The following is a 136,080-nucleotide window of genomic DNA, read 5'->3' as shown; positions in this document are numbered from 1 at the left end:
TGGGCAGTGGTGGTCCCCTTCTTCTCCAAGTTTATGGTGTACAGTTTAGCCATCTCAGTGGAAGGACAGACCCCTCTCTCAGTAGTTCCAGCAGAAGTCCCAGTGCTGACTCCTATTGTCCCACTTGCCCATCCCTAAACCAGAGAGGCCAGGAGATATGGGGTACTCTGATTTGTCTCTGACTAGCCAGACCTGGGGCATGCGCCCAGAGCTGAAGCCAGAGGGTAGGTATATCACCTAAGAAACTCCACAGACAGAAAAGTGGGGCTAATTCCCCAAAGAAACTGGAAGGCTGTTACCAGAAGACCACAGATGGATGGACCCTCGGCAGGCAAAGCGTCCTCTTCAAGGCTTTGCAGCTCCTTGAATCCATTCAGAGGTAAAGAAAAGCCCCCCAGGGGATGACTGACATAGTTGTCTTGGAGATTCGAGGCCACCAGATACGAAAAAATGATTGGTTAAACCCTAGTGGTGCCTGGGTGGCTCAGTCAGTGAAGCTTCTGACTTTGGCTCAGGTTATGACCTCACGGTTCGTGAGTTCAGGCCCCACATCAGGCTCTGCACTGGTGGTGTGGAGCCTGCTTGGGATTCTCCTTCTCTCTCTGTCTCTCTGTCTCTGTCTCTCTCTGCCCCTTTCCCACTTGCACTCTCACTCTCAAAATAAATACATAAACTTTAAACCCCAAACCAACCCCAGGAATGAATACATGCCCAACTGGGAGGAACAGGGCATAAGAGCTGCTACAGTTGCCATTGCATGTCCTCTCCACGCTAGTACTGACACTGGCCACACATCAGAACTTGCAGAGAGCTCTTAAGGTTTTTCACACACCAGTGAAAAAAGCAGAGGGATTGTCCCAGATTGCAACAGACTTTAAAACCACAATAGTCAAACGCAGTACACAAAGCTTGATTATATACTAGTTGAAAAAGAACAGTTAATAGATATTTGGGGGACAATTGGAGAAATTCATCAAACTTTTTTTATTTTTGCCCATCTCAGAGAAAAACAGCTCAATGGATTTTTAATTTGTATTTGTCTTGTTAGAAGGTTGAGCATCTTTTCAAATGCCTAAGAAACATATTTCTTTTTCTATTAACTTTCTGAATAGCTTTGTTCATGTTTTTATATTGACTTATTGGTCTTTTTCTTTTTTATTTCTAGGAACTCTTTATATATTAAGGAACTTAGTCCTTCATGATATGTTTTATACATGTGCTTAGCTGTTTGTTGATATGGTTTTTTGAATTTGATTTTGAGTCTCTCTCTCTCTGCAGGTTGGGGAGGCACTGATCCTGCCTGGCTGCCAGGAACGCTGTATATGCTTGCATGGTCAAGGCCTCCAGTGCCAGCCCTTCTCCTGCCCACAGGGCACAGACTGCATCCTGGATGGGGGTGTGCGGTGGTGTGAGCCCAGGGAGGGTGCTACATGTCGCCTAGTGCCCGGGGGCCTCTTCACCACCTTTGATGGCTTCAGTGGGCTCACACCCATTCCTGTTATGTCCTGTGCCTATGAGCTAGCCACATTGGTGGGTTCCAGGCCCCAGGATCCTGACTGGTTCCATGTCATTGCTGACTTCCTGCCCTGTCCTAGCTGCACTGCTCTCAAACCACGAGTGATCATCGGCTTCAGGGATGGCTGTGCAGCTGTGGGAACCAATCAGGAAATATGGGTAAGGGACTTCCTCAGTAAAAGCCAAGACTTTTTTATAATCTGGCACTGATCTCTGGGGCCTTTTGATCCCTCATTGGCATGCCATACCCTTTTAACATAGAACTCTCCCATCACTGTGCTCTCACATTGACCTCCGTTGGCTAAATGTCCTTGTCATGCTCTCCCATGACCCTCTCTAGACCCTATATAAACTTCACCCTGGACTTCTCAGGACCCACTGATCCCCCACATTGACTCAAGTGCTGCTCAACTCCTGGGAACTACTGACTGAGTAGTCTACTACTACTACTACTACTACTCCTCCTCCTCCTCAGAGCTCTAATAGGGGAAGCCCAGGTAGCCCAGGTAGGGTGATCAGGGCTGGAATGGGAGAAGCACAGGTAGACTGTGGAAGCCCAGAGGAGATACTCTCAGTTTAGGAGACCAGTGAAGGCTTTCTGGAGAAGGTGACAAATGAGCTGAGACCTGATTTTAAGCTTGGGAAGAGAACGGAACAAGGCCAGGAAAACAGAGGGAGCATATTTGGGGAACAGTGGTGAAAATGAACTGTTGAGTTTAAAATAGCCCACTAAATGTCTTTGGACTTAGGGCCAGGGAGGTTGTTAGTGACTTAAGAAATCACAGCAGGGGGAAAGCTCCTGGACTGCAGGTTTGGGAATGGAGACAGCAGGAATAGCTCTCTTGACAAGTTGTACATACAAACTGCCCTTGTCAAACAGGTGAGAGTAGAGATAAGCCAGGAAGAGGCAGAGGCCTTTTAAAACTGGTTTACCATTACGATTTTGTGATGGGAAAAACCCTGGGATGTTTAAGTGCTGATGGGAAGAAGCCAGACAAGGAGAGGTTGGAGATCCAGTGGGGAGAGGGGCCAGAGTGGAGAGCACCTGGCTCCCCCAAGACAGGTGGTAACCAGAGAGCAGCAGAACTGGAATCTGGCAGGCAAAATGGATACTGTTTATAAGTAAGAGGGAAACAAACCTGAAACCCCATGTTGAGAAATAGAAGGAGGCTACTGGTAAGAGTGGGAGGATGGTCCAGCAAGAGAGCAGCTAGGATTCTGCCACAACCCAGCTCAACCACAAAAAGTGGTGATTAGAATAGTACCACATAGGGTAGCTGTGAGGATTCATGCAGAGTGTGTGGCATATACGAAGTGCTCAGTAAATAGAAGCTCTTGGGGCGCCTGGCTGACTCCGTTGGAAGAGCTTAAGACTTGACCTTGGGGTTGTGAGTTGAGCCCCATGTTGAGTGTACAGAGTACTTAAAAGTAAATAAACCTAAGGGGCACCTGGGTGGCTCAGTTGGTTAAGCATCTGACTCTTGATTTCGGCTCAGGTCATGATCTCACAGTTTGTGGAACTGAGCCCCAAGTAGGGCTCTGCGCCGACAGCATGGAGCCTGCTTGGGATTCTCTCTCTCCCTCCCTCTCTGCCCCTCCCCAGGTCTCTCTCTCTCTCTCTCTCTCTCTCTCTCTCTCAAATATAAACATTAAAAAAGTAAATAAACAAAAATTTTTTAAACTGTGATTGCAGGTGCCTGGGTGGCTCGGTCAGTTAAACATCCTACTTTGGTTCAGGTCATGATTTCACAGTTCATGAGTTCGAGCCCTGTGTCAGGCTCTGTGTGTACAGGTCAGAGCCTGGGGACTGCTTCAGATTCTGTGTCTCCCTCTCTCTGCTCCTCCCCTGCTCATGCTGTCTCTGTCTCTCAAAAATAAGTAAACGTTAAAAAAAAAACTGTGATTGCTCTTGCGGTCACTTTTATATTATTAATGGAGAGGCAATATATAAAACAGAATGGTCAAGAACACAGGTCATGAAATCACACCCCTTTGGTTCAAAATTGGCTCTGCCACTTACCAGCTATGTGAACCTGGGCAAGCTATGTTACTTCTCTGGGCCTCAGTTTCCTAATCAGTAAAAGGCAAGAGGCACCTAGGCATACAGTACTGATCTACCCTGTCAGAGTGTTGGTGAGGATTTAGTATCATTTATAAATTTAATATCATTAATTACATAATTAAGTTAGGTGACAGTATATTAAAATATCAATTATATTACATAATGTAATATACTGTCATACCTTATCTTCTAAAATAAATAACCAAATATTAAAGCACTTGGAATAGTGCCTGGCACAGAGTATGTGTAAGCGGTTATTAGATTATGAAGACACAGGTGAGAGAAATGCAACTGGTTCTAGAGACTTTGTTCTCTAAAGCTCCCTTTTAGGAAAGAGTTTATTATGGAAAAATTCAAGCATCACAAAAGAAGAGAGAATGGTGTGTCATGAAACTCTGTTACAGTTACAAATGTTTTGCCATTTTTGCTTTCATCTTTTCCTCCCACTCTTTGCTTTGTTCGTGCTGGAGGATTTGAAAGCAAATACCAGACCTTTTTCCTCTAGCAAAGACCTGGGTATGCCATTTTGATAGAGACACCCGGCAGGATTCACAGTAGTTTCAGAGCCCCGCCTCCGGACTCGGGCCCTAATCCCCGCCCTTCACTCGCCTCCTCTCTGCAGGTGAATGGACAACCCGCCAGCCTCCCGGCGCAAGTGTGCAGGGGCGTGGTCGTACGCTGGGCTGAGGGCTCCCGAGTTGTTATCGAGCGGTCCCCCGTGCTGCGGGTGCTGGTGGGGCCCGAGGGGGCTGTGTCCCTACGGGCCTCCCCCGCGCTACGAGGACGCCTCCGGGCAGCCTGCGGGAACTACAACGGAATTGCAGCCGACGACCTGATACTCCCAGGAGAACTCCGGGATGCCAGCCTAGTCGACGTGTTCCAGGCGTGCCGGGTTCGGGGCTTCAACAACTGGTGAGAACTTTACCTTCTCCTGCCCGGGGACCTGACTTCTCTCGGCAGAGGGCGCGACCAGCGCAACTCCCTGCGCCACAGGCTGCCTTTGGGGACTTGGAGCCCATACCCTCTTTCTGATGGTCTTCCCACAGCACGGAGAAGCTTGTTCCACCGTCTCTCTGATGGTCTTCCCACAGCACGGAGAAGCTTGTTATTCCAGCCGTGACCCAACACTTCACCGCCTGACGCCGTACCTCAGCGTGTGCCCAGGGCTGGGACTCGTCCACCACCCCCACCCCCCCACCCCCTCGACGCACACCTGCCCTGGGGATGGGAACCCACGGACCTTCCTGAGATTGTTTTAATAAATAATTTATGACCAAAACCTGCTTGTGCCTTTAACTTCTACTTCCCAGTGCCCCCGCGCCCTGGGGGACACAAAAGGTCCCAACCTATAGTTCTCGTTTCCCAAGACTCAGGAGTTAGGTCGGGACCCTGTCCCCTTCTGACCCAAAACCTGAGTCCGAGCACCTAGCTCCCTCCTCCTTCGGGTCCCCAGAACTGCATTCCCCTCAAGGACACAGATTCCCTCTGGGGCAGGCTGGGGAACCTGCAGGTCCGCCCCTGACCCACAATATTGTGACGTAACTGCATCGACAGCCAATCCGGCTCGACGGCGCCAGCTAGCCAAGGCAGGAAGCGGAAGTTTTGAAGCGCGCGGGCCGGAAGTGCCTGTTGCCTTGCACTGCAGTGTCTCGCAAAGGTGCTGCTGCGCCACTGTTCTTCGGGCATTACCTGTGTGCGCCCTGGGCCCAGCTGCGGCCATGAGCCGGCCCAGCCGGCTGCAGAGGCAAATTCTGAGCTTGTACCGCGAGCTTCTGCGCGCCGGGCGCGGGAAGCCTGGCGCCGAGGCGCGGGTGCGGGCCGAGTTCCGGCAGCATGCTTGCCTGCCACGCTCGGACGTGCTGCGTATCGAGTACCTGTACCGCCGCGGGCGGCGCCAGCTGCAGCTGCTACGGTCGGGCCACGCCACTGCCATGGGTGCGTTCGTGCGTCAGCGGAGTCCAACCCAGGAGTCCAGCGGCGCGGGGGCGCCAGGGACGCAGCCTGACAATGGCGATGGTCCGAGGAATCCCCTTGACGGAATGAGGTCACCGGAGACACCCCCCGATGGACGGTGACAGGACGAAGAGCTTACCCGATAGCGCAGGGGAACCGGGGGCCCGCCTGACTGTGTGGGGGGACTAGGGAACCTGCCTGATGAAACATGAAAGGTCTTAAGACCAGCTCAGTGGATTGGGGAATCGGAGAGCCCTCCTAGCGACGTGGGGTGCCAGCGACCCCCGTGATAGATGGTGAGAGATGACCGACCTTGCACGATCCATGATAACGGGTCGAACTCTCATGAGGGTTTGGAGTGGCTTGGTTGCGGCTGGCTGAACTGTGTCAAGCTGAGAGCTCCTTAGCCTAAAGCATGGGGAACCAAGACACCTGCCGTCGGACGGAAAAAAGAGACACCTTTCTATTTACCTCTGGCTCCCCTCTCCTGTATTTAACTCTGAGAAGAGCAGACTTTTTGCTGAGAATTTTGGGAAGATACCCTGATGGATGGTGAGAAGCCCCGAATCCCCTTTGGAAAACTTTCTTCCCGTTAATTGTGGCAGACTAGGACCTGTGGGGAAGGGGCTGGGTTATCTTACCCCATCTGATCAACTGAAGCCCGTCAAGACCTATACTTGATGGTTCTGAGGGGAAACCCTGACTCCTGGGCCCTTCTCCTCCCAGGACTGTTGAACAAAAGGAATAAAATTGGAGATGTGATTACTTCCCTCTTGGTGGTCTTAAAGAGTTCATGTATTTGGGGATTTTTTTTAAAGGCCCTCACAAACCAAGAAGTGACCCTCTGGGAGGGGGAGGTATGGGGAGCTATCTGTTCTCTGGAGCCTTCTGGACTAGCAGATTGGTTGAAGCAGCCTAGTTCATGCCCCTGGGCAGATCCATTGACCCACCGTGGTTTGACCCCAAAGAAACCCCAGTTGACTCCTTAATAGAAGGTAGGGAGGTAAGAGAGAAAATGGTGGAGGTCAGGAGGCCTGCCTGGAAACCCCTGAGGCAGTACTGGGGACCTCAAACCTGGCTGAAGAGTCCAGCCTCAGCTACAAGCTAGGACTTTTGTCAGCAAGGACCAGGTGTTGGGGAGGAGAGGTAGACCCATAGGCCCCAGGCGTACCTCCTCCCATATCTCTGTCCATTACATCTCTCCCGCATCACTCACCTCTCCCTCTTGCTCACTCCTGGATCCAAGATCTTGAGCGCTAAGAAGCTCCAGGATGGGAGCTTCTGGCAGGGCTGCAGGCAGTGAGCAAGTTCCCACTGGGGCTGGGTGACCTGGGTCAGGAGGGGAGATGTTCTACCCAGGTACTACAGATGAACAGAGTCTGTGTGGTAGAGGGAGTGAGGGAGGGGAGTGCCTGATGTGAGGGAGGCAGTTGTAGGTCAGTGGTGATTGAGAGCATGGACTCTGGAACTGGAATGCTTTCATTTGGATCCCAGCTCCAACATGTACTACTAATTATATGATCATGGACCTGTGATTTAACCTCTTCGTGCCTCAGTACCCTTATCTGTGAAATGGGCATCATAATAGGGCCTTCCTCATGTGGCAGTTATAATAGAGTGAATTAAATCCATGATGTGGCACCAGATGATGTCCCAATTCTGTGACCCTCTCACCTACTTGAGTCCACGTGGAGCTAAAGAAGAGGAGGCTTCCTGCTGTGAGCTCCTGTGTCTGCTCCTTTGCATGAGGGCTTTCTGGGAGTTACAGAATGTGGGTTAATGCGCTTGGGAGCAATCCTTAGCCTGGGGGGACAGCAGTCACTGGATGAGTGCTCCAGCCTGCCTGTTGTCTGATGAGACAAGTGCAGGTCTATTCCCCAAGGTTCCTCAGAGGCCCCCTGTGGGACTGAGCCCCAGTCGCCCACAGCAGTTACCATTTCATGAGCACCTTTTCTGGCATATCCCCTGGCCTGTCTCACTCTCCCCACTCCCTAACTCCTGTCTCCTGGGATCATATCCCAAATAAACCTCCCCAAGCCTTTGACTCAGAGTGTGCCAATGTTTACACATAGTTGATACTCTCTGTATTTGTGCCGTGTTTTTTTTTTACTCTGCTAAGGCCCAGGGTCAATACTTCTCAATCCCTTAGCCCTGTCAAACAGGAACCTCCTGGTCTAAGAAAATTGCGATAAAGGACTTAACGGGGCTTGGAGTAATTTGGAGTATGTATTGTGGATTAATAACAGAATTGAATGGAGTGGCTAAATTTCCTGATTCTGATAACTACACTAGTGTAAGAGAATGCTCTTGTTCCTAAGAACTATACACCAGGGGTGCCTGGGTGAGTTGGTTGAGTGTCCAACTCTGGACTTCAGCTCAGGTCAGATCCAGGGTCATGCGATCAGGCCCTAAGTTGGGGGCCCATGTTGATCATGGAGCCTGCTTAAGATTCTCTCTCTCCCTCTGCCCCTCTCCTCAGCTGTGCTCTCTTTCAAATTAAAAAAAAAAAAAATTAAAAAGAACTATACACCAAAGTATTTAGGAGTAAAGAGTATCAATCATGTCTACAGTGTGCTTTCAAAATGTTCCAAAATATATGCACATACATAAATATACTAGCCAAAGTGTAAATGGTGAAGCACATGGGGTAAAATGTTAGCCGTGAATCTGGGTGAAGGGTATATGGGAGTTTGATGTGCTAGTCTTAAAACTTTTCAGTAATTTGAAACAAAAAGTTACATGAACACAAAGGCCAATGATCATTTACATTTGGGCACCAGAGATCTTTACACACAGGGCACATTTTTACAACAGATTTGAAAACAGTAAAGCCTGTTATTTTGAGACTTTATAAATCTCATGCATAGTTTAAAGGCGTAGCTTCACAGATGTAGCAATCAATTACAATTAAATTTCTGGATTTTTTACCTTTTAAAAAATTTTTTTAATTGTTTATTTTTGAGAGAGAGCGAGACAGAATCTGAAGCAGACTCTAGGCTCTGAGCTATCAGCATAGAGCCTGATGCAGGGCTCTAACTCACAAGCCATGAGATCGTGACCTGAGCCAAAGTCAGATGCTTAACCGACTGAGCCACACAGGTGGCTTTTGGGAAATAATATCTGGTTCCCCTTACAGATTCTGATCTCCATTCTATTGGGAACGACAGTTCACTAGAATATGTTCTCGTCTTGGGTCACACACTCAGCTGTCCCAAGGGGCCGAGCCAGTGACCAGGCACGTGAAGTGACCTAGTGTGGCCTTAGGGAAGCGTGGGAAACTCACAGTACCTGATGAGGAGCCACTAGCCACACCAGCAAGTTACCACCATAATTATTTTTTTTTTTAAGACTTTATTTTTTGAGTAGTCTTTACACTCAATGTGGGGCTCGAGTTCATAACCCCTCAAGAGTCGCACACTCTACCAACTGAGCCAGCCAGGCATCTTGTGTTACCACCACTCTTGCTCAGCTTCCTCCCTCATACAGCACCGGACAATTCTGGATATGAATTATGTGGAAGAATGACTAGGGTTTTCTTTACAGCAGTAAAAGTATTGTGATTTGATTTTAAAACAATCCTGATCTGGCAGTACTCCATGAATTGCTCGTGAGTAAAAGGATATGATGTCTAGAATTGGCTTCAAAGTAATCTAGAGAGAGGGGAGTGGGTGCCTGGGAGGATTGGCCCTGAGTTGATAATAACTAGAGCTGGTGATGAGCCCATGAGGACTTGTAATGCTGTCCCTTTTCTTTTTGTACAAGTTCAAAAAGTATCAGAATTGAAGTTGGGAAAACAAACTCCAGTGGTCCCCAGCCTAACTCACATCAGAAGTCCTCTCTGTGATCCACAAGGTCTCACCTGATCTGGCCCTGTCACTTCTCTCACTTCACCTTCTCCCACGCTCCTCCTCCACCACTCATGTTCCAGACACACTGGCCTTCCCACATGCCAGACACACTTCTATCTCTGGGCCTTTGCGCTTTCCCCCTCTACCTATTATGATAACTGGGAGCAACCTGGGGCTTGAGCATTTGAAATGTGATTAGGGACTAGGGAATTTTAAATTTTTTAAATAAATTTTGGGGCACCTGTGTGGCTCAGTTGGTTGAGCATCTGACTTTGGCTCAGGTCATGATCTCACAGTTTGTGAGTTCGAGCCCTACGTTGGGATCTGTGCTGACAGCTCAGAGCCTGGAGCCTGCTTTGGATTCCGTGTCTCCCTCTCTCTCTGCCCCTCCCCTGCTTGTGCTCTGTCTCTCAAAAATAAATGAACATTAAAAAATTTTTAAATAATAAGGATAAAAATTATATAAATTTTAAATAATGGAAATGTAAAAACGAGCAGTGTAAAATGTTTTTTCCATTAAACACAATTTTATCGTTTTGGTAGCATTACCAGATTTCAAAGACTTTGTAAGAAAAAAGAATTATAAAATATTACATTATTACTATATTGGTTACATATTACAATGATAGTATTTTGGGTCTATAAGGTTAAACAGTAAAAACTCAATTATTAAAATTAATTTTACCTGTTTCTACTGTTGACTATTAGAAAGTTTAAAATTAAAGCAGCTACTGAGGATGAGACCTCTGCCCAAATGCCAAAGATTTATCATTGTCAATATGTCAGGAGGGAATGTTGAGGCCACTTTTTAGGCAACAGGCTTGAGCAGTGGAAACTTGAGTGAAGCAAAAGGGCGCACAGTGACCACCAAACTGAATGCAGTCTCATTAAGTGACCTGCCTAGAAATAATCATAGGCCCTAACTGACCAATGGGCTTCCCTCAACTAGGCACAGTTACCAAAAAAAGGAAAATTCCTTATGTCGCCATACTTCATCACTCCGCCCTGTAACTATAGTCCCTCACCACCGCCTCATGGCAGACAGTCTCTCCTTTGCTGTCCTGGCCACTGCTCCCTTGCAGTGTATTCAATAAACATATCTCCTGTAAAAAAAAAATAATAATAAAATAAAATTGTATTTGTGCCTCATGTTACATCTGTCTTGGACAGCATTACTCTAGGAGTCCTGTGGCTTGTTTCCTCACTACAATTTGCTCTAATCACTTAATTACAACATAATGACATAATTATCTCCCTGATGCCTTCCTCAACCACCCTAATTAAATTGTACCCCCTTTCCCTTTGGCCGCTTTAGTTTTCTCCTTAGCACTTAATCACCGACTGACCTATTACAGATTTTACCTAGTTTTTAAAATTTATTTAGTATTATTATTTAGTATTATTATTTATTACAGATTTTATTTACTGTTGATCTCCCCTATAGAATGTTGGCCCCATGGGGACAAGAATTTTCACCTGTTTTGTTCACTGCCCTGGTCCTGCTCTTTGACCAGGAACTGACTCAAAGCAGACACTCAGTTTTGAATGAATGAATGAGTGGTACAGATTTGTCCCATTACTTGGTCAGTTGGGTCAGAATTGCCAAGACTCTGCTGGCCCTATTTATGGTGACGCCAGGGAGACCATGCCTTTTCTTGGTTGGGGACAGCGTCTTGGTGTGGACAATATGCACTTGATGTGAAAACAGGTCAGGTTTGTGTTCTGGTTTTTCCAGAATCTGCTGCTTCCTGCCCCTCTCCCTCAGCGTCCATTCCCCCTTCTGGACAGCTCCTTGGTTTTCTTTGGAGACTCACTTCTCCCCCATTTTCAGCGCATATGATTCAGGGAGGGCTGACAGCAGCCCCCAGGAAAGCAGGTGACACGGGCCAGGGGAGCCAGCTTTGGGCTGTAAGGGAAGAGTGATTGTCCTGTTGGCTGCTGAATTGGTGGGATGTATGCTTAGAGGTTTTGAGGGGCACTCTGGCTACTGCTAGGTAAGAGTGAAGCCAAACCAGAGGAAAGAACTGGGAGAGATATCATTTGTGCCCCCGGATCCAGCTGTCCTTGCAGCCTGAACTTTTCAGTTATCCCCCCCAAATCAGTTCCCATTCCACTTAAATCAGTGGGAATTGGGCTTCAGCCTCTTGTTCCCTGTGTGGCCTCGGGCCAGGGCTTCCCCTTTATAGCCTCAGCTTCCATTCTGTTAAGTGGGGACACACCATTGGGTGGTTGTGAGCATTAAGGAAGGGATGTGTGTTTAGTGTATATCCAGGAGCCTAGCAAGGGTTCTGCCTCTGTTCTTGAGTCTAGTCCTGTTCTACCTCTTGTCCTGATAGCATAAACTCTGAGGAGAGGATGAGCTTCGACACCTGAGGCTGGGGACTAGACTACAGGACTGAGCCCTGACAATTCAGCTTGGTGTCATCAGGACCCTGGGGAAGGGGGGTTTCATAATCCTACACCAGGGATGGCCCAGCCTGGGAGCCCGCCATGTACCATGTTTGAATGGAGAACCTGTACGGATGCACCTGTGCCTCTGCCTGAGGAGCCTTGACAGGCAGAAGAGACTGGAAGTGGTGGGGAGTTAACATCTCCAGGAACAGTCCTTAACCAATGAGAGATGGAAGCTGGTACATAAATGGCACAACTTCTTCACCCTTTTGGTGGACCAACTTTGAGTGTGTCCCACACAGTCTCGCAGAGGTCCCTAGTGGGATGGTGCCCCAGATGCCCAGAGCAGCAACCAACTCATTAACTCCCTTCCCTGGCTCACTTTCCCACTCCCCTATCAGTCTGCCTAGGGGTCACCTCCCTAATAAATTACTTGTGCTTGAATCTTTGCCTCGGGGCCTGGGGGACCCCAATCCAAGATGGGCTGATTCAGTTCTGTGTTGTACACTCAAAGCAAAGAGATCTGTGGAGGGGGCTGCCCAGACACCAGGACTGCATCCCAAATTCTGAGTTTTCAAACACCCAGTATCCTCTGAATGTTTGTGCCTCCCTCAAGATTCATATGTTGAAGTCCTAACACCCCAATGTGATAGTATTAGGAGGTGAGGCCTTTGGGAAATAATTATGTTGTGACAGTGAATTCGTCATAAAAGGAATTTGGAATCCTTATAAAAGAGAGCTCCCTGCCCCTTCTGTCATGTGAGGACATAGTGAGAAGGTGACCATCTATGAAGCAGAAAGCAGGCCCTCATCAGATAGCCACTCTGCTGGCACCTTGATCTTGGACTTCCCAGCCTCCAGAACTGTGAGAAATAAACTTCATTGTTTATAAGCCACCCAGTCTGTTATTTTGTTAGAGCAGACCAAATGGACTAAGACACATCCTTGGACATTGACCATTTATTACATATGTCTGGGCCATGTTCTCAGATTGGGGGGGGACCATTGACATAGCTGAGCACCAGATGAGGTGTCCTGGCCAGTCGGGCAGGAGAGCAGCAGGACCCCCCTGATGGTGGCAGGAGCAATGTGGCACCCACGAGGAGAAGGAAGAGGAGGAGAATGAAGAAGGTCAGGGACCACCTGGATGCAGGAGGAGGGGCTCTGTGAAGAGAAATGCAATGTTGAAACTATGGTGCGCTGCCACTATGAGCCCTGTACCCCCCTACCCCCAGACCCATCTCCCGAGCATCTCACCCAGGGTCTACCTCCAACATCACATCCTGCAGGTTGGGAGATGCCTGCTTCTTGTCCTAAGGGGAGACAGCAGCCAGCAGCAGAATGGATGGAAGGGACACTTACTCTGGACTCTTCCTTCCTACCATAAGACCTATGGGGCTGAGTTTATTTTTCCTTCTTTCCTGGAACCCTCCCAACCCTCTCCAGTGTAGTGGATATCTCTGCCTGCCCTCCATCCAGTCTTCCTTCTCCTGGTAACAGTGGCTCAATTTGCACAGTGGGTGGAGGGTATCAGGCCGCCCCCCTCTCAGCCCTTCAGGTTCTTATGTGGCTGACCCCACACGTCTCCACTTCCGTGACTGGGCATGTGAGCCAGATCTGGCCAATGAGAGCACTCCATCAGTTTGGCCACTGTGATTGGTTCAGGGTGCAGGCCATGACCCAAGCTGGGCAAGTGGGAGGCAGCCCTGGGACATTGCTGCCAGCAGGTAGGTGGCACTCTGCTTCTCCTTGGGTGGGCATACCAGTGGGAAATGAGTATTCAGTATTGGGCGAGTATTGGGGTGGCCATTTGCTGAGAAAGAATCCACCTTGGAGAAGTAGAGCCTGAAAGAGGAAAGGACTGAGCCCTGACAGCATTTGAGATCTCTTCAGCAGCACCCAGCCTTGTCAGTTACATGAAAAAAATTACATCCCCTTTATTGTGTAATTCCATTTGGGTTAGGTTTCTGTCACTTGCCATCAAAATTCCAGAGTGATACAGCTGGCATACAGAGTGATACAGTGAGGACCATCTCACCTGAGGCTTCCGGAGCAGGGAGCGTCTTCGCTGACCTGCTAAGTGTTTCCGGTGGCTGAAGCCCGACATGAGCATGTCCTGTGGGGAAATAAAGGTGTGGGAGTTCTCAGAGAACTAGTGACAGATACAAAGTTGGGCAAAGGCCAAGACGGGGTTGTCACAGAGGTGAGATTCTGGGGGAAGAAAAATATCTCAGGGAGAGACAAGAGAGGGACAGAGTCGAAGAAACCGAGAAGAGACATTACTTATTCATTCACTCAACAAATATTTAATGAGGGTCCATTACATGCCGGCACTGTTCTAGAATCTGAGGATGTGGTGGGCATGCAAATAGGAAAAGTCCTGGCATCCACGGACCTTATATTCTAGCAAAGAGAGACTGTACATTAATAAATAAATGTACAATGTCAAGATGTGGTAAGTGCTGTTAGAAAATAAAGAGGTTAAGGAGTGATAATGTTTGGAGATCAGGACAGGCCTCTCTGAAGAGGTGAGATTTGGGGAGAGACTGGAATGAAGTGAGGAAGTGAGCTGGGCATGTGTCTGGGGGCTTTGAAATAGGAGTGAATTTGGAATGTTTGAAAAACCAGGAGGCTGAGATAGAGGAAGACACAGAGACCGAGAGAGGCAGGGGGAGGGAGGGAAGACAGCATTGAGACAGCAAGAAAGAGACACTGAGAGAGATAGAGGGAGACACAGAGCCACCGAGACCCCCTTGAAAGGGAAGTACCCTACTAGGAGGCACACAGAGGTATCCCAAGGGTGCCTATGGAGGAAGGGTGTCCCCTACCTGCTCTCACCTCAAGGCCTTGTCCCCTGCCCTCGGGGACCCTGTGGCCACATAGCTCACAGGGAGCTCCTGGTGTCCAGGCTGTCTTTCGCCCCAAGGGCCTGAGGCCTCCAACATCCCCTGCCGGGTCCCACTCCAACTCTGCAGGAGTAGGGAGGCTACTGGGTGCCCAGGCCCCACCAGGTCCTGGCCCGTCCAAGTCCCCCTCAACTTCCAAGTCCTGGTCCAGTGTACTGGCCTCCTCGAACACCTGGTCAGGGGACAGAGTCATGGGGGTTGTGGAATTGGTACCTTGGGTGGGGACTGCCAGGGTGGGCCATACCAGGCTGTAGCTGACCAGCTGGGCCTGCAGCCACCACAGTCGCCGAAAGATGCCGTCTCGGTGGGCTCTGAGGGCCCTCAGGACCTGCTCCAGGGATGCCCGGGCCTGAGGCTCACTCCGCTGTGCCAGCCCCTCACCGAATGCCAGCAGTGCATCTACACGCTCAGCTGCTCCACATAGGTCTGCCTGTAGGGCCTGGGGACAGAAGGTTGGACACCACTCCCACCCCCCACCCACACACCAGGAGCACCAGAGATCAGCTACCTGGAGTTATATCCCTTCCCCCTTCTCTTACCCAGACACCTAGAACATGGAGTAAACACATTTCCCATCCCAGGAAGCTGGTACCCATTCCTGAGGCCCTGCCCACCCTCCCATACCGTTGCCTCCCACTGCCCACCTGCAGCTGGACCATCCCGCTCTGGGCTGATGCCCAGGGCCCCAAGCCATGCTCTAGGTCCTGCAGCCGGAGGCCCAGCCCCAACAGGCAAAGGGATAGGCTGTCCTGCTCAGCCTCCAATACTTCCTGGCCAGAGATGAGGTGCTGGGGAACACAGGGGACTGAGTCAGGGTCGGTGGGCCAACCCAGACCTTGCCCCCACTTCCATTGCCACCCCTCTTCTGCAGGCTCCTTCTGTAGCAGAGTCCATCTCTGGTCTGCACCAGGGCTGCTCCCACCTGGAGTCCTTCCCAGTGGAGCCGGGCCTGGACAGAATCTCCAGGTTTTCAAGGCTCCTAGAAGTGTGGACATAAGGGGCCTGGGGGTCTGAACAGAGAGTGGGTGATGGGGCTGGATATCCCCACAAGGAATGGGACTGCACCAGGGTCAATGACGAGCTAATTCTCTCCCAGTTGGCAAAATAATAAAGATTTTCTATAGTGATTGGTAAAGAATCATTTTCTGGAGTGTCCCTCCCCCCACAGATGCCCAACACTTTTCCAGAATCATCACCTCATGCCCAGTTTGGAGGCCAAATTCTGGGGGAGAGGAGGTGGGGGCTGGCACAAGGGGGCCTGGATCACCTCAGCTCACCTCACGGTGTCTGCCCCCAGCTGGGTCCTCACTGGAAGAGGGTGCTGGCAATCTCAGGGGACCAGCAGCAGGCTCAGTGCCCCTCAGCCCACCCTGGAAGTGTTCGGGAGGGTCCAAGGAGTCTTGCCCCAGTTTCTGGGCCTGTTCTGGTCTGGGAGGTAGGAGGCATTGACAGGCCTCTGGCTGAGCCTAGGTGTCCATTATCCACCCTACCCTACCCCTGTCCTTAGGTGCCCCTCCCATGTCCCTAGGTGATCATAGCCATAGTACCTCCCCCCCTCAAAATGCCCCTGCTACTGCCTCCACCCTTTTGGGACCTAAGTTCCAAAGCCCAGCCCCTACCTGATTCTCTTCTCTCCAGATGCAGGGCAGATGGTGCATCTAGCAATGTCCAGTTCCCTAGGGGCTCCAGCGGGGTAGTTGAGGGGCTCTGAGGGGAATCTAGGGCCCAGAGGTGGGGGGAGGGCCATAGCTGGGAGCCTGGAGACAGACAGTCAGTGAGGATCCCCAGTGAGAGTTATTTTCCTGGCCAGGGGCATCCCCCCAGACCTCCTCAGCAGGACTCACACAGGCCTGAGGCAGCCAGAGGCTTGGGGGCAGGCTCAACTCCACCTCCTCACTAGCAGAACTGGACTCAGGTCATTTGATGCCCGGCTCAGGTGGCAGCAGCACCACTTAACTCCTTCTTCCCTAGCCTGCCAGTTAGCGGAACCTCCCAGGTTCACCCCACTCATCCCACCTAAGGGGTTTCCCGATACAACCCTGACCTCTCATGAGCCATGGATTCTGCCCCACTCAGGGACCTGTACATCTGACCCCAGGACCCACACCATCCAAGGTCCCAGACACCGTACCCCTCAGGAACCCGCATCTGCCCCTGCCCCCCCCCCCCCCCACTCCATCCAAAACCAAAGAAAGATTTTTGTTGGTTTATTTGAAACGGGGCCTCTTCCTGTAGTTCCCACAAAGTTACTGGGAAAATAAATAACCCGGAGGAGGGGGAGGGGGGAGCCATCTCTGCCCCAGGGTTCCAAGGTCACAGGGTTACAGCTGTCAGGAGGTGGAGAGCCCGGGAATGTGAGCAGGGCGGGCGCCTGGCATCACTTGCTGAGCAGGAGGCCGGTGCGCAGCACGCGGGGCACGCGGCGGATAGTCAGCGAGACGCGCGTGCCACGGACCAGGCTGGCTCCCGGCCGCGCAGACGGGCAGGCGGCGGCGTTGGGTGGCAGGGAGGTGGCGTCCAGCGCATCTACTCTGGCAGCTGCGATGCCGTGAAGGAGGCGCGTGTAGGCGGTGCCACGGAGCACCAGGAGGCTGCGCGGTTCCAGCAACAGCGAGGTGGTCGGCCGGGGCGGGGACCGGGGCTGCGGGACGGGATGAAGCTCAGCGGGCCCCTCAGAAGTCAAGGGGGGTAGTAGTCAGCAGAATTTAATGGTCAGAGGGGCAAGGGTCAGCGAGTTCCCAGGGGCAAAGGCTGAGGGGCAAGTGTGCTCCCACGGAGCTTTGCAGGGGAAATCCTACGTGTCTCAGTTTGGGGGGGGGGGGAGGGGGGAAGGGGGGCGGGGAGCGAGGGCAAGCAGTCTCTTGGGAGGGGGCAGGAAAGTGGTTGCAGATGGGGGTGTCTAAGGGAATTGCAGCTGGGATCCCCAAGGGATTGGGACTTAGACCCAGGGATCTGCAGTCCTAGGAAACGGTGGAACTGGACTGAGGGCTTGGCTGAAGCTAGGAGGGGCAGGGGTTGGGTAGTAACAGTGAGGTGGTGAGGAGCCAGTATGGTCTGGGCCTGTCTGCAGACATCGGGATGCTTGAGGACACCCACACACTGGAAGGGGATGTCAGCCTACCCAAGAGCATGTAGGGCTAAAAGGAGCAGCTGGGTGTTCAGGGGAGTTTCTGTGAACCATGAGGTATCAGAAATGCATCACTGAGAGAAAGGTCAGGGAAGCCACTATCACGAGCAACCCCCACAGAAGGGAGTCAGTATATCTGGGGGGTCCTTGAGCAATCAGTCATGGGTTGAGGCCCCAAGAAGAATCTGATGGCGTCCTTCAAGGCAGATCTACACTATTGGAGTGGCAGAGAGGTCTGTGTTGGGGAGCCTTGTGCAGCAGGCAAAGAGAGGATGTCTAAGAGGATGTCAGGAACAATCATCAGTAAATGGTGTTGGGGTATCCAAGGATATGGGTGTCTGTTGGGAGTATTGGGGAGTCTTACTTAGGTTATATGGACCTTGGGCCATTGGAGCACTCTGAACATGTGGGGCCAGGGGATCTGTGGGGCATCGGGGCATTCATTTAGCAGGTGAGGCTACTGGGGTGTCTATAGATATCATTTCTAGGGCACCCTGCAAATGGATGGGTCTGGAGTCTGGGAGGATATGGGTGTACTCCTTGAGGGGACCGGGGAAGGTGTCTGGGAGAGTTCAGGGGTACCCTGGAAGCAGGAGGGACTGGGGCTTCTTGGAGGATGTGGGATGTCAGAATGCCCACGAGTGGCTGGGGCAGTGTCTCAGGGCCCACCTGCTCTGCAGGGTCATCGTCCTTTGGCTGCCGCGGCTCGTAGAGGTCCAGCATGGTGTGGGAGCCCAGGCTGATGGTGCTGACGGTCGGGTAGTAGAGTGGCCCGTCCTCGTGGGGCTGGGGAGTGGGCACCAGGGCTGGACAGGGCAGGAGTCCACACCCCCCCCCCCACCCTCTGGGGCTCAAGGAGGGCACCCCAGCTTGGGATGAGGTGGTGAATGCCTGGTTGGGGTATGTGGCTGCTTAATGAGTAGAGGTGGGTCAACATAAGGCCCTGCCCCATGGTGGATCGGAAGTCTGGGGGTCGGGGTGAAGGTGTGTGGTTACCATGATGCCCTCCCCAGGCAGATATTGGTTCACAAGGACGTGGTTGGCTGGGAGACCTCCAAAAAGGCTGAGGTCAGATACTTTGTCCACGTAGCGCTGGAGCCACAGAGGCAGCCGCTCAGGAACCATCCCCCGGGGATGGGGGAGCCCACCTGGGAGAGGGGAATGGGGTCCTGAGGACACCCAACCAAGGAGCCCTGGCACCTGGAACCCCCATTAGGGATATTCTAGTGGTTGGCAGTACTCTGACCCTTGGGAACCTGTGACTCTGGAGATCATTACCCCACGCCTCCAAGGCTTCCTGACTTCTCCAAACCCCTGGCCACTTTGAGATATCCCAACTTATCAGGAAATCCCTAACCTCTCAGAACCTCCACTCACCCCTCAGAATCCGCCTGGCCCTGGGAACCCCTTGAGCCCTCATGGACCCACCCAGTGTCTTGACTATCCAATCTGAGTCACCTGCCCCAGCCTATATCCCCAAATCACCCATGCCCCCAAGGCAGGGACACTTACCCCAATTCTGTAACTTCCTCCCAGAGAGCTGGGTCCACTTTGGCTTTGGGGCATTGAAGACCTAGGAGGTGGGGAGGGGATCAGTCCTTTTTCAGGACCACCCTCACTGATCCTACCACCCAGTTCAACATAGGGCCCTCTACTTGGGGTGGAAATGGGTCATCTCAGAATCTCTGGGATTATTCTCTGAGATAGAATGTTCCCAGGATTGTGTTGTTTGACCTCTACCCTGTGTCTACCAGGGTCAAGGAAAGGAACCAGAGCTACACAATCGTGGTCTGAAACTACTCAGAGTTCTGGGCTGGACTGGACTTTTTTAACCCAGCAAAGTGTGCACTCTGTAATTTCCTGAATCCTGGGCTATCTCAGCACAGCCCGACTTCTGGAACCTCTTTGCTCCTATCACCTGAGGGAGAAAATGTGCTAAGCTGGGCTGTCTCAGCATAGCAGAGAGTACTTTGAAAATGCTCCACTGCCGGGTGTCTGGGTAGCTCAGTTGGTTAAGTGTCTTGGCTCTTGATCTCGGCTCACATCATGATCTCACAGCTCTTGGGATTGAGCCTCGCTTCAGGCTCAGTGCTGAAGAGCGGAGCCTGTTTGGGATTCTCTCACTCCTTATCTCTCTGCCCCTCCCCCACTCACACCTCTCTCTCTCTCTCTCTCTCTCTCTCTATCTCAAAATAAGAAAGAAGGGCGCCTGAGTGGCTCAGTCGGTTAAGTGTCTGACTTCGGTTCAGGTCATGATCTAGCGGTTTGTGAGTTAGAGCCCCGCCTTGGGCTCTGTGCTGACAGCTCAGAACCTGGAGCCTGCTTTGGATTCTGTGTCTCCCCCTCTCTCTGCCCCTCCCCTGCTCACAATCCATCTCTCTGTCTCTCAGAAATGAATAAATGTTTAAAAAAAGGAAGGGTGGAAGGGAAAGAAAGAAAGAAAACTCTCCACAGCCAAGATCCCAAAGGTCTAGAACAGGCAATCTCCAAGAAATATGTACTCTATTCGATAATCTCATTCCTTTCACAGTTATGGGGCTGGAAGGGGCTATCTCAGCACAAGAGTCTGTGTTCTGTAGCTAACTTATTCCTGGGACTCAAACTAGACAACACTAGTTGAGATAGCACAGGGAAGATCTGTGCTCTACGACTAACGGTCTGAGACTCCAAAGGATCTGAGCTTTTTAAATTCTTCTCTCCCTAAACCTTAAGAATAGAATACAGAATACTGGGCTATCTCAGCACAGGTGATTTGAGCTTAGTAACCTTATTCCCAAGACTCAGAGTGTATGCTGAGCCATCTCAGCAGAGGGAAGAGTTTACTCTGTAGCATTCTGATTCCTGAGTTATGTCAGCACAGAAATCTGAAACTGCAAATTCCTAATTCCCCAAACCTCAAGGGCCTGAACCGGGCTATCTCAGCCTATGTTTATAACCTCCTTTTCTCTATGATAGCAGGATTGGGCTATCTCAGCACAGAGGGTATAAGACTTGTAACCGTGTTTCTAGCATAACGAATCTGATCTCAGTAACATGTTTTGAAGGCTGCACTGGGCTATCCCAGCACCGGGAGTCTGAGCTGCGTAAGAACTAGCTTCCTCAGAATCAGTTTGGTTTCTTCTAAGCTTCCTGGGAAAAGCTCTGACACACCCCAGCAGGTCCTGAGAGAGGAAAAGGGAAGATGAGGGATGGGTGCTGGATGTCACTCTCCTTCCTGCCAGGATCTTTACTGTAGCCTTAGGGACTCTCACACAGAACCTGGAGATTGGAGAGGGATCTGGGAAGGAGGGAAAAACAAACCGGAAGGGTGTTGGGGTTACCTGTCGAAGCAAATACTCCTCCTCTTCCTTGGAGATGAAGTCAGGGACATAGTAGATTACAGGTGGTGCCTAGGATAGAGATCCCCATGAAGGTGTGGCCCTTCAACCTACACCGGGGCTCTAGTATCACTGAGCAGACCCTCCCTCTGAAGGGTCTCCAGATGTTCCCAAACAGGCTAGGGCCTGAAGTCAAAGGACTAATGCCCATTTTGGGGGTGGGAAGTGGGGGTGAGGGTGGGGCTGAACCCTGAGGGTAAGAATGAATTTGGAGGGAAGGAGCAGTCCAAGCCCACAAACTCAGGAGTCGGCCTGCCTATCCCCACTCTATCCCCCACCCTCTAGTCCCCACCTTCACCCTCTGCACCCCCAGTCTGACAACCTGTTCCACCCTGAATGGTTCCAGGGCTGGGACCCTGGCATCCTGATCCTCCATGGACACCAACTCCATGCACCCAGTCCTGTGGGGGAGGGGAGGATACTCTGAAGTCACCAAGCCTCCCACCCTCAGGCTATGATCCCATTTTCTGCTTTATCAAGGGCCAGGGCCTCACCTTGGCCCTACAGTGAAACTCACTTGGTTTCTAAAACCTGAGTCCTCAGCATCTCAAAAGCCACCCGGACACAGTGAGTACCCAGAACACTGCCCCAAACTTCATCCACAATGGCCCACGAAACTACACATTTCTGCCCCTTAAGCCTCTCACAGAGAATATCCTCTGACCTCACTGGGAGCCTTTCCCAAGAGCTCCACGCATAGCCTCCAGGGCTGCACCCCAAAGCCCCTTCAAACAGTTTGAGATGCCATCCTAACAACTTCAAACCTGCGACCATGAGTCTGGGTCTCTAACAACATTCAAACTCCCCATGCACCCTCCTGCCGCCTCGAGCCCTTTCAGATGCCCCATTCTGAACACCCGCGTGCCCCCAATCTGAGTCTCCTCAGACAGGTCCACTCTCAGTCTCCTCGGATCCCCCCACTCCGGACCCCTTCACACTTCCCCTCCCGAGCGCCCCTTCCCTGTAGCAACCTTGGGCCTTTAGTCCGGAGCTTGACTCCTCTCAAACCTTCTTCCCTACCTGAACCCCTTAGACTCTCCACCCCGAGTTTTCTAGAATTCCACAGTCTGAGTTTCCCTGGACTTCCATCTGAGCTTCCCTAGATCCCCATTCTCAGCCCTCTTGGACACCCATCTCCGCCCCCCAGCCACCCCCAAATCTGACCGTCCACCAGAGTACCCCTCCAATACCCGAATTAAACTACCCCATTCCCTTCCCAGTCACTTCCGCTCCACGTTCCTGACGCACGTTTTCTCAAACCAACGGGAACTCTCAAAGGTCCTAAGGGTCCGCCTTCCACCCAATCGGCGCTCTCACCCACTATTGCCCCGCCCCTTCACTCTCGTCTATGATAGGCTGCACCTCCTGGCCTCTGAGCCACTGGGGATCCTTCGGAGACGGGCCTTCATCTGGTACTGACCAATCAGAACTCCAGAACCCAACCCGCCCACACAGTGGAGTGGGCCCAGATGGGAGGGGTACCCTTGGAATGGGGCCAGATGGAAGGGGAACCCGCTGGAAGACTAGACTATCACAACGACTTCCCGCAGGCTGAATCATTCCATACCCCAGCTGCAGGGAGGATGGATTGAAGGAACGACTTCCTCCCTCGTACTTCCCCAGCAATACGGAGGGAGGCCCACAACTTTACAAATACTGACCGTACACAGAGAAACCATAGAAACATCTTTATTGAAGGGGACAGGGGTCATGCTGAATTCAGGGACATGCAGTGAAGGGGCAGTCGTGAGCTGTCCTTGGTGGTCAGGGCCCCGGGTCCACCCTGGACCCCCTGGGCCTTCAGGTTCTCCCTCAGGCCGTTGGTCTGGCTCGAGTGCTGTGAGGTCCTTTGGGGCCAGTGACTCAGATTTGGTGTTTTGGACCTGTGACCAGAACATAGATTGAAATAGGGGTTCCAGGATTTGGGATCCCCTCAAGGCCTTGGGGCCCTTCATGTATTAGAGATGGAGGCTTTAGGATGTGGGGTTCCCTTGGGGCTGGGGCTCTTTGCATTTGGGTGTCTTGAGATCCAACGACTCAGGGCATTGAAGTGCTCCAGTTTCCAGGGATGAGAATTCCTGTTTGGGGTCTCCTGGTGCCTATGAAGTGGGCTTGAGGTGCCCTGGGAGCCCGGGATGCATATCCTCACTGCAGTCTCCTCCATCCCAGGCACAAGGACCTCCGTGATTGGGGTTTCCTGGGGGCTTGGGATTGAATTTTTTAATTTGGGATTCCCTGGGGATTTGGGGATTCCATGATTTGAGGATCCTGGTAGTTAGGGCCTTGGGATCCTCTAGGGGCTGTAGGACTTGGGGACACAGGGGAGTATGGGACTTGTACTCTGGGGTTTGGGATCCCGAGAGTCACAGAATGGGGCCTCTAAATTTTGGGGTCCCCCAAAGGGGGAAGTCGTTACTTAAAAAATAGAGAATTTTCTGGGAGCCTGACCAGCACAGGGGCTGTGGGCCATGTGGGGTGGGCTTCATACAAGGCACTGGGGGTTTCTTGAGGGCGCAGAGGGTAGGAAGACTTAGGGGTCCTGTAATTAGCACTTCCAGGACTGTTTTGGTGTCTGTAAATTGGGGGTGACAGTGGACTGGTTAATGTGTGTCTCTTCTGTAAGAACAGGGGTCTTTGTTAATGTAGGGAGTCTCTGATTGCAGTGTAAGCTTTTGGGGTGACCATGGGGGGTCACAACATCTTGAGGGGACTGATGTTAAATGTAGGTCTGTTACTCTGTTGCTCTGGAGGCATGACCTATGTTTATTTCAAGGGGACTTGACAGAGGAGGAGTCTTTGTTAATGGGGGAGGGTTTTGATCCAGTAATGAATGATTCAGGAATGTTCTGCTCTGGAGCATTATGTAGAGGTCACCATCATTTGAGGTGATGTGGAAATATGTTATTGGGGGTCTGCTCTGAGGGGTTGGGGATAGGGACTAGCCTGAAGGTGCTACACTCAAGGAATCTCTTTCTGGGTACCTTGGGGTCTGTATTTGGGGGTTATCATGAGGGAATCTGTTAATAATGGGGCCTCAGTGATCCAGGGCTGGCTAATGGGGTCTCTATTCTGGATGTGTTACTGGGAATCTCTATCTCAGGGTGATTCAGGGGCTCCTTGTGTCAGGAGATGCTAGAGGGGACTCTGTGACTCTGTCAGGTATCCAGGCCTCTAAGACTGCATCTCTGCCCTCAGCATCCAGGGAAACCAGCAGCAGAAGAGCAACCTGGAAAGGAGAATCATATCCATCACGCCTTGGTGCAGGGAACATCTGGATTTGGCCTTTCTGGATTCTGTCTCTACTTGTCTGGCTATGCCCTCTCAGACTCCTGTGCTGTGGAAGGTGTTCTGCCTCCTCTACCTGCCCCATAAGGGTGAAAGTCCCCAGAATTCAGTGTGGGAGCTCACTCCCTAAAAACTGGTTCTGGGAAAAAAAAAAACAACAAAAAACTGTTTCTGGGTAGGCTGATTAGCCACTAGTTTTCCTAACCTCTATTTCTAGCCCCAACCAGAAGTCCAGATCCCTGTGTCCACCAGCCTTGTGCAACCTCTCCCTGAACATCCTACAGGAGGTGGGCCAAGGGTTGGCTACACACCTGGAGATGGAGTTCTCTGATGCGATGTCCTTTGGGGTCCGGACTGTCGTGAAAGTGCGTTTGGGCTGTGTCACTGAAGGAGAGGGCAAGGTCTCAGGTGACAGGATGACAGACCCTCAATACCCAACCAGACTCCTTGTCATTAATACTTGTCCATATCCCCAGTACCCACCTTGACCCCACATTCCAATACCCATCTGGACCTCTCATCAATAATATTCTGTGTCCCTCAATACCTACTCATGTCCCCAGTGCCTGCCCAGAGCCTTGTTGTTAACATCCGCATACCCCATAGCACCTATCCTCTTCGGGATCCTGTCTCATCATTTTCCTGGACCCCATGTCCCCTGTGAAATACTGGAGATTTTGCCACCAGCATATACCTGAAAACCCATGACCCTCCTATCCCCAAACCTTCACTCCTCCTCTACCTCTTACACTCCAGCCCCAACTCACGTGTCACTTGATGCACTTTTTTGGCTCCCACATTGTCCCCAGGGGGGTCAGTGGAGCCACCAATCCTGGGGAGACATAAGAAGAGTAGGAGAAGTCAGAGTCACAGGAGGAGCTGAACCCATGGGGCCTATGCAGAAAGAGCTACGGTGTGGAGGTGGGTATCCACACTGTCCTGCTGGTACAAGAGGAAGAGACATCTAACAGGGGAATCAGGGTTCTGGGAAGTGCCCTGGGTTTGGGTTAGAGTTTGGGCTCACCTCTGAATTCGGGATGCTGGTGCAAAGACTCCATGCCGCGGGGGACAGGTAAAGTACCGGACACCGAAGACAGAGCCATCATGCTTTCCAGTGGGCTGGTCTAGCTCAATGCCATACCAGTAACCTGCAGCAGTAAGGTGTCAGGATGCCTCAAGGCCCTGCCTGCCTGCCCCCACCCTACCCCCCAGATCACTGTCCTCACCTGGGGCAAAGTCTGTCTTCCCATAGAAGCGCACAATCCCTTGCTTCTGGCCAGCAACGAGGACTTGGTCTCCAACCTCAGCCTTGGCTCCCTCTCGCTGCTGCAGGCTCCCCAGAGATGGGGATGATGGGGGCTTCTTCTTGCCTGGGGTAAAGGGTACATGGGGAGGGAGTAGGGCCCCCAGATGCCAGCCCTGGGGACCCCATGCCACCCAAAAAGACCCAAGGTAGAAACTCTGTCCTGGCTCCTGTCAGGAACTCTAGAGCCTTCCCAAGAACTGGGGGGCTTAGGCTTGAAAGGAAACAATCTCAACTGTAAGAAAACTGGGGGTGGGGGTTAGGCATGAGGGTCAAGAACCTGGAGAACCCCCAAATCCTTTCTCAAAGCTGAAGTTATTTGGGTCAAAAGAAAAACTGAGTCACAAATGTAAGGAGCCCAGAAATTATCCTTTTAAGGTGAAGGAAGTAGGGGCACCTTGGTGGTTCAGTCAGTTAAGCGTCTGACTCTTGATTTTGGCTCAGGTCATGATCACAGGGTCATGAGATCAAGCTCTGCATCAGGCTCTTCATGGAGCCTGCTTAGGATTCTTTCTCCCCCCTTCTCTCTGCCCCTCACCTGCATGTACATGTGCACGGTCTCTCTCTCTCTCTCTCTCTCTCTCAAAATAAATAAACATTTAAAAATAAATAAATAAAATGAAGGAAAGGGTTGGGTGTGAAGATAAATCAAGTCACTAAATCCAGGAACCCCACAGATTCTTCCCTAAAACTGGGGGAAAACCCTTGGGCCTGAGGGGAAACTAAGTCATAGAAAGCAGAGAACCCCCAGATCTTTTCAGGAACTGGGGGTGGGTGGGCAGTGCCAAGTCAAAGGAGAAACAGAGTCATAGAAGTGAAGAACTCAAGAGATTGTTTTCTAAAACAGGAGTTTGGGCCTGAGGATAAACTGAGTCACTGAAGCTGGGCTACCCACAGAATATCCTCAAATTGGCTCTCCTCCTACCCAGAAGGCTCCCCTCTGACCTTTATGTTCCCTGCGGCCTTTCCCAGTGACACGGGAAAAGTCCATCCGAGGAGTCCGAGGTGTGGAGGTGACTGATGAGGGGGGTGCATCCACTACTTTGGAGATCTTGGACACAGAGGCAAAGAGACCTGCGGGGACAGAACGTGGGCTGGGAGCTGTCCAAGCCTCTGCCCTCTGCCCAGTCATCATCTCCCTACCCCCATTACCCAGTCAGCAGCATCAGAACTACTGAGTGGACCCCACCACCACCCCATTTGAGCCCCAGGTGGGACTGACCCTGCTTGGGAGGGCAGATGAAGTACCGGACACCCCCAACACTGCCATCATTCTTGCCCTCGGGTTCATCCAGCTCCACGCCCACCCACTGGCCACTGGCGAACTCCGTGGTCCCGCAGAACCGAAGTGTGCCCGTCTGAGGAAACAAGGGAGGATATGGTTTGGCGGGGGTGGTCCTTGGGGGGCCATGACAGATCCCTGGCACAGCCCTGGTGAGTGGATGAGGGAGCCCTAAGCTCAAATCTGTTTGGACATTACCATTTATTGGCTATATGACTTAACATCACTGTGCCTCAGTGTCCTCATCTATGAAATGGGAACAGAAATCACACCTACCTTATAGAATGGTTATAGAGCTTCCCTGTCCAATACAATAAACAGCCATTAGCCACATACAACAATTTAAATTAACTGAAATTAAAATTAAATTTAGTTTTCCTGGTTGCACTAGCCACATTTCAAGGGCTAGTAGCCACATGTGGCTTATGGCTACTTTACTAGACAATACAGACACAATATTTCCATCATCACAGAAAGGTCTACTGGACAGGGCTGTTATAGCCTCAGAACAGGGCCTGGTGCTGAGTGAGGGATCAGCGAGTGTTGACTATTACTGTCTTGTAACTTTGGTCAAATGACCTCCTAGGCCTTAGTTTCGTCTGCAAAATGGAGAGAATAACGCACCTTAGAGCCTGGCTGTCTGGTTGAAACATCTGTAATGTATGTAAATTTGTTTAGTTGTGGTGAGCCCTCGTGGCTATTATCATCGTGTGAGGCTGCTTCACTCTCAAAGTTCTGGTTCCTTGCCTATAAAATGGGTGAATTAATAGTGCCTATTTTGGAGGATTGGTGTGGGGATCAGAATAGTGCCTGGCACACAGACAGCACTTGGAATGCACCAAGGCTTCTTCTAAGGGCTTTACAGATTTTAATTAGTTTAATCCTCATACAACCCGAGGTGGGTACTGTTACTAGCTCCATTTTACACATGAAGAAACTGATACCCAGAGAGGTGGGATCAGTGGCCGCAGGTCCCCCAGCTGGAAAGCAGGAAAGCTGAGGTTTGCCTGAGCTTCTAACCACTGTACTATACTGCTTCTCTCAGAGGCAGATTGTCATTATTGTTCTTATCTTCAAACCAAAGGTTTCACCTCTCTGAGCCTCCTACAGTCTTCTGGGTTCTATAATGGGAAGAGTCAACCCATTCTGCTTTCAGAATTGTCACATGGATTTGACAAGATCATGCACAGAAAGCTTTACAGGCAGGGCTGATGCATGCAAAACTCTTGATTAGGAAACGCAATGTGACTTTTACAGTTCCTCACTGTGTAAGAAACTAGATTCAAATTCCTTCCGGTGGCCTACGTGTCTGGTATGATCCAGCCCCCTACTGACTTCTCCCCTTCGTCCTCTGGTTACACTACCCCTTCCCTCCTCTTGGCCTCTGAACCTGCTGTCTCCTCTGTCTCCATATTGTTGTGTGTGAGCTCCCTCCTCTCTCAGCTCAGATATCAGCTCCTCAAAGAAGCCTTTGGAACACCCCAGCAGCTAAAACTGCATTTGCCTTCAGCCAGGGGAAATTTACTAAATCCAAACTTATTTAAGTTAAAAAAAATTTTTTTTAAGTAATCACAGAGTCCAATGTGGCGCTCAAACTCATGACCCCAAGATCAAGAGTCAAATGCTCTACTGACTGAGCCAACCAGGCTCCCCTAAATCCAAGCATTTAATGGTTTTCAAAGCCTCTGTTGCTACCAGAAATTATCTTAACTGTGGATTTACTTTATTGGCTGTCTCTCATTAGAAAAGCTCCATAAGAGTGGGTCTGGGCTCACACACAGCCCTTTATTCCCAAGGAGAGGCTGGGTCCGCATAGAGACTGAGGGACACTAGATAAATAAAAAAGTCAAAGTTGGAATACCTGGATAAATGAAGATTCTGCCCTTTGGGCCTTTATACCTGCTCCCTCTATGCGGGATCCCTTCTCCTTTTCTTCTCCTGGCTCATTCCTCCTTATCTTGAAGCGGGTGCCTCCATCCCACAGTACCCCTGATTGTTCTGACCTGTCCTTTTTTCCCAAAGTGCTGACGCCTCTGGGAGCAGAGGTGGGCCTTGACTGGGGATCACAAGGCCCAGGGTAACTCACAGGTGCAGAGCTGCGCTGATCACTCTGTTTGTGCTACCTCATGACCGCCACGACTATTCTGGGCTGTCACTGTCAACTGATAGATCTGTCTTCCCTCCCTGGACTGAGAGCTCAGCCTTGGGGCAAAAGGAAGCACTCACAGAATGACTGTTAGATGAAATAAATACTGTAGGAATGATGGGGGTGGAGGGGGTGGAGGGGTGGACAAAGGGGAGGGTCTACACTCTGTCCAAAGACCCAACTCTGAGGCATGAGGGCTGACTCCTGCTCTCCACACCTTTCCCCAGGCCCTGACCTTCTGGCCATCCAGCAGCACGCGGTCTCCCAGACGCAGGCCCAATGCACTGAGCATGAGATTGCCTGGGACGTTGTCATAGTTGGGTAGTGTGACCTTGGGGAGGGCACAGGAGAGTGGCACAGCCTCCTCCAGCAGTGTTCGCAGCTCCTTGGCCACCAGCGCTGCCTCTGCCTTGTCCAGGGACATGTCCATGGGGTCTGGGACCACCTCTGCTGGCACCTGTCCCTTTCGGTTCTGGGGGCCAATGGGAAAAAAGGAAGTGAGAATTCAGTGGCATAGGCTGTACCTCCACCGAGCCCAAGCTCCCAGAGACCCCTAGACCACGTAAAGCAAAGGCAGATCCAGGCCATCCCTTAGGCCATCATGGGAATAAGAAGGGGTGAGGCATTAAGTTGTAGACCACGTCCCCAGGGAAGTCCACCCTCAACCTCAGGCTGGGGATTTCAAGTAATTGAGGGTGGAACTAGGGGTGGAGCCAACAGGGAATGAAGGTGACACTTCAGTCTGTAGGTCATGCTCTCAGGGAGGCCATGTCCCCAAAGATCCCAAGCCTGGAATGAGACCATGTGAGGGATGAACATTGAAAATGGTCTCCTGTGGTACTGGGTCAGGTGTCCAACTGGGCCAATGGTGAATGAGGAGAGGCAGGGCTTCAGGAACACAGGCCATGTTTCCCCAGGATATCTGAGCCTGGAATAATGCAGAGTAACTGGTGTTGGAAATGGATGCTTTGGAGATCAAAGATCATACTGAGGGCTTATGGGGGGACCCAACCTTTCTCATTCACAGAGAGTCTCAACTTTTTTCACGATCCTGAAATATTATCTACACACAGCCCCAGGGTCAGCCAAGATTGAAAGAAGATATTCTTTGCTGGGTAACCCTGGATAAATCACTTACTCTCTCAGCTTCAGTTTCTCTAATAGGGCTCATAATAGAGTTCACCTGACATATGATGAACACTAAGTTAACACCAGCTATCATTTCATTTGTTGAATGTATAGTAGATGATTTTTGTAATGAACTTCTAGAAACGCAAGCAGTTCTGGCCTCCGTCTCCTCCGCTGGCTGGGAAAGGGGGTGGGGAAGGAAGGAGAAGGAAGAGAATGGGGGCTGGGACAGGGATGTAGTACCCGCAGCGCCGGGTTGGCACCATGCTCCAGCAAACATTTGGCTGCGCCCAGGCACAGGTTGGAGGCAGCGATGTGCAGGGCTGAGCCGTGGTTGAAGTCACTGCACGTGGAGTTCACCACTGGGGTGTGGGAGAGAGGAGGGTTCCGGGTGAGTGGACTTGGCACCCTGCCCCCCACCTTAGAGTCCCCCAGCTCAAGTCCATCTCTTAACCCCGCAGACCCGAGTGCCTCCCACAGACTTGTGTTGCAGAGCCCAGCCCCTCCAGAAGGGTCCTGTCCAGCCCCGGGGATGGATGGGTCATGGATATCTGGACCCTGTCTCTCACACCTCCTACCTCCACCCTACCACCATCATCTCGGATCCCGGTCCCTTCTCCCTTCCCAGGCCAGACCTCAGTTCTGCCCCATCACTCAGCTGTCCTGCCTTCTTTACTTCATGTCTCCCCATCTCCCAGCACATCTTCTCCCGGCCCCCAGCACACAACAGAGGCACCCTCCTCCTGCTTCCAGCCCCCATCTTATCCTGGGTCCCATTCCCTCCAAGCCCCGACTCTCCCGCTCACCTCTCGGCCGGGCGCCCTTCAGCAGCACGCGCACAAGGTCGGGAACGTCGAAATAGGCAGCGTAGTGAAGCGCATTCATGTTGGTCCAGCGGCTGCGCAGTGTTACGTCCGCACCCAGCGCCAGCAGCTGCTGTGAAAGGCGCACAGCCGCCGCAGGGTCCCCTGCATGACAGCCCAGGTCAGCTTGCGTCCCCTCCTCCAAAGCCTGGGCCCAGGGCGTGGGGAAGGCCCTAGGCCTTAGGGACTGTGCTTTGGGATCTTAGGCTGCGGGTTCACGGTGAGGGTCTGAGGGCCAGGATTCTGGGTGATTCTGAGGGTGTCATGTCTGGGTGCCTAGGTTTGGCGGCTGGTGGCTTGGGGGTTTGGACCTTACCGACTCCATGGGCTCCAGCCTTGCACGCATAGTGGAGCAGTGTCATGTCGGTCAGCCCATCACGGTCATTCACATGGCAGCCTCGACGCAGAATCTGGGACGGAACCAGGGAGGTTTACCCAAATACATGAGGGACCCCATCCTCCCCGTCCCTGGCTTCCCAAGCGTCTTACCTCATTGCCGATGACATCAATCTTGTGCTGGACTTGGGGCACCCACTGGCGCACGATGGCGAACAGCTCAGGGATGGTGGTCTGCGGGTCAAAAAGAATCTCCTGGCACGCCGGGTCATTGGGGTCGAAGAACGTGAAGGCTAGGGCAGTGAGAAGTTCAAAGTCATCCCAGGCAAGCTGATCCCCTCTTTCCATCCTGAGGCAGGGGAGCTCTAGGCCTTTGCCTTTAATGCCCTCTAATGCATGGTCTCAAACCACATGGTGCATGGGCTACAGGCATTTTCTGTTGGCCAGCATAAGGTTTCAAAATCAGGAGGTTTCACAGAAAACTCTGCATGCCCCATGTGTCTTGAAAAGTTGGAAGATCTGGCAATCCCACAGAGCAGCAAACTGTACCCCTGGAAATGAGTGTGGAGGGAGTGCAGTACCTCGAGTCTGCATGCCCCTGGGAGGAGGGAGGCTGCCACTGCTCTAGCCCACCGTTGCCCTGGCCAAGTATGGGCACAGTTTGGCTAAATCTCAAGTAAAAACAAAAAGCCAGAAAAGCTGGCTTTTCAGAAAAATCTCCCCAATTTTTCAAATACTGTGTAGAACACATAAAACGTACCCATGGGCAGGATCCAACCTGTGGCCAGCCAGGGTGGTGCCCAGAGGAACTTCCATCTCCCCCTATTAGGCCGTGATGTGTGTTGCTTTCTGTGGTATTGTCAACACCCAGCACAGGGCCTGGCGCAGGGCAGGAACTCAGTGCATACTGAGTGAGTAAATGAATTCCCAGACGATACATAGCTCTGGATGTGTATCCAGATGATACACACCCACAGAGACAGCATCTCCAGGATTCAGCCTTTGTGTTCCTCTTTAAACCACAGTCCCGGCACACACAGCCCCCCTTGGCTCAGACCCTGCCCTGGCTCCCACCACACTCAAAGCACCGACCACTATTCTCTCCACAGCCCACGGGCCCTGCACAAACCGGAGGCCAGTGTGTTCTCTGCCCTCTCGCCCTCACTCATTCCACCCAGCCACACTGGCTCCTTCTGTCCTTCCAACACGCCAGGCAAATTCCTCTCAGGCACTTTGCGCTCGGCATTTTCCTTGCCCGGGACAGTCTTCCCTCAAGCCTTCTCAAGGTGTTGCAGGTTTTACTCAGATGTCAATTCTTCAGGGAGGCCTCCCCAGACCACTCTGTGTACATCAGCACCTCTGCCCTTCTCCATCTCCTGACCTTTTTTATTGCTGTAATCACGGCACCTACCACTGCTTAACATTAACTTGTTTACTCCTTTTTCCTTCCCTTTCTCCTTCCCTCTTTTCCTGTCTCACTTGTCTCCCTCGCTAGGATGTAAGCACTGTGTTTCTGTGCTGCCTTGTTCACTCCCTTCTCCCCAAGGCCTGGCACAGCAGCTGGCATGCAGTAGGTGACCAATCAATCTCTGCGGAATTAATTGTACAACTTTGATACACAAATAGACAAGTTCTTCTCAGAGTCCATCATAGCCCCCTCTCTGTCCTAGACCACATTTCCAGATTCCTTCATGTTCGGTGGTCAAACCCTCCTTGTTCTAGAAGCAAGATTCTGAGGGAGGTGAGGGTCAGGCAGGGAGCAGCCTACACTCTCTGACTTCCATCAGGGTACAGGCCCCAGCCACATCTAGACACATTTCCAAAGGAGATTTTCCAGTTCCCTGGGGTGGATTCGTCACCTGGGACACCCAGATAATGTTCTTATTTTTCTATCAGACTGAAGTCAACTTGTAGCCTCTCTGACCCACCTCTAGTGGGTGACATGAGCACAGATGCCATCCCTTCTACCCTATCCTAGTGATGCCCACTCTCTGAACATGGTGCCTAGTTTTTGAACTTACAGCTGCTGGGGATTCCCAGACAACATCTTCTAAAAGCCTCCTCCACCCTCTCTACCCAGCAGCCAGAGGGAGCTTTTAAAAATATAAATCAGATCTGCCACTCCTCTGCTTTTAAATACCTCCCTACCAACTGCTCTCTCCTCATCACACTTATCCAAAGTCCTCGCAGTGGACGCTAAGGCCCCCCCAGATCTAGTCATTGCCAAACCCTCACCTCGACTCCCATCACTCCCTTACTACAGCTCCAAGATTGCCTTTTGTTCCTGGCCCAGGGCTTTTGCACTTGCAAAAGATAGCCCGGAACTATCTTTCTCCAGCTCTCCTATGGCTGATTCCTTCTCATCCTCTGGGTCTCAGCCTAAATGCTACCTTGTCAGAAAGACCCACTCTGACCACTCCGTCTCAAGGTGCTGCCCCCTGCCCCCCCCCCTTTTATATGTCCAACTTTTATTTCTTTCATAGCACTCACTCCATCTGAATGTATCTGATTGATCTATTATTTGTTCCCTTCTGAGAGCAGGGATGATGCCTGGGTCACTCACCATTAATAGAAGATGATAGAGATCACCCAACATAACTCTTATCACAGACTAGTAGCAATGGATAAATATGCTTGGTGAATGATTAGACACTTTCAGTTTCTCCAAGAAAATACCCTCTCAGCTCCACACCTTCCTACCTTGGAGCCTTTACTCCTGCAGTTATCTCTCTGGGTACTCCCTTCCCTTGCCCCTTTCCCTTGATAAACCCCAACTCATCCTTGGGTCTCCCTCAAATGTTACCCCTCATAGAAACCATGTCTTAAAAAGCTCTTGCAGCATCCCATTCTTGGCAAACACAATTCTCATCATGTCTTATAATTATATATTTATATTACATTATACTTATCTGTGTGGTTGCCATTGAGGCCTGTAAATTCTCTCAGGGCAACAACTGGGTCTGTCTGGCTCCATGCTTTGCCCCAGCTCCTAGCATAGAGCCAGGTCCACCACAGGCTTTCAGTAAATGTTTGTTGAATGACTAAATGATTGAATGATGTGTCATGAATCAAAGATTAGGATTATTCCAATTTCATTCTCCAACGGGTGAATGGATAAATTAACCAAAGGGGGATGCAATGGCCACCACTCACCCAGACCACTTTCAAATCACCCAGAATCTCCCCACCATCACCACCAGCAGAGCTCAGCCCAACCTCTCTGGCCACCCATGGCTCCAAACAAAATTGCAGGGTGGGGAGGATGGTTACCGTAGTCCTTGGGGAGGGGGGCAGGTGCCGAGGGGTGCACAACAGGCTTCTGCCGGCGCTCCTGGGTGGGGCTGGGGGCCTCGGGGACCAGCTCATCCTCTTCCTCCTCTTCTTCTTCCTCCCCGCGTAGTGGGGGGGCCATGGGAGCGGGATCTGTCTTAGTCATGGTCTTCAGTGGCCCTCCGGGGGGCGGGTGCAGATTTGGGGGCGGCTTTCAGGCCAATCCTGGAGACAGAGGCCAGTTACAGAGAGCCCCCAACAGGGTCTAGGGTCTGAGCCCCCAGAAGCTCCAAGGCCCCCAGTGACTCCCACACCCCCAGCTCTGGATTTTGGGCAATCATAGCGACGACCATCAGCCGTCAGAGGACCCTGGTATGCGGGCCCAGCGCCTACCACTTCCCCCCTCTTCCCCAGGTTCAGCCCCCCATTCTTCTCCTCCCGCGTCAGGCCCCTCAGTCTAGGCCGCCCCCTCCCGGGTTTGTTTATCTCGGGATGCAGGATGCTTCGCCCCTCCCCTTCTCCGCGGGCCTCCCCTCTACCCATCTTACCTCGGACTGATGGGGCTGGGGACCAAAGCTGAGACTGGGGAGACTGGAGTAATGGGGTGTCAGTGTTGGGGGAAGTGATGGGGGAGGAGAGGGAGACAGAAGGGGAGACGAGGCCCAGACTCCGACAGGGGATGGGGGTGGAGAAGGAGGGGCGCTGATGCGCATGCGCAGTGATACCCCCAACCAGGCGCGGGGGCGGAGATACTGGGAGGCTCCAGGCTTTGATGAAAGGGCTTGAGGCAGCGTCGTCGTGAAGAGGATAGACACGGAGGATGGAGAGAGAAAAGAAGAGATGGCCACGAAAAAGGATGTGAGACATCAAAACAGAAAGAGATGAAGCAGAGACAAGGGCAAGAGGGAGAGGGATGGGAAAGCGGGCACAGTTTTTTGTCCGTCCCCCTGGGACAGAGCCTTCCTTCCCGCAGGCCCACAAACCAGGCCAGTTAGGGCAGGGGTCTCAGTGTGGTGGTGGTTATGAGTGTTTTCCTCTCTCTGAGATCTCAGACCTGACCCTTCTCCATGGTCACCGCATATAAGGGGTGTCTCAGAGGGATGATTTTGTAGACTCCTTTCATCATCGAGGGTCATTAGTTACCGTGGTTATCATCACTGAGTGCTCAGAGAGCACTTACCAGGTTTAGAGAGGTTAAGCTACTTGCCCAAGGGCACACAGCAAGCAGATGCTGGAGCTAAGAAACCAGACTGCCTGCTGGAAACCAGACGGCCTGACTGGAGAGTCTGGGCTCTTCATCACCATGCTACATATGGCTGTAGCAGTGTGTAGGGGCCAGATCTGCCAATGAACCCCTCCAACCCTCTCGGAACCTGTATCTCCCCTTGGGGGAAGACCTCCTGGAGCCAGCTCAGAGTCCAAGCCTTCCTGGCTCCATCACCCTGGTTTGGCTGTCACTCTTGCCTGGTGACCAGAGCTGGCACTGCCTACCACTCCAGCCCAAAGAGGACTGGGCTACTTTGCCTCCCGCCCTTCATCCTTCTAATGGGCAGGGCTAGTTTCATCCCTCGCCCCCCACCCCGGCCCTCATCCTGGTCTGTCCTTCATCCTCTCCCACCTGGACTGTGTTCTCCCCGCTCCTCCCTTACCCCACAACTTGCTCCCTGTAATGCAGCCACAGGGACCTAATATATCATATCAGGGCCCTCCTCCATTCAGAGACATCTGCTTGCTGCACCTCGCTCTAGATAAAAGCTAGTGTTCTCAACCACAGCTCACAAGGCCCTAGGTGGACTTTCCACTATCATCTCTCCACCCTCTCCTCCTCTCACTCTCCCCCACATTCACTGCCCACCACGCTGACTTCCTTGCTCCTTCTCAGCCCAGGACCTTTGCACTGGCCGTTCCTTCTGCCCAGAATGCTCCTCCTCCCCCAGATGCTTGGTTTCCTCTCTCCCCTAGTTTAGGATTTTACTTCTTGGCGCCTTTTCAGTGAGACCTTCTCCGCTCTATCTAAAATTGTATCCCCCACACATACTCCCTTCCCTGCTTCAGTTTTTACCATAGCAACACTGCCCTCCTCCAGCTGACACCCTAGATGTTGGGCACTTGCAGGGGGTGTGCTGCTCCCTGGAACATCCAGTCCGTATGCCTTCCAGGCCAGGTCCTTCTCATCCAGGTCTCTGCTCGAACATCGTCTCCTTAGAGTCCTCTTCTCCACCCATCTGCCAGTGCCACCCCCACTCCATTACATTTTCGTTTAGTCTTTACGGCGCTTATTACAATCTGAAATTATCTTGTTTATTAGTTGACTGGTTTATATTCTACTCAAGCAGAATAGAAACACCATGAGGGCAGGACTTTGTCAGCTGTGTTCACTGCTGTACACCCAGCTCAGCGCCAGACTTCGCAAAGGGTATGAGAACCAGGTAGAATTCTCCCCAAATAAATAACTCTTGTTCTGCTCTGAGACTGTTTTACTGACTACAAAGGTTCAAACTAGGAATGGCAGGAACCTGGCACCAAGGGGAACAGGGACTGATGAGGCTTGGGCCTTGGTCAGCCCCAAGGTTCAAGGGGTCCCTTAGGAGGGGGTACTTGGAACCAGACCCTTGAGGGAGCTGCAATGGCCCAGGCATGGGTGGTGGGGCTAGGCAGACCCATGTATGATGAGTGGCTCTTCCTCTGTCTTCTGTCATCTTTCCCGCAACATTATCCATCCTGGTCCTTATGCACTGGGGGTCTGAGTGTCCAGGAGCTCGGGCTTGGCATCCAGTGTGAGAAGTGCAGGACTTTGGGCAAGGACCACACCTATGTCAGACCCTCCACAGATAATGGGACTCCTCACATCCAGGGAGCTGGGCATTCCCAGAAAAAGAAGTGATAGAGATGGAGAACACAGGGGAATGAGGGGAGGGAAGAAGAGAGGGAAGGAAGGAAAAGGGGGGAAGAAATGGTGAGGAACATGGAGGGTGATGTGGGAGGGGGGTGTCAAGGAACACAGAGAGATGTGGGCAGAGATTTGTGGGGAGACAGGGAAACAAATGTGAGGCCAGAGAGACATTCATGGGGGGATAAAGAGGTATGGAGAAACAGGGAAATGGGGGGGGGTGTCAAGAGACAGATATGGGGATAGGCAAACACAGGAGAAGACAGAGAGAGACATAGATGGGGGACACAGAAAGATGCAGATGAAGAGAGACATGGGGAAATGGAGAGACAGGAGGGAAGAGAGATGGGGCATCAGAAACATAAGGATGAATGTGGGAGGAGAGAGGAGGAGATTGAAACACATGGATTGAATGGGGGCAGGGGAGGCAGAGAGACACTGTCGGCCCAGGGACCATGGCAGGCTGAAGAATCCCAGACCTGAGTCTGAGGTCTGTCCCTACACTCTGTATGTCCCTCTTGTGCCCCAGCATGGTTAGGCCACAGTCTCAAACACAAAGCCTCCAGGGGCAGCCACACTGCAGTTCTAGCTGACTGTTCCTAGCTGACTGCTGCTAAATCTGCTGAGCCTTCAGGAAAGACCAAAAATTATTTTAAAGCACCACTGAGGCCAGAAAAAATCGTATCTGTTAGCTGTGTACAACCTACTGGCCAGCAGGCAGAGACACCTTAGCCACAGAGCTACTTTGGGGGCTCCTTTTTGAAACCCCTTCCTATCTCTTGTCCAGGCAGGGCTGAGAGCCCTAGGACCTCAAAGTGGGCCCTAGGGTTTGAAGCAGGGAAAAGGTCTGGTCAAACTTTTAAAGACACAATGCCCTCCTCCAATATTCAGAAGTAAACTATAGGAGCAAAAGCGCCTTTAGATAGGGCTCGGGAGGGGCGCCTGGGTGGCTCAGTCGGTTAAGCGGCTGACTTCGGCTCAGGTCATGATCTCACGGTCCGTGAGTTTGAGCCCCGCATCGGGCTCTGTGCTGACAGCTCAGAGCCTGGAGCCTGTTTCCGATTCTGTGTCTCCCTCTCTCTCTGCCCCTTCCCTGTTCAAGCTCTGTCTCTCTCTGTCTCAAAAATAAATAAATGTTAAAAAAAAAAATAGATAGGGCTCGGGAGACTCTACTAGATGGGCTGCAAACTTACGCTCCACAGGGTCCAGGCAGGAGCTCTCTAACCGTTTGAATCGAGGTTCTGCAACTTATGGCTGCTTGACTTTGGGCGAGATTTGTGCCTGACTTTTCATCTGAAAAATGGGGACAGGGGCGCCTGGGTGGCTCAGTCGGTTAAGCGGCCGACTTCGGCTCAGGTCATGATCTCACGGTCTGTGAGTTCGAGCCCCGCGTCGGGCTCTGTGCTGACAGCTCAGAGCCTGGAGCCTGTTTCAGATTCTGTGTCTCCCTCTCTCTGACCCTCCCCCGTTCATGCTCTGTCTCTCTCTGTCTCAAAAATAAATAAACGTTAAAAAAAAAAAAATGGGGACAACCGCAGTACCAAGGTCACAGTGAGTTTTCAATAAGTTATTAACTCTGTCTGGCAGAGAGTAAAGGCCCCTTAAATATTATTAATACATGGAACAGCCATTACCCTGCTCTGACCAATAGTGGGTAGGCATTGCCAAACTGACTTTTTTTTCAAGAAAAGCCAGAAATGTGGAAACATGAATGAAATGTTCTGACTTTTAAATGAAAATACATATGCCACGGGGGCCAGGTGGCCACATTCACCAGGCAGAGCAGGTCCTGGTGCGCCCAGCCAGCAGGCTCTCCTTGCACAGCTGCTGCGCCAGCTGTTCTAGAGCCTGCAGCTGCACCTGGTGCTGCTCCTGGCGCCGCTGCAGCCTCCGCACACGACGTTGCAGTGCTCCCAGGATAGTGCCCAGGCCGGCCAGAGGGTGCTGGGCCCGAACTCCAGGCCGTGGCCTGGCAGGAGCAGGAGGAAGGATCAGGGGGGCCAGGAACACGGTGGCCGCGGCCTCGGGGCCTCTGGGTGCTGGCCCTAGTACCACAAGGTGCACAGGGCCAGGGGCCGAGAGAGCTGGGCCAGGGGTCGGGGGCATGACGTCTGGTGGGGAGGGAGACACGACTGGCTTCTCGGTGCTTCGGGTACTCTGCTGCTTCTGGAAGACAAAACATGGGGTGGGGGGCATCAGGGCCAGACTCCAAGGGGTACTGCCATCAGGTAAGGCCAGACCTCAAAGAGGGACTTCCCTCAGGAGAGAAGGGCATAGGGTCAGACTGGAGGAGGGACTTCCCTCAGGAGAGGAGGGCTGGGGATCAGACTCCATGGATTATTTCCAGGTGGGGAAGACTGGGGGTCAGACGCCAGTGGTGGGACCTCCCTTTGCTCACCTCAGTAGGCGGCGCTGGGGAGAAAATGGAGGGCACTGCATCAGGCCGCAGGTAGCGCACACCCCAGCGCCACTGGAAGCAGGAAGGTGTGAAGTGCTCACTGCACAAGTGCTGGTGGCAGCTGGGCTCCCAGTCCTCATGGCCCATGTGCCGCAGCCAGGCCCGCAGCCGGGGGCCATCCTTCAGTGGGAACCTGCCAGGGGCAGTGGGGTTATGGGGTCAGCAATATCAGGTCCGGTCACACCCCTCCCTGAGGACACACACATCGGGAGGTCCCTGGGCTCCAGACCTCTGTCTCCCCAGGCTAGAAGCTGGCCCTGCCTCCTACCCAGGCCCTACCACCAACCCACATCCCATTCTTCCACCTTTTAAACACCCAGCATCAGCCCACCTCTCCTACCTCTGTTGCCCCTTCCATTCAGCCTCCATCCTCTCCTGCCTGGGCTTTTGCAACAGCCTCCTTCCTGATCGTCCTTACCCACAGCCACTCTGCCCTCCCCCAACAATCTGCTCCTCTACATGAAGCTGAGAGAGTAGTTTATGAAACTGGACAAATCTACAAAGTGGGAGATTCTACATTCATGGGGGTAGGGTGGGGTTATAGGTTAAAAGAGATTTAAGAAACATCCAGTTGCAGGTTATAGACCTCGTCTGCAACAAATCATTCCATAAAAAGACATTTTAAAACAGTTGGGGAAGATTGAGCATGAATTGGGCACTGGATAGTTGTAAGAAATTAATTTTGCTAGGTATGATAATTGTCCTGGTTTATGTTTTTAAAATAGTCATCTGTTGGAAAAACATTCTGAAATATTTATGGGCAAAAGAACTAATATCTGGAATTTATTTTAAAATACTACATTAAAGGGGCGCCTGGGTGGCTCAGTCAGTTGGGCGGCCAACTACAGCTCAGGTCATGATCTCACGGTCTGTGAGCTCGAACCCCACATCGGGCTCTGTGCTGACAGCTCAGAGCCTGGAGCCTGCTTCCAATTCTGTGTCTCCCTCTCTCTCTGCCCCTTCCCTGCTTGCTCTCTGTCTCTGTCTCTCAAAAATAATAAACATTAAAAATAAATAAATAAATAAATAAATAAAATACTGCATTAAAGGGGTGCCTGGGTGGCTTAGTCGGTTGAGCGTCCCACTCCTGGTTTTGGCTCAGGTCATGCTTTCACAGCTTCATGGGTTCGAGTCCCACATCGGGCTCTGCGTTGGTAACACAGAACCTGCTTAGGATTCTCTCTCTCTCCCTCTCTCTCTGACCCTCTCCCACTCATGCTGTCTCTCAAAATAAATAAATAAGCTTTAAAAATAAATAAATACTGCATTAAAGGTGTAAGTAGGTGGAGGGCAGATGAAAAAGATTGGCAAAATGTTGACAACTGGTGAATCTGAGTGACAGATATATGCGAATCCATTTATATAACTCTACTTTTTGGTGTATGCTTGAAAACACCTGATAAAGGTGGGGTTTTTTTAATATTTATTTTTGAGAGAGAGAGTGCAAGTGGAGGAGGTGCACAGAGAGAGGGGACAGAGGATCAGAAGCGGGCTCTGCACTGACAGCAGAGAGCCTGATGCAGGGCTCGAACTCACAAACCATAAGAGCATGGCCTGAGCTGAAGTTGGACGCTTAACTGACTGAGCCACTCAGGCACCCCTGTTAAAAGGTTTTTAAACAACTCAACAACAACAAAAATAACCCCATTAAAAATGGGCAAAAGACTTGGGGCACCTGGGTGGCTCAGCTGGTTAAGTGTCTGACTCTGGATTTTGGCTTAGGTCATGATATCCTGGTTTGTGGGACAGAGCCCCAAGTCAGGCTCTGTGCTGACAGTGTGGAGCCTCCTTGGGATTCTCTCTCTCCCTCTCTCTGCCCCTCTCTCTCTCAGAATAAACAAACTTAAAAAAAAAGTTTTAAATTAAAAAAAAACCAAACAGCGGTGCCTGGGTAGCTCAGTCAGTTATTTGTCTGAGTCTTAATTTTGGCTCAGGTCATGATCTCACTGTTTGTGGGTTTGGGCCCTGCATCAGGCTGTGCTGACAGCCTGCTTCAATTCTGTGTCTCCCTCTCTCTCTCAAAAATAAACATTAAGGGGCGCCTGGGTGGCGCAGTCGGTTAAGCGTCCGACTTCAGCCAGGTCACGATCTCGCGGTCCGTCAGTTCGAGCCCCGCGTCGGGCTCTGGGCTGATGGCTCGGAGCCTGGAGCCTGTTTCCGATTCTGTGTCTCCCACTCTCTCTCTGTCCCTCCCCCGTTCATGCTCTGTCTCTCTCTGTCTCAAAAATAAATAAACGTTAAAAAAAATTAAAAAAAAAATTTTTTTAAATGGTTGATATGGTAGATTTTATATTACATGTATTTTACAATTAAAGGTAAAAATTAAAAATTAAAGTTTAAAAAAATGAATGAAATAAAAGTTTTCCCTGTGGGAGTGGGTGGGGATTATCTGAGACTCCAGACTGTCCACAATGGAGACCTCATTTTCCAGCTTCATTTGCAGCCAGGGGCGGCCACATAATTGAGTTCTGGACCATTTGTCCTGTGGCAGCTGTCAGAAACTGGCAGACATTAAAGGTTTATTTTAAGCCGTTAAATTTTGAGATAGTTTGTTATGTAGCATTAGATAACTGGTATGGTCAGTCATCCACATTCTACCTGCACAGTATCTTCTATATCTGCCACATGATTTACTTAATATTTTTCTTAAAACTGACCAACTTTAAGTATTTAACAAAGATACCTCAAAGAGAAAACTTTACACCACAATTTAAGATGGAAAAACCAGTATTGGGGCACCTGGGAGACTCAGCTGATTTTTCTCTCAGGTCATGATCCCAGAGTTGTGGAATGGAGCCCTGTGTTGGGTTCTGTGCTGAGTGTGGAGCCTGCTTGATTCTCTCTCTCCCTCTGCCACTATCCCTGGCGCTCTCTCTCTCTCTCTCTCTCAAATTAAACAAACAAACAAAACAAAACAAAACAAAAAAAAAGTCATACAGTTCTGTTAAAAAAAAAAAAAGAAGAAAAGTAAAGAAAACCATATCAATTCCATGAACAGGAGTTGACCAAAAAAAACAGCTAGATACCTTCATCTGCTGAGGGCTTTGAGACCTGCTCTTTGTTAAAAGGGCAGAGTAAGGGTGCTAGAGAGTGCGGGACAACACCATCCCTAGGAGACAAGGTAACAAACTCGGGCACAAAAGGAACACTATGGAACCCTAAAACAGAACGTGGAGGCACTCTATGAACTGACATGCTATTGTCAGGCATACATGTTATCTGAAAAAAGCAAAGTTCCAAACAGAGTAGATCAGCTTTTAGTAATTGTGGCAGGCTCAGTAATGGCCTCCAAAAGATATCCATGTTCTAATCCCTGGAACCTGTGAATACTACGTTGCATGACAAAAGGTGTGATTAAGTTAATGGTCCTGAGATGGGAAGTCATCCTGGATCTTTCATTTGGGCCCTTAATGAAATTATAGGTATCCTCGTAAGAGGGAGGCTGAGAAGATGTTAGCTCAGATGAAAGCGGAGAAGGCGATGTGAGCACAAAGGCAGAGATTGGAATGATGTGGTCACCAGAAACTAACTGGAAGAGGCAAGAAATGGATTCTCTTACAGCCTCACAGGGAGTGCAACCCTGCCAAGGCCTTGATTCTGGCCCAGTAAAACCGACTTGCACTTCTGGTCTCCAGAATTGTGAGAGAATAATTTCTGCTGTATTAAGCCATCAAGTTTGTTTCAGTTTCCACAGGAAATTAATACAGTAATAAAGGGTGAAATTAGAACATATATTCAGATTTGCTTGTATATGCATAAAGAAACTGGGAAGGCAGGGGCGCCTGGGTGGCTCAGTCAGTTAAGTGCCTGACTCTTGATTTGGGCTCAGGTCATACTCTCAGTGTTCATTGGATCGAGCCCTGTGTTGGGCTCTGTGCTGCTAATGTGAAGCCTGCTTGAGATTCTCTTTCTCCCTCTCTCTCTGCCCCTCCACCACTCACGTATAAGTGCCGTCTCTCAAAATAAAGAAATAAACATTATTTCAAAATTAAGAAAAAAGAAAAAGAAACTAGGAAGGACACATAAAAAAGGAGTTGGGTAGGATGGACAGAGATGGGGGTGGGAGCAAGACTTCTCAGCCAAAAGGCAGACAGGGGCGGGGGGGGGGCGGGGGGGGGCACAGCTAGTGCAAGAGGACAGAGGGGCTGACTCAGAAGAGCTGTGGCACCCAAAGAGCAGAACCCCAGGGCACACAACCAGGAACTCTGGCTGCTGCAGTCCCTTTCGTCTCTGTTTGGGATCCAAATCCTCTCATCAACCCCATTCTGCCTGGACACACACAAGAAATCTCTTGCAGCAGCCCCCTTCTTGGCAAACCCTGCCCCCTTCTTGGCAAACACTGACAAGTGACTACTCCACTTGCCCTTTTCTTCTTCCTTACTAGCGAAATTCCAACTTTAGTTGAGGTCATAAAGTGCCATGCTAAAAGACTATGTTTCCCAAGTTCCTTTGTGTAGGTGGGGCCATGTAACTAGGTTCTGGCCAATGAATACTTTTGTGTTGTGTAAGAAAATCTGGAATGGTACCTGAAAGGCGAGGGGGTTCTCACATGGATCAGAGCAGCTCAAGGGGCAAAGGAGGAAAGTACAAAATCTCTTCCTAACTTGGTCTTTTTCTTATTCTTCTTTATTCCTCTGAATGGCAACATTTATAATGGACTCTGTAAAAATCTACCGTAAGTGGACAGTGTCCTCCTTTTCTATAGAACAGTTTAGTCTTGTTAGTCATCCTTCTAGATCATGGAGTGGCATATGCTGTTAGAAGTTCTTTTCAAAAGAAAAAAAAGAAGTTCTTTTCTTCCTTACTAACAATCAATCCTAATGGTCTTCAGGGTGGTTAAATGCCCAGCTAAAAGACTATATTTCCTAGTTTCCTCTGTAGTTGGAGGGTGACCAATGATGGAGAACTCACCATTGGGCGGGGTTTCTGGGAAGGCTTTCTAAAGGGGGCTAATTCAGTTTGCAGTTGGAGCCCCTTTTGCTCTTCTTCCCTTTTCTTCCTCCCAGGAATGATACATGGCACTTGGTAGCCATCTTGGATGGAAGCTACATACTAAGGATGACAGGACAGAAAGAGAGGAACCTCAACCCTAACGATCGTGGACATGCCACACTGGTGCTGGTCTGTCAACCTCTGTATTTGTTTTATATGAGAGAAAAATAAACTCTTGGTAGATTATGTTATTGTTCAAAATATTTGCTGCCCTTCCTCACTTGAAGATTATATATCTCTACTCCAAAGACTTGAGGCTTGCCATAGACTTGCTTTGGCCAAATGACTGAAAGTGACATGGGCCACTTCTTTTCTTTTTAATGTTTATTTGAGAGAGAGAGAGAGTGTGAGAGAGAGAGAGAGAGAGAGAGAGAGAGAGAGAAAGAGAGAGAGAGTGAGCAGAGGAGGGGCAGAGAGAGGAAGAGAGAGAATCCAAAGCAGGCTCCATGCTGTAAGCTCAGAGCCCAATGTGGGGCTCGATCTCACAAATTGTGAGATCATGACCTGAGCCGAAATCAAGTCAGACACTTAACTTACTGAGCCACCCAGGTGCCCCTGGGCCACTTCTAAATATAAAATTTGTCGGGAGCCAATGGGTGATTCTCCCTTTCTCTTTTCCCCCTCCTATAAGACCAGCAATATTCCATGTAGGAGAGGCTCCTTCAGCCTGAGGCCCCAGTTAAGATATTGTAGAGTAGGTCCACAAATGGTCTGCAGAGGACATAGTGTGAGTGAGAAATAAACCTTTGCTGTAGTAAGCCATTGAGATTTTGCATTTGTTACTGCAGCATAATTTAAACACACTCTATCCTATAATCTCCATAATTTTTTTTTAGCCAGTAATATTTCGTGACTTTCTTACTGCCAACCAAATGCAATTCCTGATAGGTCCCCCATGAGAGATGACTCTCATACGTGCCTGAAAGGGCCTAAAATAGAACTAATGAATGTTTCCTTTGGCTGCCTGGCAGACTCTTGTTATTCCCTGGCAGCCACATCCCTCTTTGTTTCTCCTTCTCCTTTTGCCTTCTCCTGAATCTCCTTTGGAAATAGCCCCTTGCCAAACTCTTAACTATGTGGCTTCTGCAAAACTGACTTGAGGTGAGTCTAGAGATGGAAATGGGTTAGCCTGTGTGAGGGACAGCCTGATTGCCATTGGTGGGATTTATTTAATTTTTTAAATTATTTATTTATTTTGAGAGAGTGTGGGTGCACACCCCTGTGCACATGTGGCAGAGGGGCAGAGAGAATCCCAAGCAGGCTGCTGCTGTCAGTACGGAACCAAACAGAGGGCTTGATCCCACAAACCATGAGATCATGACCTGAGCAGAAACCAAGAGTCAGACATTTAACTGACTGAGCCCCTGGGCGCCCCTGATGGGATTTAAACAACACAGATATAAACTGATCTTTATGAAGCCACCTGGCTGCTCTGCACAGTCGTCATTATTCTCATTATTATATGTGAAGCATTTAGAACAGTTCCTGGCATATAGTAAGTGCTCTCCAAGTTCTTGTTCTTGTAAGGGCCACAAGAGTGGAAGCAGGGAGGTCAGGAAGCAGCTCTCACAATGTCTCAGTAATAGATGATGACAACCTGAATAGCAGAGGTAATGAGAAATGGTCAGACTGGAAATGTAGGTTTGTTTTGTTGTTGTTGTTGTTATTTCCTAATAGTTTAGTTAGGAGTTTCCCATTTGCAGTTATAACTGTATTGCCAAGGTGTTAGGGGTTTTATTTTGATTGGGAGGAGATGTGTTTGGGAGGTAAAGTCAAAGGATGGGTTAATGGACCTGACTGGGGGCAGTGGTGCTGAAGAAAGGATCAGAAGTGGCTCCCAGGTTGTGTGTTCAGTTCTTCAATGTTTGACCCTTCACTTATCCATGAGTTGTCAGGACAGGAACAGGATCTCTCAGGGTCCTTTGTGTCCAGCAGGGATTTCCTTTCTCCAGGAGACACTCAAGAGTTACTGAATTCATAAACAATGCCAGAGCAATATATTTTATAAAGCAAATCTGGACACACTGATTTAGGTTTGAAGACTCCTCTGCCTTATTCCTATTCTGTACCAGGGCCCCTCAACTGACATGGGCTGCTAGGTTTCCTTAGGAAAGCCATCTGAAATGCATTAATCAAATTCATCCAACCAATATTTACTGAGCACTCACTATGTGCCAGGCACTGTTCTAGGGCTGGAGAAATAACAGAGAGCAAGGCAGAGAAAAATCTCTGCCTTCATAGAGTGATATTCTAGTAGGGAAGACCATAAATGAATACATCAAATATGTGACATGCCAAATAGTGGTAAGCATTAAAGGGAAAAATAAAACAGGAGGTGGATAGGGAGAATACATATGTTATCTGGGAAAGGGTTATCATTTTACATAAAGTGGTGGTCATAAAGGTAAGAACTTTCCATGCAGAAGGAAAAGCACACAATCAGCAAAACTAAAAGGCAACCGACAGAATGGGAGAAGATATTTGCAAATGACATATCAGATACAGGGTTAGTATCCAAAATCTATAAAGAACTTATCAAACTCAACACCCAAAAAATAAATAATCCAGTGAAGAAATGGGCAAAAGACATGAATAGACACTTCTCCAAAGAAGACATCCAGATGGCCAACCGACATATGAAAAAATGCTCAACATCACTCATTATCAGGAAAATACAAATCAAAACCACAATGAGATACCACCTCACACCTGTCAGAATGGCTCACGTTAACAACTCAGGCAAAAACAGATGTTGGCGAGGATGTGGAGAAAGAGGATTTCTTTTGCATTGTTGGTGGGAATGCAAACTGGTGCAGCCACTCTGGAAAACAGTATGGAGGCTCCTCAAAAAACTAAAAATAGAACTACCCTATGACCCAGCAATTGCACTACTAGGCATTTATCCATGGGATATAGGTGTGCTGTTTCGAAGGGACACATGCATCCCCATGTTTACAGCAGCATTATCAACAATAGCTAAAGTATGGAAAGAGCCCAAATGTCCATCGATGGATAAATGGATAAAGAAAATGTGGTGTGTGTATGTGTGTGTGTGTGTATATATATATATATATATATATATATATACACACACACACACACACATACATACACAATGGAGTATTACTCGGCAATCAAAAAGAATGAAATCTTGCCTTTTGCAACTACATGGATGGAACTGGAGGGTATTATGCTAAGTGAAATTAGTCAGAGAAAGACAAAAATCATATGACTTCACTCGTATGAGGAATTTAAGAGACAAAACAGATGAACATAAGGGAAGGGAAACAAAAATAATATAAAAACAGGGAGGGGGACAAAACAGAAGAGACTCATAAATATGGAGAACAAACTGAGGGTGGCTGGAGGGGTTGTGGGGGGGGATGGGCTAAATGGGTAAGGGGCACTAGGGAATCTCCTCCTGAAATCATTGTTGCACTATATGCTAACTAATCTGGATTTAAATTTTAAAAAATAAAAAATAAAATTTAAAAAAAAAAGAAGGAAAAGCACAAAGCCCCTGGGGCAACAATGTGCCTGGCATGCTAGAGGAACATCGAGTAGCCAGTGATGCTGGAGAACAGTGGTAAGGGGGAAGAAGGAGGAGGGAGATGAGTCATACAGAGACTAGGGATCGAGTTCCTCTAGAGCTTTGTAGGCCTGTCTGCTCCAGCCTCACCTTGTCTTTTATGAGTGACGTGGGAGCCAGGGGAGGGATCTGAACAGAGGAGGACTCTGATCTGACTCAGGTGTACACAAGTTCCCTGTGACTGTGTGTGGAGATCAGGATGTGGGAGTGGGTTGATCAATGAAGAGACTACTAAAATGGTGCAGTCAGGAGGTGGTAATGGCCAGAATCAGAATGGAGGCAGAGAAGGGGGTTAGAAGTGGTCAGTTCTGGATAGATTTTTAAAGGGAGAGCCCACAGGATCTGCTGACAGACTGGATGAGGAATGTGTCCTGGCTGATTCAGATTAAGGCCACCAGGGACACACCTGTAGTCAAAGAAAGTCAGGTTTATGTACCACAGCAATGAGGGAAACTGCACACCAGAGGTACTATAAGGAGTCTCACCAAACAAAGGAAAAGACAGGGTTATTATTTGGATTTGGGGGAAGGGGTGAAATGTAAATGAAATTGTTTAGCTCGGCTTAAGGCAAAGCAGAATTGTGTGTGAAGGGATAAATACTAGGTCTGCATTGCAAAGTGAGTCCAGAGTCCTGTCTCCTTGGAAGCAATACAGTTTAGGTCAATGTGGAAAACTGTGTCCAGAAAAGCCTTACCTGAAGCTCTGCCCCTGGACTGTAAACTGAGGCTGCTTCTCATTGTAAAAATGACTTAACTCCCCCAGGTGTTCAGTGAGATGTTTCATTTTTACCGATATAATCTCAAACAGCAAAGTTTATCATCGTCCATGTTTTTACAATGTTTTAAAAGTAGACTCCATGCCCAACATAGGGCTTGAGCTCACGACCCTGAGATCAAGTGTCTCTATCTACTGAGCCAGCCAGGCACCCCAATAGTCTAGGATTTTAGAGAACAAAGTTTCCTAGTAAAAAGCTCAAAGAAGGGGAATTTTTTCACTTTACATCTGCTGCATGTCCCTGTGAAAAATATAGAAATATTTTTTCCTATTAACTCTTCAGCCGGCCTTTCCCATGTCTTTTATTCCAGCCGGGGAATAATAAAGAGGAAGACAGATTTTTTTTTAAATTATCTTTGTTTTTTTACAGTTCAAGCTAATTTTTACTTTAAGGGTGAGGAAAGAAAAGATGTGAGTAGAGAGATGTGAGTAGATGCGAGTAGAAAGAAAAGTGTGAGTAAAGAGATGACTCTAAGGTTTCTGGCCTAAACAACAGGTAAGATGAAGTAAGTTATTAACCGAGATAGGAAAGGCTGTGGAAGGTTCGGGAGGGAGACAAGATCAGGAGCTCAGTTTCCGATGTTTTGCGTTTGAGATACCTCAACTTCGTGGAGATGACAAGCGGGCAGTTGTAGGCCCCTCCCTACGGTCCCACTTCTTCCGCTCGCCCCTTTCACTACCTGTAGTTAATCGTCTACACCTGCGTTTTAACACATCTGCGCCTTTGCATGTTCTGTGTTTACTGCTGAAAATACCGTCTCTTCACTTTGCTAACCCTGTTTCTAGATACCTGCGGGCTGGACCAGGTGCCGGGCAAAGGGGCAGTTATCCTCGGGCCCCGCCCCCGCAAGCCCCGCCCCGCAAGCCCCGCCCCGCACTTGCGCTCACTTGTAGAAGCTCACAGGGCGGTTGTCAGCGCCCAGTCGGCCCGCAGTGTTGGAGCAGTTCGGAGCACGGCAATACTTGGGCATGGCTGTTCAAGCCCGTTGAGTCCTGCCCAGTCTGCAGCCGCACTTTGCTCCTCGCGAAGCTCCACAGAACCCGGCCCCACCCGCGCGCTCTCTGCCCGCCTCACGTGATGGCCCTTGATGCCTCATCACGTGCGGGGAGGGGGAGAGGGCGGCTGCGCACTACGCGCCCAGTCGCGCTACCACAACTACGCCCTGGTCACGTGGCAAATGGGGAAAAGCGAGAAGGACGGCACAAAGCCAGTTCTTAGCCACTCTGACCTTATCTTGTGCTGGGAGACAGGTGATGTCACGGCTTTTCTGAGCCTGCGCCAAGTGGTCGGTCTCTTTCGGCCCCACCCTACGCTTATATCCGGGTGACTATCCACTGCGTGGGCGGGGAAAGTGCTGCAAAAAGCGAACTGGGGGCTTTGGAGGCTTTGGCCTTAGCTACGTAAAAGTTAAAACCTAAACGTTTGTTAATGATGAAAACACAGGCCGCAATAAAAATGCCATTTTGTTTAATCAGGCAGCAAGTAAACTAGCTATGGATCCTCCCTGCCAGACACTTCGCTCCGCCTCTCAGCCCTCATTGGTCAAAACCTCCGCTCGGTAGCCCTGACATTGGCCAGGCCCGGGGCCTACCGCGTCCAATGAGCGGCGGCGCCGGCTTTCCCGCGGGCCGTTTGCTCTTTGAGCGGGTCGTGGAGGCGTCGGCGGCAGTTGGGGAGTGCAACGGTTGTCCTGCTCCGGCGCGACGATGGCGGCCTTGGGGCCCGGAGGCTACGCGCGGAACGATGCAGTCGAGAAGCTGCCATCCGTCACGGTGGGAGTTCCGGCGCGGAGGAACCAGTGCTCTCCGCCTCCCGCTCCCCAACTGTGTCTCCGGCGGCGGACACGACTCTCGGCGGCACCGGAGGACACGGTGCACAACCGGGTGAGGAGCTGTTTGCCTTGCCCACTCCAGTTCCAGGTTCCCTCCCAAGCTCCCCTGGACCCGCCCTTAGATCGTTGGCCCCGCCTATCAGCCCTCGGCTAGTCTTCTCTAGCCCGTTTCGTCTCCTACGTCCCGCCCCGTCAGCCAAGGCTCCTCCCACTCTCCCTTCTCCTCTCTCAGGTACCCATCATTTCTAGACCACCTGTCAACCCCGGCTCCCTTAGCCCTTGGACCATTTTCGGGGTTCTCTCTGGACCCTTACCTCAGTGTATTTTAGTTCTGCTGATCACCTCCTAGTCCCGCCTTCCTACGTATCCCTTCAGTCACCTTTGGATGTCTCTCTGGGCCCTTCCATTTTTGTGACCTAGCCCCACGCTGGATCTTTAGGGTCCCTACCAGTGTTCAGTATCGAACCCTACCTATCTAAACTGTCCCTCAGTGCGACTCCGCCTTCCCTCCTCACCTGCCTTCTCTTTACTTCTCCCTTACCAACGTGGGATTCTTATTCCATATTGCCACTCTAAATTATGGAGAACATGTGAATAATTGTAAAATCTCAGCAACGCTCCCTGCGGGAGGGAGTACAGAACAGTTCCCTAAGTCTTTAGACACAGGAACAAAGATTTTGGAGTAGATAGAAGGAATTCCATTAGCACAGCAGCAATTTAAAAAAAAAAAATTGTTCTCCAACTCTCTGAGCTACGAAGTCTGTTTTTATAAAACAGAAGTATTAATAACCATACCATGGGGTTGCAGGGAGCAGAAATGAAATGGTGACTATGACCTGCTTGGCAGAGTCCAGTTAGAGAGTGGAAACATGGTAGCTGCTGGTGGATCTTCTTCCTGCCACATGGCTTCCTGCTGCGCTCTGATTATATCACCCCTTCCTGGCTGCAGTTCCTGGTGGCCCCTGCCCACCTCTCTGGCTATACCTCCATAGTCCTCTCTCTCAAATGTTCAGTCACACAAGCCTGCTTTCTGTTTTCCTGAGGCTCCAAGCTCTTTACCACCTCCTAAGTGTTTGCTGAGTCCTCTTGGGTTTTTGCTGCAGTCCATCCGACTGGCTCCTCATCCCTCAAGTCTCAGCCTGCATATCCCTACCCTGAGAGGCCTTCCCCCAGCCTAAAACAGACACTTACTTTAATCTCTCACCTAGCACCCTGTACCTCACAGCCCTTACCTTGTAGGTTCCTGAAAGTACCTTGTGAGCACTAAACTATGTATAAAATAGAGGAATGACAATAGCAATTTCAGAGAGGCAGTAAGTAATGTGCACTCTTAATGAGTGCAACCTCTGGACCCAGAATGCCTGGGCTTAAACCTTAATTCTGTTGTTGTTGTTCTTTGTCTCCCCCTCCTCTTCCTCTTCCTTCTCCTCCCTCCCTTCCCCCCCACCCCTTGTCTCTCCATGCCCAGCATGGAGCCCAATGCGGGGCCTGAACTCATGACCCTGAGATCAAGACCTGAGCTGAGATCAAGAGTTGGACTCTTAACTGACTGAGCCACTTAGGCACCCCAGTTCTGTTCTTCTTCTTATGAACTTTTCTGTGCCTCAGTGTCCTTATCTGTAAGATGAAGATAATAATATAAATATTCCCTTGTAAGGTGTTTGTGAGGATTAAGTGAGCTCACATATGTTAAGCATTAGAACGATACCTGGCACATTGTAAATTCTCTATTAGTGGTAGCTACTACTGTTTTGATTGTGTATTTTTGGGTAATTGATGTCATTTATTTTTCTTGTTTGGTGGCACAGAGTCCATCTGGCTTACAAAAGATGTACTCTAAAAATGACCATTATATTAATGCCCAGTAATGCTGATTGACAGATATAAAAACGATGTGAGTGCCATTGCCTGATTGCTTGGGTTAGAGTCCTGGTATGGCTCCTTCCTGGATGGGTTACCTCTCTGAGCCTCTTTATATCCTCGTCTGTAATATGGAGAAGATGACAATAATGAGCATATCACAGGGTTATTGTATTAGATGAGTCGGTACAGTTACAGGTATTTAAACAGTGCCTACCTCCTGGTAAATGCTCAGTAAGTGTTAGCTATCATTATGCTATGTTTGCCTCTCATTTCTGATACCAAGGACTTGCTTGAGAATGTTTTACTTTTTTTTTTTTTTTTTTTATAAATTTTTTTTTTTAACGTTTATTTTTTATTTTTATTTTTGGGACAGAGAGAGACAGAGCATGAACGGGGGAGGGGCAGAGAGAGAGGGAGACACAGAATCGGAAACAGGCTCCAGGCTCTGAGCCATCAGCCCAGAGCCCGACGCGGGGCTCGAACTCACGGACCGCGAGATCGTGACCTGGCTGAAGTCGGACGCTTAACCGACTGCGCCACCCAGGCGCCCCGAGAATGTTTTACTTTAATAATAATTAGAAACTAGTCTATTCCAGGGGTGCCTGGGTGGCTCAGTTGATTGAGCATCTGACTTCAGCTTGGGTCATGATCTCACGGTTCATGGGTTCAAGCCCCACATTGGGTTCTGTGTTGACAGCTCAGAGCCTGGAGCCTGCTTCAGATTCTGTGTCTCCCTCTCTCTCTGCCCTTTGCCCACTCATGCCCTGTCTCTCTGTCTCTCAAAAATGAATAAACATTAAGAAAAAAAAGAAACTAGTCTTTCATTTTGAAAGAAAGTATGAAAGTATCACAATTCTATTAGTTTATACTCTAAATTGTTTTAATCAACCACAATAGAGATTTGCTCATTTAAATTACTTTGCTTAGAGAATTTTCAAATTTTCAATGTGATTGTTCACTTGTTTCTTTACTTGTTGAACCTCTAGACTGTAAATTTGTTGAGGGAATAGATGGTGTCCACTCTTGCTCATGCCTGTGTCTCCCCTGCAGGGCCCAACATATGGACTGGCTTTGGAGCCAGAGACTAGCTGGGTTTATATTCCAACTTTGTCACTCCACAGGCATGGGATCTTGGGCCTCAATGTCCCCATCTGTAAAATGGGGTGATAATAGTGCCTTCTTTCCTTGGGTTGTGAGGCTTCGAATTTTTCATCCTTGTAAAATATTTAGAAACTTATTCAGAGGTCACCTTCTCAATGAGGCCTTCTCTCTTCCCTATACTCCCAATCTCCTTCCCTGCTTTATTTTTCTCTTCTGCTCCTATCAGCACCTGGCATCTGTTTTACATGTTTGTTCTGTTTATTTTTTATGTCCTCCATCCCATCATGATTAGGATGTGAGCTCCAGGAGGGTAGGGGTTTTTGTCTGTCTTCCTCATCGTTCTGTGTCCTTCAAAGGAATGTTGAGAAGAACAAATGTTAGCTGTTGGTCACATGACTGTAGAAGTTCAGTTAGTATTAGATGTAACAGGGACTGAATGGGTGGCTGAGGCAGTGGTGCCACGGAGGGCCTACTGGGACATGTCCTTCTGACTTGGACATTTCCCCCACAGGTGTCGCTCGAGAAGGTGCTTGGCATCACAGCCCAGAACAGCAGTGGCCTGACCTGTGACCCCAGCACAGGCCATGTGGCCTACCTGGCAGGGTGAGTGAGTGGGCGGGCCTTGGCTTTTCTGCCTGTAGGATGCAGGTAAGCTGCCTACCCCTGAGGACTGTGGAGAGGCCCATCTAGGTCTAGAACAGCACCCGGCATGTGGTGAGCACCATGAAAGCCTTATTGTGACTGCAGATAGGAGGTGGTGGCGATTCTGGGAAATACCCAAGCCATGGTGTCAGACAGCCTGGATTTGTGTCCCAGCTCCACCGTGTGCCCTTCTGTGAACCCCTGCTGCTTCGTCCATAAAACACAACTAGGAATATCCTCCTTTTGGGTTGTTGAGAGGACTGAAAGATCTCCTCCTGTTTATTCCATAAATACTGATCTAGCCTGGCACTGTTCTAGGCGCCAAAGACCCCTCCACTCCTGGCGGGCAGGGGCAGATCTGTAGTCCTTCCTAATGAATAATATCTGTCTGTCATTGAGTCTTTACAATGCAGTCCAGGATAGAGGACAAGGGTGGGCTCTTGAATCTGTTATGGATTCATATCCCCACTCTGTTCCTGACCTGCTGGGTGGTCCTGGGCAAAGGATTTTCCCTCTCTGGGCTTCAAGTTTCCTCATCTACAAGAGGGGGCTAAGATTTCCGACTTTACCTGTCATTTGTGAGGATTTAAAGAGATTGTGCACATAAGGTCTTTATTAGCCCAGTGCCTGACAGAAGAAGTGTTGGTTTCTATTTAAGAATATATTATCTAATAACTTGAAGTGTCCTAAGATTCTCAGCGTTAGACACCTGGAGAAGGAGGAGAGAATCTTCTGTTCAGAGCCTTATTTATGTGTGGGCTCTTCTGTTGGGAATAGAATCATCCCTGGACCCCAATACTCCCCTCAGTTCGGGCACATTTCCCTCTTTCTCCCCAGCTGTGTGGTGGTGATTTTGAACCCCAAGGAGAACAAGCAGCAGCACATTTTTAACACTGCCAGGTAGGCTGGGGCCTGGACATTGGGTAGGGGTGGGGTGAGGGTCCCGGCGCACACCCCCTTCCCCGCATGGCTTGGGAGTTCGTAGGTGGGTAACTAAGTCATTCACTCACCCGTCGGTTCAGCGACGTTGTTGCTTTGTGCTAGGTAGTACAAAGTAGCTTTGTGCTTGGGGACAGTGAACAAAAGACATGAGAATCTCTGCTCTTGTAGAGCTGACAGTCCAGCAGGGAAGACAGACTAAACCAGTTGGCAAATTACTAACCAACTCTGACCATCGCTATGGGGGAAATAACGAGGATGTGTTAGGGCAGGTTTGCAGGCAGAAAATGGAGGAAAACCATATCAGAGGTCTCGGGGAGGGCCTCTTGGAGGCTGAGACCTGAAAGAAGTAAGGGAGTGACCCCCGCAAAAGTGTAGGGGGCGACTTCCAGATAGAAGGAACAGCAAGGGCAAAAGGCCCTGCAGTGAATAAGAATCTTGGAGCAGCCGGAGATTCTTTTGCCTGGAGTTGGAAGAGGGGGCAAAGGGGAGAGGAGGCTGAAACAGAAGCCGCTTCTGAGTCTTAACAATTGTTTAACTTTTCACATTGAAATCATTTTAGATTTTAAAGAACAATACAAAGAATGCCTGTCTACCTTTCACTCATTTTCCCCAGATGTTGACCTTTTACCATATTTGCTTTATCATTCTCAGTCTATATACATAGTAATTTTTTTTTTGAACCATTTGAGAGTAAATTGGGGACATGATACCCCTGTGCCTCTAAATATTTCAGTGTGGATTTCCTGGGCATGGGGTGGGCATTATCCTTCAAAACCACAGTACATTCAACAAAGTCAGGAAATTAAAACCGGTACACCACTATCAACTAAGCCTCTTTCAAGTTTTACCATTTACCCCAAGAATGTTCTTTTTTTTTTTTTTTTTTAAATTTTTTTTTTCAACGTTTATTTATTTTTGGGACAGAGAGAGACAGAGCATGAACGGGGGAGGGGCAGAGAGAGAGGGAGACACAGAATCGGAAACAGGCTCTAGGCTCTGAGCCATCAGCCCAGAGCCTGACGCGGGGCTCGAACTCACGGACCGCGAGATCGTGACCTGGCTGAAGTCGGACGCTTAACCGACTGCGCCACCCAGGCGCCCCCCAAGAATGTTCTTTACAGCAAAAGAATTCTGTCCAGAATCACACATTGCTCAGTTGTCTCTTTGGTCTTCTTCAGTCTGAAGCAGTTCCTTTGTCTTTTCTTGACTTTTATGACCTTGACACTCGAGGATGACAGGCCAGGTATTTTGTAGAAGGCTCCACCCTTTGGGTTTGTCTGATGTTTCCTCATAGATAGACTGAGGTTCTGCATCTTTGGCAGGAACACCTCAGAAGGAATGCTGCATCCTCCTCAGTGCGTTCTGTCAGGCGGTGCATGATATTGACCTCTCTTACTACCAGTGGTGTTCCCTTGGCCCTTGGTTAAGGTGGTGTCTGCCAGGGTTTTCCACTGTGAAGCTTCTCTTTTCCCCCGGTGACTAGTGAGTATGTTGTGGGGAGTGTCTCTGAAACTGCATGTATCACCCTGTTCCTCACCACACTTTCGTTCATGCTTCTTAGCATGGCTTTGACATTTTTCAAAGCCTCGGCAGGGAATGCTGATGGCCAGGGCTTTGCCCTGTCAGGTAACTTGGGCAGGACTTCCCTGTGTTGAGGTCTCCTCGTCTCAAAACTGGCTGAGAGACCTGAGTTCATGGAGCATGCCTGAGGAATTAGTGCAGCGATGCCCATAGAGCATTTTGTGGAGGGCCGGGCGCAGGGTCAGGGCACATGACGGGCTAGGAGTGGCTGCAGTCAACGGAAACCCACGAGCCTGGCTTTAAACACAAGGGCATGCTCTTTGTGCTCGAAAGAAGTCTGGAGGTGAGGACCCAGGGGCTGGTGTCTCTGCAAGCCTCAGGAACCTCAGTCTGCCTGTCTTCTTGTTCCACTGTGCCTGTTGTGAGGCCACTGTACTTGAGGTTGTCTCCTGGTCCAAGATGGAGTTCTGGCTGTCATGTCCGTTATTCAGAAGGGGAACGATTGGGAATCAGGACAAAGAGTTGCCTTTGAGAAGCTTTTCTGGAAATCCCACATGCGTTTCAGTTTACTTCTCACCGGCCAAACTAAATCACGTAGCTGTACCTGTGTAGAGAGGCGAGGAAATGTACTCCAGCTGGAGACACTGCCATTCTAATTAAAATTTGGCTTCTGTCGGCGAGGAAGGACGGGCAGGTGGCGATCGGGTAGGCAGCTTGCCTTGTCTGCTGCCCTAGGAGTGGTGGGAAGCCACCAGAGAGTTAGGTGATGATGATAAGTGTTCTATAAGATTGTCAGAGACTCAGAGGCATTCGCTTAGTTACCTACACACCAACTAACTCACGTGAGGGAGACCATTACTAGACCATTAAGGAACACAGGTAAAATAGGATTAAAAGAGAGTGGAGGGGCACCTGATGGGCTCAGTTGGTTGGGCGACTGATTTCTGCTCAGGTCATGATCCTAGAGTTGTGGAGCCCAGTCCCACGTTGGACTCCGAGCTGAGCGTGGAGCCTGCTTCAGATTCTTTCTCTCCCCTCCTCTCCCCAGCTTGTGTGTGCATGCTCTCTGTCTCTCTCAAATAAAAAAGAGAGAGAGGGGAGAGGAAAAAAAACAACGTAGTCTGGGAACCATGAAACTTGCTGCCAGAAAAAACATGCAAACTACTCTGGTCATTCAGTCCTTGTGCAGGCTAGAGAGAAACATGTTGGTTGTTCATGGGTTTTCCAGAACACTTTGAGTGTTTAGCAGTGGAGCACATGCTGTCTCAGTGTGATGTCTGCCAGCACCTCCCCCCCCCCCCCCCCCCCCCCCCCCGCTTCAGTTAGGACAGATCGGTACCATTTCCTGCACCTGAATTCTCAGGGTTACAGGGTGGGTGGGGCCTTAGGGAGCCCACCCCTGCTGAGCAAGAGGAAAGGAAGGTCCTTGTACAGTGACCACCCTATCTATGTTTGGGGACTTTGCTTTTACGCCTGGTTTCCTGTGCCACTGACCCTCTTCTGTCAGTGGGGAATGCAGGGAACGCGCTGTATGCTGTGCTGGGCACACAGGCAACATTGGCTCTGTGGAAGCTGCTGGCACTCACCTCTCCTGGCCTCTTTCAAGGCTTGGGAGCAGGAGTGGGCAGAGTTCTGTGAGCACAGCCAGGCTGGGGTCTGGCTGCCTACCCTCCTTGGAACCAATGACTGGCACCTTTCCCTTCCCTCAGGAAGTCGCTGAGTGCTCTGGCCTTCTCCCCTGATGGGAAGTACATAGTGACAGGGGAGGTGAGTTGTGTTTGTGAGTGGGTGAGGAGGGATCTTGGGGCCATTCCTTCTACCCCACAGTAGGTGTGGGAAGCCCCTAGAATAGCTTCTTCCTGGGCCAGAAAGCCCCATGGCAGATGGGGGAGGTGGCTTTGGGGCATACTGGGGCAATGCCAATTTTAGCCCCAATAGCCCTTCCAGCCCCTCCTGGTGCAGATCCCAGCAGCAGTAATGGCCCAACCTTCCCCAGAACGGGCACAGGCCTGCTGTGCGCATCTGGGATGTGGATGAGAAGAATCAGGTGGCAGAGATGCTGGGCCACAAGTACGGCGTGGCCTGTGTGGCCTTCTCCCCCAATATGAAGCACATCGTGTCTATGGGCTACCAGCACGACATGGTACTCAACGTCTGGGACTGGAAGGTGAGAAGACTGGTGGGGGTACCCTGCAGCTCAGGCATTGAGCGAACTTAAATGAGATAATTTGGTAAAGTGTTCATTTATCCGGAAAATATTTATTGAACACCTAGTGCATGCTGATCCCAGTTTTAGACACTTACTGTGAGGCATACGACAGGCTCTAACTAGTAGAATTATGTAATTATTCTCATACTGACCAGCTGTGACCTTGAGCAAGTGACTTTACTTATCTGTGGGTCCATTTCCTCATCTGTAAAAGGGATACGTTAGCATCTCCCTTGTTGAGTTGTGAGAATTCAGTGAGTTAATATGCACTGAAGGCTGGATTTGGGAACAGCTAGGGGAGGACTTGGAGGTGGCAGAAGTGGGTGGCAAATCCTGGCTGTGTTCACAACGTGCTGTGTGATCTTGAGCACATGACACCACCTGTCTGAGCCTGGCAGAGGTGGGGAGAAGCACCTACCATATAGGACAATGGAGAGGATTTCATCCTGCAAAGGCTCTGCCACGTGTGAGCTGTAGAGCTGGGACTCTTGGGGAGAGCTCTGGAACTTACGCATGGAAACCTTTCCAAACCTCAGTCTCCTCTGATTAGTAAAGATAAGAGTGCCACACGTAGGTTTCCCCAAGGGCCCAGAGGACCCCAGGAAAACTGACCTGGAGCAGGGGATGGCTGAGTGATACAGGGCTCAGGCACAGGCACAAATGATCCAATGGCTGGGTGCTAGCATGAACTTCTGTGCATTGATTCTTCCAGAAAGACATTGTGGTGGCTTCCAACAAGGTATCATGCAGGGTCATCGCCCTGTCTTTCTCAGAGGACAGCAGCTATTTTGTCACCGTAGGGAATCGGCATGTGAGGTTCTGGTTCTTGGAAGTCTCCACTGAAGCAAAGGTAGGTTTCTGCCCCTGTCCCCTTAGCCAGGCCTGGCGGTTAACCATTAGGGGCAGTGTGGACTCCTGTTTCTACCTGAGATTTGGAGCCAGTGATCTCAGAGGTTGTCTGGCCTCTGGTTCAGCTTCTGCTTCTGGGCCTGCTCAGACAGCTCAGGTGCTGTCAGGCCCTGCTGGGAAATCTCCTCCTGACACACGGACCCTGGGGCCAGACCTCTTTTCTGGACTGCCACCTTCCAGCCACTCTGCCTAGAAGTGTCTGTTCTGCTTGTCATATCGTCTGGTCATATCGTCTGGTCATGAGAGTCCCATTGTGACCTTGCTGGGGTCGAGGCCATGCGGACAGTGTCTTACTATGCCCTGCTGTGCCTCCAGGTGACGGGCACGGTGCCCCTCGTAGGGCGTTCAGGCATCCTGGGAGAGCTGCACAACAACATCTTCTGTGGCGTGGCTTGTGGCCGGGGCCAGATGGCAGGCAATACCTTCTGTGTGTCCTACTCGGGCCTCCTCTGCCAGTTCAATGAGAAGAGGGTGCTGGAGAAGTGGATCAACCTGAAGGTACCCCACCCTCCCTGTCTGCCATCAGTGGGGAGAACACTCTTCCCAGGACATGTGTCTCTAGGGACATTCAGTAATGTCCCTGCCGGGTAGTTGATTCCACTAACTCTGGGTTTAACCTCTCAAAAGTTCTGCTTGTGAGACTTTTGGTGAGTAACTTTCCCTCAATGAGCCTCAGTTTCCTCATCTGTAAAATGGAAATCCTGCTGCCTACCTCACAGAGTTAATAAGGGAGTCCCGTGAGATAATATATAGAAGGTGCTCAGCACAGTGCCTGGTACCCTGTAATGGGGTCAAGGTTACAATCGCTCTCCTGTCACTGTTTGATCCAGTTCCCAGTTTTCTTCTTCACTGAGCACTCTTAACGGGTGGGAGGACTGCATTTTTTTTTTTTTTTAATCTAAGGTATGATTGACTTCATTTTTCAGTCAAAAAAGACTATGTTAAAAATACATAACTTTTTTTTAAGTTTATTTATTTTGAGAGAGAGAGTGAGAGTGTGAGCAGGGGAGGGGCATAGAGAGAGAGGGAGAGAGAGAACCCAATCAGGCTCCACACTATCAGCACAGAGCCCATTGCAGGGCTCAGTCTTGTGAACCATGAGATCACGACCTGAGCCGAAACTAAGAGTGGGGTGCTTACCTGACTGGGCCACTGAGGTGCTCTTAAAACATTTTATTTATTTTTTTAAAAAATTTTTTGAATGTTTATTTTTGAAGGAGAGAGAGAGAGAGCATGAGCAGTGGAGGAGCAGAGAGAAAGGGAGACACAGAATCCAAAGTGGGCTCCAGGCTCTGAGCTGTCAGCACAGAACCTGACATGGGGATGGAACTCACAAACCATGAGATCATGACCTGAGCCGAAGTCAGACGCTTAACCGACTGAGCCACCCAGGCGCCCCCTCTTATAACATTTTAAACCAAAGGATGGGGGCTTCTGGGTCGCTCAGTTGGTTAAGCATCCAACTCCTGATCTCAGCTCAGGTCATGATCTCACAGTTCGTGGGATTGAGCCCCGAGTTGGGCTCTAGGCTGATGGTGTGAGTCTGGCTTAGGATTCTTCTCTGCCCCTTCCCACTCTCATTCTCTCTCTCTCAAAATAAATAAATAAAAACTTATAAATAAATAAATAAACAAACAAATAAAATAAAGGATGTTACATCTATAAATTGCAGAACTACTTTTCTTCAGGATCTGAGGGTTTGAATCCAAACTGTCTTCCTGTTCTGAGACTGGATAACCATTGGCTATCAGCAGGAGCATAATGGTTTTCCCTCCTTTTCCTACTCCTGATTTTTTTTTTTTGTTTGTTTGTTTGTTTTTGAGAGGAAAGAGCATGCGAGTCGGGAAGGGGCAGAGAGAGAATCCCAAGCAGTGCAGAGCCTGATGTGGGGCTCCATCTCCCCTGTGAGATTGACCTGAGCTGAGATCAGGAGTTGGACACTTAACCGACTGAGCCACCCAGGCACCCCATCCCACTTCTGCTCTTGTGGCTCCCCTCCAGAACTCACCTTTAGGGTTAAAGGAATGGTGTCAGGCCTGTGGAAGAATTCAGAGTTTCATCTGTTTTTCCTAGTTGGTTAAACATCATTTGTTTTTTTCTCGTTTGAATCCTCTTTCTAGAACTTTGGCAGCTTAAGCAAGTCCAAAGCTTTTGACAGATGGATGGTTAGCCCCTGAGCAGTTGTCATAAATGACAACTTAGAAATTAAGTTCCTCTAGACTTGGACAAACTCCTGTAATGTGTATCCAGAGGTCTGGCACTTCCTGCCCTGTCCATCTGTGTGTTCTGGCAGGATAGATGGCCCAATTGTCTTTCCTGTATACGGTAACATTTTTCTGTGTTGCTCTGAAGTATAATCTCTATGAAGTTGTTTTCAAACAATAAGGAGTAAAATGTAAGCCTCAAATTCAACCCTGTTACTGCAAATTACCTCTCTGAAGTCACTATCTGCTGAACAGATTATTTTCCACACACAGCTGAGTTCCTCTGTAAACAATAACAATTCTGTCATAATTTGTGCCTCTGTCTGCCTGCTGGCATGTTTCTTTCAATGGTGACTGCTACATCCTGATTTCAAAAGTCTTAAAATTTGCTAAAATAGACTTCTTAGACCCAAAGAACTAAAAGGCTTCTTTGGAGGCTGTTCTGTTAGTCCCTGTGTCCCTGAACTGGGCCACATGGAACACCAAGTACACTTGTGTTCCCTTTGCCCCCACAGGTCTCTCTGTCTTCCTGCCTGTGTGTCAGCCAGGAGCTCATCTTTTGCGGCTGCACAGATGGGATAGTCCGCATCTTCCAGGCCCACAGCCTGCAGTACCTCGCGAACCTGCCCAAACCGCACTACCTTGGGGTGGACGTGGCCCAGGGCTTGGAGCCCAGGTACTGCCCAGCAGGGGGAATGAGAGGAGCCCACTCAGTCTGTCCACTGACATTCACTCATGCTTCCGGCCCCATCTACCTATCTGGCCAGCCCTGGGCTGGAAGGAGACAGCTATAACGAGGCAGCAAAATCTCTGCCACCATGAAGTCTGCAGTCTAGTGAGGGAGCTTGATGATAAGCAAGTACACAAACGAGACCATTTCAGATAGTCATAAATGCTGTGGTGAAATAAAGCAGGGACTCAGAAAGGAAAGTGCCCGGGGATGGGGCTGTGTTGATTGGCAGCCAGGGGAAGCGTCTTTGGTGAGAGGGAGCCAGCTGTGTGGAGAGCTGGGTCCCAAGAGCAAGCGTAAAGACCTGAAGGGAAAAACACCCTGGGCTTGGTGTGTTGCAGGAACAGCTAGGGACTGTGTGATCAGAGCCTAGTGTACCAGGGGAAGATGTTGGGAGACAGTCTGAACATTTATGGAGACTGGCAGGGGAAGCTTCCTTCCAATAAAGGAAGTCTTTTCTGATGTCAGTGGGCAGCCTGATTTCAGGCATTGGCATTGGTTATATGGTCAGGCCTTGAGCATTAGATCCCTCTGGCTGCCATGTTGAGAGGGGGTGGAAGGGCTGAGCTGTGCTGTATCTTCCCCTTTGTTGTAAGGCTGTTTGGTGTCTGTAAAACGTAGGACCTACCTCTCATGGAGACTGGGAATTCAGTGTCGCTAAAGCTCTCAGATCGGCGTGTCATAGATGCTCAGTAAACTGTAGCCTTTGTAGGGAGGCCCCAGGTCAGGGGACAGCTCCCCAGCCCCTTGCATAGGGATTTTTGATCACATGTTGGTGGGGCCAATGAGAGAGAACTGAGAACTGATGGTATGTGCCCATCATCCTTCCATGCTCAGAGAGAGGATGGAGCTTGGGTTGGATTAGATGAAGGGAGAGAGATGTCAACAGGAGTCAAAAATTCAAATGTTCTCAGGGGCCAGCCAGAAGCTTCCAGTTTACAACCTTTGGACTAGAAGCAAAAGCAAAGGAACTGGGAGGGAGGAAGGAGAAGTGGAGTTGGAGTGGGAGATGGACCACCCCAAATATAAGGAATGGCATTGCCAAGCAAGAGGCAGCTAGCTCAGGTGTCACCAGGAGCAGCTGTCACTACTCAGTGACATTGATGGTGACTGATGGCACATGTGGCCTTGTTAGCTTCCTCTTCCACAGAAAGGCAGAAGCAGTCTACCCGGATACGGTGGCACTGACCTTCGACCCCATCCATCAGTGGCTGTCCTGCGTGTATAAGGACCACAGCATCTACATCTGGGATGTCAAAGACATCAACAAAGTAGGCAAGATGTGGTCGGAGCTCTTCCACAGCTCCTACGTCTGGAACGTGGAGGTGAGTCCCTGTTTTCTTCCCTCTGCCCCTGCTCGGCTCCCATCTGGGGCTCATCTGGGGAAAGCTTCCGCAGTTTAGGGAACCCATTCAGCTCTTCCTTCACAAGATCCCAACTTTGTGCCAGATGCTGTTCCATCTAGGTGCTGGAGACATAGCTGGGAAGGAAACTGATGAAAGTCCTGCATTCGGCGGGGGGAGGGGGGGGGAAGAGTAAACCCACAAGTCATCAACACCAACCAAGCAGCACTACCTCTCCAAAGAAAAATAAAACAGCGTAGGGCAAAAGGGATCAAGGGTGCTATTCTAGAGAGGGGAATGATCAGGGAAGTCCTCTCTGAGGACATGACATTCAAGCAGAGACCTGCAGGAAGCGAGGCATGTGGCCACTGGGGAGAACAGTGTCAAGAGCATGTGTACCTTGGAGAGCTTGCTGTGGAGGCCATTTGTGTAGTTTAGTGCTTTTCTAAGTGTTGAAGTTTTCTGAGAATGAATCTTTGGGATGTTTTCATTCTCTAAAGCTGTTCTAAGTCCTTGCACCTAAGACAACCAGTGGGGAAATAGTTGTATTCTACCTTTTTTTTCTTTTTTTTGTCCCTCAAATTTCTTACTGATAGAGCACTTGTCCTAGAGAAATTATGTTTTTGGTGGCCCAGTTCACAACTGGGAGAAATAACTTGATCCGTTTGAATAAGCATTATTTAGCCCTTTGACTGCTTGAATCCATCTGCCTTCGTAGATCTGAGTTTTCTGCTGATAGCACTTTTCTCTTAACAAGCATGTTGTTTAAATAACTTAAAATTTTTGTATATAAATATATTCTCCTTGAGAAACAGGTGAAATATTTCAAAGCTAAAGACTGTTTTGATCACTTCCCTATCCCCCAATCCTCTCTCTCACCCTCACCTTTGTTGTTGGTTTAGTATATGCTCTTTCAGTTCATTTTCTTTGCATCCACCTGTTATTTATATATCTGTCTCTTCAACAAAAGTATCTGTGGGTGCATCTTTTTATCAGTTCTGGAAAGAACAGCCAGTACAGACTTAATAATTGCCTCTACCCTGTTCTTTCTCTTCATCTGTAACTCCATTGTCCTGTCTCTATCCCTCATACTTTTTATAAATAGAACAGATCTAGAAAACCACACAAAAGAAATGTACAGTTAATTAATTGTTAGCAGCTATTGGTGCTCAATGCATAGATCCATTTATTCCTTGGGGGTTGCAATATGGTGATATTCTAATTCTATCATTTCTTTTTATTAGTTGGACTACTTATATGAAGAAACAATTCCCCTCATCTACCATTTGGTCACCCAGTGGTACACTTCATATAGGAAAGGCAGGATAAATGCTTGATTCTTTCCCTTTATTTACCAGTTTTCAAGATAATGAATTGGTTCCCTGTCCTCTAAAGGTAACTAGTTGTTTTTATTTAATATCATTCTAAACTCATATATGTAAATATATTGGATATATTTTAATCCATTGCAATTATTAACATTATTAAAGCTCAAATTGTCCCATCTTTGACCAGTGGGAGCCTCTTTAAGTTGGCTCCTGAGTCCTTTGGACATGACCCTAGTAATCTGTCTTTGGTAGCTTCCTTGCTATTGGAGATGACGAGATGTTCCAGTTGCATCTTGTACATTTCCTGTCCCAGACCTGGAATCAACCATTTCTTGAAGAAGCCCTGAGTTTTTGTTTTGTTTTCAGTGTGAACTGGTATTTCAAATTCACTGTCTGAGTGCTGGGGATGCTCATAGGTATTGGATTGATCCTTCCAGAATCCTAAAGACATGGGGGATGATGGAATTAGGATATCTCCCCAGTTAATCATTTACTTATTCCCACATTATATGTACAACAGTCTGAGAATGACGATTACTCAATTTTGAAAAGAGTTTAAAAGAATTTTTTTGCCTATGTTCTCTCCATTCACCCCCATTTTTAAAAATAGTTATACTATTGGGGCGCCTGGGTGGCGCAGTCGGTTAAGTGTCCGACTTCAGCCAGGTCACGATCTCGCGGTCCGTGAGTTCGAGCCCCGCGTCAGGCTCTGGGCTGAGATGGCTCAGAGCCTGGAGCCTGTTTCTGATTCTGTGTCTCCCTCTCTCTCTGCCCCTCCCCCGTTCATACTCTGTCTCTCTCTGTCCCAAAAATAAATAAACGTTGAAAAAAAAAAAATTAAAAAAAAAATAGTTATACTATTTCTGTGTGATTTGATCATTATATACCATTATATACCACATTCTCTTCCTTATGACCCCATTTATTTGGGGGAGGGTAATAAGTGTACATATATATTGTGGTAAAATACACATAGCATAAAATTCACCATTTAAATAATTTTAAAATGTACAATTCAGTGGCATTCAATACATTCACAATGTTATACAACCATCCCTACTATCCAGCACTGGAACATTTTCATCACCTCAAAAGGAAACTCTGTACCCAAGCAATCAATCCCTTTTCCCACTTCCCCAACCCTAATCTGCTTTCTGTCGCTATGACTTTGCCTGTTCTGAATATTTCATACAAATGGAAAAATAAAATATGTAGACTCTGTGTCTGGATTCTTTCACTTAATGTTTTCAAGGTTTATCCACGTGGTTACATGTTTCAGTACTTCATTCCTTTTTTAGGGTTGAATAATATTCCATTGTATGGATATGCCATGTTTTGTTTATCTGTTCATCAATTGATGGATATTTGTGTTGTTTCCATCCTCTGGCTTTATGAATAGTGCTGCTATGAACGTTCATGTACAAGCTTTGTTTGAACATCTGTTTTCAGTTCTTTTGGGTGGTATACCTTGTGGGCAGAATTGCTGGGTCATATGGTAATTCTGTGTTTAACTTTTTGAGGAACCCCCAAACTTTTCCCAACAGCTGCATCATTTTACATTCCCACTAGCCATCCTCCACATCCTTACCAACACTGTTTTTTTTTTGATTTTTGAAGTATAGCCATCTTAGTGTTTGTGAAATGCTAGTATATTGTGGTTTTGACTTGCATTTCCCTAATGGTTAATGATACTGAATTTCTTTTTATGTGCTAGTTGGTAATTTGTATATCTTTGAAGAAATATCTATTCAAATATTTTGTCCAGTTTTTACTTGGGTTGTCTTTTTGCTTTTGAATTGTAACAGTTCTTTACATATTCTGGATATCCTTATTAGATATATGATTTACAAATATTTTCTTCCATTTTTAGGTTATCCACTTTCTTGTATCCTTTGATGTACAAAGATTTTTAATTTTGATAAAGTTCAATTTATTTTTTTCTTTTATTGCTTGTATCTTTGGTGTCATAACTAAAAAACCATTGCCAAATCCACAACCATGAAGATTTACTTTTCTTCTAAGGGTTTTATTATTTTAGCTCTTCCATTTAGGTCTTTGGTCTCTTTTGAGTTAATTTTTGTTAACTTTTATACTTGAAGCAAGGGTCCAGCTTCATTATTTTGCATGTGGGTATATAATTCCAGCACTGTTTATTGAACAGACTATTCTTTCCCCTTGGATAATCTTGGCACATTTGTCGAAAATCAATTGACCATAGATGTATGGATTTAATTTTACACTCTCAGTTATATTCCGTTGATGTATGTCTATCTCTATGCCAATGGCACAGAATTTTGATTACTGTAGCTTTGTAATAAGTTTTGAAATTAGGAAGTGTGTTTCCTACAACTTTGTTCTTCTTTATCAATATTGGCACTATTTGGGATCAGCTTTTCTGTTTCTGAAAAAGAAAAAAACAACAACAACTTTATCTCCATTGTAATTTTTATCTTCTTCTTGCCAGCCCTTGGTTTAGTTTGCTCTTCTTTTCTAGTTCCTTAAGGTGAGACATTATTGATTTGAGACTTTCTTGATGGAGCATTTACAGCTATAAATTTCCCTCTGAGTATTGCTTTTGCTGCATTCCATAAGTTTTGGTATATTGTGTTTACATTTTCACTTGTGTCAAAGTGTTTTCTAATTTCCCTTTGATTTCTTCACTGATCCATTGGTTGTGTAACAGTGCGTGATTTAATATTCACATATTTGTTAATTCTCCAAATTTCCTTCTGTTATTTGTAATTTCATTCTGACTGTCGTTAGATTGTGTGATTACAGTCTTTTAAAATGTATTGACTTCTTTTGTTACCTTATAGGTGGTCTATTCTGGAGAATGCTCCATGTTTACTTGAGAAGAATGTGGGTTATGCTGTTAGTGGGTGGAGTATTCTTTACATATCTGTTAGTCTGTTTGGTTTATAGTGTTTTTCTAGTCCTCTATTTCCTTATTGATAATTTCTTATAACTATCTTTTGTTGAAAATGGAATGTTGAAGTCTTCAACTGTTATAATGCTGTTTCCAATTCTGTCAGTTTTTGCTTCGTGTATTTTGGTTCTCTGCTCTTATGTGTGTATGTTTGTGTTATATCTTCTTGATGGTTGGCCCCTTTATCAATATATAATGCCCTTCTTTGTCACTTGTAACAGTTTTTAAAAATTTTTTTAAAAATATTTATTTTTGAAAGAGAGAGAGACAGAGTGTGAGTGTGGGGATGAGGGGGCGGGGGGCAGAGAGAGAGGGAGACACAGAATCTGAAGCAGGCTTCAGGCCCTGAGTTGTCAGCACAGAGCCCAACAGGGGCTTGAACTCATGAGCAGTGAGCTCATGACCTGATCCAAAGAGGGATGCTCAACTGACTGAGCCACCCAGGCACCCCCACTTGTAACAGTTTTTGACTTAAACTCTATTTTGTCTGATACTACTATATACATGCAAATTTCTTTTCTGGTTACTATTTGTATGGAGTATCTTTTTTTTTTTTTTTTAATATATGAAGTTTATTGTCAAATTGGTTTCCATACAACACCCAGTGCTCATCCCAAAAGATGCCCTCTTCAATGCTCATCACCCACCCTTCTCTCCTTCCCAGCCCCCCATCAACCCTCAGTTTGTTCTCAGTTTTTAAGAATCTCTTATGCTTTGGCTCTCTCCCACTCTAACCTCATTTTTTTTCCCCCTTCCCCTCCCCCATGGGTTTCTGTTAAGTTTCTCAGGATCCACATAAGAGTGAAAACATGGTATCTGTCTTTCTCTGTATGGCTTGTTTCACTTAGCATAATACTCTCCAGTTCCATCCACGTTGCTACAAAGGGCCATATTCCATTCTTTCTCATTGCCACGTAGTACTCCTGTATGGAGTATCTTTTTACATACCTTTACTTTCACCCTGTATGTGTCTGGATATAAAGTAGCCTCTTATGGACAACAGAGAGTTGGATCTTTTTTTAATGAAGTCTGCCAATAATTTCCTTTTTATTAGAGAGTTTAATCCCTTTACATTTAAGGTAATTACTCCTAAGATGGATTTATTTTTATTTTCTTCTTTTCTTGCCTATCTCATAATTTTTTTTTGTTGAAACCTAGATATTTTGATTTTTATAACGTGATGACTCTGGAAATCAAATTCTTCTCCTCCACGCTGGGGTTTGTTGTGTGGGTTGTAGTTGTTTAGTGGTTTTTCTGAACTGTTTTTGTAAAGATTGTGTTCTTTTTCATGTGTAGTCACTAAAGTCTTTCCATTATCTGAGATGTCGGCTGTCGTGATTTGACAGCAGTTTCCTTAAATGTCAAAATGCAGCAGCTTCTTTCTTTTTTAAGCTCTCCCTGGTTATTGTAAGTTAGATTCCAGAGTTCTGAAAAAGTTGATTCTGACAGTTTTTTTGGAGCTTAAGTTTGCTTTGGTGGAGGGATAGCTTTTTGGAGTTCTCCCCACTGTGCCATTTTCAGTGATGTCACTTGACCCTCATTTATTCTTTGTTCTACGAGTAACTATATATTTAATCTATGTTGATGTCTCTAGTTGTTTTTGTTGTCTGGAGCTCCTTCTTTTTTTTTTTTTTTTGAGGGAGAGCACGGGGGAGGGGCAGAGAGAGGGGGACAGAGGATCTGAAACAGGTTCTGCACTGACAGCACAGAGCCCGTGGACTTCAAACTCACGAGCCATGAGATCATGATCTGAGCCAAAGTAAGAAGCTTAACCGACTGAGCCAACCAGGTGCCCCTGGAGCTCATTCTTTAGGAGATTTGTCAGGAACAGTTCATGGGGACAGTATCTCCCAATATGAGTTTTTGCATATTGGTAAGTTTATATTTGCCCTTTATACTTGAAAGTCACTCCTGCTGGATAGAAAATGTTTGGCTCATGTTTTCTTTCCTTGTCTCTCTTAAATACATTATTTCATTTTCTTATGGTTATTGAAATGTCTGATTGTTTTCCCTTTTAAGTCACTTTCTGTGCTTGCCTAGAAGCCCAAAAGATTTCTTTCTTTTACTTTTAGGCCTAGTAATGTTACTCTAGAGTATATCTTGGTATTGGTTTTTATAGGTAGACATATTCCTGCTGTATACATTTTAGTATTTCTGTTCCCTTGATTTGGTTTTCTTCAGGGATTTCTATTATCTATATGTTGGATTCTCATTGCCTAGCTCCAGTAGCATCACTTTTTCTCAAATCCTTTTAGTTCTTTCATCATTTGTTTTATTTATTTATTTGTTTGTTTTTTTTAATTTTTTTTTTTCAACGTTTATTTATTTTTGGGACAGAGAGAGACAGAGCATGAACGGGGGAGGGGCAGAGAGAGAGGGAGACACAGAATCGGAAACAGGCTCCAGGCTCTGAGCCATCAGCCCAGAGCCTGACGCGGGGCTCGAACTCACGGACCGCGAGATCGTGACCTGGCTGAAGTCGGACGCTTAACCGACTGCGCCACCCAGGCGCCCCGTCATTTGTTTTATTTTTAATAATTTCCCTCTTTTAGGGGCGCCTGGGTGGCTCAGTTGGTTAAGTGTCCGACTCTTGGTTTCAGTTACGTCATGTGATCTCATGGTTTGTGGGTTTAAGCCCCGCATTCTGCCTCATGCTGACAGTGTGGAGCCTGCCTGGGATTCTCTCTCTCTGCCCCTCCCCCTCTGGCCCCCTCTGTCTCTCTCTCAAAATAAATAAATAAACTTAAAAGATTAAAAAAAAAAAAAAGCCCCCTTTTTACCTATTTCTTCATGCCTTACCTTTTTGTGTTTATTCGCTTTTGGATTCCTTCTAATTTGGTTTTTATTCCTGAAATGATCTCTTCATTTATTTCTAACTCTGAATTCTTTCATCTTATTTCTGAATTTCCTAATTGGGAAATTGTTTTGTTTTGTGGAAATATGTTTCTGGGGTGCTTTCTTTCTTTTCCTTTTATTTTAAAGGGTAACTTTGTTTGGGACTAGAGTTTGGTCCTTTTTTGTTTTCATTTTTAGAAATGGTATAGTTCATGGGGCACCTGGCTGGCTCAGTCCGTAGAGCCATGATCTGAGGGTCATGAGTTTGAACCCCACCTTGGGTGTAGAGATTACTTAAATAAAAATAAAAACAGAAGTTGGTGTGGTTGAGGGCAGATTTTCTAGCTTCCCAAGAAAGGATTCCATCTTCTATGATTTTTATACTATTTAAAAAAATATGGCAGCTTGCTTTCTGATATTTCCTTATTATGTTCCTATTTATGTGTTGTGCCCCTACCTTTTTCTAAGCCTCCTCTTGACTCTGGCTCTCCAGTGTCTATCCTGATCAGTCTTGTTTTCCCTCTGGGTGGGCCTTTGGCCATGGGTGAGAGCCATGGCAGGTCAGTGTTAAGAGTTCACAGGATCTTCACAGCTCCAGCCCCTTCCGACCTAATTGCCAAAGCACACACTCAACCACTATTGGAGTGGATAAAACCCTCCTGGTTTGAACTGCTGTTCAATTTGAACTGTTGTACTTTCCCTGTGAATACCCGTTGGCTACTTTGGGGTTATCCTTTGTTGGGTAACCACAGAGTTACTCAAAGAACAACAAAGTTGCTTCCTTCTGTGTTCTCTCATATACATGTTGACAAACTACTGGAGGTATTTAGTCCCTACCTGCTTGTATTTTGGGAGTTATGAGAATATCATATCACCTAATTTTGCTGTAAGTGTTGTCTGTGGGGTTTTGGTTTTGATATCTGGTTGCTCATTTTGATGTGGCAATTTTAGATTAAAAAATCTGTGCTACTGCTGTTATCATTTCCTCAGAACCCGGTTTTCCAGATTTGAAATCTCTCTATATGTCATCTTTTTGACTGTCTGACCTGCATTTTGCTTCTAGAAATAGTTCTATTTTGTTGTTTTTCAGCCCTGCTTGGTTAGTCTTTATAGTTTATGGTCGGCTAGTCGTACTTTTACTCTTGTCAAAGCTCTTCTATTTCTTTAAGCATGTTAAACATAGTTATTTTATGTTCTGTGTGATAATTCCAGTATTTGAAGCTGGATGGCTATTTCTGCTGCTTCTTGCTCATGGTACCTTGTTTCCTTTTGTGCTTAGTGATTTTTGATGGAGCTGCCCATTTGCCTTGGAAATTTACGTGTGGGGATGTTTCATGGCCTGGGCTGAAGATGGGGCATGGACAATATATAGTAGCATTCAGTGTCCTTGTTTTGTTGTTCATTTTTAACATAGAAGGCATTACGCCATGCCTATTTATCTGCCACATACTTTTTGTCACCAAAATGCACTAGTATATCATAATGCTGCCACTGACATGGTTGTAATGAATCGCCCTTTGCCTTGTTCTCTGGGGACTGTAGGTGTATCCGGAGTTTGAAGATCAGAGAGCTTGTCTGCCATCAGGATCTTTTCTTACTTGCTCCTCAGACAACACCATCCGCTTTTGGAACATGGATAGCAGCCCTGACTCTCACTGGCAGAAAAATATCTTCAGTAATGTGAGTGGCTCAATTATGAACCATATTTTAGGAGGAACTGAGACATACTTTAAGTAAGATATAGGGACAAGAGGGGGTCTTATGGACCTTGGTGTTAAGTTTCACTGAGGGCAAGAAGCAGGAAGCAAGACCAGTCACACTCTGTCGCCCTCTCTCTTGTCTCTCACTCTCTCCCTCTTTTTCTTTCTGAGGTAGTGTGGTCTGTCCTCTTTGCTTCTCTCTGCCCATCAGCTCCTGCTTTCTAGGTGTGTCAACACAGCTACTCCAGGCAACCTGACATATTCAGTAGAAATGAAATTGTTCCCCAGGTCTTGAGTCAGAACTCTCTGGCAGAACACCTGACAGACCAAATCAGGGAGGGGCTTCCCCTGTCTAGCTAACTGCCACACAGTGAAGCCTTGGGTGAGGGTGCTGGCAGCATCCCAAAGAGAGCCATGATGTTGGGAGGGCTGAAGAAATGGTTGATATTGCTAGGTCAGTGAGGGAGCTTCTCTTAGGAGCTGAGATCTGATTCATGCATTCATTTATTCTGCAGATGCTTAGTAAGATCTATGCTAGGTGCTATGCTGCATGCTGGGGACACATCAGTGACTAAGACCCTCCTTCTGCCCTTGTGGCTCCCACAGTCTAGAAGGGAGAGGCACCAATAACTGCACAAATTATGGTATAATCATAAGCATGATAAGCATGGAAATAAATTGTGAAGTGTTAGTAGGATATGTAACAGTGTCATCTGATTTTATCTGTAGTGTGAGGGGCATTTTCCTGGAGGAGGAGACAACTGAGCTGAGATGTGGAGGATAGGGATGAGCAAAGAGGGGGAGGGGAGAGTGTCCTACACCAAGGGAATAGCCTGTGCAAAGGCCCTGAGGTGAGAAAGAGTTTGGGCAGTTGGAAAACCTGAGCAGTCACTGTGGCTGGAACAAAACAGGCCCTTAATGCAGGCTGTGTGTAGCAGGTGCCCTTTTACTCCCCTCACCCCCCCACCCAGTACTACCACCTTCTCTTCTGCACCTGTGTGATATACATGTTATATTTGTCTGCATACAATAGAAAAACCCAAAGCCAAGAGGAAAAGTTTGGTTTTCTGACTCATAAAAATAGTCTGGAGGTCACCAGTCCAGGCTGTTTTGGCAGCTGCAGGACGCCCTTAGAGACCCGAGAGCCTTTAGCTGTCCACACTGCCATTTTGGAGTCATCCTTGTCCTTGTCATCCAGTATGGCTACGGGAGCTCCAGGCAGCAGGACGGAGGAAAAGGAAGCAGAGTGTTCTCACTTGTTTTATATCTCATTGACCAGAATGTATCCACAGAGCCTCACCCAGCTGCCAGGGGGACTAGGAAACAGTCACTCTGAGTAGCAAAGGTCAGATTTGGAGTTCTGGAGCTAATGAAGGACGGGAGGCCGGCTGTGGGGAGACAGGACTGCAGAGGTGCTTTGGCGCTTCCAGAGCACTGACCTCAGCCCTCTCCCTCCGCAGACCCTGCTGAAGGTAGTGTACGTAGAGAATGACATCCAGCACCTGCAGGACACGTCGCACTTCCCAGACCGGGGGGGTGAGAACGGGACGCCTGTGGACGTGAAAGCTGGGGTGCGGGTCATGCAGGTCAGTCCTGATGGCCAGCACTTGGCTTCAGGCGACCGAAGTGGAAATCTGAGGCAAGTGAGCCCTGGAGGGTGATTAGCAGACACTTCCCAGCTCAGGCTTGGATACTCGGTGGTGTGAAGGAGCCCTGGCCTCGGCACCCCCGCCGGCCCACTGGGAATGAGGGACTGTGACTAGCAAGCTGGAAAGCAGCTGTCCCTGACGACTTTAAGCTAAGAAGCGTCTTCCGGAGGGCTGACATAGGGCAGCCACGGGGACCTCCACAGCTGGGGCTTGTGAACTGTGCCCGTGTTATAGACAGGCACACATGTGTGACTTTAGGGTAGGGGGACAGTTCCGGACAGAGAGGATGCCAGCTGGAGCGTGGGGGGTCCTGGTGGCATGGGGGGAGGGGGGGGCAGGAGGATGGGACATATGAGGGCTCAGGCTGTTTTCCCACACTGTAGAGGTTTTTTAAGATGTCACTGGCCCAATAGGCGCTGACAGAATATGAACCCCATCACGAGGTTTAAGTTGACAAATGACAGCTGTGACCACTTGGGTGCTGAGACTGGAGGAGTGAAAGGGATAGGGAGCCGGAGAGCAGGTGCTCCATGAAGGGGCAGCCACCATGTGGCAGCAGGAGTGCAGGCTGCATTTGTCACATGTTCCCATCGTCCAAGTAGAGCAAAGGGCTGAGTTTTCTCTGTGAAATTCTATGACTTTTAAATGCTGGCAACTGTTTGGACACCAATCACCGTGTGAGGCAAACCGAATGTGTCCGTGGGCCGTTCACACTGACTGCGCTGTGCTGTGAATGGTGAAAACAGCAGCGAGCCAATGTGGATGTAGCACTCTTCCCTGGCTGGCCATTGGCTTGACACTTACTCCTTTCACCCACCCTTTGGTGGAAATGCTGCTCTTAGCAGCTGGTTTCTAGATGGGTTAACTGAGGCAGGAGAGGCCAGTGGTTAAGCTAAGATGACAGGTAGAGTGAAGGACCTGGAGTGACTGTCTCTTATGTCATCCTAGAGGGCGTGTTGTTTGGTTTCAGTTGGAGGGAATGAGGAAAGTTTAGATTTGAGAGTCTTTAAGAATGAGAGATAGGAATCAAATGTCCCATACCTATAGGTCCTATCCTTGAGCATGACCTCTGACCCCTGGCCCCTGCCCCACCCCCAGGAATCACCTCTGATATAGCCCTGTCCTAACCCCTGTTCTCCCAGAGGACTGTCCTAGTCCTGGCCCATGGAACCATAAGGGGCTGGGTGCTGCTTAGGTGGTCCAGGCTTGGCACTGCTACCTTTAAGATAGCTGGTTTCTAGAGGAGAAGAATGATTGGGCATCTAGATTAGCTAGCCAGGGCAGGAATTTCCCACATTGCCCGGCGGGCTGCTCTGACCTTTTCTAGCAGTTGCAGAACACCTAGCGCTGAGGGGTGGGGGCTCCGGGCAGGGTACAGCGGACAGCGTATGTCTCCCAGGATCCACGAGCTACATTTCATGGACGAGCTGGTCAAGGTGGAGGCCCATGATGCTGAGGTGCTGTGCCTGGAGTACTCCAAGCCTGAGACAGGTAAACCTGTGTGGGGTGAGGGGCAGGTAGGGGGAAAGCAGGAGAGCACTACCCCCCTGGCCGAGCCACAGAAATGAGTGGTTGATGTCTCGTGGGGCTGTGAGTGACAGCTGGAAGTCCTGTGTGTAGTAAGCCCTGTCACTGGGCCCTGAGACCAGGGTAGCCAGGACTCTAGAATGCAAGACTCGGGCAGGCAAGACTGGGCTTGACTTGCTTACCCTGGTCCCCAGTGCTCTGAATAGCTTTGAGGTGAAAGAGGTGAGTGTTGAATGAGAGAAAGTATGAATGAGCTCATCCTCTGCTGGAAAAAAGAGAGCAACAGTTATATTATATATCACAGATCAACCATATTATTTTGAAAAAGTTCAATGCCTACAGAAAAATTGCAAGAGTATTAGAATGAATACCCATATTCTTTTCACCCAGATTCCTCAGGGTTTTTTCTTTTAAATTCTATCTGACCCTATGACTGTATATATGACTTTACCTGTTTCCCCATCTCCACTTCTATCTCTGTGTTTGTGCACGTGTGTGTACCTATGCACACGGACATAAAGTATTCTCACATACATTTCTTTGGCTAACCTGTTTGAGAGTAAGTTGAGGGCATGATCTTTCACTCTTCGATGTGTCTGTGAGCATTTCTTAGGAATGAGGATATCCATTTACAGGACCATGTGCACTTATCAAATATGGAGGTTTCAGGGCACCCAGGTGACTCAGTCGATTAAGCATCGGACTCTTGATTTCGACTTAGGTCACGATCTCACAGTTCATGAGTTCAAGCCCCACATCAGGCCCTATGCTGACAGCATGGAGCTTGCTTGGGATTCTCTCTCTCTTGCTCGCTGTCTGCCCCTCCCCTGTTCATGTTCTCTCACTCTCTCAAAATAAATAAATAAACTTAAAAAAAAAAAAAAAAGGAAGGTTTCACTTTATATGGTTCTGTTATCTCCTCCGTGGTCCTTATTCCCAGTTTGCCGGCTGTCCCAATATTGTCGTTCGTAGCACCTTTGTTTTTCCAGTCCAGGTTCACAATTTAGTTTTCATAGCTCTTTTGTCACCTTTTTTTCTGGAACATTTCCACAGCCTTACTTTGTCTTTGTGATTTGACTTTCTGCAGAGTATAGGCCATTTTACAGAATTTCCTTCAGTTTGGGTTTGTCTGTTTTCTCCATGATTTGATTCTGCTGATACATTTTTGGCAAGAATAGAACATTTTGGCAGGAATAGATATGTTAGCAATCTTTCCCATACTCTTTTCTCCTTATTTGTTTCCCTGCACCCTCTGTCCCACCAGTTTTTCTTTTCTTTTCTTCTCTTTTTTTAAGTTTATTTATTTTGAGAGAGAGAGAAAGAGAGAGAGAGCAAGCAAGCAGGGTAAGGGCAGAGAGAGAGAACCCCAAGCAGGCTCTGCACTGTCAGTGCACAGCCTGACACGGGACTCGAAGTCAGGAACCATGAGATCATGACCTGAGCCGAAGTCGGATGCTTTACTGTCTGAGTCACCCAGGCACCACCCACCAGTTTTTCTTCAAACCTCTTTTCATTCAGTACATCCTTCATGAACTCCCCTCCACCTCAAGTCACGTGTTAGCCCTCAGACATGCGAGGCAACCAGGGTTGGCACTGTCTGAGGGGGCCAGCAGGGAAGACCCATTGGCAGAAGGAAGTGTGGCAGTGGGTTGTCAGTAGGGCCTGGACGAGACCCAGGTAGCCGGAGTTCAGAGAGTGAAGGAGCAGTGTTCTGGGGAGGCTGAGAAGTTGGCTGGGCTTCACATGGCAGCCAAAGAGTTGGCCTTGGCAGGAAGGAGTGCTGGGCTCTGCTCGGATGTCTGCTATGGGCACAGGTGGCAGAGTGTCCATGTACATCAAGATTCATCCCCCCGAACTGGGCATGGGATGTGAAGTGCCAAGGTTTGGGGGGCTCTGGGGAGAGACTGCAGAGCTGGGGGAATGGCCCCTTGTGGGCTTTGAGGCCAGGTAGCTGCAGTCACAGCACCAAAGACCCCTTCTTCGAGGCCTGGAAAGCTCAGTCACATTGTTCTCTGGGAGGCCAAGGCATCAGGCAGCCTCCTGAAGACCCAGTGCCACCCTGTCCACTCACAGGACTGACCTTGCTGGCCTCAGCCAGTCGGGACCGACTGATCCACGTGCTGAATGTGGAGAAGAACTACAACCTGGAGCAGACCCTGGACGACCACTCCTCCTCCATCACGGCCATCAAGTTTGCTGGTGAGTCCTTTCCTTCCTGCTTCGCCCTCCTTGGTTGGTGCACCCCTTTGGCTACACGTAATAACAAGACTCCCTTTAGTTTATTTATTTTTTTTATTATTTTTTTTTTTTAATTTTTTTTTATGTTTATTTATTTTTGAGACAGAGAGAGACAGAGCATGAACGGGGGAGGGGCAGAGAGAGAGGGAGACACAGAATCGAAAGCAGGCTCCAGGCTCTGAGCCATCAGCCCAGAGCCCGACGCGGGGCTCGAACTCACGGACCGCGAGATCGTGACCTGGCTGAAGTCGGACGCTTAACCGACTGCGCCACCCAGGCGCCCCAAGACTCCCTTTAGTTTAAACAAAAAAGGGAAAAGCAAGCTCTGGATTCAGGCCCAGCTGGATCCAAAAGTTGATTTATTCTATTATTATTATTTTTTTAAATCATCAAGACTCCCTCTGTCAGCTACACCTTTCTGTGGTGGGCAGCATCTGGGTGTCACTGTGCCACTCGAAGGAGATTTCCCCTCTTCCTATCAATTTTGGCAGAAATTGGGAGCTGAATTCCCTTGTGCAGGCTTGAGGCACCTGCCCTTTTCAGAACAGTTATCGGTGCCAGGGCTTTGGGGTGTTTTCTTGGGCCAGGTCTGACTCAAGTGCCCCCAGCCCACACCTGCCTCCACCCCTGATCCAGAAGGACTGGCATTAGGTGAATGCCATTCCCCAAAAAGAAATCGGGGTGCCAATCCTGTGAGAGGACCACGGGATGGGCACTGGTGACTTTGGCAGAAAAATAGGTGACTGCAAAGGTTGCCAGGAGCTAATTCTGTGCTGGGGAGGATCCTTGCACTGCAGTTAGTCCATTCCTTACCTCGTTTACAGCGAGAGTCACACAGCAGTAGGTGCAGGCTTAGGATCTTGCCTTGGGCTGCCCTCCAAAGTGCATACTCAGCCAGGAAATCAAAGGGATTCCCTTTAGACTCAAAAGATTCAGTATGAAGGTTTGGCCCTAAGGAATTCCAAGGGGAGAGGAGGCAGGTCCTATGAGATTTAATTGATCAGAACCCAAGAGCATATTCAAAACTATATTCCAGAAGAATCTACTCATGAAGAGAATACATCTATGTACTCATTCCAAGTTCTTGACTACGAAGAGTTTTTTTTTTTTTTACATATAATCTTGTGACTGAGAATGTATTAATGTCCCTTGATCCTCCCCGCTTTCTGCCCTACCTCTCCGTAGCCAAAACAAGTTAACAATGGACAAAAACAAGTTAACAATGTTTGACGTGTCTTGATGAAGACAACCAAAGCTGATCAGCTAAAACTTTCAGACATCTTTAAAAACCTGTTCATTCCATGGGATAGAGTTAGTTAGAATAAATCAGCAAGTCTAGCAGTTTGGCCAGCAGTGACATCAACTTTCACGAATGGTCTAGATCCAAGAGAGGTGATGACTGGCCAAGGGGTGGCCCAGGAGTTGGTCCTTAAGGCCATCTCTTGAAAGGTGTGGGCTTTCATTAGAACCCCCAGCCAGTCTGAGAGGATGTAACTCCTAACCCCAGTTCCTGAGTGCCCTGCTGTGGCTGAGCTATGCTCAAAACGCTGATAATTTTAGTATAAACTGGGCTCCAGCCAGTCGAAACCTGACCGAAACTGCCCTGCTAAGGTAAGATTCAGTCTTTAACAGTTTTATCTGAAAAATATCCAAACAAATGAATACAATACAGATAGTTTACAGAACAGTACAATGAACTTCCACATCATGGTACTTAATCAGTACATATGAACTAGAACAGACACACCCATTGTTTATAACCAGTGACTTGTGTCCTAACAGTGCTAGGTCCTTGGACTCCCCACCCCAAGTTAAGAAGCAGAACATTACCAGTAACTTATAGGCCTCTTTGGGTCCCTCCCAGGTTACACTTCCTCCCCAACACAGGGCTCACTGCCTTCTGTGAGCCAGTGACTCCTGCTTGAGTAACATCTTAACTTGTGCATCAGGCCTGAGCCCTTTCAAATGTCCTGCAGTGAAGCAAGGACACTGTGCTTAGATCTGTGCTTAGCAAGGCTCTAAGTGTTTTGTATCTGTTCTGTCTTTATATTCTCACCAGAACTCTAAGGTATTTGCTGTTATTATTCTAATTCTATAAAGAAAGAAGAAAAGTAAGGATATTTATAGTGCTTACTGGGTGGCAGCCACTGGCAAGGGCTGTCATAGGCCTGTTGTACAGACAGGAAACTGAGGCATGGAAAGGAAGCCCGGGTTTGGAGCACAGTGTTTAGCCAGAGAATGCCTGGGTCTAATACTGGCCCTGTCCGGACTCTCTGTGCTCTAGAACAAGGACTGTGTGACTCTAAGCCCCTGGGTTCACAATTGTACAGTGGGGTGGCTAGTGAGCCATCAGAAGGGGATGTGCGATGCGCATGTGGCAATGGGGCCTGGCCTGACGTACACGTGGGTGTTCTGATTGTTCATGATGGCATGAGCCTCCCAACCCTCTGCGTGTCTCCACTTGCTCCCCGCTTTGGTCCCGCCTCCACACTGCTGCCCGAATCACCTTTCCAAATCCCAAATCAGACGTGGTGCCCCTTCCGTGTCTCTGACATGTTTCCCTGTCTGCCCTTGCTCTGCAGAGACCAGCCAGGCCACTGCTCCACCTGTACCCCCTGATACACACAGCTCACATCTTGGAGTCCTACCTGCACCCAGCACCCACTCTCCTCCTCCGGGAATCCGGAGTTCCCTTGCAGTGAATTCCCTGGCTAGGATCCCTGGCCCCAGTCAGACTCAGCAGGGGCCCAGCCTTGCCTAATGCACTACCTCCTCCTCCTCCAGGCAATAGAGACATCCAGATGATCAGCTGTGGGGCTGACAAGAGCATCTACTTTCGCAGTGCCCAGCAGGTAGAGTGGGTTGGCCTCCTTGAGGGCTGGGGTGGGAAACTTGTCAGGGGTGTCCTCTGAAGGCCCTGCCTGCCCTGCCAGGCCCCAGATGGACTACACTTTGTCCGTACCCACCACGTGGCAGAGAAGACCACCTTGTATGACATGGACATTGACATCACCCAAAAGTATGTGGCCGTGGCCTGCCAGGACCGCAATGTGAGGTGAGGAGCTGGGCTCTTAGCCCAGCCTGGTTTCTGAGTAGGACCTGTGTAAGACCTAGTCGGTTCTGTCTGCTCATGATCTCCCTGCTCTCTTCCTCCTCTTCATCTGGACCCTAAAGAGCTGGGTTGGGTAGAGGGACCCAGCAAGTGTTTCTTAGGAACTGGGCTCACCCAGGCCCAGCCTCCGGGTCAGCAGAGGGTTCCTGCTGGCTCTCCAGAAGCCCATGTGGGGTGACTAGGAGGCGCTGATGTGGTTCATAAATTCATTCATTCACCTACATTCCCTGAGCACCTGTCTGGGAGGGTAGTGCAGGAGACACAGCAGTGAGCAGGGCAGCCCCAGGCCCTGCCTTCATGGAGCTCACAGTCCCAGGGAGGAGAGGTGGACACCTCACTAGACAGTGACACCAGGGAGCGGTCAGGGCTAGGGGAGCCCAGTGGATCTGGGGGACCCTGGGGAAACCCTGATCCTACCTGGGGATCAAGCAGGGCTTGATGGAAAGAACATCTGAACTGAGACTGGGAAGGCTGTGGAGGAGTGAGCCGGGGGAGGGGAGAGAGGGATTGTGCAGAGGGGAGAGCATGTGCAAAAAGGTTCTCCACCCTTTCACTTGCTCATTCAGATTGAGTGCCAGGCACTCCGCATGCTCTGTAGTGGGGAAGACAGATGTTAACAGACATTAACTCAACGGATACCCCAATACATAACTTCCCTGACCTCAGCCTGAGAGGACATCTCATTTTCTGAGATGGTATTTCAGTCCAGGCATCAGATGGGAGATAAGAGGTGGCAAGGGGCCTCCAGGAGAGAGGAAGATGGTAGGTAAGGCTAGGACCAGAATGCAAGAGGGGGCAGGTGGGCAGGGACACCACTGGCCACATTATGCCCCCACCTCCCCAGAGTCTACAACACCGTGAGTGGGAAGCAGAAGAAGTGCTACAAGGGCTCCCAGGGTGACGAAGGGTGCCTGCTAAAGGTGAGTAGCTGGGGCCCCTGGCGTGAAAACCACACACATCCCCCCTGTCTGTCAGCTGCCCTCGTGGGCCACCCGAGACGTGTCATCCTGGGTACCTGATCAAAGGATCACAGGCTGGCACCCACTCCGGCCTAGCTGACCAGGGTTGCCTGGGAACTGGGGGTATCACAGACTGTTTTACCTTTATTTACTGAGCCCTTTTCCCAAGTGGGGACATTTAAGTGGCTTCTGTTTTCAGTGGCCACGGTGTGGTGGGAACAACCAAAGACCTGGGCTCCCTTATCAGACTTGCTCCCTGCTGTGTTATCAGGACAAGATTGGGGGACCTTCTCAGAGCCTCTGAAGTAAGGGGGGTTGTGTTGAGTTCAGGCTTTAAGGTGAGACTCGCAGCTCTGCCTCAGGCTATGACCTGGGCACGTGTCATCTCCTCTGGAGCCTGTCTCATTGCCTGTAAAATGCAGCTAGAAAGAGCCCCTATCATAGGGTTGTTCTCTGGAAGAAATCAGTCTGCACACGCAGAGTGTTTAGCACAGAGCCTGGGTGGTAACTTTTTCACCCATGAAATGGAGGCAGGAGTTCTTATCCTAAGCAGGGTGTATGTCCTGAGGGCACCTGGGACGAGTCAGCGTGCCAGGCATCCCGCATGAGAGGGTCCTCCGTCAGCGGAGGCTGTGACATTTGACCCAGGCCTCGCCATAGTGAAGAAGCAGGCAGCCTAACTGTCATGTGGGTCCTCTTCTCGGCAGGTCCACGTGGACCCCTCAGGCACCTTCTTGGCCACTAGCTGCTCTGACAAAAGCATCTCGGTGATTGACTTTTACTCGGGCGAGTGCATTGCCAAGATGTTTGGCCATTCAGGTGGGTGTGCCTCCCTACGTGGGACACCTCCCCATGCGTCCCCACACAGCCTTGTGACTCAGAAGGCCTGCGTGGCTTCTTTGCTCTGCTTTCAGAAATCGTAACTGGCATGAAGTTCACCTATGACTGTCGTCACTTGATCACAGTATCTGGAGACAGGTGGGAAAGGCCTGGAGACTGCCCTTGGCTGGCCTCCCCCTGGGAGTGGGCAGGACCTGTACTGTGGGGAGTGCAGGGGCTCAGACAGTGGGAGCACCGTGCTCCTGGCCTGCCTGTGCAGAGTTCCGCCGAGGGTTCCAGCTTACTGCTTTCTCCTTTGACAGCATGTACCTGGGTGTCACACCCAGCCCTGAGTTCAAACCCCAGATCTGCCACTTAATTTACTTGTGACCTTGAGAACCTTGAGCAGGTCATTTCCCATCTGTTGTTTTTTTCTCTCTCTCTCTTTTTAATGTTTATTTTTTGAGAGAGAGAGAGACAGAGTGTAAGTGGGAGAGGAGCAGAGAGAGAGGGAGACACAGAATCTGAAACAGGCTCCAGGCTTCAAGTTGTCAGCATAGAGCCTGACGTGGGGCTCGAACTCAGGACCAGCGGGATCATGACCTAGGCCGAAGTCGGACGCCCAACCGACTGAGCCACCCAGGTGCCCCAGGTCATTTCCCATCTTAAGCCTCAGTTTGCTCCACCAACTACCTCAAAAAATTGTACAGTGAGAATCAAATGGGGATATAAACTCCTTAGCTCATGGTTGGTGGCCAAGGAAGTCCCTTTTGTCTCTCCCTTCAGTTTATTTCAGTCCTTCTCCAGCCCCCTTCCTTGAGTCTTGAGGTCTTCAGAACAGGTCATGGTTTGGTCTGGACCTGCTCGGGGGGTAGACCTGACATGGCCTGGAACCCCTGCACTAAGCTGGTGGGGTGTGTTTTCTGGGAGCGGCCAGGGAATTGGAGTCTTGGCTATGGTAACGTAGGTGGCTTCCAGGGTCAGATGGCTTCCGTGTTCACTGTTCCCCCTCCTTCCACATCTCTCTTCGGCCTCTGCAGCTGTGTGTTCATCTGGCACCTGGGCCCAGAGATCACTAACTGCATGAAGCAGCACTTGCTGGAGATCGACCACCGGGAGCAGCAGCAGCAGAACATGAGGGACGGGAAGTGGAGGAGCCAGCCCAGGTCCTGGCAGTTATCCGGCCGTCCCCCACTTGTCTGTCTGCTAGAGGAATGTCTTCCTGCCCTGGGCCCCGTGAGGAGTGAGGCTGAAGACATAGCCGTGGCCAGCACAGCCGTAGGCCCTGCCCTTTGTGCACCTGTGGTCGAACTGGGGAGATAGACTTTGAATAGAAAGTTATGGTAGTACATGTGAGAAGGGGCTTGGAGTGGAAGAGCAAAGTGCCTGGAGAGCCTGTGAGCACTGCGATGGAGGGAAGCTCGGGGGACTTTGGGGAGCAGAGGAGGCAGAGGAGGCCCCTGACCCAGTGTGCAGTGGGGAGGGACGTAGTCGGGGAAGGCTCCAGTGGAACTGAAGTGTCTTTTTGTTCTTTAAAGCCTTCATGCTGCAAGACCAGTTTTATTTGGAGTGAATTCATGTTCTAACTTTTGGTTGGGGGTTTAGTTTGGAGGTCTCAGTTGAGTGGGAGATTTGGGGGTTTATCCTCTCTTCTGCCTCTAGCGCTGTCCTTGTCTTTCTCTGTCTTGAGGCTTTGCCATTGCCTCCCAAAGGGACCAGGCCTTAACATGAGCTTCCTGTCCTACAGTGGTATTGGAGGTATTGCAGACCGAGGTACCAAGCGAATGAGCAGCTCCCTTTGGCTCCAGGTTTTGAGGCTTACACCCTGTCCTGGGTGCCCTCCGGTGCCTACCTCGTGTCATGTGTGTTTTAGGCTCCTGTGCTCCAAAGGAGATGAAACCTCATTGCTACTCCTACACACACTTCCCAGAAGAGAACCCAGCAGCTTAGTACTCAAGCCCCACTATCTGCTGTGCTTTCTGTCCCATCGCTGTGACTCTGAGAGAGTTTATCTTATTTTTTGAGCCCAGCCTTGTTACATTTCATTCATTGTGGTGATGTTTCCAGCAGAGCGGGTGTGGCAGGTGAGACCTCCCAGCATCATCTTGACAAGGAGTCAGTAATGAGTTCATATGGAAGCTAGCACAGGGCCCAGCCTGAGGCAGATCCCTGTCCCTCCCACCACCACCCCATTTACCTATTTCTCTCCTTGTTGTCCTCATTTCTGGCTTCAGGCAGGAGACCTATGCATCCGTGCCCAGCGAGATTTGCTCCTTAAGCCCTGGAGAGCAGACGGAGGATGAGCTGGAGGAAGAGTGTGAACCGGAAGAGTTGCTGAAGACGCCATCCAAAGAGAGCTTGGACCCAGGTTGGGAAGGGGGCCCATCCAGAGGGGCCCTATTTTGAACTTGCAGCGTAGGGATCACTGCTGGGTTTCGCCCACTACTTGGTTTCCAGGGCCTGGAGGCGAAGCTCAATGATCCTATTAGTCAGTACTCTCACAGTGTAATAGCAACTGGACTCTCATTGGCTTCAGCTGGGAAGAGAATTTATTGGGTCATGGACCTGAAAATTGGAGTATTGGCTTTGGGCAGTAGCTGGATTCCAGTCACCAGGTGATGTTAAAGAAACAGATTTTTCTCCGTCTTTTGGCTCCGCTTTTCTCCTATGTTGGCTTTGCTCTCAGGCAGACTCTGCCTCTCCTGGGGGCAAAGATTCCCCCAGCAGTGCTAGGTGATAAAACTCTATATAGAGAAGAGAGCACCTCTTTCCCAGTAGCTGAAGCAAAATCCTGAGGTCGTGAGTCGTGTTTCTGGTGTGAGTCCTGGTGTGCTTCTGAGTCAGTTGCCGTGATTGGCCAGGCCAGAGTCACGTGGTCATCCCTGAGGGCAGAGGTTTGACTCAGCTCCACTTGAGCCACCTGTCCAAAAAGGGTGGGTGGGGGTGTAAGGGCTGTCCCAGGGGAAAAACAGGGTGCTGTTGACCAAAAGACATCAGATTCTGTTGTTCAGGTGAAAGGAGAATAGTAGCTCGATGACTTCAAAGCAGGCCAGACTTCCTCTAAATTTCTGCCCTTCCGCATATCACCTTGGCTTCGGCCCTCATGGTTGCAAGATGGCTGCTTAAGTTGCAGGCATCACAGGCCTCATAGCACACGGCAGTCCCTCCTACAGTCTCCTCTAGAGAGGAAACTTGCCCAGAAGCCCCCGGCAGGCTTCTCTCAGGTCCCATTGGCCATGGTTGCTCCAGCTAAGAGAGGCCGGGTGCTGTCAGTGTGGGGCAGGGGCCTCTGCCAGCAGGGGAGAGCAGGCAGTGGCTGACTAGACAGCTGACTGATAGGCAACAGTAATGTAAGAATTCAGCCTTGGAAAAAAGGGTAAGCAAATCTTCTTTGTTGCCACCCTCACAACCCAATCCCATGTCCTCTGCAGGGTGGCTGTTTTATGTTTGGTATGAATCCTTATAGGCCTCTTTCTGAACATTAATGTACGTATGTACACAGCCATCAGAACACATCGTATTTATGTACATAAGTTGTATTCTACTGTAGACACCATTCTGTATCTTTTCCCTCTCAAAATTATCAACCTGTATGTTGGTGGATACAAAACAGAGGCCTCCCTCTTTTAACCAGCAGGATAATAGGATATTTTTAAAATGATATTCGCCTCTGGATGGACATTTAGGGTTTAGACTATACACCATTGCAAGTGATGCCATTCTGACCACTCCAAGACCTACTCCTTGGGCATGTGTGAGTGTTTCTCCAGGACAGAGGCAAGGGCTGGCACTGCTGGTCCCTGGGGTTAGCACGTTTTTTTATTTTAAGAGAACCCCAAAGGCCCTCCAAATCCAGCAGTCAGTGTTAAGCCATTCATTCTCCCACACTTTTGCCAATACTTGATACTATGAAGCTTTTTAGTTTGAGCTAGTCATGGGTAAAATATTGTGTGAATTTGCATTTTCCTGACAATTAGTTAAGTTTGAGCATCTTTTGGTATGTCTGTGTTTCTTATAATGTGTCTTTGGAGAATTGCCTGTTTTTATATATGTTGCCTGTTTATCTGTTGGGTTATTTATTCTCTTTTCATGGATTCCACATGTCTCTCCAGACCCTCGGTGTCTGCTGACCAATGGCAAGCTGCCACTCTGGGCAAAGCGGCTGGTGAGTCTGCCCGGAGACCGGGACACCCAGGGCTGACAAAGCAGGGGTGCTCTCCTTCATGCTCTTCATTCTTCTGGGAGCCCATTTCCCTTTCTGGGTCTGTCCTTTTCATGTAGAACCCCATCATCCTTCCAGTCTCAGCTTAGGCAGCCCTTCATTCCTGTAACATACATAGTGAACACCTACCCTGTGCCAGGCTTATTCTGACCATTAGATACAGCAGTGAGCAAGGCAGACAAAATGTCGGTCTTCATGGGCTCATTTTCTAGTGTGGAAGATGGACAGTATCCACATTAAACAGGTAAGTTGTATAGTATTTGGGAAGCCGATAAGGTCTGTGGAGGAAAAAAAGAGAGAATCTCAGGAAAATAACAAGTGTTGGGGAAAAGCGCAATAATTTTAGCATAAACAGAAAAGGCCTCACTGAGAAGATGCTATTTGAATAGAGTTGAAGCAAGGGAGAAATGCAGATCCTGGGGAAGAATGTTCCAGGCAGAGAGAATAGTATGCAGGACAAAGGCCATGCGGCAGGATTGTGGTTCGCATGTTCAAGGAAGTACAGGGAGGCCCAGCTGCCAGGGTTGAGGGTGAATGAGGGGCAGAGAGTTGGGAGAGGGGCTCAGAGAGGTAATGGGGGCCAGATGGTATGACACTATGTGGGCTGCGGTGCGTTCCCTAAACATTCCTTATTGTCCTCCCCACTTATTTCTCCGCTCCCTGGCACTGAGTGAGATGGAGACAAAGGAGGGCTCTGAGTTGAGGAAGGCCATGACCTAGTGCAAGTGTGAACATGAGGGGCAAGTGGGGGACCGGGAGGGGACTGTTGGGATAATCCAGACAGAGGAGGTTGGAGGCTGGAACAGGGGGAAGAAACGGTTGGATTCTGGATGGATGTTGAAGGTGCAACCAGATGACTGGGTGTGAGAGAAAGAAAGGGACCAAGATGATTGAATGGCTGATTGTTTACTTGGGGGAGGGGCAGGCTAGGAGCTGGTGGGTTAGAAGCAGGCAGCAGAATCCTACAGCCTAGGTTGGATGATTTATTTCAGGAATAATGCCAGTCCTCAGATTAAAACCTATTAGCTCCTCAGGGAAGTCCTCCCTGCCTTCCCGTCCCCTGCAGACCAGGTCTGTCAAGACCCCAGGCTTCCCCTTAATCAGTGAATACTACAAGTAGGGTTACATTCAACAAATATTCATAGCACACTTATTCTGCACAGGCTTTAAGTCTTTTATATGTATTATCTATTTAGTCCCCTTTGAAGTGTAGGAGCTCTTCATATCACTATTTCACAGATGGAGAAACTGAGGCCCAAAGAGGTTAAGTAACTTATCCAGGGTTACACAGATGGGAAGTACAAGACGTGGGCAGGCTGGCTCCAGAGCCTGAGTTCTCAAACACCCACCCTCCGCTGTCTCTCAAGCTATAATCTTATTTGGAGGCAGTGCTGGGCAGGACCAGTGGGGAGAAATGGCCACATCGGGGATGTGTTCGGATGGCAGAGCTGACAGAATTTGCTGAAGAAATACAATGTGGAGGGGAACCTGGGTGGCTCAGTCGGTTAAGCATCCAACTCTTGATTTCAGCTCAGGTCATGATCTCAAGTTTCATGAGTTCGAGCCCCGTGTTAAGCTCTGTGCTGACAGCTTGGAGCCTGCTTGGAATTCTTTCTCCCTCTCTCTCTGCCCTTCCCTCGCTTGCTCTCTCTCAAAATAAATAAACATAAAAAAACAATACAATGTGGGGCGCCTGGGTGGCGCAGTCGGTTAAGCGTCCGACTTCAGCCAGGTCACGATCTCGCGGTCCGTGAGTTCGAGCCCCATGTCAAGCTCCGGGCTGATGGCTCAGAGCTTGGAGCCTGTTTCCGATTCTGTGTGTCTCCCTCTCTCTCTGCCCCTCCCCCGTTCATGCTCTGTCTCTCTCTGTCCCAAAAATAAATAAAAACGTTGAAAAAAAAATTAAAAACAAAACAAAACAAAACAATACAATGTGGAGTATGAGGGACAATATAAGAATGAAAGATGAGCTCAAGGTTTGGGGCCTGAGCAGCAGAATAACTGAGACAGGAAAGGCTTCAGGAGGAGCCGATCTGGGGGGAAGATCAGGAGTTGTTTTCAACATGTTCACTTTGAAATATCACTAGGAATCCATACAGATGTAGAGCAGTTGCCTATGCATTTCTGAAATTTAACAGAGAGATTCAGGCTGGAGATGTTTATCTGGAAGTTGTTGCTGAGTGGTGTTTAAAGCCTAGAGACTGAGAGGCACCTGGGTGGCTCAGTTGGTTGAGCGTCTGACTTCGGCTCAGGTCATGATTTCACAGCTCGTGAGTTCGAGCCCGTCAGGCTCTGTGCTGACATCTCAGAGCCTGAAGCCTGCTTTGAATTCTGTCTCTCTCTCTCTCTCTCTCTCTCTCTCTCTGCCCCTCCCTGCTCACACTCTGTGTCTCTCTCTCAAAAATAAAAATAAAACATTAAAAAAAAAAAAGCTGGATGGAGACTGGATGGAGTCCATGCGGTGTCCCTGGTCCCCCATTGGAGTTGGTGAGCTCTTGGCTAGCTGCCTGACCATCCCCTGTCACCCTCAGCTAGGAGACGATGATGTGGCAGATGGCTCAGCCTTCCATGCCAAGCGCAGCTACAAACCACATGGCCGCTGGGCGGAGCGGGCTGACCAGGAGCCCCTCAAGACCATCCTGGATGCCCGGAACCTGGATTGCTACTTTACCCCCATGAAGCCCGAGAGCCTGGAGGACTCTATTCTGGATACAGTGGAGCCCCAGAGCCTGGTGGGACTGCTGAGTGAGGTACAGACCACCCCTGCCCAGCCAGCAGACCCTGCACCATGACTGCCCACCCAGGGCTTGGGGCCTCAGCATGCTTATTTTGAAAATGAGGCTGAGTATCCCTCTCTAGGGGTGCGAGTTGATTACATGACATGGTGGAAGGCAAGAGGGTGAGGCCCTGGGCCTGGTGCAAGTGAGACTTTCCAGGGCAGACCAGGAATCTGGGAGGTGGGTCACTTGGGGGTTGAAAGCTTGGGCTTGAGAGCAAGCCTGTGCCTGGCTGGGGAGTATTTGAGCAGGTAGAGGCCTGGCCCTACCCCTTCCTAGCTGTGTGATGACTTACCTCAAGGCTTGCTTCTCTGGGCTTCTGCTTTCAAGCGCCTGGCTGACTCAGTCAGTGGAGCATGCACTCTTAATCTTGGGGTTGTGCGTTCGAGCTCCATGTTGGGCATAGAGATTACTTAAAAATAAAATCTTAAAAACAAACAAAACAAAACAAAACAAGAAAAAAAGACCTCTAAAAAGTGGTCATAAGAAGAACGTTCTCAGAAGGCTTTGATAGGAATCCAGTGCTAAGAAGAGGGCCTGGGCCCTCAGAAGTGCTTGAAGCAACTTCAACTCTTGTTCTCTTATCTTCCAAACAAAATTACTTTTTATTCTATTGTATAAACTTTCTTTTCTATTGTAGCATAATACACATACAGTTGTGTGTACAAACCATATGCTGTTTGAGAAGAGTTTGACAAATTGTTACCTATGTATGCACTTAGGTATCCACCACCCAAGCCAAAATAGAGTATTTTCTACCTCCTGAAAGACACCCCCTCTTGTGCCCCTCCTAATCAGTACCCCCTCCCTGCAGAGGCAACCAGCCTTCTGACCTCCCACCAAAGATTAGTTTGCCTGTTCTTGAACTCCATACAGACAGAATCTTGGAGGGTTGGAGCTATATCGATTCCTTATCTGTAAAGGGGCTGGTGATCATGCAGGAGGAGCATAGAATGAACTCAAGATGAGCACATAACTTGGCCCAGGCCCTGGCTCAAAATGAGTGTCCGGCAGTGGGGGCTGCCATCATGACCGACATCTTCACTGTTCTCACTGGTGTTGGCGGAACACCTGGTGGCTTGCAAAGGGCCCTGGTTGCCGTAGCTGCTTGAAACGGCTGTGCTCTCTTCATCCCACAGTTGGAGAGTCCCCAGGAGGATGGCTGTGGGCATCCCTCCTTCCTGCCCCTACAGAGGGAGTCCCCTGAGGACAGGGAGCTCATCGTCTACTCCCTGGAGGCAGAAGTGATGGTCACAGAGACAGACAGGTGGGTCTCCTTTGCACCAAAGGAAGCCTTAGAAGAAGCCTGGGTTACAGGCATGCCCTGGAAGAACTGCTCCCCGCTCTCCCAGTGGGCCTGTGGGGCAGGGCTGCAAGGTCTGAGGGGCACAGGAGCCTGGCCCTGCAGCCTCAGCCACAGCCTTAGCTTCCCTGGTTCCAGGCAGAAGGTGCAGGGAGCCTTTGCAGAGGAGAGGCGGGCAGTGCTCCCAGTGGGAACAGGGTGCAGATGTGTAGGGGTTCGGCTGGGGGGCCACTGTATACTAACGTGAGTGTGTTCGCTCGTTTGCCCCACCTCCACTGGCGCTGCAGCAAGTATTGCACGAAGACGACCGAGGCGGGGCCCGGAGAGCAGCAAGGAGACGCCTCCCTCAGGGTCTCCTCCATCAGCTCCAAGGATCAGAGCCCACCTGAGGGTGAGTGGGGGCCAGTAGAGACCCTGCAGTAGTTTGCCCGTCCAGCCAGGCCCCTTTCTGAGTATCTGTGGTGACCTTGACTCGGTCTTCCTGAAGCTCAGAGTCTATCACAGAGACAGACGTTGTCCCTGCTGGTACCTGAGGATTCTGGAGCCCAACTGCCCACTGGCAGGAGCCCAGCTCTACCCTTTCCTTGAAGTGTAAACTTGCTGGTCCTTACAAATGGAGGGCGGGTATTATCACCCCCATCATCCAGATGGGAAAACTGAAGCCCTGGGAGCCTGAGCCACTTACCTGACTCACCCATTACGGGCCTAGCTTTGGGCTCCTGACTCCCGCTCTGCTCCTCCAGACTCGGGGGAGTCAGAGGCCGACTTGGAGTGCAGCTTCGCCACCATCCATTCCTCCCCTCCACGGCCAGAGCCAGACCCTCAGTTTGACATGATGCTGCCCCCCACACCGGGTAAGCAAGGGCCAGAGGTGGGGCGGGCAGTGCGTGGGGATGGTCATGATATATAACCACTCTCCCCACGTCGGCCCTGCACTCGGTGCCCACTAAGTGTCAGTGTCCTCAACCAGGAGACAGAGCCATTAGCCTCTCGGCCTAGTGGCAGCAGGGTGTGTGACGGGCGAGTCCAGCTTTCTCCATTGTTAAGTGTCTGGCATGTTTGGGCGTCTGCCGTGACTCATGGTGTTGACAGTTCTCTTCTGCCCGCCTTCTCGCCTCCCCTTCGCCTCTCCCCAGGATGCCCAGGGACCGCAGAAGAGCTGTCCCAGCCCGAGGTGCCAGGCATATCCAACAGCTCCCTGCCCCAGACCCCTGAGCAGGAGAAGTTCCTCCGCCAGCACTTCGAGACGCTCACTGATGCTCACTCTGAGGGTAGGGCGGTGCCTGGGCGGCCGTCCAGCACTGGGCACGGCGCAGGTGTCACAGGGTGGAGCCTCCACGGCTGGCAAGGGGGCAGAAGGGCTTACATTTTATCTTCAGGACAGAGCCGCACAGGCTCTTCTCCGAGCTGCGTTTGCTCCCAAGGCGTGTGTGTGTGTGGTCGACTGAAGGCGTTTCTAAGGGTCCACCTGCTGGTCTGCGGGTCTTTCTGGGTCCAGGGCTGGGTGGCTGGAGGGATTCTGAGGGCTCCCCTGGCATCTTTCCCTAGAGCTCTTCCATGGATCCCTGAGAGACTTGGAGGCCTCTGAGACTGAGGACTTCTTCAATCCCCGGTTGAGCATCTCAGCCCAGTTCCTCTCACGCCTCCAGAAGACATCCAGGTAGGAGCTGGTGAACCCCCACCCCACCTTCCAACTCTGTCCCCCAGGGCGGGGCCACGTCCCCTCAACAACCCCCAGGACAGCCACCACCACCTGGTCTCCTTCCCACAGGTTCACCCACACCTTCCCTGCCCGGCTGCCCCGGCACCTTGTGAAGTCCCCAGAGGTCAAACTCACGGACCCTGGGGGCAGTCAGCCCAGAGCAGAGCCCCCGAGAGCAGGCGCTGGCCACACCTCCCCAGGCAGAACCAACGTGAGTACTGGGGCCGCTCCCCCAGGACTTGGGGCTGGGAGTCCAGAGGCCTCGTCCTAACCTCACGGCTGTGCTTGCAGGTCCCCCCTGGGAAAAAGCCTGAGGAGCCCGTTGAGATCCTAGAGGCCTGGTGCCCACTGAGTGAGTGCTCCCATCCACAGATAAACAACCCCAGATGCCCATCTGAGCCACGGGGCAGTGGGGATGGACAGAGTCTACTCAGACCCTGAAGCCACCTGGGGTGGGCCCCTATCTGTCAGCCCCACAGTGGGACGTGAGAGTGAAGCAGCTGCTTCCTTTACAGCCCCCTGCCTCACGGGTCCGGCACCCTGTGCCCCCTCCTCCTCAGTGCTGCCCACCGACAGGAAGCCTTCGACACCCACAGCCCTGCCCACTCCAGGCCTGGCTCAGGGTGTCCACAGCCCCTCCATCCACTCATACATGGAGGCCACTGCCAGCTCCCGTGCCAAGATGTCACGCAGCATCTCCCTCGAGGACAGTGAGGGCCCTGTGCTGGCTGAGCTGGCCAGGCCCCTCCGCAGGCCCTCATCAGTCGGGGAGCTGGCATCCCTGGGCCAGGAGCTCCAGGCCAACCCCACCACGGCAGCACTCAGTTCTAACAGTGAGGGCCGAGAACCTGTCCTGCCCTCCTGGGGCAACCATGAGGCCCGGGCGAGTCTGAAGCTGACCCTGTCGAGCATCTGTGACAGGCTCTTGCTACCCCCTTCCCCAGTGGAACCTGTGGCTACCCAGCCCAGTGTCACCATCGCAACAGCCACCTTCTCGGCCTCCAGCCCCGTGGATGCAAGCACCCTGGGGCTCCACAAATCCACCTTTCTCCCAAGGCTCCTGGCCCCTGAGCCCCTCAATACCCCTGCCCACCCCAACAGCACCCCACTTCCAGAGGCCAGGCCTGGGGTCCCTGGCAGCATCACCTCCGTCCTGGAGACAACCCCTGGTGAGTTGACCACTCTTGGGACATGGGATTGTCCCCCAAGCTCAGCCCATGTACCAGGTGGCTTGGCTCCAAAGGTGGGTGCTTGACCCAGCCACAGGGGCTGTGCCATTCATTCATTCATTTACTTAAATATTTAGCGAGCACTTCGTATATGTTGGGCTTTGTTCTAGACCCTAGACACATGGGGCCTGGCGGTCAACAAGACTGCAAAGAATTGACACCTTAACTGGGGCCAGACTAAATGTAAAGGAAATGTTAAATGTTTCACAAAGTGGTGTGTGCTAAGGACAGAAATAAGAGAAACGGTTTAGGGATTGGGGGCTGGGGGGACAGGCAATGGTTACAGTTTTAAGCAGGATAATGAGAAAAGCTTCAGGGAGAAGGGGGCATTTGAGCAGAGTCCTGCAGGAGGGGAGGGAAGGGAGCCTGAGGGACTGAGGGAAGTGTTCCAGGCAGAGGGATAAGAATTGGGATCAGCCCAGCCACCCCGGCCTCTCTTAGACCAGCTAGAAAGAGGAGGTGCCTTTCTCACTCTGTCCCCTCTACCCTACCCCCAGATGCACTCAGTCTGGCCCAGGGCAACCTTGGACACTGGGAGGAGCCTAGGGTGCCAGCCAGGGTCCCGCCCTCAGCTCGCCTAGACCTGAGCACTGTGAGTACCATCGTGCACAGACTGCAGACTGCCTTCCAGGAAGCCCTGGACCTTTACAACGTGGTGAGCCAAGCCCCAGGGTCAGGGGAGAGGGCTGGGGGGTGAGGGGGCCGGACTGCCCGGACTGAGGAACCCCTGACAAGGTTGGTACCCCCTTGCAGATGGTCTCCCGTGACGAGGTGAGCAGTGAGCAGCAGCAGGCACGGACTGAACTGGCCTCCACCTTTGTTTGGATCCACAGCCAGTTAGAAGCCAGTGACTGGCTGGTTGGAACTGATGTGTCCCAGGCCCAGCCCAGCCCAAGGTCCTCCTCCCCACCTACATTGTGCCCCCTGGCCAGCCCAGATTTGCATGCCCTGCTGGAACACTACTCGGAGCTGCTGGTGCAGGCTGTGCGGAGGAAGGCACGGGGGGATTGAGGGCCAGGAGCCTGCTCTCCACTACAGCCCTGCTGCTTCTGAAGCAATAGACATTTTAAGCAAATAAACTGACAGCTTAGAGGAATGGTTCCTGGTGCCTGTCTGCATCCACAAAGCCCCCTTGAGGTGGATGCGGGGAAGGAGGGTAGGGAGGAGACCAGCCCAGGGAACATGAGCGGATAAACTTTGGAAGGGATGAAATTTGTATGCAGCAGGTGTTGGCCTAGCATTGTAGCCTCACCTGCCCTTCCTCTTCCTGTCTCACCTGGGGGACATCAGCCCCAGTGCCCTCCCTGCCTTGTTTCAGGACTCCATCAATGGGACCAACATTCCCAAGAAATTTGGGAACTGCAATAATGATCCCAGCACCTGGATCCGTATTGCCTACGTAGCCCTCTGAGCTGCTGTGGGGTCCGTTGTCCTTGCCCAGTGAGGCCCAGCTATTCCCCAAGGAGCCGCCAGCCCTTCCTCTCTGCCCCCTACTGGTACCCAAGAACCCACTGGAGCCACTGCCATCACCGTGTGCCAGACCATGGTTCCCGGTACACACACTGCCACGCCACTGGTTCATGGTCCCTAGGCCAAGCCCAGCTGGATCCTGTGAGGTCCAGGCTTTTGTCCCTAACTACAGCAGGGGAAATGGACCAGCAGGCTCACTCACTGGACACTGGGGCAGCATGGCCAGTCCATCTAGCAGCTGGAACAAGTAGCTTCCCCAGCAGGAGGACTACAACTAGACTCGTCCCATGAGTTCCCAGCTCTGGTACCAGCTTCCCTAGGCAGCAGGCATCTGGCCGTGTGGCGCGTCTGCCAAGAAGGCCACTCTTGTGACCACAAAAGTCCCTGCTGTCCCAACTCTCTCTAAAAAGGAAGCCAGCAAGGGCAGGGTCCTCGCCGAAAGCACAGCCCCGCCATGTGGCTTGCTGTGGCTTGAACCACCACTTGCCTGAGTTCCTCTCTGCTCTGTTTGGTGGTCATGGCCCACTAGAAACAAGCTTAGACCCACTCTTGTCCAGGGTACCACAGAGCTCAGACTCAAACCTAGGCTTGCCTGGTGGCAGAGCCAGACACTTCAGCATAAAGACATGGCCCTGCGCTGTCTCCATAAACAATTACACACATCAGAATCAACTGTGCAGTTTAAAAAAATCCTGCCGGGTACCTGTGTCGGTTCTGTGTGTGAGGGGTAGGGTGAGGAGCAAGACAAGATAAGCAAAGCATCTGCCCTCACGGCATTAGCCTTCTAGAGAGCAAAACCGGAATTAAGATGTCACTGTGCTGGCTTGGCTGATGGGTCAGGGAAGGCTTTTCTGAGGTGACATTTGAGCTGAGGCTTGAGAGAAGGCACGGGTCATGTGGGCATCTTGGGAAAGTATCCAGGCAGACAACAGTGGATGCAAATGCCCCATCGGGGGGATGAAATACATGTGTAAGGAATGCAGTGAGCCAGGAGAGGAGATGGGAGGAAGAACAGGGCTCCAGGGGGCAGGGCCTTGTTTCACAACATTTAAATCCAAGAAATACAACACAATTTTCCCCCCAAATAAGATGCCTGGGCTTGGTATTTGAGACGTCAGGTGTTATTTCTCAAAGCTCCCTCTCCCTGCCCCAGGGAGCCCAGGAGGTCCAGGACTCAGGTGGGCTGGACCTCTGACGGGAGGTTCCCTGACCTGCCCAGCCCCACAGGTTACAGACCACTGGGGCTCACTGTCCTTGCCTCTGCCTAGCTTGGCCACGGTCACCTAAGATCCCTGATGCGAAGCTTGGCATCCAGGCCCCCAGACACCCAGAGGACCGTCTTGAGTCGTGCCCCTCATGGAATGTACCCCTCCCACCCTGTATCATGATTAAGCCTTCAACTCCCTAGTAGCAAATCACTGGCTTATGGGGTTCCAAGCTGTAGGGACATTTGCTACTCTTTTTTTATAATTTTTTTTTTCAACGTTTATTTATTTTTGGGACAGAGAGAGACAGAGCATGAACGGGGGAGGGGCAGAGAGAGAGGGAGACACACAGAATCGGAAACAGGCTCCAGGCTCTGAGCCATCAGCCCAGAGCCCGACGCGGGGTTCGAACTCACGGACCGCGAGATCGTGACCTGGCTGAAGTCGGACGCTTAACCGACTGCGCCACCCAGGCGCCCCGACATTTGCTACTCTTGACTATGTTCCTGCTCCATTAACCCCTGAGTCTTGAGTTCTGCCCTCCAGCTTAGTGGGCTCTCTCATAGCTGCAACATGGCTGCCGTGCCAGCCCTCAGCAGTACACCTACCCAGCCAGGAACAAAGGCATGAAGGAAGGCAGCCACCAGCATAGTGAGAACAGTGCTAAGCCTCCCTAGACACCTCCCCTTTCAGAGCGATTGCAGGCAAGAGGAATGGAGATTTCTTTCATTTTCTTGGACCAGCCGTCTCTCCTGTCCTGGGCATGTGGCTGCTCAAACAAAATTGGGTTCTCTCAGCACAATAGGAGGGTGGGCTGGTAGGGAGGACCCAGGGTGCCTGCCACTCTCCACTTCCCAATGCCAAGCTCTTCAGCCCTAGAAGGACCAGACTTTCTCTCCTCAACAAAACAGCTGGTTAAGAAACCACTGCTGATGAATGTGTGTGAGTGTGGTTTGTGGACTGACAGGGTCCCAGGAGGAAGAGGACAGCATGCTCACATGGGATATTTCAGAGAGTTTAGTAAAGGGATCATTTGCAAAGAAGTGGGCAGGGAACAGGGAAATCATAGGGCTGGTACAGTACCCTGAGCTGGCACCAGAGGTGAGCTGTTCCTCCCACCCTGGCCTTGAGGTGCAAGGGAGCCAAGTGGAAACCAGAAGAGCCGATACTGGGGAGAGGGCTGTCCTAGGGAAGCTGTGTCCCTGGCAACTCCATAGGGGGAGAGTTGGAGGAATCCTTTCCCCCATCATTTGTGGGGCTCCCCACTGTCAAAATCCTGGGAGCCAGGGGGCACAGGAACCCAGATAATGCGGTCCACCCAGGTCAGTCTCCCAGGACACAGAGCAGGGAGGAAGGGGACAGAAAGGGCCTTAGGGAAAATAAAGACACCCAGCCCCGGATTTCTTCCCTAATGTGTTTTCAATGACACAGGAACCAGTTGCCCTGAAACATGCTGTTGGGCACGGAGAACTGGGCACCTGAAAGAGACAAAATGGCTCCACCTAACCATTTGCCAGCTCATTCTTCAGTGCAACTTGCACCCTGTACTCCACGCTGGACAGATCCCAGATACTGGGCTGCCAGACCTGTGCCGGACACACCAGTCATGGCTGCACGAAATCCAACAATTGTGAGATGGAGACACTGAAAATTCCATTTTACAGATGGGCTGATTGAAACTCCGATGCTTGCCTAACCACCTCTCAAGACTTCCTAACGACCACCCTGTTTATATGCTGCATGCTAAGCATTCTCCCCACATGATCTACATAGGCCTCTGACACAAACCAGCCAAGGGAGACACATTAGTTCTATCTTCCAGATGAAGAAACCGAGGCTCAGCAAGAAGTGACTTGTCTGGGTCCTGCTGAGGTAAAGTGGTAAAACTCTGCCTCCCTTGCTGCCCCAAATGAATGAGCAGGACTGACTCTCAGGGAATGTGAAGAAATGAAATAATGCTCCTCTCACCACCAAGCCTTTATATAGACTGTTCCCTCTGCCTGGAACACCCTCCCTTTTACCTGAAACCTTATCTTCCTTCAGGGCTCACACCCAGACAGTCATCTCTGAACCTTTAAGCTGGACTGGGAGCCTCTTCTGGGCTCCCATGAGCTCCCTGAGTTTTCTCTATTACCGTTTGGATCACTTTGCCTGTGCATTCCCCATCATAGCCTTGGTCATTCTGGGTTGTCACTGGTGGGTCTGTCTCCTCCACGGACTAAGTTATGTGCTCATTTTTAATGTTGAGCTAGACCTGGCCTATAGCTGGAGTTCAGGAAATTGCTGAGTGGATAAATGAGAGAAAGTAACTGCACAGAGAATATTCAAAATCCTTAACCAGTGGTTAAGGGGTCAGACAATGATCAGTCTAGAACACAGACAGGACAGAGTGTTAGGGTGGGGTTCTGGGAGCCCCTGGCTGTGTCACATGACCCCCTTTGGTTCCTGGACTGTGGGAGAGGGGGGGAGTGGTGTCCCAGGCAATCACTAGGAGCTGGACTATTAACACACCAATATTTTAAAATCTGCTACATCTGAACAGTGTTTCTGGCTGAACGTCAGTTCTTGGCATCTAATAATCAGAGGTGGAGCTTCCTGCTGGAAGATACACAGCCCGTGTCCTCACTTTGTCCTTACCTACTGGACCCTGCTGTTCCTCCACCCTCTGGGGCAAGCAATCACAGCCACCACCCCCCTCTCCTGCTTCTCAGACAGCTGCTGTGATTTGAATAACCAAGCAGGTTGTTGGATGTCCGGTGGTGACTGATTTGCCTGGCAAACAGACCCCTCAGGTCCTTGGCCCAGCTGCTACTTTGAGAAGACAGCCTTCCTGGAGTCTCTTTTTCTTTTCCCCACATGCAGCAGCTAGCTAGGCTCTAATCTTGCCCTTGCTTGACCTTCTGGAGGGTCCCAGCACTTGGCTGCCCCTGGTGGCTGGAGAGTGCCCTCAGGAACTTGATGTAGGAGAAGGGGGAGGAATGGTAGGTCCCATCTGAGGCAGAGGTAACTGGAGCCAGCTAAGTCCCTGGGCTTGTCACAAAATTTGCATGGAGAGAATGCAGGTCCTCTGTGGCTCCCCCTTCCCTTCCCTCTTCCCTCCTAGTCATCCTGGGACTGAGGTGTGACCGCAGGTGGAGGAGGCAGTCGTGCGTGGAGTGCCAGCTCGCCATTCCGAGAGGTGATGCCCCGTGTCTTCCTGGTCAGGAGTCGGCGTCCACAGCCATCCAACTGGGGCCACTTGCCTGACCAGCTCCGGGGAGATGCCTATGTCCCAGGTGGGCCCCTCACTGGGCCTGGAGGCGAGGGGCAGGTAAGACACAAAGCATCACCGTGTCTGGCTTCTCTCCTCAGACTGCAGCAACCAGCAGGGCTCATCAGCACACCAGTCTTCTGGCCTTGGGGACTCTTGGGCAGCGGTGAGTCTGCAGCTGGACCACAAGACCCTGCTTCGTTTCATCCCTGCCCACTCTCAGCCTGACTGCCTCTCACTCCCTTGAGCCCATTTGCTCATGCCCCCTCCACCCCCCCAGCCTCAGGACCTTTCCACCTGTTGTTCTCACTGCTGGAAATGCCTTTGCTTTCTTGGTAGAGATGTTAGGCTTCATCCCAGGCACCCTTTCCCTAAGCTGGGCAGCCACATTTCCTATCCCCAGAGATCTCTCTGTCCAGTGGGAGCAGAACAAGATTCAAGCCAAGTGGATGGTGATTTCCTTTATGTCAGGATCAGACAAGGTGACAGGAGCAAGGATGGGGGAAGACTAGGGACTCTCAGAAGGGATATTCAGCTGTGCATGCCCTGGAAGTAGGAAAACACTAGCCAAAAGATAAAGGTGACAGATTATTTCAGTATTTATTGAAAGCCAGGAACTGTTTTAGGCAATTGCTATTTAGCAAGAATAAGACAAAAATTCCTTCCTGGAGCTTATAATCTGTTGGGGGCTTGACAAGAAAACTAGAAAAATGTCATGTTGGGAGATGTATAATTGGAGAAATAAAGCAAGGTAAAGGCAATGGGGGTCAGGGAAGGCCTCGGAGACAGGGTGGCATTTGCACACACGAATAGCAGGCAGTCTCTGGCCTTCCCAGACCTCCTTGGTTCCTGGTTCTAGTTTTTCCATTTGCTCCAGCCAGGGGGTCTAACTCCCATGTCCCTCCCACAGCCTATGCAGGGCAGTCTGGCCTCCACTCCCAGGGGCCCTGGGACACTTGGCTGCCCGCTCTGCCCCAAGGCCTTCCCTTTGCAGCGCATGCTGACACGGCACCTCAAGTGCCACAGCCCTGCACGCCGCCACGTGTGCCGCTGCTGTGGCAAGGGCTTTCACGATGCCTTCGACCTCAAGCGCCACATGAGGACTCACACTGGTGAGGAGTGGCAGGGACAGAGAAGGGCAGCTGGGTCCCGGGAGGGTCTGGGATGAAATGGAGAGAGGTGCCCAGGATATGGAGTTTCCAGTGTTTGTGTCTATGGGGTGGAGACTCAGCCATCAGACTGATCCCAGTCGGGTGGGTGTACGGTGACGCGAGGGTAGAGGCGTGAACAACGAGGACAGTAGTGGATACATGGATCTAGATTGAAGGTGCAAGGTAAAGCCTCCTCCTTCGCCCCTGGGGAAGGAATATCCTGATGAGGAGGGTGGGAACACAGGTATCTGGTCCTGTTTGTAGCAGGTGGAGGTAGAAGATGGTGGGACAGACCGAGGAGTCCGGATAACTTGGAGTAGGAATGGGGGAATGCTCATGGAGGTTAAGGTGGGGAGACTTTAGCTTGGAGGCCATTGTCCTGTCTGTCCTCTCCCCCTCTGCCCACCTGTGCAGGGATCCGGCCATTCCGCTGTGGAGCTTGCGGGAAAGCATTTACTCAGCGCTGCTCACTTGAAGCTCATCTTGCTAAGGTGCACGGGCAGCCAGCCAGCTACGCTTATCGTGAGCGCCGGGAGAAGCTGCATGTGTGTGAGGACTGTGGCTTCACATGCTCGCGGCCTGACACCTATGTGCAGCACCGTGCCCTGCACTGTGTTGAGACTGTGCACCCACACAACACATGAGAGGCAAATAAATGCAGGAAATGCACGCACAGAACACAGTATTTATTACACGTGGGAAAGGATGATTCACTCCGTCCAGCGGTGGCCACAGTGTGGGGCCGTGCACACATAGTACAAGCGCATGGCGTCCTGGCAGAAAGGTTGCCCGGTTAGGAAGGGTACAACATGGAACCTCCATCCAGCAGAGCCTCACCCCAAGATAACAGGCAAAGGAGCTTTCCCCATTGGTAATGGTCCGGCTCAGTACGCCAGGAAGGGCAGGGTTCCCCCAAATGTTGGTATCCCCACCCCCGGTAAGGACCAAGCCTGGGATACCCAGAAAGCCTTCCTCCTGCCACTCACCTCGGCACGGGCACTATGTGACTGGAAGAACACCGCCTCCTTGTGGCCACACCTGAGAGGGCAGTCAGTCACTCAGCCTACCATCCCCTTCCCTCCTCCCTTCACCCGGTGAGGACGAGCCACTCTCCATCCCCAATATGAACGGCGCGCTCACTTTTGGCACGGGTGGTCCTCGGTCCGCGGCAACGTGGGGTCCTGGGACACGTCAGCGATGATCTGGGTCAGTTCGCTAAGGGAACAGAGGGCGAATAATCATGCCCAGACCAGGTCTCTCAAGCCAACAACCCCTTCCCCTGGCTCTGAGTCCTGCCACTCACTCCACTTCGTGCGTGATTTTGTTGACGTAGATGCAGCTGTTGTCGGCTTCCTGCTGGTAATCACAATTCCGGCACTACGAAAGGGCAAGGGTTGCGGCAAAGGGGTTGCGGGAAAGGGCTTACGGGGAGGTCTCGGAAGGGATTGGAAGGGAAGGCTGGGTTTTCCCCAGAGGGAATGACTACAGCATGGAGTTTCGAAGCTGGTATAATGGGGTATACCGAGAATCACCTCGGGGATGGACAAGACAGTGGGGGTTCACTCGTGGGACAGTCAGGAGGCAAGACCAAAACACGTAAGGGGCGTAAAAAGAAGTAAGGGTCATGTGGAGTAAGATGGGGCCACACTGGGAACAGGTGGATCCCTCTGGAAAGACCCCGGCGCTCCGTGGGCTCGTGCTCACCGCGTAGAGCAGAATGCGGTTCTCCTTGTCCTCCTTGGGGTAAAGCATGTTGTTACTGTGGGGAGGAAGGAGACAGAGGTCAGTCCTGGGGCCACTACTTGCCCCCCTTACACACTCGCAGCCCCGGCCTCACCATTCCTGGCAGAATCGAATACCCACGAAACCCGGCTCATAGGTCCCGTCCGGTTCCATAGCTACGCACAGCCCGCCAAGCCTTCCGCGCTTGCTCCACCGCGCGACCGGTCGCGGGAAGGATCAAGCCTAGTTGCTTCGCCAAGAGAGGGGCGGAGCTGCGCACATGCTCTGGCTTCCAGCTGCTTTGTGCTTGTCTCTGTGCTCCGAGGTTCGATTAATAACTTGCTTCAGTTTTTTGATATTCTGCAGTAACTGCTTCCAATTTCTGGGCCTTACTTCCCCAGTTTGTAGAACAGTATGGTACGAGAGCCAGGAATACGATGCTTCACGTAATTTGCAAAGCGCCGACCATAAATGAAGCCACGGCTCTTTGCAGGCTGAAAGCCAGTGCACATGCGCGGATGGGGTACCTCCTGCCAGTCCTTCCCCTGGGCTTCACCCTTCTCCCGCCTGGGCCGTTTCCTGGGCTGCTATTGGAAGAACTGCGCACATGGAAGACCTCTCAGGATTGGCTGGGGCTACCCAAGAACACGGGAGGTCCCTCTTCCTGGCGTGGAAAAGAGACGGCGTCGATTGGCGGACCCTGCTTGGGGGAGAGCATGGATTGGCTAGGTCGTGAGCAGGGGGAGGGGCTGATATCCCAGAAGCGGCGGCGGCGGCTGCGGAGCCGGTGTGAGGCGACTAACCCGGCTGCGGACCCCGGCAGGAAGCGGCGAGATGGAGGTGACGGGCTTGTCGGCGCCCACAGTGACCGTTTTCATCAGCAGCTCTCTCAACAGCTTCCGCTCTGAGAAGCGGTACAGTCGCAGCCTCACCATAGCTGAGTTCAAGGTGTGGCCGTGGGGGCGGGGCCCGGGGGCGGGGCAAGGAAGAAATGGAGGGGCTTTCCGAACGCGGGGAGGGGCCAGAGATAAACAGAGGTTGGACAGATTGGGGACGGGACCCGGCTGGGTGGGCCCAGAGGGAGTCTGAGTATTCAGAAATTGGGGACGATGCCAGGAAAATCAGAGGTTGCATAGGGCATGACCAAAGATAACCAGGTGTGTCCTAAATTGTGTCTTAGAGGAGCAAGGATGGGGTAATGGTTATTGTTACAAGGGGTGGAGCCTCGGGGCTCCTGACTGGTTCAGTTGGTAGAGCCCGCGACTCTTGGTCTCGGGTTCGTGAGTTCGAGCCCCGTGTTAGGCTTAGCGTTTACTTAAAAAAAAAAAATTTAGGGGCGCCTGGGCGGCTCAGTCGGTTGGGCGGCCGACTTCGGCTCAGGTCATGATCTCACGGTCCGTGAGTTCAAGCCCCGCGTCGGGCTCTGTGCCGACAGCTCAGAGCCTGGAGCCTGCTTCCGATCCTGTGTCTCCCTCTCTCTCTGCCCCTCCCCCACTCTCACTTCCTCTCACTCTGTCTCTCAAAACTAAATAAATGTAAAAAAAAAAAATTAATTTGCAAGTACGTACCTTAAAAAGGGGGAGGGGGTGGAGCCCCAGGGCAGAGGGTGGGGTCGCTGACAGCCTTTCAACGACTGCTCCCTGCGCAGTGTAAACTAGAGCTGGTGGTGGGCAGTCCTGCTTCTTGCATGGAACTGGAGCTGTATGGAGCTGACGACAAGTTCTACAGCAAGCTGGATCAGGAGGATGCACTGCTGGGCTCATACCCCGTAGACGACGGCTGCCGCATCCACGTGAGGCCTCCCCGCCATTTATTTATCTGTTGAACAAATACTTGCTATACGTTGCCCTGTGTGATAACCAAGATAGGCCGTACTTTCATGGAGCCCCCAGTCCTGCATGGAGAGAGACAGAGCCATCATGGGACAGTGACAGCCAGAGTGGTGTGGGCAAAGCCCAGGGGACTGGGGATGCCCAGCTAGGTGCCTGACTCCTGGAAGTATGAGAAGGGGCTTCTTGAAGGAAGGGACGCCTGAGCTGAGACCTGAAGGATGAGGAAAGGTGACCTAGGGTAAGGGGTGGGAGGGGTATGCCAGGTGGGGGGAACAATGTACAGAGGTATAGAGTGTGAGGTGGGTCAGGGTGAGTGATGAGACTGGACATGTTGGGAGAAGTTGAGGACCTCTGCATTCATTAACTCACATCATCCTCTCTCCTCCCCTTATTCCTCAGACATCTCAGCATCCCAGGTGGGTTCCACCTCTGGGCCTTTGCAAGTGGTTCTTTTTTATATGGCTTCACATGGCTCACTCCTCCCTTCCAGTCTTTACTTAAATGTCACCCTCCAAGTGTGAGGCCTTCATTGACCTCAGTATAAAATTTAAATCTCTTCTCTTTTCCATTTTATTTGATTTTTGTCTTTAGCTCCTAGCACCCTGTGACATATTGTGCATTTCCTCCAGCACCTGGAATAATGCCTAGTACTGAGAAGATGCCCAGTGAATCATTGTTGAGTACTGAGCTGAGTCCATAAAATAAGACTTGGAAGATGGTGTAATTAACCCCATTTTGCAGAAGACAAAACAGCTTCAGGATGGAATTTACTTTCCTAAGGATGAACTGTAGTTAGAATTTTCACCTCCGTCTGCATGACTCTGCAAGTCAGTGTGCTCAGAGAACTGGTCCATAACTCTGTGTTATGCCAGGGGTATAGCTGTGAGCCAAGTCTGAAGAGGCCTCTGTTTTAGTTCTGTACAGTGTGTGAGGTAGATGTTAGCTAAATATTCATAGGAACAAATATGAAATGTCAGAGACATGAAGGCCATATAGGAAGAGATCACAGAGCTGGGAGAGCCGGTACTGGGAGGACTTCCTGGAGAGGGTGATGCCTGAGCAGAGTCCTGAAGAATAGGAAGAATTAACTGAAAAAGGGAAAAGAGCACTCCAGCAAAAGAGCACACCACGTGCAAACACTGAGGTGGAAGGAAGCACAGTTAGGTACAGGCACTGAGGAGTTGCCTCTCCTTTGGCAGGAGGAAGTGAGAGCCAGGGGAGGGCTTTGAGCCAGGAGGGTCCTGGTCTGACCCAGGTGCTCACAGGCTCCCTTTGACTGTGTGTGGGAAGACAGGAAGAGTAGGGAGACCAGGGAGGAGGCTGCTTCCATAGTCCAGGTGGTGTGGTAGGTACCGGATCATAGTGGGAACTGGTCAGGGTAGTGCTGGGCCCACAGGACTGAGACTTTGGGCTGACGCAGGCAGCCTCAGCCTCCAGATGCTAGTGGGTCAGGCATAGGATGGCATAGGGCCATCCTCAAACAGGAGGTTTTCACACATGGGTTCAGGTGTAGACAGGCCTCTAACTTCTGAGGTCATTTAAGAAAGGTTTCCCAGGGGCGCCTGGGTGGCTCAGCTGGTTGAGCGTCCGACTTCGGCTCAGGTCATGATCTCGCAGTTTGTGAGTTCGGGCCCCGCATTGGGCTCTGTGCTGACAGCTCGGAGCCTGCAGCCTGTTTAGAATTCTGTGTCTCCCTCTCTCTCTGTGCCCCTCCCCTGCTCATACTCTGCCTCTCTCTGTCTCTCAAAAATAAGTAAATGTTTAAAAAAAATTTTTTTTTTAAAAAGAAAGGTTTCCCAGAAGTGGAGCCTCTAGAGAATTTGTTTTACACTGTTTTCCTCTTTATGAATATTACCTGTATTTGAAATGCCTGGCTGGCTCGGTCGGTAGAGCATATGATTCTTGATTTCAGGGTTGTAAGTTCAAGCCCCACATTGGGCATAAAGTTTACTTAGAAAAAAATTATATGTTTAACATATATGTGTTGTTTAAAATAATAGTAACCTCAAACTTACAAAATCCTTAATACACAAAGTAGAAATTCATAGTGATCCTGACCAGAGATAAGGGCCATTTCTATTTTGCTATGTTAGGCCAATGGCTCAGGCCAAACTACCTTAGAGTCTTTGCTGACCCCTCTCTTTACCTCACACCCACATCCCATCCAACAGCAAATCCTGTGGACTCCACCTACAAAATCTGTCTAGAGTCTACACTTGTCTCCCCCACAACCCCTGCCCTGGCCCAGCCTCCATCCTCCCTCTCCTGGACACCACAGCAGCCTGTCCCTGGCCCCCCTCAGTCTGCTGCCCACCTGCAGCCAGAGGGAGCCTGTGATGCCCTGAATCAGGTCGGGCCCTCCTGGCCCAGGGCCTCCCCTGGGTAAAATGCCCCATGGCTTTTTCTCATTACTCAAAGCCAGATGCCCCTAGCTTTTACTTATTCTGGGTAAAAGCCAAAGTCTGTAGTGATCTGTTGTGTCTCCACTGTTCCCTGTCTGTCTCCGCTTCAGCCGTGATGGCTTCCATGCTATTCCTGAAAAGGGTTAAGGACATTTCTGCACCCGAGACTTGGTGCCATATGTTCCTTCTTAGCCTTTAGGCCTTGGCTCAGACATCCCCTCCTTTCAGAAGCCTTCTCTGACCACCCTCTCATGCTCCTTAAATACCTCTTTGTGGTATTTATCTACATAGGACCTTGTCGTCATCTGGTGTAATGCATGCACATGTTTGTTTATGGTTGGTGTCCCAGCAGAATGAGCACTCCTTGAGGGCAAGGGTTTATCTGTTTTTGCACTGTGTCCCTAGCACCCAGCACAGAGCCCAGCTGGGTGCTGTGGAACAGCTTAGCAAGCAATGAGTGAATGAATATTGGGGGTGGTACAGGAAGAGATGCTTCAGAGTCTGGAGGTTGGGGCCAGCTTAGGAGGGTCCCAGAGGCCCAGAGAGGACAGATGTGCTGCCTAAAAGTCTTGTGAGGAAGACCTGAGCTCTGCCCTTCAGTTCCAGTGACTTAGAGATCATCACTGATGGTGGTGGCACCATGTGGGGATTGTCTGGGGGAAGATCCAGCCTCTAAGGAGGGGTGGGGGTGAAGAACGGGAGATGGCCAGTGTGGACACTTGTTCTCATCCCTTCTGCTAGGCTCAGGAGAGGGGAGAAGGTCTGGGTAAAGGTGAGGGTAAAGGAGTAAAGGAATACGGTTTTTCCAAGACAGACTTAAATCTAGGGAATACTCCAATGTACAGCCCCCTGCCCCCAGCATCCCAAGCCTCCCAGTCCAGACCTTATCCCCACTGACCTCCCTCCCCTCACTATAGGTCATTGACCACAGTGGTGCCCGCCTTGGGGAGTATGAGGATGTGTCCAAGGTGGAGAAATACCAGATCTCACAAGAAGCCTATGACCAGAGGCAAGGTACAGGCACATAACGATGGATGAGGGCATATGGGGGCCAGAGGGAGTGTGTGCGGGTGGGCAGAGGTTGGGGGGCAGACAGGGACACTGGGAGGAGGTCGGTGGTGTGATCAGTGCAGGCACACAGACCTGGGCGAGTAGAGGGCATGGATAAGGTTGGTGTGTGGACAGATGGGGTTTGGGGAACAGCTGTAGGGGCACAAGTGTGGGGTATGAATAGGTGCTGGGAGATGTGAGGGAATGTAGGCAGGCAGACGGCCTGAGAGGGAAGTCTGGGAGGGAGGGTTAATGTGGGGGGAGGTAGTGAGTTATCACATGGGGGCATGAGCAGAACAGATCAGAATGTGTAGACACTGGTAAGAATGGTAAGACGAGGAGAGGCTGGGCGGAGGGAATGTAATACTGAAGGGACATGGGAAGAAGGGGTGATACCATGACTGGAAGCAGGCATCTTCCTTTTAGGTTCTGGATTATGGGGAGGCCCCAGGGGTTCTGGGGAGAAGCCAGGGCTATAGTGGGAGATTTGGGGGGCTTGGGCAGTAGCCCTCCAACACTCAGAGCAGAAGAGTTTCACTCTGAATGTTGGTTCTGTGTGGGTGGAAGGTTATCTCATCAGGCCAGGGGCCACACCAGGAAAACCATGTCTAACCCTGTCCCCCACCCCACTCTCAGACTCCGTCCGCTCCTTCCTGAAGCGCAGCAAGCTAGGCCGATACAATGAAGAAGAGCGGGCACAGCAAGAGGCCGAGGCCACCCAGCGCCTGAACGAGGAGAAGACCCAGGCCAGTGCCATCTCTGTGGGCAGCCGCTGTGAAGTGCGGGCGCCTGGGCAGCCCCCTCGCCGGGGCACCGTCATGTATGTAGGTACGTGGCCCACTGAGGCCTTCTGCCCTGCCCTGGGATGGACAGTGCTGGGGACCCAGCCCTCGAGGAGATCCCAGTGCAGTGGGGGAGACTGACCCAGCAATGACAGTGACAGCCCAGAGTGTTCATGGCAGGGAAGTGGGAAGCAGAGGCAGAACAATGTGGGTTGTGATGGCGGAGGCAGAGGCCAGAGGGATTAGTTCTGAGGTGAAAGCACAGGGCACAGTGTCAGGGCTGAGATGGGGAAGGCATGGGCCAAAGTGATGAGGGCAGGGATGTGGGAAGCTTGGGGGGGCTGTGTGAGCTGAGAGGCAGTACCAGAACCTTCCTCAAGAGTGATCCAGCAGGCTTCCTAGGGGAAGGATTGTCTGAAGGAAAGGGTGAAAGGGGGAAGAGTGTTCCAGCCAGAGGGCATAGTGAGTGCAAAGGGCATGAGCAAGAATAGGCTGGGCCTGTCTGAGGCAGCATGGCTAGTGGGGAGGAAATGAGACGTAATAAGTGAGGTCTGGACATGGGCAAGGCTGGACCGTGCAGGGCCTTGAAGACAGTGGAGAGCAGTGTGGGGTTTTTTTTTTAGAACAGCTTTATTGAGATATAATTCATATACCATAAAACTTATCCCCTTAAAGTACACAATTCATTGGTTTTAAGTGTGTTCACAGAATTGTTCACCCCCGCCCAGTCCTAGGCAGATCTTGTCTCTATAGATCTGCCTATTTTGGATGTTTCATATAAATGGAATCATATAATATGTGTAATCCATGTAAACGGAATCATGTAAACCATGTAATACATGGTCTTTTGTGACTGGCTTGTTTCACTTAGCATAATGTTCTCAAAATTCATCTGTGTTGTAGCGTGTATCAATGCTTCACTTCTTTTTATAGTCAAATACTACCACATTGATTGGCTATACCACATCTTACATACTTGTTCTTCAGTGGATGGATGTTTGGGTCCTTTCCACTTTTTGTCTATTATGAAAAATACTGTGGACTTTCTTGTATAAGTTTTTGTGTGGACACATATTTTCATGTTTCTACACAAAGGAGTGGAATTGTTGGTCCCATGGTGACTCTGTTTAACCTTTTGAGGAACTACCACATTGTTTTCCACAGCAGCTACACCATGTGTATTCCCACCAGCAGTGTGTGAGGGCTCCAGTTTCTCAAATCCTCACCAACACTTATTGTTTGTCTTTTTAATTATAGCCATTTTAGTGGCTATGACATGGGACAGCATTATGGGCTTAATTTGCATTTCTTTGATGGCTAATGATATTAACCATATTTATTTTATTTTGAGAACTGTCCAGATCCTTTGCCCATTTTTTAATTGGGTTGTTTGTTTTTAGTTTTTTTTTAATAATATTTATTTATTTTTGAGAGAGAGAGGGAGAGAGAGACAGAATGTGAGTGAGGGAGGAACAGAGAGACAGGGAGACACAGAATCCAAAGCAGGTTCCAGCCTCTGAGCTGTCAGCACAGAGCCCGACGCGGGGCTCAAATTCATGAACCCTGAGTTCATGACCTGAGCCAAAATCAGACGCTTAACCTATTGAGCCACCCAGGCGCCCCAAGGATTGTTTAGTTTTTGTTGTTAAGTTGTGTATTAGTTTTCTGGGGCTGCCATAACAAAGTAACCACACACCGGGTGGCTTAAACAACAAAAATTTATGTCTCTCATTTCTGGAGGCTGAAGTCCCAATATCAAGGCGTTGGCAGGTTTGGTTTCTTCCGAGGCCTCTCTGCTTGGCTTGCAGATGGCTGCCTTCTTGCCGTGGCTTCACATAGTCTTCCCTCTGTGTGTGGGCACATCCCTGGTGTCTCTTTGTGTGTCCAAATGTTTCCTCCTCTTACAAAGACACCAGTCAGATCAGATTCACTTAATCTTAACTAACTTAATCACCTTTTTAAAGACCCAGTCTCCAAATACAGTCACATTCTGAGGTACTGAAGGTTAGGGTGCCAACAGTGAATTTTGGCACAGTTCAGCCCATACGTTCTAAGAGTTCTTTACGTATTCTACATACAATTCCCTTATCAAATACATGATTTGCAAATATTTTCTCGCATTCTGGGGGTCTGTTGCCTTTTTACTTTTCTTGATAGTGTCCTTTGAAGCATAACATTTTTTAATTTTTTTGAAGTCCAATTTATTTTTTCTTTTGTCGCTTATGCTTTTGGTATTGTATCTAAGAAACCAGTGCCTAATGTAAGGTCACAAAGGTTTACTCCTGTGTTTTCTTCTAGAAGTTTTATAGTGTTATGTTTTACATATAGGTCTTAGGCCCATTTTGAGTTAATTGTTGTATGTAATGTGAGATAGGAGTCCAACTTCCTTCTCTTGCGTGTGGATATCTAGTTGTCCCAGAACTACTTGTTGAAAAGCCTATTCTTTCCTCATTGAATAGTCTTGGCACCCTTGTCAAAAATCATTTGTGGGGCGCCAGAGTGGCTCAACCAGTTAAGTGTCTGACTTTCGATTTCGGCTCAGGTCATGATCTCATGATTTGTGAGTTTGATCCCCACATCTGGCTCTGTGCTGACAGTCCAGAGCCTCCTTGGGATTCTCTAACTCCCTCTCTCTCTCTGCCCCTACCCCTCTTGTTCTCTAAGTTAAATTAATAACTTAAAAAAAAAAAAAACTTAAAAAAATAGTTTGTTCATAAGCAGTGTGGATTTTATGCTGAGTGGGATGGGCAGCCTTTGAGGAATTTAGGGCAAGGTAGCAGTGCTGTTTACTTTAGATTTTTAGAAAGACTCCTCTGACTGGGGGTATTGAGTAAATAGGGAATCCGGGCTAGGAACAGCAAGACCAGTGAAGGGGGCTACTGTATTAGTTTGGGCAGGAGATGGAGATGGTTCTGGGTGGTAGCAAGGAGTGGTTTTTGCCAGGACAGGTTTTATACTCAGTGGGTAGGCATGAATCTGGAGTGGTTCAGAGGTTTTGTTGGAATTTCCTCCCTGGGCAGGACTCACAGATTTCAAGCGTGGCTACTGGATTGGCGTCCGCTATGATGAGCCACTAGGGAAAAACGATGGCAGGTAATGAGTGGTCTGGTTCAGCCATCTGTGTGTGTGTCTGTGCCCGTGTCTGTACATGCGTATGTGTGCTTCTGTGTCTAAGTGCATATGGTGAGCCTGTCCATCTTAGCATCTGGGGTGGGAGCCGTGTTGGGGCCCCTCTGACAACTGCCTCCCTCATCATGCCCTGCAGCGTGAATGGGAAACGCTACTTCGAATGCCAGGCCAAGTACGGTGCCTTCGTCAAGCCATCGGTTGTGACAGTGGGGGACTTTCCCGAGGAAGACTACGGGTTGGATGAGATGTGACACCCAAGGAAAGGCATCCCCTTGCTCCAACTAACTCGACTTCTTATTGCCCTTCCTTGTGTGTGCCCATGGCCCTATTTCCTGAGCCCATTTTTATTTTATTCACCTTGTCATTGACTTTTGAGACTCATGCATTAAATTTGCTGGAAACCGGGAAGTGTTGGAGGACTTGATGATAATAGGAGGGATTGGAGGTGCCTGTCTAGGTGAGAGTGAAATAGGAGGTGGGTAAAGTAGAGGTTGGGCAGGATGAAGCTTTATCCCTTAGCTAGTAGCTGGGGGCCCATGAGACTATTTTTGGTCCTAATAAGTTACTATAATGTTTTGTTGCTATAACAAAGGGGCCCAAAATATAATAGTAGCTTAAACAAGGTAGTTTTTTTTTTTTTTTTTTTAAATAGGCTCCACACCCATTGAGGTGCTTTAACTCATGACCCTGAGATTAAGACCTGAGCTGAGATCAAGAGTTGGACACTTAACCAACTGAGCCACCCAGGTACTTCTTATTCAAGGTAGTTTATTTCTCCTGTAAAGTCTCCTGTAATCACCAGCACTGGTATGGTGATCCTTCTGTGTCAGAGGCCAGTCTCCATCTATATATCTTGTTGCTGTCCCATCTCCTTCTCATGATTCCCACATCATCTGCTACAGGCACCAGGGAGAGGGGAAGGGGAAGGATACCTCTTGCCTTTAAGGACTACGTGCGACTCAGGGTGCCTGGGTGGCTCACTCGGTTAAGCACCCAATTCTTCATTTCAGCTCAGGTCATGATCTTGTCATTGGTGGGATCGAGCCCCACATTAGGCTTTGTGCTGGTAGTGTAGAGCCTGTTTGGGATTCTCTCTCCCTTTCTCTCTGCCGCTCTGCCTGCTTGTGCACATGCACTTGCTCACTCTCTAAATACACATTAAAAAAAAAAGAAAAGGAATATGTGCAACTCAAAACTTGTTTCTATTTCCAGGGCGCTTGGGTGGTTCAATTGGTTAAGCATCTGACTCTGATTTCAGCTCAGGTCCTGATCTCACAGTTGTGAGATTGAGCCCCACATCAGGTTCCACACTGAGTGTGGAGTCTGCTTGAGAGTCTCTCTCAAAATAAATAAATAAATAAATCCAAAAAACTAAAAACAAAACAAATAACTTGTTTCTATTTCATTGGCCAGAATTTTGTCTCATGGCCACTTGTAGTTGCAAAGGTGACTGGGAAATGTAGTTTTTATTCTGGGCAGCATGTTCCTAGCCAAGTATCAGAAGTTCCTATATTACAGAAGATGGGGAGAAGGGATATTGGGGCCACAGTTTCTGTGGATGGGAGATCCTAATTGTTCACTTAATAATACTTTTATTGTACATGCAGAAGCCCCTTGTTAGCTCCTTGAAGTAATTCCTGGTGGGGTGCCTATTTGGGGGATTCTACTTAATTGTTGCAATTACTTAATTACAACTTCTAGAGAAAGAGTTGGCAGCAGCAGGCACAACCACAGTGAGAAGAATGAGGTTGAACTGTTTAAGAGTTGAGGGGATCCTCAGGGGAAACTGCTGACATCCACAAACAGCTTGTTATATACATACTTTGATGCCCACCATAATGGACACAGACACTTACATACACAGAACACACACACACCTGGACTCACAAACACTGGAGACATACTCAAAACACAGAGACTCACACTCAAACATGAGAGGTTATAGTGCACACAGATTCTCTCACACACGGGGAAGCCACACAGGAAACATTGAGACTCACATCAGACACCCACCAGTTACAGATCTGCACCTATACATACACACACATCACTGAAATTGTCAACGTACAAAAAAAAGAACCAAAAAAAACATTACTTTAGAAAAAGATCCCAAGGCTTAGGCCCCTATGGTGTCAGGGAATTGTCAGAGTGAGGAGCCTTAGAGGGGGTGTCCCCCAACTTCCCAACCAGTACCTACCAGCTTGAGTTCAGCCAGAGTCCATGAACCTTGGTTTCATAAGTCCTCAGTTCATTGCAAATGAAAGACAGTAAATATCCAATATTCTACATTTTTTGAGCCTCCACTGTATGTCAGGCCTGATATGGAGAACATATTCATTAATTGGACACAGTCCTTGCTTGGGAGTTAAAGACAGACAAATAGATAATTACAAAGCATTGTCTCTTTTTTTATTTATTTTTTTTTTTAATTTTTTTTTTCAACGTTTATTTATTTTTGGGACAGAGAGAAACAGAGCATGAACGGGGGAGGGGCAGAGAGAGAGGGAGACACAGAATCGGAAACAGGCTCCAGGCTCTGAGCCATCAGCCCAGAGCCCAACGCGGGGCTCGAACTCACGGACCGCGAGATCGTGACCTGGCTGAAGTCGGACGCTTAACCGACTGCGCCACCCAGGCGCCCCTGTCTCTTTTTTTAAACTGTGATACTTAATAATGAATAAGGTTGAAAAAAATAATAATGAATAAGGTTGCTGGCAGTGGGGGAAGGAGAACAAAATCACTAAATCCCCCAGGTGGTCCTGGTATGAGAGAAAGAATGGGGTAGGGACATTTGAATAGAAATCACCTGAACAAAAAGGGATCGGGCTTTGTAGGCCTGATATAACCCCTTTGGTGATTCATGCCCATCAGGAACCTGATACTGTAGGCTCAAACAAACTTAGGCTGAATGCAACCTTTGTCCTGGAGCTGAGCTACATCAGTAACTGAACATGCTTAATGGCCTGCGGGAGTCGATTCATGTACCAGTTACAAATTTGGATTATTCAGTAGGTTAAGAGAGGTGGTATAACCTTACTGAGGAAGAGCACAGGCTCTGAAGCCAGGAAGCCTGGATTCAAACCCCAGCTCTTTCACACAGCCACTGGGTGACTGAACAAGTATTCCTCTGTGGGTTTGAGCTTCATTCCTATAAAGTGGGTCTGAATACATTACTTCCCCGAAACGATTGTTGTGAGCATTAAATGAGCTAATATATATTAAGCGCTTAAATCAACTCCAGCCATATAGGTAAATGCTTAGTATTAGCTGTAGATATTATAATAACTACATGCATCCAACATTAGTAATGCTGACTTTATTTAATCCTCAAAGCGGGCCCTGCCACTAATTTCTTCACCTTAATTTCTTACCTCACCCCATCTTTCCACGTCTGGCGTCATCCTCTCTGGAAGGGATTCCCAGAGGTTCCCAGACCCACACTAGCTTCCCAAGTCCCTGCAACCTCAGGCGTCCCTAGCTTCGGCACCATCCCAGACACGGGCAATAACCACTCAGCCGCCACGTGGGGGCAGCAGTGCACCGCTCAGCGAACTGCGCGCAGCGTCATGTAAAGCGCCGAGGCTCTCAGGCACTGGGCGGGGGCTCCAGCCTGGCACGCGAACTTCATTTCCCAGAAAACCATGCGACAACCTTAGCCTCATTTTGCTCCTGTCTGGAAGCGCAAGTCTTGCTCCCTCCCAGCTGCGCGGGGAATTGAGGGGCGAAGGGATTTGGGTTTTTCCGTGGAGGATGATGTTGCGCAGGCGTGGAGGGCTGCAGAGCCCGTCTGAGTTTAATCGGAGAATGGGAACCCATGTCCCGGTGGGGGCGCCAGAGCTGACTTTCTGGCTTCTTGGAAGAACCGAGAACAGGTCACTTTGTGGCTGGGAGTTGGCTGGGCCATCTTCCTTCCTTCCTGCTTTCCTGCATCTCGACCGGTTGGTCATTCACTCTCCAGGCTTGTGGTCGGCAATCAAGCCAGGTGAAGGCGCTCATATCTTAAATGAAACAATATCCCCTTTACCTTCTTTTCTCTCTCCCAAACAGTTAAATCTTTTTCCCCAACATATTAAGGGATTTTAAATTAGAATAGTTAAGGATTTCTCAAGTACCCATCACCCAGCTGTATGTTTGTCAAACATATGGCGAATTGTGTTTTATTTACTCGGCTTTCTCTTCTCCTCTCCCATTATTTTAAAGCAAATCTCACGCAATATATTATCTCATTTGGAAGTGTTTCTGTATGTATCTCTCTAAAAGAGTTTCAATTACACCAAAATTATCTAATATAATTAATATTGTGTAATATAAATAATTATTTAATATCTAATATAGGTCAGTATTCAGAAGTCCCTGGTTGTTTCATAAATCTTTTTTTTTTTTTAATGTTTATTTATTTGAGAGAGAGAGAGAGAGAGAGAGAGAGAGAGAGAGAGAGACAGGGCATGAGTGGGGGAGGGGCAGAGAGGGAGCCACAGAATCCAAAGCAGGCTCCAGACTCTGAGCTCTCAGTACAGAGACCATCCCGGGGCTAGAACCCATGAAAGGTAAGATTGCGACGTGAGCCAAAGTCCCATGCTTAACCGGCTGAGCCACCTGGTTGCCCCATTCATAAATGTCTTTTTACTGTTGGTTTGTTCAAATCAGAATCCAGACAAGGTTCACACACAGCATTTGATTGACATCTAAGTCTCTTATTCTATAACATTTCCTCCTCCCTCTCAATCTTCTTGTGGGATTTCTTACAGTCTGATTTGGCTGGTTGTACCTCTTGGTATCCTTCAATATGTTCTTCTATTCCGGTGTGTTCTATAAACTGCTTGGTTTGAAAACTGGGTTAGATGCAGGTTCAATTTTCCAGGTAAATACACTTTCTGGATGGTGTTTGAGTTCTTCCATCAGGAGGTACCTATGTGCTTCTTGAGTTTGCAACTCCTGTTGTGTTGGTCCTAAAATATGTTTACAGGGGTGTCTGGGTGGCTCAGTCGGTTAAGCGTCCTACTCTTGATTGCAGCTCAGGTCACAACCTCATGGTTTGTGAGTTTTAGCCCGGCCTCTGGCTCTGCGCTGACATCACAGAGCCTTCTTGGGATTCGCTCTCTCCCTCTCTGTGTGCCTCTCCCCTGTTCACACTCTCTCTCTCTCAAAATAACTAAAGTTTTTTTAAAAAGTTTTTAAAAATCTTAAAGTAAAATATGTTCATAAGTTGTTTGACACTTCTCTTTTTTTTAATTTTTTTTAACTTTTATTTTTTTGTGAGAGACAGAGAGCAGGAGTGGGGGAGGGGCAAAGAGAGAGAGAGACACAGAATCCGAAGCAGGCTCCAGGCTCTGAGCTGGCAGCACAGGGCCCCACACGGGTCTCAGACTCACAAACAGATCATGACCTGAGCTGAAGTCGGATGCTCAAACGACTGAGCCACCCAGGCGCCCCTTGACACTCTCTTTTTGAGAGCCCTCCTCTTGAGTGTGGATTGGACTTAGTGCCCCACTTCTAAGGAAGAAAGCATGGCAGAAGTAATGGTGTATGACTTTCATGTTTTTTTGTTTTTTGTTTCTTGTTTTTTGAGAGCTAGAGAACAAGCAGGGGAGGGGCAAAGAGAGAGGGAGACAGAGAATCCCAAACAGGTCCCACGGCTGTCAGCGCAGAGCCTGACACCGGGCTTAAACCCAGCAACCAGGAGATCACAACCTGAGCCAAAATCAAGAGTCAGACGCCTAACCTCCTGAGCCACCCAGGCATCCCAGTGCATGACTTCTAAGACCAGGTCCTAAAAGCCATTGTATCGGGATCACTTGCTTGGGGAGAAGCCAGCTGCCCATAATTGTGATGACACTCATGCAGCCCTATAGGGAAGTCCATGTGGCAAGGAACTGAGGTCTGTGAAGGGTCTGCGAGGAATTGAGGCCCCCTCTTGGAAGCTGATCCTCCACACTAGTCAAGCCAAGAGGTAACTGCAGTCCTGACCAACAACCCAACTGCATCCCATGAGAGATCCCGAGCCAGAATCACCCAGTTATGCCACTCCTGAATTCGTGACCCAAAGAAAATGAGATAATACATTGTTTTAAGCTGTTAAATTTTCAGGGTGCCTGGATGACTCAGTTGGAAGAGCCTGCAGCTCTGGATCTCAGGATTGTGAGTTCAAGCCCCATATTGGGTGAAGAGATTACATATATACATAAGCTTTAAGCCTTTAAATTTTGGTTTTAATTTGTTAGCAGCAATAGGTACTTAATGCACCTGTGTTCTAATTACCTATTATTGGATTAAGTATTACCTAAACCTCAGCAACTTAAAACAGACATTATGTTTTTCCTACATTTTTGCAGATGACGAATTTAGGAAGGGGGTGCCTTGGTGGCTCAGGAGGTTAAGCATCTTGCTATCGATTTCAGCTCAGGTCATGATCTCGTGACTGGTAGGATTGACCCCCACATCAGGCCCTGCACTGACAGTGCAGAGCCTGCTTGGGATTCTCTCTCTCTCTCTCTCTCTGCCCTTCCCCCATGCACACACGTGCATGCGTGCCTGCACGCTCTCTCTCTCAAAATAAATAACATCTAAAAATAAAGAATTTATGAGGCACCTGGGTGGCTCAGTCGGTTAGGCATCCAACTTCGGCTTAGGTCATGATCTCACGGTTCGTGAGTCCGAGCCCCGCTTCAGGCTCTGTGCTGACAGCTCGTAGCCTGGAGCCTGTTTCAGATTCTGTGTCTCCCTCTCTCTCTGCCCCTCCCCCACTTGTGCTCTGTCTCTCTCACTCTCAAAAATAAATATTAAAAATTAAAAAAAAAAAGAATTTAGGAGGGGCTTGACTTAAGATCTCTCATGTGTTTGAGTCAGAAGTTGGCTGGGATTGGAGTCATCTCAAGGCTTGACTAGGCTGGATGTCCAAAGTGACTCAGCAACTTGGCCGACAGTGACACTGGCTGTTGGCAGGGAGCTCAGCAGGAACTAAAAACAGAGCACCTCTATACCAAAGCACCTCTCTACATGGCCTTCCAGCACTGCAGTCTCAGGGTAGCTGGATTTTTACATGGTAGCTGGCTTTCTTCAGAGTGTTCTAGGAGAACCAGGCAAAGCTGCATGGTCTTTTCTGACCTTAGAAGTCACACAGTATCACTCTGCTGCTATCTCTTGATCTAAGTGAACACAAACCCACCCAGATTCAAGAGGAAGACACATAGTTTCCAATTCTTGATGCAAGGAATGTGAAGGTTTTGGTGGTCAAGTTTTTAAAACAGTTTCACCTTGCTGTACAGAACTTTTTTTTTTTTTTTTTTTGGTAATGTCTATACCCAACATGGGGCTGGAACTCACAACCCTGAGATCAAGAGTCACATCCTCTTCTGACTGAGTCAGCCAGGTTCCCCTATAGAAAACATTCTTTTTTTTTTTTTTAAATTTTCTTTTTCAACGTTTATTTATTTTTGGGACAGAGAGAGACAGAGCATGAACGGGGGAGGGGCAGAGAGAGAGGGAGACACAGAATCGGAAACAGGCTCCAGGCTCCGAGCCATCAGCCCAGAGCCTGACGCGGGGCTCGAACTCACAGACCGCGAGATCGTGACCTGGCTGAAGTCGGACGCTTAACCGACTGCGCCACCCAGGCGCCCCTAGAAAACATTCTTTAAGGCACTAACTTGGGTCCTTTTCTCTCCTCATTCTACACATTCTTCTCTGATCTATTCTTGTGACTTTGATCGCCATCTACATGCAATTCCCAGGTCTATCTCCAGCCTAGATACTTTCCTGATGTACATAGTAGTTGCCAACAGGACAGCTCCCTGCTCCTGCATTAGATGTTGCTTAGATACCTTAAAAACCAGGCTGTGCCAGTGTAAGTTCCTGAGCCACAGAATCATGAAAAATAACAAAAAAATTATTGTTGCTTTTTTAAAATGTCTATTTATTTTTGAGAGAGAGAGAGAGAGAGAGAGCATGAGCAGGGGAAAGGGAGAGAGAGAGGGAGACACAGAATCTGAAGTAGGCTACAGGCTCTGAGCTGTCAGCACAGCTTGATGTCGGGCTTGAACTCACGAACTATGAGGTCATGACCTGAGCTGAATTCAGATGCTCGACTAACTGAACCATCCAGGTGCCCCTAAAATTATTGTTGCTTTAAGCTACTAATTTTGGGTAATTTGTTATGCAGCAAAGGCTAACTGATACACGATTAAGGAAATGTTTCCTGTCTACCTGTGGGTTTTGCAAAAGGGACTATATGTTTTTCACAACATAAACAATCACAATGCCAGCACAGGGCCTGGCATATTGTATTCATTCACCCATCCATCTACTCATTCAATCATGTATTCATTTATTCATTCATTCAACACATATTTATTGAGATCCTGCCATGTTGCAGGAACCTTACTAGGTACTGTTGCTACGGCAGTACCAAAACAGACAAAGTCCCTGTCCTCATGGAGTTCACATAATTTAAAGCATTTATTTGGGGGGAAAATAGCAGTTTGGAATCCCATTTTACATGCTATGACAAAATAGATTCCAATTGGATTCGAGCAATATGTGTGTGGGGTAATTGCATGAAAATGTAAAGGTTTTTAACAGCAAATACTGAATGACCTTTGTATGGAGAAAGATGTTCTGAACTTCACCGTAGTGGGGGAACAGACCATCAAGGAAAAGACTGATGAATTTGGCTATACAAAGAGCTGAATATTTTATATGTCCAAAAAAGACATAGGCAAAATTAAAGTAAATATGCATTAGAGAAGTATATTTGCAACAAAAGTGATAGGCAATTGATTAACACCCTTAATGAATGGAGATATTAACAAAGTGATGTGAAATTAACATGAAAAGCCAATAAATGAAAATGGGCATAGAATATGAAAAGACAATTTGTAAAAGAAATATCAATGGCCAAAAAAATCATGAAAGCCATGTTCACCCAAAAATGTTACTTAAAAATACTGGGACACCTCTTTTTTTTAAAAGATTTTATTTTTTTAAGTAATCTCTATACCCAATGTGGGGCTCAAACTTAAAACCCCAAGATCGGGATGCCTGGGTGGCTCAGTCGGTTAAGCGGCTGACTTTGGCTCAGGTCATGATCTCACAGTCTGTGAGTTCGAGCCCTGCGTCGGGCTCTGTGCTGACAGCTCGGAGCCTGGAGCCTGTTTCAGATTCTGTGCCTCCTTCTCTCTCTGACCCTCCCCTGTTCATGCTCTGTCTGTCTCTGTCTCAAAAATAAATAAACATTAAAAAAAAATTAAAAAAAAAAACCCAAGATCAAGAGTCACATGCTCCACTGACTGAGCTAGCCAGGTGCCCTGAAGGACACCTTCTTTTGTCTGACAAATCAGCAAAGATGCTTAAACTATGGTTCCGCAAGGCTGAAGACAATTCAGGGCAATAAGAAATTCCATCCACCAAGGTTGGGATGTGAGTGGCAACAACCTTTCTGGAGAATGACAGAGATGAATCCAAAGCCTGAAAATATGGACATCTATTGATCCATCACTGACATTCCTAGGAATTTAGCCCCTGAAAATAATGAGGGAAGTGGGTAAATATTTTACTGAAAGGATTTTCATGGCACTATATATATATATATATATATATATATATATATATATATATATAATAAAAAAGAAAGAGGGGCACATGGATGGCTTAGTCAGTTGAGCATCTGACTTTGGTTTGGGTCATGATCTCACAGTTTGGTTCATGAGTTCAAGCCTCACATTAGGCTCTCTGCTGCCAGCACAGAGCCTGCTCTGGATCCTCTGTCTCCCTCTCTCTCTGCCCCTCCCCAGCTCACACGTTTTTGTTTTTTGTTTTCTCTCTCTCTCTCTCAAAAATAAGTAAATATGAAAGAAGGAAGGAAAGAAAGAAAGAAGGAAGGAAGGAAGGAAGGAAGGAAGGAAGAAAGAAATTCTGTTCAAGCAGAATTTAACAACGTTATAGGAAGTGTTACAAATGCTCAAATATTAAAGCGTTCCTTGGTAAAAGAAATGTGGATTTTGCTGGCTTAAACAAAGATGAGTTGCTTTATTATAAGAATTTTCATTAATATGATAGATTCCATGATAATATACAAGAGGGAATATTCTAGGCATTATTTTCTGAATTTATTTGGTCATGGAGCCTGTAACAGTTAGCTACTGCTGTGTAACAAACCACACCCAAATTTCATGGCTCAAAACAATAACCATTTATTATTCTCACAAGTCTATGCTGAGTGGTTCTGCTGATCTGGGTCTGGCATAGTTGATCTTGGCTGAGCCTTCTTGTCGACCTGTTTTCACGGAGGAGCTAGAATCCAGACAGTGAAAGAGAGGGAAAACAGGCTTCTTGAGGCCTAGGCTGGGAAGTATTACACTGTTCTTTCACCTCACTCTGTTGGTCAATGACAAGGCCAGTGTAGCTTCAAGGCGTTGGGAAATAGACTTCAGCCCTTGACATGAGAAGCTACAGAGTCAATTTGTACAAGATAAGGGGGGAGGGGGGGCGGTGAGGGATGGAAAATAAGGCAGTTTTTGCAGTCAGTCTACCACAGAGCCCTTTCTTCATGCACTACATTAATTAAATTCAATAAAGCTAGCTGCTGTTAACTGAAGAACCTCCAAAACTCAGTGGCTTAATAAATTAATTTTTTAAATTCACACCATAGTCCAATGCAAGTCAGTGGGGTCACTCTGCTCCACAGAGTCTTTTAGAGACCCAGCCTCTTTCCATCTTTTGTCTTGGCCCCCCTCTAGGTTCTCAGAGTCCTTCCTGTTGAGCCAGTGGGTATTTTTGTTTGTTGTTGTTGTTTTTTTTTTAATGTTTGTTTATTTTTGAGAGAAAGAGACAGAATGCCAGTGGCTTAGGAGCAGAGAGAGGGAGACACAGAAGCAGAAGCCGGCTCCAGGCTCCGAGCTGTCAGCACAGAGCCTGAAGCAGGGCTCGAACTCACGAGCTGCGAGATCATGACCTGAGCGGAAGTTGGATGCTCAACCGACTGAGCCACCCAGGTGCCCCTGTTTGTTTGGTTTTTAAGTAGGCTCCACACCCAACATAGGGCTTGAACTCATGACCCTGAGATCAAGGGGCACCTGGGTGGCTCAGTCTGTTGGGTGTCTGACTTCAGCTCAGGTCACAATCTCACAGCTTGTGAGTTTGAGCCCTACATCAGGCTCTGTGCCGACAGCTCAGAGCCTGCATCCTGCTTGGGATTCTTTGGCTTCCTTTCTCTCTGCCCCTCCCCCACTCACGTTTTGTCTCTGTCCTTCAAAAATAGATAAACATTAAAAAAAATTAAAAAGAAAAAAAGAAGAGTCACATGGTCTAGGTCTCAGCCAGCCAGGAAGCACCCCCCACCCCCAATGTGGGAGGTTTTTAAGGTCAGACCTGGAGATTGAACACCACACATGCCATTGGCTAGAAGTCAGTTATAGGTCCATATAAAATTGCAAGGGACAATAGGAAATATAGTTCAGCTGTGTGTGAAAAAACAAAGGGAAGCAGTTTTGGTGAGCAATTAGCTAACCTCTGCCACACGTTTTGGGACATGCTATATCTGAAAATAGAGATGGGTTATGTTTGTTTCCTTGTTCATTGCCTGTCTCCCTCTACTAGGATATGACCATTACATCCCCATCACTTATCCAGGGGTATGGGCATGGATATAGTAAGCACTCAATGAATATATGTAGAATAAATGAATGAAAAAAATTCTAGTAATTTTCAGATGATGCAATATTTTGGACACACTAAAAATGATATTTTTGGGAACATGGGAATTGCTCAGGGTATGTATAATGGGCACTGTGGATTAGATAGAATTTAATATAAGCCCTCTAACAGAACTCAATAGGGCAGCAGAGGCTTAAATAAAATTAAGTGTTCTTTCTTTCCCATGGTAGCCTGATGTAAGCAGTCCTGGGCTGATAACAAAGCTTAGTATCAGGTACCCAGACAGCTTCAATCGATGGCCCTGCCATCCCTAAGGGAGTGCCCTGGCCTGCATGGTCCAAGATGGCTCCCACCACATCCACATTCCAGGCAGCGAGAAAGAGAAAAAGGAAATGAAAACTCACTCTGATGCTTCTTCAGAGCACAACCAAGAAATGAAATCCTAGTTTTAGTGTTTAATTTATTCTGCCTTATGGAGTATGACAGTCATCTCCTTGGTTACTTTTCAGGGCAAAAGCTGTTAGAGCTGATGTCTAACAACGAGGTCGGGTCACGGGTGAGCAATCGAAGGGAATATAGCTGCAAGTTCCAGGTTAATGCAAGTTGTTTGCAAGTTGATGAGCAGGATGCAAATTGCATATGCAAATTTTATACATTATTAGAAATATATAAAAATAATTCCAGGACAAAAAATCAAATGAGAAATATAACTACATAGAAGTTGTCTTTGAGGGGCATCTGGGTGGCTCAGTCGTTAAGCATCTGACTTCAGCTCAGGTCATGATCTCACAGTTCTTGAGCTTGAGTCCTACATCGGGTTGAGCTTCAGCCCCCCCTTTGGGTGAGCCTGCTTCTCTCTCTCTCTCTCTCCCCCCCTTCTCCCTCTGCCCCTCCTGGGATTCTCTCTCTCTCTCTCTCTCTCTCTCTGCCCCTCGCTCACTTGCAGCCTCCCCTCTCTTAAATAAATAAATAAATGAATAAAACAAAAAAATGTTGTCTTTGAAAAGTGGGTGAATTTTTCCTTTTAATTTTTCTCTTGCTGTATTTTATACATTTTCTACAATGGGCAGGCATTATCAGGTATTTTAAATATTTTTAATTATGAAATATAGCACACCTACAGACAGAGAAAAAATAAGGATGCACAGTGTACAGGATCATTTTAACGTGAACACCCAAGTATCAGAGTGATCAGGCTGGATAGGGGTGGAATGCCGCAGAAAGTACCTGCTTTAGCTGGAGCAGGAGGCAGGAGGGAATTACCAAGGAAAGCTTTAGGGAGGGGAGCCATCTGAACCATGAGGAAGCCTCAAAGATGAGGAAGGTTTGTTGTGTAACCATGAAAGCACCTACTCTATTGACTGGTTTTCATTCTAATGAGGAAGTCTGAATTATATAAATAATCCCCCAAAGGATGATGATGATGATGATGAATAGCTAAGAATTATTGACCATGTGTCCCATGCCTAGCTTTGAGCTGGGTGATGCTGGGGATATAGTGGTCCCTAAGATAGCCCTGCCCTCCATCATAAGGCCTTCAATCCAGTCCAGGAAACAAACATTATTGATCACTACTGATTTTAATTTGTTACGATGTCTTGGGGAAGAAGTTTGGGGAATCTTAGGAGCATATAACAGGCAACCTGCTCCAGTCTGCGATAGGGGAGGTCAAGAAAGACTTCTTTGATGAAGTGCAATCACCAAAACAACTCCAAAGCAAGAAGGGTAGGAGAGCAGTCCCTGGGTGGCTCAGGTGGTTAAGCATCCAACTCTTGGTTTTGGCTCAGGTCATGATCTCACGGTTTCATGGGTTCAAGCCCTACATCGAGCTCTGTGCTGGCATTGTGGAGCTTGCTTGGGATCCTCTCTCTCCCTCTCTCTGCCCCTCCCCCACTCACACTGTCTCTGTCTCTCTCAAATAAACAAACAAACAAACTTAAAAAAAGGGGAGGGGTGGTACGAGAAACGTTCCTGCAGGGACACAGCCTATGCAAGAGCCTGGCAGCAGGGAGTCTGGGAAGAAGAGTGGGGATAGAGTGATGGTTAATTTTTTCTGTCTGGCATACAGAGTTCCTCCATATTTGCTGTGTCTGTGAGGGTGTTTCCAAGCAAGATTATCATCTGAATCGGTAGACTGACTAAAGCAAACTGCCCTCCCCAATGCTTGGAGGCATACTCTAAATCTTTGAGGGTCTGAATAGAACCAGAGACTGCTGAAGGAATAAGTTGAGTTCTGCCTGACTGTGGCACTGGAACATTGGTCTTCTGCACTCAGATTGGGATTTATACCATTGGCTCCCCTGGTTTGTGGACCTCCAGACTTGGACCAGGACTTAAACCACTGGCTGTCCTGGGTCTCCAGCTCGTAGACAGCAGACTGTGGGACTTCTCAGCCACCGTAATAGTGTGCCGATTCCTTATAATAAATCTCTTTCTCCTATTTGTTCTATATATTCTGTTTCTCTGGAGAATCCTGACTAATACACCATTAAACAAAGGGCAACGGAGGGACATTAGTCTGGATTAGTCATCACATAACTATTTGGCATCAACCATGCTTGGGTTTAGACTCTGCCATCCCCTCAGGCGGGTGACACCACCTCTCTGAACCTCCACTTCCTCCTGCTCGTTCCTTCAGCAGAATTGTGAGCAGCCCTCCAATACCTGCCTGCACAGCAGTTACCCCAGCTGGGTCATCAAGGCCTCAGGAGGTATTAGCTGGGTTATGGCTATTGTCCGTTTATTCACTGGTGGCATTGTAACACGAACATCGTTAAGGCAGCAAATTGTGAGGATTAAAAGCATGAGCTACAGAGCCAGCCTTCCTGAGTTCAGATCTTTTTTTTTTTTTTTTTTTTTTTAATAGGCTGTACACCCAGCGAGGCTTGAACTCACAACCCCAAGATCAAGAGTCACATGCTCTACCAACTGAGCCAGATAGGCACCCTGCTGAGTTCAAATCTTGACTCTGGCACTCACTAGCTGTGTGATCTTGGGCAAGTAATCCCATCTCTCCCCTCATTGACATGATATAGTAACACTTCTACCTGCATCAGTCAGAATAGGCTGGAATATGCTGTGGTAAGAAATGAACCCTAGACCTTAGTGGACTAACTCCTCAAATTTTATTTCTTGCACATAGAAACAGGCATGTCCTCCATGCCATGGCTTAGTGACCCAGTTAGCTTCCTTCATGTGGCACCTCTGTGCTTGCCTGACTCCCAGTGTTGCCTAGGCAGGAGATGAGAGCATAGAGCATCCTGTATTGGCTTTTAGATTTATTTATTTATTATTATTATTATTATTATTATTATTTTACATCAGACAGGTAATGTGCCAACATTGTAACAAGGTTTAAGGGTGGCTGGCACATGTCACATAACAGCATGAACATCCAATCATCACACCTATGAACTACAAAAGGATCTAAATGCTACATTTAAAAGTGACATTCCTGGGGCACCTGGCTGGCTTAATCTGTAGAGCATGTGAGTCTGCGCTGTTTGATCTCTGGGCCATGAGTACGAGCCCCACACTGGGTACAGAGATTACTTAAAAAATCAAATAAGGGGTGCCTGGCTGGCTTAGTGGGTGGAGCACGTGACTCTTGATCTCAGGGATGTAAATTTAAGCCCCATGTTGGGTATAGAGATTACTTAAAAATAAAATCTTTAAATATTAAATAGAGGCACCTGGGTGGCTCAGTTGGTTAAGCATCTGACTCTTGATTTCGGCTCAGGTTGTAACCTCAAGGTCATGAGATCGGACTCTGTGTTCGGCTCCATGCTAACCATGGAGCCTGCTTGGGATTCTCTCTCTTCCACTCTCTCTGCCCTTCTCCCGCTTGCATTTTTTCTCTCTCTCTAAAAAATAAATAGGCATTTAAAGAAAATAAAAATAAATAAAACAAAATTAAAAAATAAGTAAAAGTGACACTCCCAATATTTCCATTCATATTTTATTGGCCAAAACAAGTCACATAACCATGCCTGAGGTCAAAGAAATCTGGGAGATGGTGGAAGACTTTAGTAACGCTTGCTGTCCTATCTCATTGATGGTGCTGAAATTCAATGAGAAAACTCACACAAAACATTTCATTCTTCAACAAATATTTACTGAGTACCAAAGACATGCCAGGCACTGTTCTAGGAACCAGGTACACAGCAGTGAGCAAGAGACAGAAATCCTTTGAGGAGCTAATATTCTAGTGGGAGAGAAAGACAAGGAACAGGATAAATAAGTAAACTATATACTATGTTAGCAGATGATAAATGATAAAGGCAGTGGGGGGTGGGATGGGGAGTGTGTGTGGGGGGGTGAAATCAGAGATCTGAAAGGACCTTCCTGAGACCACTATGTGTGCAGACTTGAGGCACTGAGAGGTGAGGCACTTAAGGTGCAGCTAGAGAGGGCCTTGGTTATGGGGTAGCAGCCCTCAAGTGCACCAGGAAACAGGCTGTTTGGATATGGCTGCACTCACTTGCTGAGCCTCCCTGTCTGTGTTCAGCTGGGAACATCCAGGGTAAGCTGCCAGTAGGGCTTCTTCTCACTTTCTTAAGAGAGGTAACAGGACAGATCACTAGCATGAGGACTTTGACTTTTACCAGGAGAGAGGTACAGCCAGAGGAGGACTCAGTCAGGAGGGCCCAGTCCGGTCAGGGCCTGACTCAGGGTGTCACAGGCTCCGTCTAGCTCTGGGTGGGATGCCCACTGTGAAGGCAGGCATGGGAGCGGGGAGCCTGGGGAGGGGCTACTGTGGTGACCAGGAAGAGGAGGGTGGAGGCCTATCCAGGGCAGGGGCAGTGCAGGGGAAGAGAGTTTAGATTCTGTTGGTGGAGTCAACAAGGTTTCCTGACAGGTTGGAGTAGGTATGAAAGAGAGGTCAGGGATGATCTGGGGGTGTCTAGTCTCAGTCACTGGAAGGACAGGGAAGGTGGGGAGGGAGTATATTTGGGAGGAAGTCAGAAGCTTCGTTTAGGATGTGTGCAGTTTGAGACAATTATAAGACAGCACCCATCCCCCCCCCCCCCCGAAGGTGAGTAGCATGCAGGTTGTAGGAGCCTGATGTCTGGGTTGAAGACAGAAATTTGGATATTAATAGCCTAGAGATGGAATTTAAACCATGCATGTGGGGCAGATCCTCTATGACATGAGTGGGATCCAGAGGAGCAAGGCCTGAGACTTGGAACTTGCCAGGATTAAGAGGTCAGGGAGACAGACCTAGGTGACAACAAATGGGATAAGATGGCAGTGTGTGTTACAAGGAAGTATAAGTTACAAGCAGGTGACAGCAAGCCTCACCTAGTCATGGGTGGAGGTGGAGACTGGGAGTGCTTCCTAGAAGAGGTGACTCCTGAGCCGACACCAAAGCCTGAGTACATACATCACCAGGCAAAAAAGGCAGGAGTGTTCCAAGTAGAGGTCACAGCCCATGCAAAGTCTGGCAGCAAGTGAGCCGCTGGAGAGGGCAGAGAGCGGAAGCTTTCCAGTCTGGCAGGGAAGGGTGCGGTGAGAAGGGAATCCGGATTAGTCATCATCAAGTTTTGGCATTAGCCAAGCCCAGGTTCACACCTGGTCCTGCCATCCTCTGTGACCCGAGGCAAGTGACCCGGCCTCTATGTTCTCTCCAAGTTCCTGCCTCATAGGCAAGTCTTGTATAGCAATTCTTTGGCTTGGCTGCAACTGCATTTTTGTCTGTTGTGATCTTGTTATCTGAGATATTATCATATTAATTACATTATTTATTTTATTTTTTTTTAGTAATCTCTACACCCAGTGTGGGGCTCAAACTCATGACCCCGAGATCAAGAGTTACAGGCTCTTCCAACTCAGCCAGCTAGGCGCCCCAATATTAATTATATTACAGAAGAGTCAAATACATTAAGGTAGTGGTTAAGGTTACAGGCTAGGGAGTTTATGCTCAGTTTATTTCTTTGTAAAATGGAAATACTGAATTCACCCATTCCATAGGACTGTTATGAAGGCATATGAAGATATACATAAAGTGATTAGGAGAGTGCTTGGCCTGTATTTTTATCAGTGTTGTCTAAAGATGAGTCAGTCAACCACCTGCGGAATCCAGGTGGGCTACAGGAGGGAACAGCATGGGTACAGACACACAAAATTACTCTTTACTAAGCGTTTAACCACTTAATTCTGAAGGGAGCTTGGGAACACTTTTACTCATTTTAAAGATTAAAGATTTTAAATCATTAAAGATTTTAAAGATTAAAAAAATCCTTAAAAAAAAATAAAATCCTTGCTCAGAGCCCAAAGGATCCGTTAGGAAATGGCAGAGTCAGGATTCAAACTCAAGCCAAGCCAGACTCCAGGGGAGATTCTAAACGCTAGACTTGGGATTAAACTCCATCTGAGTAGCCCTGAAATTTGGAGGTTGGAGCCTGAGAAAGGTCTCCAAAGGAGACTTCAGTCGCTATTTTCCCGGCCAGCTTCTGCATTCCCCCCACCTCTCACCCTTAACCCGCTCTTGGGAACATCTAGCCTCAAAAGCCAAGACGTGGCCAGAGGGACTCTTCCTGTGCCCGGGCCCCTCTTTAGAGATGGGAAGAATGAGGCGACACTTGGTGACCCTGACTCGGGATAAGAGGGTGCGGGGTTGGAGGAGGCAGAGGCAGCTTTTGCAGGCGGCAAAGTCCTACCCGCACGACTGACCGCCATCCGGGCTGCTGCAGGGTCCCGGGCGAGCCTTAGCCCCTACCCCAAATGCGGGCGCTTGTCCCCGGGCTGTGGGCCATACAAAATTCAGGGTCTCCGGATGTTTTGTCGCGACAAGGCTAGGAGCCGAGTGCTAGAGTCCCTTTTCCAGCGGACCGAAAATCGCACCCGTGGCCGCGTGGAGGCTGGCTTTGGGGCGAAAACTCACACTGCAACACTAGGGTGTGATCTCGGGCACGGTGACTGCAATCCCCCCGGATTTCTTCAACAGAGCCGAAGACTAGGGTAAGACCTCAGAGCTGTGAAGCCAGGGCGGGGACGGAACCCACAGTCCTGGAAACCAGCGGGGCGGAGCTGTGGCGGCCGCATCTCGTTACGTGAGGCGGATCCAGATCACGCACGCGCAGCTTCAATGCCGGCGCTAGGACCGCGCGGATGCATACTTGGCCAGGCCGCAGTGCTTTACCGGGTCTAGGCCGCCTGAGTCACCAGCCCCGCCCTACGGAGCCGGACGCTGCCGGAGGCCCGGGAGCAGCACAGGCGAACGGACCCGCGGACGTGTGAGCTAGGCGGTGAGCGCCCGATTTGGATTATCCCTGTGCTCTGTAATCCCGGCCCTTGCGACCCCAGATTCCACGAGACCCTTAAATCTCGGCCTCAGGGGTCTCCCAGACCCATGATCTCAGATTTGAAGCCCCAGTCTGTCCGATCCCTATCCCGCCCCGGGGACTTTTCCACCCTCAGTTTTAGGATCTAAAATACGAGCCCTTGGATTTGAGAGGTACCCCACAAATTCTGATCAGGGTGGGATCTCCAGAACCACGATCCTTACTTAGATCTGTGCTCCCAATTCTAATGGGAACCCTGTTATCCCGGGCCCCGGGATTCACATCCACAATTTTGACCCGAGCCCACAGAACCAGCGGTGACACTGTAATCCCTCTCCTGGGAGTACCTAAACCCTCAAGCCCACATTCTGGATTTCCTAAACCCTGACCCGGAAGCCTCCGGGTCGGGAATCTCTGATCCGCGCCCCTGACCCGCCCAAGATCCCGAAGTCCAGTTCTGAGGCTCAAGTCTCAGATTCGAGTGGCCAGACACGTCAAACTTGTGGCCCTCATCTTGAGAACCCCACCAGAACCGGGACCTCTACCCTTAATGATGCCTATGCATAGACTCAGTCCAGGGTCCTTCAAGCCAGACAGAGATCCTTTGGACCCCGAGGGGATTTCAAGATCCTCCTTCCCAATCCCACTCCTCCGAGAACTACCTTCCTCTGGAAGCCCAGACCCCATCCCAAATGGACCTTCAAGTCCCAGCGGGAGGATAAGTTCCCGCCCGGAGGCCTCATATTACTACCCCAAGTGCAGCTGCCAGAAATGCCTATTTTTGTGGGGAGGGAGCGGGCTCAATGGCGATGCGGCCTATTGACCCTTTTTTTCCCCCTCAGGAATCTAAATTCGCAGCCATGTTCCTGGTTAACTCGTTCTTGAAGGGAGGCGGCGGCGGGGGAGGTGGGGGCCTGGGCGGAGGCCTGGGGAATGTGATCGGAGGCCTGATCAGCGGGGCCGGAGGAGGAGGCGGCGGCGGCGGCGGCGGCGGCGGAGGAGGCGGAGGCGGTGGCGGAACTGCCATGCGCATCCTGGGCGGGGTTATTAGTGCCATCAGGTAAGGGGGGGGCCTGAGGAGGGGAAGGGCCTGGCGGAGGAGCATGTCCCACCTGCATAGATTGAGGTAGTCTGGGGACTGACCTGCATCCTTAATTAGGCTGGGCGGGGCCTGGGCTGGGGTTAGAGGAGGGCCCCTCCCGAGGGGGCGGGCCGTAGTGAGGCTAATGGCAGTTCAGGAGGCGGGGCTTGGCTTGGGCGGAGTCTGACAGTTGAGGGGATATTGTGATGGGACGCGGCTGGGTTTTGGGAGGTGGGGCTTAATGGGTCTGGGCGAGGCCCGCTTCCCGCTAGCCTGGAAACGAACGTTAAGAGGGTGGAGCCAATGAGGCTGGGAGTGGCTTCACGGGGGCAAGGCTTGTCTTAGGGTTGCGGCAAGGCCGTCGTAGGTGTGTCAGTGAGGAAGTAGACGCAGAAGAGGCCGAGGCCTGATGGGATAGGGGAAATGTTCTTGAAGGGGCTGGGTCCGTCTGGGAACTGGCTGGATTAAAACAGAAATACGTCCTGGTGGAGGTAGAGCAGGTTGTCGTTAGGTGCCATTAGGCCCCTACCTAACCTTGGCCACCCCTCGAAGGGGTGGGAACTCGTGGAGCTGGGGTGGGATGTTGGGAAGACACCGGGATTTAGGAAGCCAGGGGATGGAGTAGGTTCCTAGACAGAAAGGACCTGAGGAGGTTAGCTAACCCGGGAAGCTGGGTTAGCGCTTCTATGAAGCAGCCCTCAAAGGGGCTGGGTCTATTGAGGTATCTGCTATAGGGCAGTGTGCTCTGGCAGGAGCGGGACCTACTGTGGGGGGCGGGCCTGTAGGTTTCCTGCCAGGTGCAACCAGGGTAGCAAAGATAGGGGTAGATGAAGACAAGGACAGATGAGGCAGGCAGAGGGGGCAGGTATGGAGAGTGGTGGTAGGGAGGTTGAAGGGTTGGGGCGTGGGGTCTGGCACTGTCTATGGAGGCCCCGCCCCCTGGTGCTAATTCCCTTACTCCTCTCTCCAGTGAGGCAGCTGCACAATACAACCCAGAGCCTCCGGTAAGCCACCCTCCACAATCAAAGACCTTGCTTCTCACTCCAAGGCCTTTTTCATCACCCATCCTTGTCCCCTTTGTCTTATAAAATTCTTCTCATTTAGTTTCTCCCTTGTTGTGTCCCCGAATTTAGTCATGGGTCTTAGCTATATCCACTCCCTCTTCACTGACCACCTCTCATTCCTTTGATCATCCAGTCACCCAGCCCACTCTGACTTTCCCACCTAGGGCTGTTCTGGCCAGGGCACCCCTCCCCCACTTGCTCTGAGATCTCCTCCCTCTACAGCCTCCACGCACCCATTACTCCAACATTGAGGCCAATGAGAGTGAGGAGGTCCGGCAGTTCCGGAGGCTCTTTGCCCAGCTGGCTGGAGATGTAAGTAACCCTGGGCTCCCATCCTTGTCCTAACTTCCATGCCTTCCTTTGGGCTTCCCTTGCATGCACACTCAACAACTGCAATATCCAAAGAATCCCCATTCTGCCTCATGACACTCTTCCCTTTTAACCATCCCCGGCTTCTCCCTACAGGACATGGAGGTCAGTGCTACAGAACTCATGAACATTCTCAACAAGGTCGTAACCCGACGTGAGTGATTGGGGTCAACACACAGGGCAGGTTTAAAGTCATGGGTGCTGGCTGGGGTAGCTGTGTCCTCTGGCCTCTGACTTTCAACCTGTCTCCCACAGACCCTGATCTGAAAACTGATGGTTTTGGCATTGACACATGTCGCAGCATGGTGGCCGTGATGGATGTATCCTTGGGGCAATCTAGAGGAAGTTTTGGATGAAGAAGGAGTTTTGTGGGAGCACAGTTGGGACAGTCAGGGTGTAGCTTTCACACCCACAATGTGGACATGCATATATATCAGAACACACATCCACTACCACACATCCAGACATGTGGCAATAAATAGTAACATCACCTGTCACAGCTGGCACTTCACAGCCATCCTGTTAAACAGGCAGAATTGTTATAGTCCATTTTATAGATGAAGAAACTGAGACTCAGAGAGAGGCAATCATTTGTCTGAAGTTATAAGTAAAGGGTAAGTGCCAGGATAGGAATTTGGACTCAGGTCTTTTAGGCTTGAGGACCCAAGCTTATTTCTTGCCTTCCTGCCTTCCTTCCTTTTTTCATTTTTATTTATTTTAGACAGAGAGAGAGAGAGAGCAGAGGAGATGGGCAGAGGGAGAGAGAAAATCCCAAGCAGACTCTGCACTCAGTGCATAGCCTGGGATTGTGACCTGAACCAAAACCAAGAGTCAGACATTCAACTGATTGAGCCACCCAGGCGCCCCTCTTTTTTTTTTTTTTTTTTTTAAAGTAAGCACTATACCCAGTGTGGGGCTTGAACTCATGACTCTGAGATCAAGAGTAGCATGCTTTACCGACTGAGCCAGCCAGGTGCCCCAAGAACCCAAGCTTATAACTATTATACTTGTGCCCATATACATGTACATGTATACAAGGGCATACCCGTATACATGAAGATATGTGAAGGCATGGTCACAAGAACACATGCATGTTTACACATGGGCCAGTCATTAGCTGATCTTGGATATGTGCACATAGGGAAAATGTAGACACACATTGTCATGTGATCACATACATGTGTTGCACAGTTACATAATCTTGGCTGTGCCATTTAACAAGGTTACTGAGCCTCTCTGTGCCTCAGTCTGCTTGAGTATAAAATGAGGTAAATGATTATGGTGACACCTGATTTGGAGGGCCACCCAAAGGTTTAGCACACTGCATAGCACTTAGTACTAAATGGTCTGTACACATTAGCTGCTACTGTGATCTTCTGTAGATTTTCATCTCTGAATCTGTTTCTTTCTCTGTGACTGGGGAATGATACTGGTAGGCCAGTGTCTTAAGAATTTAGTGAGAAAAGTAATGTTCCTGAGAAGCTTAGCACTGCCTGGCATGTGTTAGGTAACTTGATAAAGTCT

General features: G+C 49.4%; 11 protein-coding genes and 1 non-coding gene across 18 annotated transcripts in view; 6 read left to right on the top strand and 6 right to left on the bottom strand.

Annotated features, from left to right (window-relative positions):
- The window catches only part of LOC123578211 (IgGFc-binding protein-like), a 12,660-nt gene extending 7,804 nt beyond the window's left edge, over nt 1-4,856 (top strand). The window contains exons 8-10 of one of the 2 annotated variants that reach the window (XM_045440921.1): nt 1,279-1,674; nt 4,200-4,489; nt 4,669-4,856. In XM_045440921.1, the coding sequence (XP_045296877.1) occupies nt 1,279-1,674; nt 4,200-4,489; nt 4,669-4,717 (735 nt within the window). In that variant the 3' untranslated portion in view covers nt 4,718-4,856. Of the gene's footprint in view, nt 1-1,278; nt 1,675-4,199; nt 4,490-4,623 lie in introns of both variants that reach the window. The other variant, XM_045440923.1, reaches the window with a different exon arrangement.
- A 315-nt stretch (nt 4,857-5,171) lies between these two features.
- SDHAF1 (succinate dehydrogenase complex assembly factor 1) lies at nt 5,172-6,295 on the top strand. Its single transcript, XM_045441242.1, has one exon. It carries the CDS (start codon nt 5,296-5,298, stop codon nt 5,650-5,652), a length of 357 nt encoding a protein of 118 aa, XP_045297198.1. The 5' UTR covers nt 5,172-5,295; the 3' UTR covers nt 5,653-6,295.
- Nucleotides 6,296-12,714: 6,419 nt separating this feature from the next.
- On the bottom strand, nt 12,715-17,239 carry SYNE4 (spectrin repeat containing nuclear envelope family member 4). 3 transcript variants are annotated; one of them, XM_045441151.1, is made up of 9 exons: nt 17,131-17,239; nt 16,295-16,432; nt 15,953-16,103; nt 15,320-15,463; nt 14,920-15,114; nt 14,598-14,847; nt 13,808-13,885; nt 13,027-13,082; nt 12,715-12,933 (listed from the first exon to the last, which is right to left on the bottom strand). In XM_045441151.1, exons 1-9 carry the CDS (start codon nt 17,199-17,201, stop codon nt 12,733-12,735), a joined length of 1,284 nt encoding a protein of 427 aa, XP_045297107.1. In that variant the 5' UTR covers nt 17,202-17,239; the 3' UTR covers nt 12,715-12,732. The 3 variants fall into 3 exon arrangements, with proteins under 3 accessions (XP_045297107.1, XP_045297108.1, XP_045297106.1); XM_045441152.1 differs by having other exon boundaries at nt 14,608-14,847; XM_045441150.1 differs by lacking the exon at nt 17,131-17,239 and adding an exon at nt 16,520-17,055 and having other exon boundaries at nt 15,320-15,685.
- ALKBH6 (alkB homolog 6) lies at nt 17,207-22,144 on the bottom strand. Its single transcript, XM_045441229.1, has 7 exons — nt 21,697-22,144; nt 21,502-21,580; nt 21,123-21,191; nt 19,315-19,375; nt 18,799-18,950; nt 18,472-18,550; nt 17,207-17,316 (listed from the first exon to the last, which is right to left on the bottom strand). The coding sequence occupies exons 1-6, from the start codon at nt 21,951-21,953 to the stop codon at nt 18,485-18,487; spliced, it is 684 nt and encodes a 227-aa protein (XP_045297185.1). The 5' UTR covers nt 21,954-22,144; the 3' UTR covers nt 17,207-17,316; nt 18,472-18,484.
- Nucleotides 22,145-22,852: 708 nt separating this feature from the next.
- CLIP3 (CAP-Gly domain containing linker protein 3) lies at nt 22,853-35,761 on the bottom strand. The gene is made up of 14 exons (XM_045441100.1): nt 35,341-35,761; nt 34,793-35,017; nt 31,676-31,815; nt 31,503-31,596; nt 31,130-31,291; nt 30,567-30,685; nt 29,431-29,667; nt 26,990-27,125; nt 26,713-26,841; nt 25,691-25,834; nt 25,489-25,612; nt 25,232-25,296; nt 24,776-24,848; nt 22,853-24,405 (listed from the first exon to the last, which is right to left on the bottom strand). Exons 2-14 carry the CDS (start codon nt 34,956-34,958, stop codon nt 24,351-24,353), a joined length of 1,644 nt encoding a protein of 547 aa, XP_045297056.1. The 5' UTR covers nt 34,959-35,017; nt 35,341-35,761; the 3' UTR covers nt 22,853-24,350.
- A 3,619-nt stretch (nt 35,762-39,380) lies between these two features.
- Nucleotides 39,381-50,613, bottom strand: THAP8 (THAP domain containing 8). The gene is made up of 3 exons (XM_045441231.1): nt 50,384-50,613; nt 40,081-40,273; nt 39,381-39,848 (listed from the first exon to the last, which is right to left on the bottom strand). Exons 1-3 carry the CDS (start codon nt 50,464-50,466, stop codon nt 39,453-39,455), a joined length of 672 nt encoding a protein of 223 aa, XP_045297187.1. The 5' UTR covers nt 50,467-50,613; the 3' UTR covers nt 39,381-39,452.
- A 127-nt stretch (nt 50,614-50,740) lies between these two features.
- WDR62 (WD repeat domain 62) lies at nt 50,741-96,213 on the top strand. Of its 3 annotated transcripts, none has more exons than XM_045440901.1 (32): nt 50,741-51,379; nt 54,803-54,894; nt 55,771-55,833; nt 59,106-59,163; nt 59,393-59,563; nt 60,318-60,455; nt 60,830-61,012; nt 63,234-63,394; nt 64,599-64,773; nt 73,423-73,560; nt 75,041-75,219; nt 76,629-76,720; nt 78,830-78,955; nt 81,779-81,846; nt 81,928-82,049; nt 82,951-83,026; nt 83,773-83,884; nt 83,980-84,043; nt 84,925-85,050; nt 86,119-86,252; nt 87,997-88,049; nt 90,638-90,856; nt 92,023-92,150; nt 92,474-92,577; nt 92,930-93,040; nt 93,323-93,457; nt 93,735-93,846; nt 93,958-94,099; nt 94,180-94,240; nt 94,404-95,057; nt 95,615-95,772; nt 95,853-96,213. In XM_045440901.1, exons 1-32 carry the CDS (start codon nt 51,203-51,205, stop codon nt 96,126-96,128), a joined length of 4,608 nt encoding a protein of 1,535 aa, XP_045296857.1. In that variant the 5' UTR covers nt 50,741-51,202; the 3' UTR covers nt 96,129-96,213. The 3 variants fall into 3 exon arrangements, with proteins under 3 accessions (XP_045296857.1, XP_045296856.1, XP_045296858.1); XM_045440900.1 differs by having other exon boundaries at nt 64,584-64,773; XM_045440902.1 differs by having other exon boundaries at nt 50,780-51,379; nt 64,584-64,773; nt 95,871-96,213.
- Nucleotides 96,214-98,278: 2,065 nt separating this feature from the next.
- Nucleotides 98,279-102,868, top strand: OVOL3 (ovo like zinc finger 3). The gene is made up of 4 exons (XM_045441264.1): nt 98,279-101,067; nt 101,144-101,208; nt 101,953-102,154; nt 102,608-102,868. The coding sequence occupies exons 1-4, from the start codon at nt 100,974-100,976 to the stop codon at nt 102,835-102,837; spliced, it is 591 nt and encodes a 196-aa protein (XP_045297220.1). The 5' UTR covers nt 98,279-100,973; the 3' UTR covers nt 102,838-102,868.
- POLR2I (RNA polymerase II subunit I) lies at nt 102,859-104,410 on the bottom strand. The gene is made up of 6 exons (XM_045441241.1): nt 104,031-104,410; nt 103,898-103,952; nt 103,497-103,570; nt 103,334-103,408; nt 103,180-103,231; nt 102,859-102,966 (listed from the first exon to the last, which is right to left on the bottom strand). Exons 1-6 carry the CDS (start codon nt 104,087-104,089, stop codon nt 102,904-102,906), a joined length of 378 nt encoding a protein of 125 aa, XP_045297197.1. The 5' UTR covers nt 104,090-104,410; the 3' UTR covers nt 102,859-102,903.
- A 244-nt stretch (nt 104,411-104,654) lies between these two features.
- TBCB (tubulin folding cofactor B) lies at nt 104,655-113,518 on the top strand. 2 transcript variants are annotated; one of them, XM_045441226.1, is made up of 6 exons: nt 104,655-104,863; nt 105,564-105,707; nt 109,067-109,163; nt 109,836-110,027; nt 113,002-113,074; nt 113,247-113,518. In XM_045441226.1, the coding sequence occupies exons 1-6, from the start codon at nt 104,750-104,752 to the stop codon at nt 113,359-113,361; spliced, it is 735 nt and encodes a 244-aa protein (XP_045297182.1). In that variant the 5' UTR covers nt 104,655-104,749; the 3' UTR covers nt 113,362-113,518. The 2 variants fall into 2 exon arrangements, with proteins under 2 accessions (XP_045297182.1, XP_045297183.1); XM_045441227.1 differs by lacking the exon at nt 104,655-104,863 and adding an exon at nt 104,938-105,072.
- A 14,559-nt stretch (nt 113,519-128,077) lies between these two features.
- LOC123579495 lies at nt 128,078-128,185 on the bottom strand. Its single transcript, XR_006702800.1, has one exon. It is a non-coding gene; the product is annotated as a small nucleolar RNA U13 (small nucleolar RNA).
- Nucleotides 128,186-131,844: 3,659 nt separating this feature from the next.
- The window catches only part of CAPNS1 (calpain small subunit 1), an 8,599-nt gene continuing 4,363 nt past the window's right edge, over nt 131,845-136,080 (top strand). Inside the window, exons 1-6 of the mRNA XM_045441214.1 lie at nt 131,845-132,006; nt 132,885-133,102; nt 134,094-134,127; nt 134,410-134,499; nt 134,653-134,710; nt 134,812-134,876. Of these exons, the coding sequence (XP_045297170.1) occupies nt 132,903-133,102; nt 134,094-134,127; nt 134,410-134,499; nt 134,653-134,710; nt 134,812-134,876 (447 nt within the window). The 5' untranslated portion in view covers nt 131,845-132,006; nt 132,885-132,902. The remainder of the gene's footprint in view (nt 132,007-132,884; nt 133,103-134,093; nt 134,128-134,409; nt 134,500-134,652; nt 134,711-134,811; nt 134,877-136,080) is intronic.

Source organism: Leopardus geoffroyi, chromosome E2 (assembly GCF_018350155.1).
Source record: "Leopardus geoffroyi isolate Oge1 chromosome E2, O.geoffroyi_Oge1_pat1.0, whole genome shotgun sequence".
In the NCBI taxonomy this organism is placed as follows: Eukaryota; Metazoa; Chordata; class Mammalia; order Carnivora; family Felidae; genus Leopardus; species Leopardus geoffroyi.
This window is presented reverse-complemented; position numbering and strand designations above follow the sequence as displayed.

What these genes read in the sequence shown, in the direction of transcription:
- POLR2I (XM_045441241.1), bottom strand. Translation starts at nt 104,089, where the DNA reads ATGGAACCGGACGGGACCTATGAGCCGGGTTTCGTGGGTATTCGATTC. An exon ending in AAAATCACGCACGAAGTGGA is followed by an intron (nt 103,409 to 103,496) that starts GTGAGTGGCAGG and finishes CTGTTCCCTTAG; the next exon opens with CGAACTGACCCAGATCATCG. An exon ending in CACATAGTGCCCGTGCCGAG is followed by an intron (nt 102,967 to 103,179) that starts GTGAGTGGCAGG and finishes CCTTTCTGCCAG; the next exon opens with GACGCCATGCGCTTGTACTA.
- CLIP3 (XM_045441100.1), bottom strand. Translation starts at nt 34,958, where the DNA reads ATGACTAAGACAGATCCCGCTCCCATGGCCCCCCCACTACGCGGGGAG. An exon ending in GTGCCAACCCGGCGCTGCGG is followed by an intron (nt 29,668 to 30,566) that starts GTACTACATCCC and finishes ATTGGCCCCCAG; the next exon opens with AACCGAAAGGGACAGGTGCC. An exon ending in CCAGCATCCCGAATTCAGAG is followed by an intron (nt 25,297 to 25,488) that starts GTGAGCCCAAAC and finishes ATGTCTCCCCAG; the next exon opens with GATTGGTGGCTCCACTGACC.
- THAP8 (XM_045441231.1), bottom strand. Translation starts at nt 50,466, where the DNA reads ATGCCCAAGTATTGCCGTGCTCCGAACTGCTCCAACACTGCGGGCCGA. An exon ending in CGCCCTGTGAGCTTCTACAA is followed by an intron (nt 40,274 to 50,383) that starts GTGAGCGCAAGT and finishes TGCCCCTGGCAG; the next exon opens with GTTCCCACTGAAGGATGGCC. An exon ending in CCCCAGCGCCGCCTACTGAG is followed by an intron (nt 39,849 to 40,080) that starts GTGAGCAAAGGG and finishes TTTGTCTTCCAG; the next exon opens with AAGCAGCAGAGTACCCGAAG.
- SYNE4 (XM_045441150.1), bottom strand. Translation starts at nt 16,422, where the DNA reads ATGGCCCTCCCCCCACCTCTGGGCCCTAGATTCCCCTCAGAGCCCCTC. An exon ending in AGCTGGTCAGCTACAGCCTG is followed by an intron (nt 14,848 to 14,919) that starts GTATGGCCCACC and finishes TCCCCTGACCAG; the next exon opens with GTGTTCGAGGAGGCCAGTAC. An exon ending in ATGTTGGAGGTAGACCCTGG is followed by an intron (nt 12,934 to 13,026) that starts GTGAGATGCTCG and finishes TTCTCTTCACAG; the next exon opens with AGCCCCTCCTCCTGCATCCA.
- SDHAF1 (XM_045441242.1), top strand. Translation starts at nt 5,296, where the DNA reads ATGAGCCGGCCCAGCCGGCTGCAGAGGCAAATTCTGAGCTTGTACCGC.
- TBCB (XM_045441226.1), top strand. Translation starts at nt 104,750, where the DNA reads ATGGAGGTGACGGGCTTGTCGGCGCCCACAGTGACCGTTTTCATCAGC. An exon ending in ACGACGGCTGCCGCATCCAC is followed by an intron (nt 105,708 to 109,066) that starts GTGAGGCCTCCC and finishes CCCTCACTATAG; the next exon opens with GTCATTGACCACAGTGGTGC. An exon ending in AGCCTATGACCAGAGGCAAG is followed by an intron (nt 109,164 to 109,835) that starts GTACAGGCACAT and finishes CCCCACTCTCAG; the next exon opens with ACTCCGTCCGCTCCTTCCTG.
- OVOL3 (XM_045441264.1), top strand. Translation starts at nt 100,974, where the DNA reads ATGCCCCGTGTCTTCCTGGTCAGGAGTCGGCGTCCACAGCCATCCAAC. An exon ending in GGGAGATGCCTATGTCCCAG is followed by an intron (nt 101,068 to 101,143) that starts GTGGGCCCCTCA and finishes TTCTCTCCTCAG; the next exon opens with ACTGCAGCAACCAGCAGGGC. An exon ending in TTGGGGACTCTTGGGCAGCG is followed by an intron (nt 101,209 to 101,952) that starts GTGAGTCTGCAG and finishes TCCCTCCCACAG; the next exon opens with CCTATGCAGGGCAGTCTGGC.
- WDR62 (XM_045440900.1), top strand. Translation starts at nt 51,203, where the DNA reads ATGGCGGCCTTGGGGCCCGGAGGCTACGCGCGGAACGATGCAGTCGAG. An exon ending in AGGACACGGTGCACAACCGG is followed by an intron (nt 51,380 to 54,802) that starts GTGAGGAGCTGT and finishes TTTCCCCCACAG; the next exon opens with GTGTCGCTCGAGAAGGTGCT. An exon ending in CAAGATGTTTGGCCATTCAG is followed by an intron (nt 83,885 to 83,979) that starts GTGGGTGTGCCT and finishes CTCTGCTTTCAG; the next exon opens with AAATCGTAACTGGCATGAAG.
- ALKBH6 (XM_045441229.1), bottom strand. Translation starts at nt 21,953, where the DNA reads ATGGTCGCAGGTTTGAAGTTGTTAGGATGGCATCTCAAACTGTTTGAA. An exon ending in AACCATTCAGGGTGGAACAG is followed by an intron (nt 21,192 to 21,501) that starts GTTGTCAGACTG and finishes TCTCTATCCTAG; the next exon opens with GCACCACCTGTAATCTACTA. An exon ending in AGGAGTATTTGCTTCGACAG is followed by an intron (nt 19,376 to 21,122) that starts GTAACCCCAACA and finishes CCCACCTCCTAG; the next exon opens with GTCTTCAATGCCCCAAAGCC.